At 39.6% G+C, this 138,651-nt stretch overlaps 2 protein-coding genes and 1 long non-coding RNA gene across 4 annotated transcripts; 1 reads left to right on the forward strand and 2 right to left on the reverse strand.

Annotated features, from left to right (window-relative positions):
- Positions 1-6,060: 6,060 nt before the first annotated feature.
- Positions 6,061-104,035, reverse strand: spop (speckle type BTB/POZ protein). Of its 2 annotated transcripts, XM_085454859.1 has the most exons (12): positions 103,970-104,032; positions 90,267-90,350; positions 88,719-88,854; positions 59,723-59,926; positions 56,204-56,325; positions 52,300-52,451; positions 41,998-42,125; positions 22,843-23,020; positions 15,789-15,844; positions 12,684-12,806; positions 10,849-10,991; positions 6,061-8,215 (listed from the first exon to the last, which is right to left on the reverse strand). In XM_085454859.1, exons 4-12 carry the CDS (start codon positions 59,807-59,809, stop codon positions 8,071-8,073), a joined length of 1,134 nt encoding a protein of 377 aa, XP_085310985.1. In that variant the 5' UTR covers positions 59,810-59,926; positions 88,719-88,854; positions 90,267-90,350; positions 103,970-104,032; the 3' UTR covers positions 6,061-8,070. The 2 variants fall into 2 exon arrangements, with proteins under 2 accessions (XP_085310985.1, XP_085310986.1); XM_085454860.1 differs by lacking the exon at positions 90,267-90,350 and having other exon boundaries at positions 103,970-104,035.
- Positions 104,036-107,075: 3,040 nt separating this feature from the next.
- Positions 107,076-109,942, reverse strand: LOC146711833 (uncharacterized). Its single transcript, XR_014920207.1, has 4 exons — positions 109,500-109,942; positions 108,446-108,588; positions 107,580-107,744; positions 107,076-107,502 (listed from the first exon to the last, which is right to left on the reverse strand). It is a non-coding gene; the product is annotated as an uncharacterized LOC146711833 (long non-coding RNA).
- A 2,507-nt stretch (positions 109,943-112,449) lies between these two features.
- On the forward strand, positions 112,450-116,205 carry LOC146711834 (uncharacterized). The gene is made up of 4 exons (XM_085455470.1): positions 112,450-113,204; positions 113,298-113,453; positions 114,787-114,876; positions 115,492-116,205. The coding sequence occupies exons 1-4, from the start codon at positions 112,452-112,454 to the stop codon at positions 115,810-115,812; spliced, it is 1,320 nt and encodes a 439-aa protein (XP_085311596.1). The 5' UTR covers positions 112,450-112,451; the 3' UTR covers positions 115,813-116,205.
- Positions 116,206-138,651: the final 22,446 nt, after the last annotated feature.

Raw genomic sequence — 138,651 nt, forward strand, 5'->3', positions numbered from 1 at the left:
ACTCTTCATCCCTCTGTACATCCATTACCCCTGTCACTTCATCCTTCCATTTCTCTGGCCCAAGGCCTGAGCTTCCCTCGCCTGTCACAGATGATACTATCAGTGTGGATTACTTGGGATATCATGAGGAATATATGGTCAAATATCCCCTTGCAGAGGTCATAATATGTTAAATAATGACATTGCTATTTATAGGTAGTGTTGTTTTGTCTATATTTTATAAAGTGACTTAAAAATTCTGAGTACTGACTTACTATAAAAGAAACAGTGAGTGAGTGAGTGAATGATATTTACACTTTTAATAAGCTATTTATAATACATATTAATTATTACCAAATCATTGAGAGCTGCTCAGATACTCAACAGGTCTTTTTTACAGAAGATAAATAATCATATTTTCCATTATATAAATATTACTCATACTTTAATAGCTGCATATACAACCTGATATTTACAATGCAATAGTACAGCTGTCATTGTTTTTTTAATTTTGTGACTCTGCGCATGTAATCGCAGTAAAATGTGTTTGGGTAATCATGCGCAATCATGCAGTTTTAAGCTCTTGGTGTTTGTGTTTGTGCGTCTGTGTTTGTGGACAGACTTTTTCCAAACACTAGCATCAGGGAAGGATCAGCCTGTTGTGTGTGCTTATGCACCATGCAGCAGCTCAGAGCAGTCAGACTTCCCGCAGTCTCGGGTGGCCTCCTGAAAGGATTCCATCTGGGGCACCAGATTTCAGCTGTAGCGATAGGGCGAAGAGCTTCGACATCCAAAACAAGTAGGCAGTAGAGCTGCTGGTACTTTGAGTCAAACACAGCCAGCTGAGTCAAGCTCAGGTGGTTCGGGAATCTGATTAGGATGCTTCTTGGGTCTTTTCTTTCTAAGGCTTTCCTGGCATGTCCAGCTGGGAGAACACCCCAGGGTACGCTCAGAACTTACTTGAGGGATTGCACTGCTCCTCTGACCCAGGAATGCCTCAGGATCCCCCAGGAGGAACCTGGAAACGTAGCTGTAATACCCTGCTTTGAATTAAGGAAAAGAGATAGATGGATGGATGTGTAGCATAAATTCTTCCCCTAGGGTGAGACTGTCAATGAAGACTTTAAAATTCAGTGCAAATAACCTGAACCATGAAGCGTGCCATAGTGCACAGCACACAGTTAATTGAAAATGCATATATTTAGCTCTAGTCATAGACTTGGTTCTCGGCGACTTTGTCCTCTTCCCCAAAATGAAATTGAAGTTGAATGTGTGTGATTTCAATACAGTGGAGGAAACCTACTGATGCAAGTGAAAGTGGTCATGAGAGAATTTAGGAGCAGTCAAATAAAGGCAACCACACTGGAAACTGTAGCGCTACTCAAGGAGATAATGTAGAAGGAGGAAGACTGACCAAATTTAAATAAGTAAAATAATTGTTTTAATAAAAGTCAGTTGAACATCCTATTTTAAAACTGCTGCCATGTGTGTATAAAGTCAAAGGCACTGATAAACAAATAGCTGAGGTTTGAATTCTAGGCCCTTAAACTGAAAAGCCCGACAAGGTCTGACCCCCTACTCGACACTTTACTTTGCTATCTCCTCACTGCTATCCATCCTCCTTCCCCTCCTTCAGGCCAGTGCAGACCAGCAGGCATCAATCTCAGCCTTGATCTTCCTTCTCTTTATTGATGGTGGGGTGACACAGATGCAGAGCTTGTTACAGGCTTTCACAGCACTGACCTGCCACGCCTTGCTCTCCTTTCTCCTATAAAAGGAGTGAATGATGGGGAAGCGAAGGAAGGGGGGGCGACAGACTTATACAGCATGCATAACAACTGAGTACACCTCTCCACATGCATCATGCCATCCATCGCCCCCTGACTGTCTCATCTGAGGCCAATGGAGGTGCACACACACACAAACACACACACACACACACATTTACAAAGACACCGAAGGTTGGCTGCAAGCTGCTACCCAAGCTGACTATCAAAGCTAAAAAGAAATCACACCCTGGCGCCTCAAACTCCAGCTCACATGAAGAAGGTCACACTGACAGGCTCGACTCCAGTTAACAAAGGCTTTTCCTATCTCAGGGACATTCCCCAAAAAAGCAAAGTGCTGACATGCACGCCCACTCAGTGAGAACCATATGTCTAGAGCTGGGCGATAGAACGATAACGATATGTATCGCGATATAACTTTTACTCGATAGAGAAATTAAGCTATCGCGATAGACTTCGCCGCTCTTGTCCTCTTTAAAAAAAAAAAAAAAAAAAAGGTCAGCCAATCCAAATTAAGTAGCGCAGAGCCGAACCAATCACAGCCGCAGCGTCACGTCGCGTGACTTGTTACGTACAGCACAAGTGCCAAGCCACACGTGTTTGTGTTTGGGAAGCAGCCAGCGGGTAATGGAGCCAGCGCATAATGGAGGAAATGAGTGTGCCGACTAGAAAAATCAACCGAGCGTGACCGAAGAGAAAACAGATGATGGTTCCAATGCCGGAGAGATTGTCGAACGGAAGAGCCATAGAAGTTCCGTAGTGTGAAGGTATTTCGGCTATTTCAAGTCTGACAAAAAACAGAGTAGCGTGCACTGTAAATTGTGCCGAAAGCAAGTCTGGAAATACAATAAACTGGTGCATGCGTCACACTGTGCGCCACGTTATTGTTTCGGTGAAATGAATTTCTACAATACTGTTACTGTTAATTCTACTCTCTGCAGTGTTTAAATGCTTACAAATACACACAGTTACTGTCCCTCCACACATACGACTCGGTTCTGCTTCTATGCCCCAGCTTTGTTTACTTTTTCCCACCGAGGCTTCTAGACTTCTGATTGGCCAACATTTCTGCACGGTTAGGAATCTAGCGCCACCTGCTGCTTTGGCATGTTCATAGCAGCGTTTTCCTTCATTTCTGCCTTTATGTGTGGACGGGATTATTTTTTAAAATGGAAAATCTCAGTTTTCAAAAATACCCGTGTACGTGTGGACGTAGCCTCAGTCTCTGACTGGAAGCGCTAATTCGTCATTCGGCTTTTGTCAGACGAAAGTAACTGTTAAAACTGTTTGAAAAGCTAAGCTATACAACAAGGAGAGATTGAGAATTTCCTTTTAGTTCTCAGTTTATTTGATATTGACAAAAGTTAGTCAGTTTTGTCTGTTCTTCTGTAAAACAAACTAAGATTTATTTTTAGAATTAATATTTTGTTTCTAAGTGGAATTGACAATTTAGTCTGTTTCGTTTGTTCTATTTTGAAACTTAAACGCTTTAGCGGCTGCCTTTTGTGTAGTTTGCAATATTTGCCTTTATCTATCTGAAAAAGTCTCATGTTCCTTAAGTACCCTGTTGAACTTATTATGGGAAATAAATATTTAAATAAAAACAAGCTGCTGATTATTTCACATTTTACTTGTGAGCAACGGCACATTTAAATCTTACAAATATAGTTATTTGGCTTATATAGATATCGTTATGATATTTATAGATATCGTTATGATCGTTATAGATATCGTTATGATAGATATCGTTATCGCCTGAAATGAAAAAAACATATCGTGATATGAAAAAATCTCATATCGCCCAGCTCTACATATGTCTGCGATGTTCGCACACTCTCAGTCCGACACACATGCGCACACACACCGTGACCTTTGCAGCAAAATTCTCAAACTCTGAAATATTGGCTGGACAGCTTATTCTGAGGGTTATCAGGCAATATAAAGTGTAAACCATCAAGTCTTGTTCTCCACTTTTGGCACGCAGTTTAATTCTATAGTGCTATACACATACACTGCACCACAGTGGGATAAACACATACTGCCAGGTCTGAGGTTTAAGGTGGCATTCAAACAAAAGGCATGTTCTCCAAGGAATATAAATTTTATAGGAATATTTATTTTATTTCTCCGACTTCAGAACCTTGAATCTGAGAGTTTTGCAGACTCTTGTTATCAGCATTTCTTTAAAAACAGAAATTTCAGATATTATTCCTGGAATTTGCTGGTGCCATTCATTCAGTTTTTCAGTCTAATTGCCCCCGGGAATACTGGACGTTACCTTACACATCTGTTCGAGCTCTTCGTTCAGCATCTGGTGATTCTTCATCTCCTTCCTTCCTTTTGGATGTTACTATCACCTGGGATTGCCACATCTATCACAACTGCCCTCTTCTGCTCCGAGTTACCACCACTATATCCGGTTGGTTAGCCAGCAGCTGTTTGTCAGTCTGGATGCTGCAGTCCCAGAGGATCTTAGCGCCGTTTCTCTCAGCACCTTTAGGAGGTGTGCCTCATGACGACTTCAGATCCATGGGCAGTACAGATATTTGTGAACACTAGCCAGTTATTTTAGTCCCAAAAATATCTGCATTTGCAAATGTTGTAAATATATTAATATAAAGAACATATCCTTTTTGCCTTAACAAAAACTTGACAGCTTGAGAAATCACACAAAGCACAAAGTGACTGGTTAAATACAATATGCAAATTTAGAAAAAGAAAAAAAAATTGAGTCTTTGTTAACTGAAAAAGGCACCCAAATGACCCAGTTGTATAAATTACTTTCTGGAAGTAGGGCTGTGCGATATGACTAAAATCTCAAATCTCAATATAAGACATTTATCGTCCTGACAACGATATAAATACAAAAATGTAATATTTTCTGTAAATTCTGTGAATCTCGGGCAACTCTGTTTGCATGAAGTTTTTCCAGCTGGGCGTCCTTTACCTGGAATCGAGTGTTTTAACCACCTGACAGCTCTTTTTTGCTTCTCATCCGTAAACTCTCTGCATGCTCTTTCACGTGATTCGGTTTATTTTGAAAAGTCTCAACAGGATCTTGAGCTTTATTGTGAAAGGTTTACGTGAAAAACAAACGAGCGGCAGCGGAGCCATGGTTTTACGTCATTGTTGCTAACGACAACACGTAAAAACAGGCGCTTGTCCGTCTGTAGTGTAGTTATATTAAATATAAGAGAAAGAGAGAACTTTAAGAAATTAATATAGCCACTACAGTCTCCATCAAAACGATGAAAAAAAATATTGCCGTAAACAGTTTATTTTATGACACCACGAAACAAACGATAGCGTAATAGGAAACGATAGATGTTTTTATATCGTCATCGGATATCGTTATATTGAACAGCCCTATGTGGAAGTGCTTTTACACACACAGATGACTTTGTTCACTAGTTAAGATCATAACATTTATGCATGTATTTGTCCAGCTCTTCTTCTCAATGCTGGTTTGTACAGATGATGTGTAATAAAAAGCCTGCTAATATAAAAACTGTCCATTTTGAAATTATTGCTAAATAAATATTTTCTTTAGAGAATGACTCACAACACAATAAGAACCACCGAAGGTTCATGCGTGGATTGTCTCCTTACAACTCTTCTCATTTTTATACTCGCACAAACACTACACTCACATAAAAGGCGTAAAATTTGTTCACCATGACTCATAAAACTGTTACATAAACTTGCATCATAACTTGATATCTGATGTATGTAGTTGAATCAGTTCTACTCCCATGTGCCCAAACATTAAGCCCCTGTATACTGTCTGTATCACAAATAATGGCCATTTGTGTGTTTGATGAGCGCCAGCACAATGCCAGATTATCCCCAAAGACCGGTGGCCACGGCTGACTGTTTGATGAGGAGTGATTTAAAGGGCTCAGGGAAGAGCTTCCCTAAAGCTCAACACAAAGAAATCCCTGTTAAAATACAGTCCGAGACAAAGGTCTGAGTCTCTGAAGTGATTACAATCTATCTGTTCTCTAAGCAAGAGACCCAGTCAAAGAAGCCTGAGAGGTAAGTCTGCATGCTACACAACTTGGTATGAGACCCATGTGATCTGCTAAGGTCGACAACATCTGCACAGGAGATTGAACACTGATCACAGCAGGATTACACTTGAAACTAAAATGTGACACTGAAACACAGTGACCTAGCACCAAGCTGAAAGAAGCTGTGCATTAATTAGCCAGTAACCTGTATATGTGGTCAAACTGCATAATTAGAAAGAAAGAAAATATGAAGTATTAGAAAAAAAGACACCAACATGCTGGGAAAAAATTCAAAAATATATGTATTTTACAGTTTTAAAGGGCAAGACGGTGAACAAGTCAAGGGAACACATTAAGGCATGAGATATACTTGATTTTAATTATACACATGATGGTGAGTGTTTGGAGCTTCAGTTGTGAATGTCATCAAAAAATAAAAATATGTGTTTCAAGAAGATTCAAGAAGCACTCCAACGGTAAGTACCAGAGTCTGTATAGGCATGCTGGCATCTCTATGATGTGCTGTTGCCTCTGCACAGAGACAACTACACTTCATTATCAGTGTCATCTTAGGTATATGTAAATTAGACATAGGAACAAACAACTCTGATCGTTTAGTGGTTTGCTTGCCAAGCAAAAGCTCGCTGGTTCAATTCTAGCCAGAGAGACAAATTCCCATTGTGCATGACGAAAAACATCAAGCACGATCAAACCATCAAAGCCACCCGCTGTGGCGACCCCTGTGACAAGGGAGCAGGGGTAAAACAAAATGAAGACGTTGAGCTTTATCAATTGAAGTCCCACTGAGAATAAATTTCTTAAAAGAAATGGGCTGCCCTGATATTTACTGTTTTAGGTCATGCAAATATGGAAGCCCTCTGGTGGAATCCTCCACTAACACGTGTAGTAGGGAGTCAAGCACATAAAATGTTATATCATCACTGCAAGCGGATGTTTACGTTACTGCATGGTTAAAAAGCAAGTATCTCTTGCCTGAGGTCAACAGGTTAATGTAAAACATGTCATGTTTTGAAACTGGCAGATACCTTCTCTGTTGTGTTAGCTGGCAGCGCTCTCTTTTATTGGCCTTTCCTACATTTCATTTATGCTTATGTATCGTATGGCTCAACTGACCAACAGCAGGAGTGTAACAATAAGCAGCCAATTTTCTCAAGTGACACTTCCAATACAGTCGAAACGAATAAAAAAAATAAAAAAACGAAATAATAGGACTGCAAAACTGTGTTTAAAAAAAAATGACATAAAAGCCTTATTTTGTGCAATTCTACAATGAATGAAAAATAAGAAGACAACATAAAAAGAGCAAATACTCTGTGGCTGTATGGTCTGTCAGCTTTGAAGCACAGTTAATGTCACAAGACAACAAATACTATGCCAATTATATTAAAACACTGCCCACTAGATATTAAAATATTGCCCACTAAAACATGCCCACTATAGATTACAGTGAATACTTTGATCGGACTCTTGTAAAATTACTGTCATGTCCTCAGTCACCCAAGAGCCGTACTGTTATCGATGTTATTATTCAAACAGAGCGACTGCGCCTCGCGCTACTTGCTAAATGACAACAATCTGGCAGAAGTCTGTCACTATTCGGAAAATAGTCAAAATCTGAGCTAAACATCTCGATGTGCCTGCCTGATTTTAATAGTTAAACAGTTTACATTTGTATTCTTTCATGGAAAAAAAATATAAAGACAATTGTTCAAGCCTTAGAAGAACAATAACCTGAACACCATTAAGGTCTCCAATAATGGGAACAACAGTCCTTCACTTTCCTGTTGGTTGATCCTCTTCACTTGTCTCTTCACAAGCACAGTTTGGGTCACAACACTGTAGAGGTCAAGACGTCACAGACAAATATTTTCAGGGACTCAACATTGACTTTTCACTTTCAGACAGGAGATCAGTTCTTTACGTGCCTGACAGGCAGAATAGAGTTGTAGCCTTCCAATATCATTGATGATGGATATGGAATAAGCAAGGCTTTGGGCTTGCAATCCTTAAATATCCAGGTCCAGGTCTTATGGTATTCACTCAGTTCATCTTACAGTGATGTGTAGTACCTCCTCTATAGCATTAGTCCAATAATTCTCTGTGCTGCCCAGCTGTATAGCTGCCCTAGCTATATATGTACCCAAGCCCTAGGCGTCAGTTGTGGGCATCTTGGGATGCTATAGGTACAAAAGTAGGATTGGGAGAGAGGAGCAGTGAGGCTGCTGGTACGGGAGGAAGCAGCAGGGTTAGGTCGGGAGAATCGCTCCCGACCACTAGGACTGTTTCAGCCGTTTTCTTGGGGGACCCAGGAAGGGACACTGGGCCGAGGCCAGAGAATGATAGGCCTCCGCAACCAGGTGTGGGTGAGAGATCACCATGGATTTCCATCCTGATGTCTCCATCACATCAGCAGCGTGACTGAGAGAAAAAAGGGAAATGAAATACAAAGGAAACGGAAAGCAGGAAAAGATGTTAAATTAAGAAACTAAACAGATATCCAAACAAAGTACACAAATTAATCTTTTTTCAGAGAGAAAGAGTTTGGGATTATAAAACTCCATCTGTGTGGAGAGCAGCTTTGAGACATTACAGATTTGTCATACCAGCTGGTGAGGCTGTTATTTATTTTATATTTTTAAATATTTAACCTTTGAGGTCATCTTTGTGATAAATAACATCACACAAATAAAAAGGCATCATTAAAGTTGCACAAATATACAGGCATGCGATAAAAAGGTTAAGTCATAATGTTTTTTATATCATATCATGAAATAATTACTTGATTAATCAGCTAATGAACAGGAAATTATTCAGGAAAGATTATGATCATTTGTTTATTTATGAGAGTCGATTTTTAAACAAAAATGTTAAACATTACCTTTTGTTAAGTTTTAATTGTGAGGATTTGCTGCTTTTCTGGGTCTAATGAACTAAATCTTTTGGTTTTTTGGACTCTTTTATACAATACTATTACACAGTACTCTTAACATGTACTATAATTCATATATTATAGTATATATAGTAAGCAGAACACAATATTAACAGATAGATGGTTCATTTTAGAGACCACATGAAAATCTCACTGTGAAAAGCAAAAAAAGGCACACAAATGATGACTAGTTCCCCATTTTCAAAGCATTCCACGTTTAGGTTTCATTATTCACACCTGGTATTGTAATGAGGAGAAATAAAGATGGCTAGCATGTGCCTATTTCAGCTGAATTAATTCCATTAACTGTTCATTTGTTTGCTCTTGAAAGATCCTCAGACATTTAAACTAAATTGTTTTTCCTTAGTTGGGAAAAGGGAGGAAAAAGTTGGGAAGGTTTTCTAATTAAGTGCTGATCAGTTTACTTGTGGTTGAGCTTACACCAGCAGACCCTGTGGCAGTCTTCAACCTCCTGACACCCTCAGGGTGCTGGGATGCACTATCACGCACACTGCTGTGTGGCCTTTAATGACATTTTTCATGTTTTATTGTGTGTAAATAAACAACCGCATGCGTGTGCGTGTACACGTGTGTTTATGTTTTGGCGCGTCTGCTCCTGGCTGTTTGTGTGTGTGTCTGCGTGAATGTGTGGTCCTATGGTTTCCACACAGCAGCTCCAGACCTCCAGCCAACCTCTGACCCTATTCTCTGTGGAGGAAGTGAAGCCCTGCTCACAGTAATGGCCAGTACGCTCAAGCTGAGGGCAGTGAAAGGGCACAAGGAGAGCAACCACAGCAGGAGAAGGAGGGGAAGGGATGGACCGATGGAGGGGAGAATAAGACGGCAGCAGTGACAAATAAAGAAAAAGGGAGGTGACAAAGAGTAATCAAACGTCACGGAGGGAGGGAGATAGGGAGAGTGACTGGGAGTAGAGCAGTGATGTGAAGGTAAGTCAAACTATAGTCTCCAGTCAGTGGTAATTATAAGTTACCAAAAAAATCTACTAAAAAGGCATTTTGTCTGTGCTTCACATTACTCGTGTTGTGTTTACATGCTGGTCTAAAAAAAAAAACTCTGTAAGCTTTTCTGTAAACAAAGTGGATTAGGAGAGTTTAGGTGCCTTTCCTCTCTGCTGCATCCCTGGTGAAGACGAATAAATGAGACAGAGGAAGGATAAAGAGGACTCTTATTGTCTCAACTACATGACTGTAAACTGCTTGTAAGGACTGGTGTGGAAAGAGGTTAAGGTGCTTCTGGGGGTAGGATTATTGGTTTCTCTGTGTCGTCCGTTTTCGATATTTGTCCTCTAAATTGATTTTTGTTTTGCTGCTCTTGTTGCTGTCGATTGTGTCTGCAGGAGCTGAGTTGATAACGCTTTGCTGGCCAGGAGTCCCCTGTGGCCAATTTTCCCACCACCACAACAACGCTGTCGCAAATTAAACTGTCATAACGCCCATAACCACAATTAATGACTGGGATTAGGGGGAGAAATCTGCATTACTGAACACCTTTAGGCACACATGAGCTCTTAAGCACAAAACAGAGGTGGGAGACGGGGAGAAAAGGGGGGAAAGGAAAGGATAATGGGAGTGAATGGAAAAGGCAGGGAGACGAAGCCCAGGCAGGAACAAGGAAAGGACATGAAGCTGTAAAGAGAGGACAGAGGAATGAACAAAGGGATGGAAAATGTGTCTGGCTCTAAGGCACACAGTTTGAACAAACACGGGTAAGGTGATAGGCAATTCAGGTAGCGACTGAGAGAAAGCCTTTTGTTTCAAGTGGGCATTGAAACACTGGATCAATCACCTGTCGGTGGACATAAATAGTAGTCATTGATGCTAATAGGCCACATCGTACCTAAACAGGCTGCACGCAACACGATTAACACCAGCAGCTGAGGTTTATTGCTAAATGGACCAATATGATACAGCAGCAAAATCATCTGATCTGGAGATTAAATTAAATTTCCTCGGGAGACAAAAATTGCTCCCACTGAAAATTAATGACATCCCCTGACAAAAAGCCGAACGCAGAAGCGTGCGTGTGTCGGTGAAAAAAATATTTGCATTAGTGTGGAGGTAGTTCTCAAGATGGATGATCTCAGCGTGAGCGTGTAACTCACTAGTTGATGAAGTCCACAGCCTGCGTCTTGAGCTGATCTGCACTGTGCAGGTCGGCCAGGATAAGGATCTCTGCGGCATTCTCCACAGACAGATTCGTGCAAAGAGCGTCCTCACACATCACCTTCAACCTCTCCAGAGCATACTACAAATGACAGAGAGGGAGGATAAACAGCAGGTAAACTAAATTACTTAAACAGCGCTGCCACCAACAACTGTAGCAGCGGTGTGTAATGATACGGTAACACAGAATTACTCCACCGCAGTCGCAACAAGCATTAAATTGAATAAGAAAAAAATATGGCAAAGAGAAGGGTAAGTGACAGATATGTATACTGAGTTGGAACTGATGATGGAATAGCATTACACGAGAAGCGAAAAATTATTTCCACTGAGTCTGATTACAAAATTACCAGCTACAATAACCTTCTCTCATATTCACACACACTTCAAGATGACTCGTAGAGGTTTAGCGGGGGACTACAGTTTAATGTCGCAGTACTTCCTTTTAATTTAACAAGTTACATTCCGTCTATCTACATTCAGTGACATAAAGCAGTCGATTTAAATGATTTGTCATTAAATAAGACTTTTTTAAAACGACAAGTAAGCATGTGGAAAGATTTAAATAGGGCTACTGGTTCATGAAAATCCCAAAACTACCAGTTTATATTTATTGTTGAATGCCAAAAAGACAGGAATTATCCGTCTTGCTCCAAAGACACAAGTTAGGAAACTAGTGACGAGTTAACCTCCTAGGACCTGGCGTCCACACATGTGGACATCACATTTTGGGTTATTTTAGACCAAAATACTCAATTTTGCTCTACTGGGGCCTGATATCCACTTACAAGGACATTATACCTCATATGTGGCTCTTATTTTCCTTAGAAACAAAAATCAGGTAAAAAAAAAAAAAATCTGGTAATTCTTTGTTTTTACATTCATCAGGTCCCAATATGCCCAAATTTCAAAGAGAAATTAAAAATGCATGCCGTGGAAGAGTTCAGGTCTTAGGGGGTTAAATGTTTTTTGGTTGCAAGTGTTTTAAACCCTTTGGCAAAATTTCTACAAAGTCTAAGATCGTGGGAGCAGTGAAGCTATGCTGAGTCACATGGTTCTTTGAGCCAAATTTGCACATTAAGCTACGACTATTAGGAATGTTCGTGATTTCATAATCACGTAAAAAGAAAAAAAAATTAGAGCTAGTAACTAATTAGTAATCTAATTAGTCTCTGATAAAATGATACACATTTACCGACCACTATTTAACAAGCACGGAAAAATAATGCATTAGTGATCTGCGATAACCAAGACGAGTAAAACAAGTTCAACCAAGGTGAATATAGATGACTTGGTATAAATACTAAAAACATACAAAGGTAAACACTACTAAAGCCTTTACACTACTTGGAACTCCTCTGTGAATAAATTAGTTCATACAAAAAGAATCAAACAAAAATGGTATCACATGCAAACTATGCCAGCTAAAGCTCATATATCATAAGTTTACCACAAGATCTTTCCGGTACAGAAGACTCACTCAAAATGTGATTTTACAGAAACAGACAGGAAACACTGAATATCCGGCATGAGTACAAGAATAAACAATGAGGAAAACGATTCATTGGAAGTGTGTGCATGTCTTTACCTTGCACAGTTGGGTCGGCTTTATCCTTTGCTATAAAAGTATGTTTGGATGTGTAAGTATGTGTGTTTAGAGGTTGAGGAGCATTTGGTGCTTCCCAGGTGTATTTTTGGGAACATTATCATGCATACCAGCTTGTGTGTAAATGTACATAGTAGCAGGTGCAATGCACACACACACTCTTTGTACCTTGTCAGCTGCAGCCAGCAGGTCATCAGCCATCTTGTCCAGGTTGGGGGCCTTGCCTGTGTAGATGAAGCACATCATCTCTTTGAAGACATCTGGCTCCACGTCATTTATCTCCACACGGTTCTGAACGGGTAGAGAGGACAGGAGAGGAGAATACACGCAGGGTTTAACAGAATAAAAGAAAAGAGAAGAAAAACAAACGCTTTGACAATCCTTCAAAACTATATATGGCAGCAGTGTCTTTTTTATTTCATGTAAATTTCCCAAAACCCACCTGACTTAAACTCTCTCACCTTGTTTAGTACACACACACACACACACACACACACACGCACACACACACACACACACACACAGACACACACACACACACACGCAGTGATACAACAAAACATGTTCCAAAATCACAATAGAGAAAGAAAGAAAAAAAACACCTTGAAGAACCTTCTGAGCAGTCAAAACACGTTTCAGCAAAACTACATTCTAGTAAATTTATTTAACTCTTTTCAGCAGATTCAGGAGAATTAATCCTGAGCATTCATTCCTTGACGGTGCCTGCAGCAATCAAAGTAGGCTTTATCGCTCTATGGCACAGTGACGGTAACCTGAACCTTTCCCCTCCACACTGACAAGAAGAACAAAGCAATAAACCAATTATAACAGTGCTTTATCGTCACCACAGTGACCAGCGGCGTTTTAGCAGGGTCAGACTGGGTGTACCAACAGTTTAGTGCATTTGTGTCAACTCTGACCACTCAACACCAACATAATCATACTGAGAAATAATCGAAGCAGAGTCTAAAAGCTTCTGGTCTGAGCCTGCAGTCTGCCATGGTAGCCTTTTGCAGGAATGCACAAATCACACAAACACATGAAGCCGTGAAAAAATTAGTAATTCTAACAGGCAAAATAACATCAATGTGTATAATATCAAAAACAACACACCTATTGTTTCTAAATTAACCTCAAACTCATCAGAATCGTTATATTTCTAATTCCTTTCTATTTTTTCTACACTTAACCAATTTCATTCTGCTAATTTCTAACGTGTGTTGGAGCGTTAATGAAATAAAAAAGACATACTACCACCAAACTACCTTGGAAATCACATGAGAAAAAAAACATAACAGGACTTTCTCGCGTAATGAGAAGGCAGTGCCCAACCAGGTCTCATAAATAGACAACTCCTGTAGTTACAGTGTCTGAAGCTCCCCTCTATTCACAGAGCAGTCCTCTATCAGAGTGCTTCTTTATGAGCTCATTTGTCTCTTTTCTATAGAGTGCTGCAGAGGAGTGTTAACCCACCTATCTGTTTTCTCTGAGTCGTATGGGGACGTGGCCCACAATCTCTCCCTCTTTCTGATGAAGACGCCTACTTAAACAGCAATTAAGATGCATTTCCTGGCTCTGTGCTTTATAATTTCCCCATTTGAGCTCTGCAGGCATCAATATTCCGCTGACATGACGGCTAAATCACCACAGTTGAATCTCACCACCTCCTATCAGATCAACACAACCAACTGTGGCAGAGAGACTCAGTGCATCACACATGTACAAGCACACACAGACACAAACACTGTTTTGTTTCCATCACGTCAGACCTAAACTTAACCCTATTTACACTAATTTCGTGACCAAGCCTCACTAAACCATGAACTAATTTAATTATTTGTATTATGAGGACTGGAAGGGGAATGGCATCAGAGACATTATATTTATGGGATTTATGGGAGAATTCTGAAATGCTCCCAAAGAGCAAATCAACAACGGAAACAGGAAACAAATGAGCCAATCATGCTGTTACACTGACACACGAGAGGTTCACGACCCTTTTAGTTTTCTGGTGGCAGATGCAACTTTCTGCTCATTATTGTAGCGAGGGAGTAGCTACTTTTTAGCTCCTGTATCCCTAATGTGCATTAGAATGGAAAAAAGCAGAGACACTGATGGTGCCACCACCCTGTTATAAAACTGAGGGGGGGGGGGGGCAAAAACCTTTATAGCTTATTCTGGGACAGGAAATAACTGCAATGATTCATTCCAGGATGGCTGTTGAGTTGCGACACTTGCCTCAAGAGGAACTTGGATTGCATTTACCTAACTTTACATAAATTTGCACATAAATCTTCAACGTTTTTTCCATCTCTTAAAAGTATTATCAAGCTACTCGCATGCAGAACTGTAGCAACAGGAAGCTTGAATCCACACCGTCAACCTGCTAATAACACTAATCAGTCACAATAGCTCTCAGAACTATTCATACCTCCACAGTACTTACACTTTAGTTTTACATAATTAAATAAGAAGTTATAGGAGAGGCAGAAAGTTATCACAACTAGCATCATCTTTCCATCATCTCCACTGTAAATAGGACGACGTCAGACAGGTTATTTAAAATACACCCTTATGACACCGACTCCTGCCTTATAACTGTCTGCAAACCACTTCCCTCTTTGGAGCAGTTAATATTCCCACTAGACTCTCTCTACTTTCCTTTAAAGGTCAGTACTGTCAAGACATTTTGCTACTGATCAATGGCACCTATGCATGTGTTAAAGTTCACTAAAGTCAGAACTTATAAAAAAAAAAAAACAAATTGAGTAGATTTACTGTGCCCATTTCATTAAATTAATGAATTTTGATGTGAGGTATGAACATTTTGAGCAGCAGCAACACCAGGCACAAACTGCAGCACAAAAAAATGGCAAAAAGATATGTATATTAAAAAGATTAAAAAGAGATATCAAAAGGAAAACCAATTCCCTCATGACATTGAGTTCCAGGAACAGAGTGATCATACTGAAAGCAACAGAGACTTCAGTCATTTTGTCTGATACAGTCTTGTTAAGTCTACAAATAACACGCTTTATGCCATCAAAGAAATATCAAAGATTATACAAGTGATAATGATATAATCACTTAAGGATTTTTTCCATATAGTAGCTGTGATGACACCATATAACAGTCAGCAAGACATGAAGGAACATGTGCAGACACACTTGTTTAAAGAGGCAAGTGCTTCCTGATGCAACAGAAGGAAAGATTGAAATTTAAACATTTGACTCACCATGCACTGAGGGAGCAGGAGCGACAGAGTCAACTCACCTTCTTACTCTCTTCCATCTCGTGCTCAAACATGGCACTGAACACCGGCGAGCGAGCTGGGACAGAGAGAAACAAAAGGCCGAGACAGAGAAAAGAGGGTTTGTTATTGAGTGTAATGTTGATACACGGTGAGGTCTCTGATATCCGTTAACAGCTTGGCACAGGGCCGGAGGAGAGCAAGGACATGACTGACAGCAGTGACAGCAGTAGAGGCATCATGTGGAAAAAGTCAGCTCCTTTCTGCTGACAGACTCTTGACAGCCTTTCTCGTTTGTTTAGCCAGTATTCAGCGTTGATGGGCCGACTTGAGTGTTGCTTATCTCATATATTATGCCCTAATAAAGATCTGTTTTCCTCTTTTAGTTGCACTTTCACTTGCTACCACTCAACTGCTATTTCTTTTTTTTTTTTCCTTTCCTAGATATGGTTTTTCACACGGCTTTTGCATCACAGCACAGTCTACAAATCCTCTCAAGGAAAGTTCAGACTATTCTTCCATTTATAGAAAGTGATAAGCCGTGAGAGAGAAACAATGTAAAAGAGCTGCTGGTTATTTGCCAAGTCACAACAAGAAACAAAGAGGGTTTGCAATGAAAAATGTATTCTTATAATCCAAGTTCACACAGATTTCATATTGTATATTTTGCTAAAGACATTTTTGCACATTTTGACAATCTCCAAAATAACAAAGATAAAGTCTAGTAGGAAAAAAAGAAGCAAAAGCAATGACCCAATGGCTATAAAATGGACATATTAATGTATTTAATGTTTTGCGTATTTAGTGAAAGCTTAAGCACAGTGTTTTTCACTGTTGTTATCCCAGACGTGACCCCAGCTGGAGAGGTCATGCTTAATCTCCAGTACAGGCAGAACATGACGGCCCAAACAGAGCTCTTTAAAATTTCAAATTACTGCTGTCTAATAATTCTGCAGGCTTAAAATAATCACCGCATCTTGTCCCTGTAGTTCTGCTTAAGGCAACAACACTGTATTTTCTCTCTTGTCGTCCCAGTGGTGACAGTGGTTAGTTTTGGCACAGAATAAAGCACAGCCTCACAGATGGAGCTTAGCCTGTACTTGATTTCCAGCTACTGTTATTACTAGTAGAGTAAGAATGTGTTCCTACAAAGGTAGACCTTGGCCTTTTACTCAGAGTCGCATATATACTATAGCCACGCTTTTCTGACATGGTTCGCTTAGTTTGATTATGCACTGAAAGGGTAACAGTTCACATTATTATTCAGAAGTGAATGCCTTATTAGCTAGTCATTAAAATCTAACAAATGTTGTAACACATTATTAAGTATGTGTCAAAGTCAGTGATATAATAATTAATTCAGACACTTAATAATGAGTTATTAACGCAAAGCTATCTAACCATTTAATTACTCATTGGGTTACACGGTCTCATCCATTAAAACTGCCAAAGCCACAAATAGCTATAATACTGTATAATGAATAAGCATTAACAATGGACACTGAGGCTATAAGGTCAGAAACTCACTCGCTACAGGAGAATCTCAAATCCACTAAATAAAAATGGCTAACACTAAGTCTCTTAACATTTTCATACATGTTACTTACGACACGTTTAGAGTTTTAGCAAAGGTGGGACATTGGAAATAAATGGTGTTCATTTTAGTTACTTAAGTTGTAACAGTAATTTTACTATAGTAGAGAAGATAATTTGATGAGAAACAGACAAAATCTTAATCTTTGAAGTCCCATTGCCACAGGTTTATAAAAAAAATAATAAAAAAAATCAAGCACCAAGCACTTATTTTGTAAGCGTATGGGGCATTCTTTAATAATAATGCAAGTCAGTTTTCAAATTCAAATTCAAAGCTTCGTTTAACATCAGCACAAAAACTGCAACAGGAGTTTCATGGCATGTGTTTCTGGGGCTGAATGAGTAGGCGGTCCAGAACTTCGTCTGATACAGTGTAAAAGTTTGTTCAATATCAAAGGAATTGCTCGTGTTCTCACACCAGTGAAAATGTTGAAACATTAAATAAATGATGGATAGCATCTTAACTATCAAGCTTGTTTAGTTGATAATGGAAATTCACATAACCTTCAAATATTCCTATTTTCCCGTCTCTTAGGAAGGATACTTCTTTTGTGTATATATGAGGTAAGACAAGCTAGCCACAAAATGTTTTTTGAGAAAATTAAGTTTTAAGAGAGTCTTGCTGTCCACAGGATATTAAGAAGTGCCATGTTAAAGACTTCAGCATACTTTATCCATTATGTATATGGATCCATAACTGAAGACGTAGTACTAATATCAGTACTCTTTTTTTTTTTTCTTTCTAAATGACATCAGAAACAGCAGTATGCGACATTACGTGATGGCAGAGCTTCAGTTCATCCTTTGTCATTTTTTTTTTTTTTTTTTTTTAAATAAATAGGACAGGGGGAATGAATGAGAGAGAGAGGGGGAGAGAAAGAAAGAAAACCAAAGGGGAGAAGAGACGGTGAGAAGGGGGGGGAAGAGAGACAAAAAAAAAAAAAAAAAAAAAAAAACAACTCCTGGGTCACCTGTATGGAGAAAAAAAACAAACAAACAAAAACAAACAGAGGAGACAGCAAACAACAAAGAGCAACATAATAATAGAGAAAACAAAGCACCATCACAATAAACTAGCTAGTCATAGATATCAGTATTTACTAAGTAATAAACGATATTGTGCAGCACGCAAGATAGACAGCGCACAGTGTGCTTTGAGGCAGCAGCCAAGAAAGCTTTAGTCCGCGTCTGTGAATACCCATGTGTGCATACCTGTGTGGATCAGCATGCTTGCATTCCAAAGGTTTCTCCATGTAATGATCTGCTAGGGAGTGTGGGGGGGCCACAGCCCCGTCCTCCAGGGTGTGAAGCGGGTATGGAGGAGATCAAAACTCCAGACATCCAGAGGCCCCCAGAACACAAGAGACCATGGAAGACCAACAGAGGGGCAGCCGCGCCACTGTCCCAGTAAGAGCTGAGGAGAGTCCCAGATGAGGGCTCGCCCAGCAGCCGCGGAGCAGAAGTCAGGGGGAGTTGCAGTGACGCGCCCGTGAGCTCCGCCGGCCCCCAGCTGCGCCTGAGTGACCGAGCCCTAGGCCGAGAGGCCGGGGGCACCCCACCTCCAAAGGGGCCCGAGCGAGCCCCAGGCCCCAGGCCCCGACAAGCGGCCGCCAAGGAGTGAGCCGGTGTGTACCCGGACGCCCACCCCCAGACACAAAGAACCACCAACACACCGACACCTGAGGGAGTCCGCCACCGGCAGGGGAAGTGGTGGTGGGTGGAGATAGGCCTCCAAACCTTGGAGGGCCTGAGGTGTCCCCAGAGAGGTGGTGTCTGATACCCAACCTGACATATAGACACAGACATACAGGCACACACAGACACAAACATCCATTCCCACCCTCATGCTCTCATATGCACTCACTCCACACTCAACCAACGTGGAGACAGACATAAAGAGACGCTGTACACACAATCACAGTCCCCAAGCGTACTCTACAAACCGGGTCTAGGTACCCTTGCCCCTGGAGGGGGGAATTGCACCCAGACCCAGGTGGTGTTACCCCTTTTCCCTGCAGTACTCTTAGATGAAGTTAGAAAGTTTGGTCCTGTTACGCTTCAATGACTTGATCGGGAGTCCGCCTAGCCTAGACATTCTCTCTGTCTTAATGTCTGCATGGAAACTAAGCTTTGCACTGAATGGCCTGGTAGGACTCTGGGAACAAATCTACACCAAGTCTGTCTGGTGCAGCTGGTGAGCTCATACTGCAGTAGCAAATCGAAGGGGTGGGTGAGAGAGAGAAAGAATAAGGAAGAGGTCACAGTAAAGAAAGCATGGAGAGGAGAAAGGAAGGAAGGAAGAAGAGGGATGGACATGGGGAGAAAGCGGAACTGAGCACAATTTAAGAGGAGAGAAAAGCATGAAAACCACTGGGAAGACATTTAACAATCAGAAAGGCGCAGATAAAAGACAGGGAAAAGGAGATAAGAAAAGAATACAGTCAAAGGAAGATAATAAAGAATAAAAAAGGAGCAAAAAATAAAAAGCCTGAGTGAAAGAGAAAGAAGAAAAGTAAGAAATGTAGAAGCGGGTATAAAATTAAGGTAAGCGACGGGAAGAGAGTGAGTTGTACAAAGATCACATGGCCAATGCACAGCCAATTTGAGTTACTCTCCCTACGCCGTTTGATCCCACTCTGTCCGTCTCCACGGCGATTAACGGACAGCAGAGTTGTCACGGGAACAGCCTAGAGGGGGAGTAACGCGGAGGAGGTACGTCATCTGGACTGAGCGGAGAGAGAAAGCACGGTAGCAAGAGAGAAAGGGGAAGACCCCAAACCACAGCAGCACATAATTAAAATGGCTCCTCACACACACATTTCAACAAATCCAATAATGAACAGCCTCCCCTCGTCTCCACAGAGACACACAGTTCACCAGTTTCTTCAAACTTTTCACTAGCTGATGCTGGCTGACATCAAAGTGCCAATATCTGAAACAAGTTTATGCTTGTCTGCATGAGAGTGTGAGAAACTTTATTTTCATCAATATGGATTCCTGAAGGCCAATGAAGACACACAGGTGCTGAAGGTGTCAATAGCGAATACGGATATTCAATGTATTCAAATTTAATCATCCCCGTGGCGAGCAAAATTATTCATCAAAATTAAAAATTTGATGAAGTATTTCCCCCAGAATTTAGTTCTCGTCACAGTGGAAAAGCCTCTGTAACAGCATTCACACCGAAACGAAAACTCTCCAGTGAAGCCTAGAATAATGACAGACTCCTCTATGAATAATAACAAACTCCACCACCCTCATAAAACTTTGAATTCAAAGTATTTTAATATAAACGGTGGATTAGAGTGCAATGTCAATGAACTACTTTTTCATCAAATTTTAATATTTCAATTCAATCTAAATACAGACCAATTTTAACAAAGGCATAAGGTGTTATATTCTTTACCATCAGAGTAAATAAAAGAATAAAAGAAACAAGGTATATATAAAATAAAACAGACCTTACTTAAATGAGGCCCTTTTCCCCATTCGAGGCCACTTCTTTGTGTACAAATGGACCACTTTACATTTGGTTCTGACTATTTGCACTTGTGCATCTGCAATCTCACCACTGAATTCAAACCTGCTTAGACAGCAAACCTGAACTTCTGTGTCAAACTGACCTAGCATATATTGAGGGGCAGCAGTATGGCTTCATGCCGAGAAAGAGCACTACAAGCGCGATGTTTGCTTTGAGAGTGTTGATGAAGAAGTATAGAGAAGGTCAGAAAGAGCTCCACGGGGTCTCTGTAGGCATTGAGGAAGCATATGATAGGGTGCCAAGAGAGGAAAGTCAACAGCAGCAGAGAAGTATGTGAGGGTGGTGCAGGACATGTATGAGTCAAGCAAGCCACTGGTGAGGTGTGCAGTAGAAGTGTTAAATATGGAGCTGCCAGACAGAAGTAAAAGAGGAAGACCACAGAGAGGAATCATGAAGTAGGACATGCGAGGTTGGTAAAACACATATGACATGCTAGGGCCATGGTGAGATGGAGGCAGATGAGCTACTGTGGCTCCAAATAAAGGGAGAAACTAAAGAAACGGAAGCAGCAGCAGACTGGTGATCATGGCAGGTTTGTGGCTGAGACCAAGAGACCAAACAGCAGTAAGTCTGAAGGGAGAACTCAAGTCACAAGTTGACCTGAAACATGGTTCTTGTAGTCCATAATAACCTAAGGCATGGCAAAAATTTACCATAGCGCACCTACACCAGGCTTACCAAAAAGGCTGATTTGTGGGGGGCTACAACAACAACAACAACAACAGGGTATTAGACCCCCATTTATATCAATGCAACTTCATCCTCTTCTCTAAAATTAAATTCAACTCGGGGGTGACCATCTTCATACAAAGAGGAAAAGAAGGCAAGCACCACAAACGTGATAAATGGTCAGAACTTCCAGGAAAGAATTTAAAAGGACACGTTGAAAGTGGTAGAGAGCTGCCCAAGTAAATAATCTTGAAGGAAGCATCATGAATTTAAATCGGATGTGTTTTTTGGACTGCATGTGCGACCATCAAACAAAACAAAAAAAAAAGAGAATCCTAAAATGAATTTAATGCATCAGTGTTTAATGTGAAGTACTGTGCACAAAAACACATTGTCAAAAAGAAAAGACAAGTATACTCCTGGGAACAATCAACCAAATGTTGCCACTAGTCTAACAACACTAGCTGTTAGGATTAAAACAAACATTGCAAAGAAAGTTTGCCCATCGTTTGCCTATGGCATATCACTGTGTACTTTAGACAATGGTGTGATTGTTTTCTCAGCCCCCGCTGATTCCAAAGTCATATTGATGCAAAGTTTGATTAAAACAAGTCACTTGAATGTTCATAAAATGAACATGGCAGCTCCAGGCAACAATCAGTCATGTTTTATCTAACGGAAACCTCAGCGCTGTCAAATGAAGCCAACGTGTTGCAGTTTCTTAAAGGGGCACTTGTGGCTGGTTTAAAAAACAAAAATAAACAGTTTGTAATACAATTATCTGACAGACGATCCAAGATCATTCTTCATGGGTTTCCATCAGGGTTTTTTGCCATTGCTTGGCAACTCAGTTTCAGCAAGTTTCAGCTCTGTCAATTAATTTTCTATAGGACTGAGGTCTGGAGACCGTAATGTGCTTCTTCTTTAGGCTCCACTCTCCCTCTTTTTCAGAATTATTGTCTGACAATCTTAACTGATAATTTGTCTCTCACCAATAAATGAAACTACTATAAAAACTATACACGTGAAATAATTACTTCCCCTAATGTATGTATTATTGCAAAGAAGACATTAAAGTTGGACCACAAAAATTCTAAATGTCTTAATTTATTTATCAATCATAAACTTCATTAAAAGCATTTTATCTTCACAGACAACACAAAGCAGTAAGTGTATTGCTTTAAACAACGTTTCCAGCTGGGTTTTAGCACCTGAAGGCTAAATATAAAGCTGTAGCAATAACCTCTTACACATGTGACAAAGGATATTCTCACCTGCCAATATGGCTTTGTGTGCCTGGAATTTCTGGCCAGCAACACACAGGGAGCAGTCGGTGAATCTGGAGCTTGCCCACAGATCTCCAAGTTCTTCCGCCAGCCTGCAGTCAGGAACCCTCACCATGTTCATGGTGTTCTGGCCTGAGATATTCACAGAGTCTTGCACTACGCTCACCTGAAAAGACACACACACGTTTACAGATTACCCCCCCATGTCGTAAATTTTGTGCCCTTTTTATTGTGTAAATCGGAATAACTTGTTTTAGAGTGAATAGTTCCTTTAGCACACTGACTGGTTCACACAGAGGCAAATAAACAGCATGCAATGTTCATAAAAGGAAAATAAATCGGTAAATCAAACATGCTGTGAATGCTTAATGTGGGTTCACTGTCTCTGTAATCAATACATCAGCCACTCAGTATGGAAGTAATTTGAAGAAAACCTATTGTTCCTTCTTTATCAAATCAGACTGGCTACACTCCCAAACAATCCAAAAAACCCGCATTGAAGTCAAATTGGGAGTGCCAGTATGTGTGTGTGTGCATGAGAGTTGTCTGTATGTCTTCCCTGCTGACTTCACCACCTGTTCCAGACAATGTCAACCAGACTCATTTATCTCTCAACAGGACTCACTGCAAACACACACAAACAAGCAGGCTTATGAGCACAAACACACCCACATATTCACACACACACTAATTACTAAGTAATTTCCAACAGACTGGATTGACTGACTTGCAGTTTTTCACCTGCCTGGAGTGCAATCTAATCAAAGAGAAAAATTAGCTAGCTATAGCCTGGTTTGGAACATTCTGTAGTTAGTTAATTAATTAGTTAGTTGTCTGGCTTTCGATTCATGACAGATTAGTCTAGTAATGACGAAGTCCAGAGTCATTCTAGCTAGCATCCGCGGAGTGAGGGTTAAACGGTGAAGGATTATTAACTGAGTTCCAATAATAAACTAAAACTAATGGTCTAGTTAATTTTGTTGAAATTATTGGAAGATGTCCTATTCTGATTGGATTAATATAATCTTGTAACGATTGAGTTTTTAGTAGAAGACAAAGACTGCATTGACAAAGTTACCAAGGCTACAACTTTGGTGTCAAAGAATTAATTTCAAAGAATAAAGAATATGGCTCATATTACCAATTATGATAAATTGTCAGTGTTCAACAAAGTCTCCTTTAGTTCACAACTTGTAAATTAATGTGTTTTAAATTGTCTAGCCGAGGGCTCAGTAAATTGTCAAATTAAGATTTTGCTAGTTTTCTGTTATTATAAGACATTAAGGCCATACTCCCCAACTGGGTTGCTTTCTTTTTCCTTTAAATTAGGCCTTTTAGGGTCAGGTAAGTTTACGGACACTGTAACGACACTATATTATGATTTTTTGAAAAGAAGTGATCCCACTCGTAGTTTTTTATACTTGTAACCATTTGATTAAAGAAAAGCTGAATCGTATTATTATTACTATTACTGTATTATTTTCTAAAATGGCACAATGGAACAGTGGTTAGCACAGTCACCTCATAGCAAGAAAATCCTGGGTTTGAATCCAGCCTGAGGCCGTTCTCTGCAGAGCCTGCATGGGTTCTCTCCAGTTAATCTGACGTCTTTCCACAGTCCAAAGAATGTATGGGGTTGGGTTAACTGGTCATTCTGAACTGGCTAAAGATGTAAAGTAAGCATAAAAGATTGTCTATGTCTTTGTGTTAGCCCTGTGATAGATTGGTGACCTGTCCAGGGTGTACCATGGACGGGTGCCCTATGACATCTGGCACAGCCAAAACTCTGGATGGATAGATTCTAAACATGATTTCATTAGAATATTATTGATTTTCAGGCTAAGCACTCTTGCATTCAACAAAACACTATTCAAAGACTTCTGACATGTTTTTTCTATCAACTTAAATAAATGTATTTTGTCATAGCTAGCAGTATTGGTGGTGGATGGAAAATGAAATTTGCAGGACTTGGTTTTCAGTTACATTTAACACCACAATTAAGAGCTACAGGGCACCTGACACCTGATAAATCAAAGGACGCTTGTTCTCCTGTTTTTCTCGCTGACACCTTCGAATAGCTTTCAGTAAACTATTGTCAAGAACAAGGCCAAAAATCCCAAAACATCCCACAAAGTGACCTTGCTGTTAAAGCATCAGCAACTGAGGCTGACACCCAAAAATCCATAAAAAAAAAACAAAAAAAAAACAAAAAAACTAAATTACAGCCCGGTTCCCTTCTCATCCATCCCCATTCAACCATCAGCCCACCTATTCGTCCAATGCCACATCCATCCACCTATTCAAAGAACACAAAAAGAGTCCTAGAAAAGGAGGAAAAGTGCATACAATAGAGAAGTACATGGCAAGCAGGAAATTGAATGTCAAGGAGCCTTGTTTGCTCCTGATGGAGGTTTGAGGGTTAGCCTGAAGGGGACAGAAAGACAGACTGATAATAAAACAGAAGAGTAAGAAAAGCAGGAGATTGGGGGGGAGGGGGAGATATGGAGATAATAAAAGTGGAGAGAATACAGATGCAGAGATACCAAAAGACAGACAGACAGAATAGAGAGAAGCCATCACACACAAAAGAGCTAGGAGTGAGTGAGCCATTGGTGGGATCTACAGTTGAAGATGACCTCTCATAGTAGCAGCTCATTCCTGGTACAGAAATGACAGGGACAGTGTGAAGAAAATGTGACTATTCTGAAGAAGGAGAATTCAAAGCATTCCTGTGTGTGAGACAGTCTGGTTTCCACAGCTGGGCCTATTATTCACACTCCTAGGAGATGCAGGTTTGACTGACATATGTACATCTCAACACACTGACAGATGGGAACTAAAAATAAAGCCACATTCACACGAGAAAGAGACATTCCTGTGCACAGACTTTGGCATTCATAAAACACTGATTAGTAATACAGAAGGCCTGGTAGATAGGGATTTGCTGCGTATAAGGGAGGAACAGGAGGAAAAACAGAAGAGAGAGACAGACGCACAGGCAAAGACAAAGAGGGCGGAGGACAGAAGTTCACTGAGCTCAAGCTGGAATGAAAAATGGCTTTAGGAGGAGAAGAGGAGGAGAGAGGGGAGAGTCCAGAGCTGTGTCCTGAGTACCCACTGAATAAAATAAACAAGTGCTGAAAAGCGAATTGGAAGGGAAGCCTGGAAGCTTGGTCCGTGCGTTTCGGTATAAATAGCCCAATTAGTATGGTGGAGCCGTCGTTGGGCTTTTAGATGCAGTGTGGCAGAGCCGGTCTAATTACTGGCTAACTTGACCAATTATTTCACTGTTTAACCAGGCAGAAACTAAATCGCAGCACCTGGTTATTTAGATACACTGGCTGCCCAGACAGTCTTCACACCATTAGCTGTCATCTTCAGTCATTGTCAGCTTCCTCCTGCTTGCATTTTCCCCACTCGAAAACAATTCTCATAGTGATCGAGCAGACAACATTCCTAACCATGTATACACTTGATCTTAATTCAGTCTTACAATAAGTATACTTTGTCATCTTAAGTCTTCACTTATTTTAGTAGAGATGGGTGAATGCTTTGTGATGAGTTATTTGTCACCTGACAACAAAAATGTAAGTCCTCCCAAGAAAAAGGCATTAGTGTTCAACATCTTAATAAATGTCAAAAACGCATATACAGACTGTGTGACTCTTTCGCATCGAGATTTCCTCAGTGAAATTATAAACTCCACTAACAGACGGTATATAAAGATGAACGTAGCCTCCAGGTCTGTGAAGCCAATGCATTAGTGAATTAAATCCTCATCGTTTCCAAGCAGGGGGTGAGTCCCTTTATAGAAGTCTAAGGACACAATCGTGCTGCTTGCGTGATTTATGGGTTTTATTGTTAGTTTCTAGTTTTTTTTCTTAGTACAGCATCACATTAATTGTCTAAGTTGTGCTCCCCACCTAGCAGTTGACAAGTACCAACTGTATGAAAGCTCTCAGTCACATCACATCCGGCTTCAGCAAAGCAAAAGCTCAGGTGCAGGCTTCAAAACAGCTGGATGATGTCACACTAGTTGTTTTATATGTTTTTATATGAAGTCCAACTTATTATAAGAGAGTCACAGTCATGACACCCTCCCATCCTCATATCGTTTTTAATTAATATTAGATTGTTCAGGAAGACGTGTGGAGGCATCCCGGGTAAATGTAGTTTTTTCTTTAAAGATACCTCAGTAATGGAGTGTTAACTGAATGTTGGTCAATATCACAATTTTAATATCGACTTTGATTCTAAACTTTGAGTTTTGGTGTCAACGAGGTCAATAAGAATGATCCCTCAGAGGAAAACTCCATAGTAACTCTGCCAGCAGTGCAATTCAATGCAATGAAAGAACTGAATTAACCAACCAACCAACTAAATGATTGACTGATTTGTATTTATTACCCAGTAGTTATACTGATGATTATCATGATGATGATGACGACAGAAACCACTTATGTATACAACCTTAGGTAAGAAAATAACAGTAATGAAGAATCATTGCAGCTATATCACCACAATCATCATTTGTTTTGGTAATTAAGTTCCAGAGATAAGTACTTACTAAAGCGCTTGCCTCCCAGTTAGTTCCTCAGACATCAAGATGAATCTCATTGTAAACCCTCCAGGCAACGCAGAGTTAATATTGAGTTTCAGCACCCAGATGATTTATTCATAATGCATCAATCTTTTTCTGCCTGTTTATGTGTTTGTTTATGGATTTACAGTGTTTTGCCATGCGTGAAATAGTTCGAAAAAGGAAAAAAAAGAGATTCAAATCAAATGAAATTCATTAAGTTCTGGAACACTTGTTCCTTTACCTGCCAAGACTCATTTTCTCGGTGCAGTCCTTTGCATTCACAAACACGTAAACACGGGCAGAGATGACGGACGAAGCAGACGGACATATGGACAGATGCATGCATACATACACTCACCTCAGCAAACTACACACTTTCTCACACATATGACAGGACACTACTTGCTGCTGATGTATTATTTTTAAAAAAAAAAGTGTAATTTCCTTCTTTCTGTTATTTTTTACCATAGATAATTTGCATAAATATTATTTGACTTTCCACACAACATAGTTTTAATGACCTGCTTTGAGTAAAGGCAAACATCTAACCTAGTCTGGCTTCCGTCCTCTGCATAGCACCGAAACTGCTCTTATAAAAATAACAAACGACCTTCTTATGGCAGCTGATTCTGGTCTCCTCTCCATCCTTATTCTCCTTGATCTGAGTGCAGCGTTTGACACCATCTCTCATCCCACTCTTCTTAGCAGATTAGCTTCTATTGGTCTCTCTCATACTCCATTAGCCTGGTTTAAATCATACCTGTCTGACCGCACTCAGTTCATTCAATTAAAATCCTTCACTTCTCAGCCTTCTCCTCTATCTACTGGGGTGCCCCAGGGATCTGTCCTCGGGCCCCTTCTTTTCATCATTTACCTTCTTCCACTCGGACATATTTTTCGTAAATATAATATTCAGTTCCACTGCTATGCCGATGACACCCAGCTTTACCTCTCTACCAAACCTGATTCTACTCTTCCTCCACCCTCCCTTATCCTCTGCTTAGCTGAACTCAATTCCTGGTTCTCCTCCAACTTTCTTAAACTCAACAGCAATAAATCAGAACTTCTCCTGGTCGGCACTAAACGATTGCTATCCAGAATTAACAATTTCTCTCTTACCATCAATAATTCGCTGGTGCCTATCTCTCCCTTGTCATTCTTGATAGCACATTATCCTTTAATTCACATATCAATAATGTCACACGTGCAGCATATTTCCAACTCCGTAATATCAATCGCCTCCGCCCTTTCCTCACTCCTCATGCCACTGCCATTCTCGTCCATAATCTTGTTATCTCTCGAATTGACTACTGTAACTCACTATTATTTGGCCTCACACAAAAATCTATTAACAAGCTCCAACGTGTCCAGAACTCTGCTGCCCGTATTATTACTAGGACTTCCTCTACCCACCACATCTCCCCAATCCTGAAGCAGCTTCACTGGCTCCCGGTTAAATGTCGCATCCATTTTAAAATAATCCTCTATACATTTAAGGCTACTCATTCTCTCTCTCCACCATACCTCTCCGATTTAGTACAGATGAACTTCCCATCCCGGTGCCTCAGATCTTCATCTTCTCTTTCTCTCTCTGTTCCTTCCGCTCGTCTGATTACAATGGGGGGGCAGGGCTTTTAGTTGCTCTGCCCCTCGACTTTGGAATTCCTTACCCCCTGACCTCAGAAATATTAGTTCATTCCCTCTTTTTAAGTCCACCCTCAAAACTCATCTGTTTAAAATTGCTTATGTTTAAACCTCTGTATGCTCTAACTTTTATCTGTTATTATTATTATTATTGTGTATATTTCCAGTTTCTGTGTTTTTATCTGTTGTAGTGTCCTTTGGTGCTTTGAAAGGCGCTATTTTTAAATAAAATGTATTATTATTATTAACCTGAAAAGGTGCTATCTAGACAGACAGCACTCAGGATGAGAATAAATATCCACTAGTTCTATGCAAAATAGAATTCCTTTATGCTGCTTTCTCCCAGACGTCCTCACCACACATTTTCATGACTGTCCTTCCGATTCTTTCAAACTCTTTACTTCTGAGATCATTAAGGATGTCATTCGATAAACATAACAAGTCTTAAAATTAAGAGTATTTGTTATGTGGTATGTTAAACAATAACCTGTTAAAGGAGGATGTTTTTCACAATTATTCAACAGCTTAAATTTGTTAACTTTTTGGGTCATTCTTCTAAGAAAAAAAACCTAATGAACATAATGGGAAAAACAAATTCTGTCCATCTCTGCAGGCAGAAGCAAAGTCTGACAGTAAATGGTTCAGAAATGGTTGCCAGGTTGGCAACGAGCCGCTGCCAAAATGGTAGCCTTATTTTAATTGTTTGGAATTGGAACAATTATGTCCATATTTCGAAAATAAAACCTGATACCAAGATCGTCTGAAAGCAATTTACATAACACAGATGTTATTTTTTAATCGTCTGTATGTGTGCAACACACACATACAGAGGAAATGTTACCATTGTGCCTTATTAATTATGCAAATTAAAAATATCAGTGTGAGGCTGAATGCATTTGAAATCACACATTTGCAAGTTTTGGGTCATTTGCCGCCACTGAGGGGGAAAAAAGGAAGATAACAGTTCCACATTTGAAAAACTGCATTAAATTAAACCAGAAACTGATTTACTGCATGTTTTCCATCCTTCTCTATTTATTAGATCAGTGTTGCTCCCAATCAGTCTGTCTTTTAGTATCAGTACAGTGATACACTTTATTTTTCTTTAAGTATAAAGTCAGTTCTGTTGAGTGTTATTTATTGTTTTATTCAATCGTTTCACTGTTTTATTGCACACCTCACTTTTGCCTTTAGATGTGACAGTGTGATGTAATGCAGCTCTAGCACACTCATTTGCCTTGACAAAGATTATACACTGAAAGCACTGAATAGACATGAAAAGTGCTTCCTACAGTGGCAACCACACCATACTAAATGGCTGACAGTGATCCAAATGTGGCTGCCTGGGGCCACTAAAAACCTACTATTGATCTCTCTGGAGGTAACTACAGAAGCATTAACAAATTAAATCAGACAAACATCTTTTACAGCATTACCCACATTATATCACTGCTGTGTTTCAAATCAAACACACTGCTAGTCTGAGGATTCACTACTAGTTGTGTTTCTACTGCTTCAGTGGAACAAATGTGTTTAAATAAATCATTACAAATGTATTACGAGTTAGTTCAAGGAAAAGCACAGCCACACTTCAGAATTTCATTTATCTGTTATTTACATTTTTAATGGAAATTTGATTGCAATTGAACCTGAATCAAATGTCAGGGGAAAATATTGCATTTTATAATAGATTTTTAAGACGCAACAACAAGGTGAGTGCATGCTATCTGAGGAATAAATCTAATAACAAAGTGCATGCAATTCCACTATTTTTCGATAAACAACATAAATACACACTCATGATGTACACCTACTCATTTCATCGACAAACTCTCAAAAGATCTGTGATCTTTGAAATTGTCATTTCAACCCTTAAACACAAAAATTCATCACCATCTTTTTATAATGTACAACTTGCTCTCCACTCTCTAGCCAGCTAGAGTAAACAGGCTTGATATCACAGACGCGCTCTGCAGCTCTCTTACTCATTCCCTGCATCTACTTTTAGATTTTATTGCTCACAAAAATCAAAAAAACAAAGCGCAATGACAGGATGTTGGAGTTTGGAGACAGTCTAATACACGGGTCTGAGTTAGTGGCCCTCTGGCAGCTGCAACAGGTGACACAACTGATTAAACCGGAGAATAATAGAGGAATCTGATTTAGTCCTGACACCATTAAACAAACATAGCCCTAAATCCCAGAGCTATTAAACAAAAGTCAGAAATAAACACTGTTCACAGGAAGGCGACAGCTAAAACCGCCACCTTCTTTAATTAAAGGCTATTCACTTCCTCCCAGCTGATCATTGTTTTTTAACCTCCTTATTCCACCCATAAGGATTTAATGGAAGCTCTTATATTTCCAGTGTTTGCTTGGTCTTCCCTTTGGTGAACAAAGAGTAATTAATTTTATTTCTGTTTTGTTTGCAGAAAACTTAGGAAAAAAAAAAAAGAACCAACCACTAAATACTGGATGACTAGTCTGAGCAGCTATAGACACGAGCCCCAATCAGACAAAGAACACTGCTGCATAACAACAAAAACACCACTAAAGCGGTTTTTGATATAGCTTGTGTTTACTCCTACTATGCAAGACCATAGTGCTATAAGATTGTTAGCAGTAGAAACCACACTTTCGTTAAAGGTGACCTATTATGTCATTTATTATTCTTGGAGATACGATACTAGAGCAGCTTTAAACGATTCACAGTTTAAAATATACCTTATCTATTTTATACCAACTCCTGCTGCAGCCAGTCAGTTCATCTTCTGTCTGAAATAGGCCATTTCATTTCCTTCCCCACCCTCCCTTTATGATACCTTTCTTCTGAACCAGCTGCCCCTCACAAACAAAAGATTTCAACAGCGTATGAGTGGGGCTTTGTGCGGAAAAGTCATGTTAGAGATATCTCCTCTCACTGACACTGTACATAGCTAAGAAAAGACAGTCAGACAGTGTTTGGAGCTTTTAGCTAACAGGGATCACATGCACATAAAGTAGATTAAACAAAGATTCAAATATTGAGGTTAATGTGTATGTTAACACGTATATTAATATCTTTAATATTAGTTTACACACTCACCGACCACTTAATTAAATACACCTGTTCAACTGCTAATTAACACAAATATCTAATCAGTCATTCACATTGTAGTAACTCAATGCATTTAAGGCTGCACACCTGGTCAAGACAACAAGCTATAGTTCAAACAAAGCAAAAAAAAAAAAAAAAAAAAAAAAAAAAAAATGGGGAAGAAAGGTGAGCTCAGTGGCTCTGAATGTGGCAAGTTTCTTGGTGCCACACTGGCTAGTCGGAGTTTTTGCTGATCTACTGAGATTTTCTTTCCAACCAGCTCTAGAGTTTACAAAGACTGATCCAAAGAGGTGAAAATACCCAGTTCTCAGGGTGAAAATGCTGGAGTATAGGCAGACTGTTTGGAGCTGAAACGAAGGCAATAGTAACTCAAATACCCACCAAAGCTGAGGATCTCTGAATGCACAACGCGTCAACCCTTAAAGCAGATTGTCTACGGCAGCAGAAGACCTTAGAGCAGACAACTGAGGCTAAAATTGGCACAGGCTCAGCAAAACTGGACAATCAAAGAGAGGAACATTTCTGCTTTTATATGGTTAGAATTTGGCAAAAAAAACCAAAACAAAACATGCAAGCATAAATCCATTCTGCCGTGTATCAATGGTTCATGCTGGGGGTAGTGTTGTATGGGTGTGGGGGATATTTTGTTTGGGCCCTTTAGTGTCAACTGAGGATCATGATAGTGCTGACTATGTGCATCCCCTTTCATTAAAGTGCATGCGTCTTCTGGTGGTTACTTTCAAATTACCTCTATAGTTAATAAATATCAATCTAAGACCACACTTTCAGGATGTGGTAGAACAGCACATTGCATCATGCCATCATGTCAATATGGACCAAACTCTCTGAGAAAGTTTCCAGCAAGTTGTTGTCTCTATGCCAAGAAGAACTAAACCAATTATGATGGCAAAAGAATCCAAACAAGTACAAGCCTAATACAGTGGCTACTGAGGGGGCATAAAAAAATAAATAAATAAAACCCACACACACAGACTACCCAACAGTCCACTGAAAGCTCAGGGCATATTTCCATCAACAACATGATAACAAAATATCAATATATTTGGACATTTCTGAGTTTATTTCTAAATGTTACAAAAATATACTGAACACTCATTATCACATTTACTAAAGGAAATGTGGGAAAATGAGGAAAACTACTTTGCCAGGTGTAGCACGAAATGAGAATGCTGTTGCTAATTGCATAATGGGAAAAGCTGGATTATTGATAGCAGTTTTAATTCAAGGTAAGAATAATTAGTTTTTGGCCAAACACAACAGTAGCTCTTCTTTTCCAATTCCGACCAACAGCACACTACAAAGTTAAGCCAAGAAAGTTAAAGTTTTCACAAAATATTAACTATAGGTATCCATCCTGGTCTTACAGTGGTCACTTCACTGGCTGTGTGCAGGGATCCAGCTGTGTGAATTTCTGAGACTCTGCTCATAGACATACCTACTGCCCTGCCACTGACATGGTGGTATTTTGGTGAATCTACACAGACAGAGGCATATTTCATGCATGGTTTGAAGTCAAGCTGTTGAACGAGTATCATGGCTCAGGTCCTGATTCACAGCCAAGTATGCTGAGCCAAGCCAACTTTGTTCTTACACATACAGGCACACACAGACAGACACACACTCAGACGCAGTTCCTCTACACACATGCACGCACAGACAGACACACACATATAATCAACACACGCTCAGTAACACCACTAGCTGCGAGCATGAGCCTCTGCTTTCAGTCTATGAGAACCAGCCATTTGGGTCTCCTTTTAAGTAGCTTTGTTTTCTCTGCTGGAAGATCACAGACACCAAAGTGATAGCTTTGAGACTCTGATGCCCGATCTAAGAAGCTTGAAGGAAATGTTTGGACAAAGAAAATAAATAAACAGGCAAAAGTTGCCTGTTTGTTCAATTTTCTGCAGTCTTTACTCTGGGAGAAGCAAAGTGCTTTTGATGGGAAATGAAAGAATATTTGTGCTGTTGGTGCGAAAGCACTGCAAAGATAGTATCTATTAAAGGATCCACTGTGGCTCAAGTCACATTGTGAGACAGAGGGGGGTCAAGCTTGCACTCTGTTTGCTTTGTTGTTTCACCTTCAATCAGCAGTTTTACATATCCGTCTTTGATTAAATCCAAATTTACACCATTTAGCTACTACAAAACACAGAACTACACAAATATATTTCACCTCATTTCCCTTTTGCCTAACAAAAACCAAATCTCTCTGTGCATCCTTTCTCCCACGCCCCTTCTTCCTTGTGTCTCCCACCGCTGCCTCTTCCCTGAACCAAGTGCTGCTCATGTGTGTGAGTGTGTGCATGCCCGTCTTGTTCAGTGTGCAGGGAGAGAGCAGCTGGAGCATCTGCAGTCGTCTCCTCTGACAGCAGCACAGCATATGGCAGGGCCCTGTGAAGGATGGGTGCTGTCACCCGGCAAAGTGCTTACCCACCGATGGGAGAGGCGAACCGCGCTAACACCATGAGGAAGAGGAGGAAACAGCTGAACATCAGCACCCCACTCATTTATTCTCCCACCCTAGGAGAGGTGTACTGGAGGAGCCTTGAAGAAAGGGCTTTTACTCTAGCTATGGCCAAAGTCACAAAATATTAATATACTGTAAATCGCATCAAAAATAGTTATTCTGCAGGAGTTAAAGTTTCAAGAGAAAAAAAAGAAAAAGAACAGACAACCAGGTAACACATGCAAGTGCTGAGCTTCATGAACTCATTACAGTTTTATGACTCACACAGAAGTGCATGAAATTTTGTGCAAAGTTGCATGTATAGTTTTGTAAATGATGATAATAATAATTATTATCATTACAATAACAGTATTATTATACTATTATGCTACTACTATTACTACTACTAGACACTTAACCTTTAGATTTTAAAAATTATTTCAGCCTAGGTCTTTCCTGCTTCTAAGCCTCTGCCCTTTTGCTTGAGTATCTTTCCCATTAATGTTGCTTTTGTGGCTTTAAGTCTCAAAAGTTAAAAGTTTGAGCATAAATCTGAAGAAACTTGTTCATTGGACATGTAGTAACAAACTAGATAAAATGGTTCATTTCTGCATGGGAAGAAAATCTTCTTTTCGTAGCTTTTCATGCTAGCACTGGCTATGAGAAATCATACGCAGGTCATTATATTTCTATTTGTAAGTCATTAGTTGCTCTCTGGACTTTTTTCCTTTTCATTTTGGCTTTGTAATAAAATATAAACCTTTTCCATCAGGTTGCACCACAAGGAGAGCTGAGTGCTCAGTCAATCCAGTCAGAACATTTATCAAAGCTGATGATTCATTTTTAGTGTCTCAATCATTCAGGAACACCAAGATTCTCCGATTCTGGCCTCATCGGAGCCCAGTCTGACTGTGACTGCTTTTGTTTTCTTCCTAACGTGGAAATACTGAGCACAGAAACAAGGTTTTGATGATGCTTTGTTTTCTAGGCATTCCTGTTGTTTTTCTGCCTCTGTCGCCATCTTCCAGTTCTCTGGATCCAACAATGTGACCAAGTGTCAAGCTTAATCAAACTTTAATCCTGTTAATGATCCATGAATTTTGTTCTGCCCATTGTATTTAGATAAGTCTCCTCAGCATATAGTAAAGACTGATACACTGACCACAGCAACAGTCAAACTCTAGCATGCAAGTAGACTGCTGTGCGCACACAAACCTGTCATTCCTTGAACCTTCACAATAGAGGTTAAATATACAAAGTCACATGACCACAGTAATTAGAAGTACATGAAGTTGAAATAAACTGAAATTGTCATTTTGAACATGTCTAGTAAACATCTTAGGTGGCCATGAATAAATGTATCCAATTATGGAATGCTCTACCCAACATGCAACACATGAGCCATCTTCACCGCTAGCTTGAAGACCACGGCAGCCAGAACTGTACTATCATATTATGAAGGGTGTTTTGGGTTTTCATTTGGAAAAACTGTTCCAATTTTCAAAAACTGTGGTTATAGCCTGTTTTACTAATTTAATTTTCCTCTTCTGGATCAAACAGTGTGGTTTGGCTATGCTCTTCCTCAACTCCTTTTCACTTCTTATCTCTCTGCAGCTTTCTTCTATGCTATATTTACTAAGCAGTAGTGATGGGTCGTTCGCGAACGAAATGGCTTAGAGCCGACTCTTTGACGTGAACGACGCGAGCCGGCTCCTTATCGCGAGCCATCACGTGGGGTTTTTTTTTTTTTTTTCCCCCCTTTCTCTCAGCCTCTCTCTCGCACTTTTTTTCCGCTTCCCTCTGCACGCGAGCCTTGTGCTTTACGCTGGGCAGAGGGGGGAGGGGCGGTAGTTACACTCAGTAGCACAGGAACAGAGAGAGAGAAAGAGAGGCAGGGACAACAACATTAGAAAGGTATAGTAATCATCCACAACTATTTTCGGTTGCAGATGATAAAGGATTGAGAAAGTTTATTCATGCAGGTCCATATGACAGAATATGCATGTTCTTTTAGTTTTCATATTATAATTTATATTTAATTGTGTTGTGGTTTGCAGTGTTTTGTGTTCTTTTCACTTTAAATTTGTGAAAGGAAAAAGCTGAAAATTTAAATAGTTAAAACTTGAAATGTGAATAGTTGATTTTTGTATTATATGATTTATTTATTACATTTTATGTGGAGTGAATAAATAAAAGTATATTTACGGTGGCCCCTAGAGACAAAGCACATACAAACTTCAAATCACGTACGAACTCTGAAGCATGTACAAACTCCAAAACACGTAAAAACACGTACAAACTCCAAAACACGTAAAAACACGTACAAACTCCGAAGCACGTAAAAACTCAGAAGCACATAAAAACTCAAAACACGTACAAAAGACAACAGAAGTGCTCCAGGATGCTGGGCGCAGTGTTGAGCCTTTGTTATCTTGTGGCTACACAAGCCAGCAAGTACCAACGACCGGATTTGGTGTGTGGTAATAACAGGTAAATGAATGCTTTCAATTGTGTAATTTAAGTGATCTAGTAGCTCTGCTTTGGAAGTTCAGTTCATGCTAGAAATGTGTTTTGGAGTTTGTACGTGTTTTGTCTCTAGGGGCCACCGCATATATTTATATATAAACATATATAAATAAAACCACTTGTTTTTACGTTAGTAATTCCTTTTGTGCATAATTTTATATTATTGTTAATAATAAATTAATTAAAGCAACAAAACAACCTGAAGAGCCGGTTCGGAGCCGAAAGAGCCGGCTCTTTTTAGTGAGCCGAACCGAAAGAGCCGGATCTCTAAAAAGAGCCGGAAATCCCATCACTACTAAGCAGCCCACATTTATGATTTAGAATCTTCTTATAATTAAAACCACCTCCATACATATTCTGTTTCAGTTTGAACTACATCACTCCACTGCTGATAAAGAAGCTCTAACTTATTAAACAAACCTTGCTTTTTCTCTTTTCTCTGTGGCACTTTCCAGTGATGTTTACAGAACCTGAAAAAATGTCCCCATCTGAAAACTTCATCTCCAGCTTAGCGGTTAATTTCTGTCTAAATCAGACAGCCGCCAAATATGAAGTAGTTCTCAAGTTTACGAGTGTTTGGTGCTTGAATGGGAAGTAAAATCAATGCCAATCCAGGTTTTATCAACAGTCATTTTCCCTCTGCATACTCCCCAGTGAATTGAAGTGATTGTTGCAGGGGCAAAATACAAACCCTGATTGTGGATGGGGAAAAAAAGGAATCAACAGGTTCCAGTTTGGTTCTCACACCTGAATCCTGTTTTTCACACGTTTTCCTTTCTAAAATTATATTTGTCTTTTTAAGATTTGACATTTTGACCACAATGTTAGCAATAAAGAAATTTGTGTGTGTACAACAAAAAAAGGCCAAAAATATTACATACTGGCATCTCTATCCAAGGTTAAGACCGAGAAAATGTAGTTTCTGCATGGTGGAAACAGATGCTGTTGTGGTTCATCCTGGCACCATTTCAGGAAGCTGGTATAAGCTAACAAATCTGAATTTGTTAATCTTGACACGACAAAACTCCACTTTTCTGCTTCAGAAAGAGTTAACCTAAATTCTGAGCTGGTTACTGAGTTAACAGACTCTGAACTTAACCTGCTTGCTGGCAGGTTTTCTACAACAAACTGAGTTTGACTACTCTCCTCCTGCGGTACCTGAACCAACTGATTGTGGTTTCGATTCCTCATTCATAAAGTCGCTGTCAAAGCTCGATGCAGAGCAAATCAACTGCAGAAGTTTTTATTTTCACAAACTTGAAAATCCCAGTACTTAACATAAGTGCTAATCAGTAAGATGCTAATTTAAGGATGAAGTCAACTATTACGTCAGATTTTACATTTTAACACTTATTGAAACCTATTAAACATTTACTTAATATTTAAAAAATGTTATTTATATAATTTTATAACTGCCTGAGGTTGGATGCACCCCAGAGTTTATTTCTATCTGGATAACTAATGTCACGGGTCAATTAGTAAACTGTCTTATCTGTTTCTCTGTCATTTTTTTCCACTTGCATTTTGTCCCCGGCAGGTTGAAATTTGAAACAGGGATTCCAGCTTCTATTGAAAATTCAAGTTGTGACCAGTATTAAAAGAATTATTGTTATTGTATCAAACTTTTATTGTCTATGTTTATGGTAGAGCTATACAAGCTAAGTCTCATGCACACTCTTTTGGTCCGATGGATTAAAATGGAGGTCAGATGATGGCTTTCTTTCTCTGCTTAACTCAGGAAAAAAAATACTCAGAGCTGTCGAAACTTACTCTGACCCACCATACTGGAGCAGGACACTCAGAGTTGCTGAACTTTGAGTTTAAAAATAAACTCAGAGTTTGTTGAATACACTTCCTGGAATAAGGCCCTGAAGCCACAGCACACAGGACAGGAGGAGAAATAAACCATATCTGTGCAGCAACGTTAGTTCTGTGACTCTAGTTCTTATGGAGTAAAAGGGGACCACTGTGCCTCTGCTTTTCAGTGGCCAATTTACAATGACTGACAGGTACGTTTCACTACAAACTTTCCAAAACAACCTCTTCTTTCCCCTTTAGTCAATCAAAACAGACTTTCTGATTAACTCTTACATTGTCAGTCAACACGACTCTTCCAGCAGGCAAATAACGGCAGCCCAAAGTTGTTGGGTTTCTTTTTTTGAGGAGCCACTGGTCCTCCCGAGTGAGTCTGGCATTACTCTAAAATTTCTCTTAAGCATCTGCATTACCTGTAGCATGAACAATAGGATAAGCAGTGGTTTGACCTTAGAGCTAGAGGTTACCTGTGTTGCTGACAGGGGAGGAGAAGGTCAGTTACAGAGAGAGAGGGTTTAACCTCCCTTACCTCAGCATCGCATTAAAGGAGGAGGAAGCAAAATGAAGGTAAAAAAAACAAAAAAAAACAACTCCAAATCCAATCTTGGCCTTTTGTTTTTGTCCTTTATCGTCTTTATTTTTCCATCTTCATCTGTTCTTTACCCCTGCGGCTTGATGCCACCCATTGTGCCCACATTCGCAAGAAGGCTTTTCCTTCAGTCTCTTCTCTCTGTGCCTTCTTCCCCTCCTTTTTATGTCCCCCTGTCCCTCATGCTCTCTTTTGACAGCCAACGCAGCACCTTTAATGGGAGCCATCTCCTCATTAAATACCTGCAAGGTGTCTGCAGTGGTTTGGCAGGGATAGAAAGACAAAAAGAGATGGAGACAAAGGAAGAGACAGAGAGAAAACACATCAGCTATTGTTTAGGCACTTTCTGACATGACACATAGACAGACATAGACAGATTTCACTGTGTTAAATTTGAATTACTAATGTCTCTGGAGGCAACTGAACCGAACAGAAAGACCAGGGGGTCAGGAGGAGCGGCTGAGTCAGTTCCCCCCCTCCAACCTTAATCTGGCTTCTTTTCATAGCCTTTTTTCCTCTGACACTCTACTAGAAATACTAAAAGAGGAAGAATTAAGGGAGGGAAAAGAGGAAGGAAGTAAAAGTAGAGAAGCTCAGCAGACGGGTGAGGCAAGGGATACGAAGCAGAGGTGAAGGTAGAATGAGGAGAAAAAAGTAAGAAACTGTGATGCTCCAAGTGGGAGGCAGCAAGACATGAAAGGAAAAGGAGGAGGAGGAGATTGGGTCTGAATGAGAGATAAGATGGAGGGGAAAAAGAGGAAGGAGAAGAGATGAGAGAAGAGAGAAGAGGGAGCGGGCTGGGCTCTGGGGCGATGGGGCTCTCTCAGATGCAGGATGGGACCATCTGGACAAAAGTGGAGCCAGGTCTCTGACAGTAAACACTGGGCATCACTTTCACATGGAAAAAGACCAGGAAAAGAGATTCAAACACCCGTCCACACTTTCTTACCACCATCAACCCACTATGCTCCACCCAGTAGCTAACTCTGCCAACCATTCTTCACACATGTTGGTGAAAAATACTGCCACTCCCCTCAATATTGGCAATTTCATTACTACCACACAAAACAACCCACTTCCAGACTGCCTTTTTTCTCGAATAACACTCCTTTGCAGTATTTTTTTCTTTCAGAATTGATTCTAAAAAACACTGCTGCCTGTCTATATATCACATCTGACTTTCTCTGAGAAAATAAACTCTGTGTGCCCCTCAGGTCACTTAAGGCCATTCCTCCAAATGTTTCTAGAGTTTAAAAAAATGGTTGCTGTTATGCTGATGAAAACTTCCAATGTCTCCATCTTCCATTTATCTAATTTTCATATATAGCACTTTTTCTCTCTAAAATGTGCTATATAAATTTCCGCCGTCCTGCTTGTTCATCAGCGGAGCTGGCTAATTACAGCAGCAACAGATATTTACAGGGGAGGAAGTGGCCACTGAGGACTTGAACCAGCAACCCCATCTCTTTCCTTTCAGGAGAGTGGATGAAACCACACACACACACACACACACACACACACTATGTATACGATATCACGCACACACACTCAATTCTACCCCCTCCCTCATGGCTCTGGAGAAGCACAACTGCCCCTCCTACCCCTCTGTCGGTAAGCCCGGTTTGGAAACACTTTAAACAGACTTGCACGCTGCACCGCTACAAAAAGGGAAAACTTCAAGACATGCTCCCCTCCATACCCGCAGGGTTAATTAGAATTGTTTTAAACAGCCACTGCCATGCTTTTTAAACATTTATGGGGTGCATGCATTACAAGTAAGGCATTAACATATCCGGAAAGTTTAACCTCTTCTCTGCTCCCTGGCTCCATTACGAGTAGCAGAGGGGAACGAGAGAGAGGACAGTTGACCTCTGCTGCCCCCTGTGTTACAGCTGAAAAACAACAAGGGAATTTTCAATGAGGAGCAGCAGCCAGATTTGGATCAGAGGAATCGGAGCCAAGCCACCATGCAGGATGAATGACAATCAGCTTGTATGTTAGTGATGAAAGAGAGAAACCCAGAGAGTATGTAGTACCAATAAAAACATACATTATTAACTAAGAGGGACATAGAATAAGTAGTAGTGACAAAAAAACAACTCAGTGAAATAGGAGTTGTGATCACTTGTGGGCAAAACCACCAAAACACAGGAAATGTAGGTATTTCAGCAAAATTGAATAATTATAGGTTGGACTTAATAAAAATGATATATTCTGGGTTAATCCAAATAGCTCAACTAATAGAAACACAGCTCAGAATATGATGTCAATGTTGAAATATCCCATTTCATGAACAATCATTTTGATAAGGATTTTCATTTTTGGAGGTGCAGCCTGTACTGTGAATGCTTAAAAATGAAGACACAGTGAAATTAGTTCAACAAACAACATGAGTTTTAACGAACAGTTCCACCTCTTACCTCACAGAAAAGAGTTAGTTTGTCATCAGGCAGCAGACCGTTGGCCTCATCCAACAGGAAGTCCCTCCTTATGAACTTCTTGAAACCCCAGTCCTTCCCCTGGACAAAGCGATACGCCCTCTGGCTCTCTGGAAAAGAAGACACACGGACAAACAAGGAGAAACAAGATTACTTGAAGACTTTCACAACGTGATTAAGCTCTGCGTGTGTGAATGTGTGTGCGAAAGAGAAAGTTTGTTATGAGTCATGGCCATAAGCAGCGGAGAAACAATGGCAAAAGAGGCTGGATGCATGAAGTAATGCCTGCAGGGAGCTTTTAACACTTCAGAAGAAAACAGAATCTCTCTCTCTCCCCCGTTTCACTCTCTCTATCCTCTCGCTGCCACATAAAGACTAGTGGTAAACATGAGAAAGAACTGCTGTGCCTCTTTGGCCAAGAAGTGAGAAATTGCAGGGATCAAAGCAGTCCAATTATCATGTGTTTATGGAGTGCCAATTATCTCTAACAGTGGCAGGAAGGATTCTGTAACACTCAGTTGCACTACAAAGACACAGGAAAGGTGGTGGAGTTCTTGTGTGTACAACAGGCACACTGTGGAGGCGGTCACAGTCACCTAACAGTCACAAATACTCACATACAAGGTCAAAACATTAATGGCTTTGAACTGCGGCAGCTACAGAGATCACAGCAAATTAAAGCTAATTGCAGATAGAATAAGGCCAGCCGCTAACACATAAATTTTGCAAGTAACTGAAGCTCTGTTGGAAGAATAAGACACCATTCTTTGGAGAAATTACATCATTCACCATTTTGCTAATGAGAAGAAAATGCTTCCTTGAGCACTGTTCTGGGATTACTGAGCTTAAGCGACAGACCCTTTTTGTGCATGGCGCCATCACTGTCCATTCCTGTAAGCGCAGACATAACTATATGACATGATACGGTACGGTAATAAGTTTTATAGCTGTTTTTTTGCGCGCCTGTAAAGGATTAGATGACGCTACAGGAAAAAGCTCCACAAGCTACAATGAGAGTTAATAGAAATCAGTTTATTTGCCAAGTCCTTGTCATTTCTTCCCCATTAAGATCTTTCCAAGGATGCTCTGTAAGACACAATAAAAATGTAATCATCCATGCTTGAATTGTGCTGGCACTAAGCAGAAACAAGAAGAAAATTTAGTAAGGACACACGGATAAACAAATTGGCAAATTACCAGATGAAATTGTGCAATGCTTGGTCATACTGACAAGAGTATAAAAGCAACGTGTCCCCAGTCTCATTATAGTATATTAGAGCCACGCAGTTTTTGGGCAGTAGCAGTGAGAATTATTTCTTTTAATAAATCATAAACTTTTTTTACGTCTTCTATTAATATTGTTATGACAACCCATTTTGCCTTCAAATTGTCAGCAATTCTCCTGGGTACACTTGTGCATAATTTTTCAAGATAATTGGCATATAGTTTGTTCAAAGTATCTTCTGTGCATTCAGATTGTTTCAGTGACTTCTTCCTCTTCATGTAACCCAGACTCACTCCACAATACTGAGATGAAGGCTTGGTGGAGTCTCTGTGGAGACTATTACAGGAATCCTTTTCTTTTTTCGTGTCACTGAAGATAGTTCTTTATGACTCTGGCTACGGAGATGTACTTGTTATCATGCAACAGAACGAACACAGGACAGCCAGAACGCTCCCTGATGGTATTGGATGAAATACCACCAGGTATTGCAAAGTGCAAGAGTGTTTTACATGAACCTAAATAGACACATAGATTGTATAATCCCCCAAATTGCTTTGATAGATGTTAGTTTTGCACCGTTTTCCAAACACAGTCAGAGTATGTTCAGTTCATTATGACCCAATCTGCCAAGAGCTGTGCATTGTCACAAACTAACAAGATATTTAGCTGGGGGTAGTTTCTAACAGGACAGGTGCAGCTTGTTAATTGTAAAACGCATAGAAATGTAGGTCATACACATCTATGTTAATTGTAGGCCTACAGTTGCAGTCTGGTAGAGAGTTGTTATAATGCACACAGGATTCAGGAACTGACAGGCAGGACTGTAAACCAGCCGACAATAGTTCAACATTGAATTCTTTCGCATTCTTCTAAAAAAATAAATTACATCACTTTAAACTGGAAATGCCTGACTGACAAACATTTATTTCTATACAGGTGTAAAAAAAATTTCCACTGGATTTGTTTAGTATGGTCGACCACTCAAACAGCCATGTGCTAGAGCACAGCTTATGGGAACATGGTGAAAAATGTATGCACTGTCCATGATCCTGAAATTGGTTCATTTAATACAGTGGTCCCTCGCTATAACGCGGTTCACCTTTTGAGGTCTCGAGAATTTCTTTTTTTTTTTTTGTGCAATTTTGCGTTGTGTTCTGCCTCCTGATTGGCTGTAGACCATCGTCACTCGATCTCCTCCGTGCCGTGTCTCCTGTACAGTACAGAATGCGTTCAGCTTGTCAAATTTACATAAATCCTTGATCGCTAGCAGTGTGACTCTGAAAAGTGTTGCACTGTATGTTGGTAAGTTTTCTCCCCAACAAACACAACAATGCCGATGAAACATTTTGCAACGTCAAAGGCACCTGTGGTAGCATCTAAAAGGCAGAGGAAGATGCTAACCATCGCACAAAAAGTTGGACTTTACCTTATTTTTCAGACCATAAGGCACATTGCATTATAAGGCGCATTAAGCAAAACAAAACAGTCAGATAAATTTTTCTCAACTCATTCCTCATCGATGTTGGATTCTCTCGCAGCTGCTCAATTTCCCCATGTTCTGGACCTGAAAACAGGGTTCGATCTTTGGTTTCATTCTATAATACTGGACTTTCTGCAACGGTTTGAACTTTGAGAGTGTTTAAACAGGAGAGAAAGTGTGAAAAGGTTCATGCCTGTCTGAGAAAAGTGTATAAAGTGTGTTGTGATGAGTTTTACAGCCTTAAAATATCTATAATAATTGTAAAAGAAATAACGCTGGCTACTTCGCAGATTTCACCGGTCACGGGTTATTTTTAGAACTCCCGCACTAAATGAGGGACCGCTGTATTTTGCTCCAAACTTTCGGACCAGTTCAAAACATCAATATGAAACATGGGTCACTATAAAAACTTCCCATGCTTGACATCCATCCAAGGCCTTATTATTTTCAGGATCGGGTCCAAAGTTAACATTGTCATCCCTCTGTTCTCCTCATTCTTCAGCCACTTTGAACCCCACAGCACAGCCTGTGGAATTCTTGCCACAGAAGCCCCAGCATGTTTAAAAGAACCAGACATAAAATCTGGCCCAGTGTTGGCAAACCTAACAAATAACTTTAAGTTGTATGAGTTGAGAGGTGGACCTGTGGCACTTCCAACACCTCTTTATCAGACTCTGTTGGTAGGAAACCACCACTACTAACCAGGATCTACCCTCAAGCTTTTGCTCTTTCAGGCATGCTCTGACACAGCTGGTAGACAATAAAAACCTGACCCTAGCGAAAGTCGTAAAGCTTTTTATACCAACAATGAGAACCATCAGCATCTATTGTCCAGACCTGGCCATGCATTTTCATTAACTTATCTGCGAACAGGTCACAGGGGCAGCAGATTAAGCAAGAACGCCCAGACCATCCACCTCCTCCAGCTTATCTGAGGGGACACTGAGGTGTACCCAGGCAAGCCAAGAGACACAATCTCTCCAGTGTGCCGTGGGTCTGCCCCGGGGCCTCCTTCCAGTGACCTGGACATATTGCATACAATGTTGATTTTTAAGAAAAACAGAGTCAGAAAATAGTGAACAGAATCCACCTATGCTTGAGTTCTTACAAAACAACTTCACAAATGTTTTTAATCTCAATCCAACTAATTTATTCAGTACTTTAAAAGGGTTCAGGTCATCACTGACATTTCAGACTTCTGTTGAACTTCCAGGCATATTACATCCACTTAAAGTCAACATTAAATTTAACTTTTAATGCAGATGACGAAATGTGCTAAAAATAACCACTGTGTCACTGAGACCTGGTAAAACAGCACAGTGAAAGTCTCGTGTTGATTCCAGCTGACTATAAGATACACAATTGGTTTTTTAGGCGTGGGTTGCAGCCCTAAACAATTCCAAATATTAGTCGAGCTGCATGTAAAATCAAATGTTCAAATCTGTCTTTTCCCTCACAACTGCCCACTGCAAAGTATGTTTGATGTCCGGTCGAGCCATGAGTAGGTATCATCATCCTGTATTCTGCATCCACAGTCAGAATCTCTTTTGCTGCTGTTAAAAAGCCTAATTCCAGCTTCATGTCCAGCCAGACTCTCCCAACAATGTCCAGAGGTAAATGTGAAAAAGGCTACAGCCACCCCATAAAAGATCATGTCTAAGGCTCATACATCTGCAGGGTGTGTAAACTTAATGTGTATACACTTGCCACTTCAAACAGACTCCTCTCTAGCCTACTCTTGCATAGAAACCCCAATAGGAGATCTGCTGACAGTTCACAGTAGGAAGCACTAGGATGAAGTGTCAATGCTACTGTAAGATCCTGTGTCTAATCCCCTGTTTGGATCTGAGAGAGCAGGCAGCCAAAGAGGGGATTGGCGGGGGAGTGCAGTGCATATGCAGTTATTCCCACCACTGCTCATGCAGGGGGTCCTTCACTGTAATCCTCTGCCTCTGGAGGCTGTGTACGCAAAAGAAACTGACAGGAATCAACATGCAAACCGATACACAAATAAGCTTGACTGAAAGTCAATTCACAAAATGTATTTATGCACTTTACAAAGCTACTTTATTCATTGTTCTCCCAGCTGAACAGTTACTCTAAAATCGACTGAGGTTTTTTTTTTTAAGCCAACGGTATCTCCAGCAAAGTCTAGCAGGTTTGAAAACTGTGTCAAACTTTTGCTACACTGTACCTTTTGTGGCTGGGCTGAGACAAAGAATTAAACTTAATGCAGGTATCTTTCACAGGCTCTCAGTAAAATCTTCTTTCTTTAGTGACTTTCACCCACTCTTATGTCCTTTAAACATGTCTGATGGCTCTAGCATGTGTGACCCAGATGAAGCCCCAAAGCACAGAAGATACTTGTGAAGTTGTGTTATTTGGGTAAGTAACAAGACCAGTGACGAGTGAATAGTTCCCCAGTGGCAGTATCTAAAGCTAATCTAGGGGGTGAGGAGAAAGGCTGGCAGCAGGAAGAGATGGGGGGGGGGGGGGGGGGGGGGGGGGGGGGGGTGAAGAGAGGTGAGAGGGAATGCTGGAAAGAAGCCCCAGCAGACTCAGTGAAAAGAGAAAGAGAAGTGTGATTTCTTCAGTGTTCAGCTGTGACAGTGAGATGACTGTGGGTGCATGTGTGGATGTGTGCATGCATACAGGCACCAATGATGACGGCTTTGTGTGTGCTGAGCTCAGCTAATGCCATGCTATCATCTCCACTGGGGCATCAGAACACTGCACTGGCAGAGAATCAACTGCAGGTCAGATCGCTGGCGCTCACTCTTTCAGTGAGCTGGCCAAGGTGGTGGGAGTGCAGCCACTCTGCCAGAATACCAAAAAGAGCAGGGCAGCGGTGGAGGGAGGGGGGTAGGTAAGCTCAGCTGAGAGATCCGTACACATTTAGTGGAGCTACACATACCTCTTAATGTTCGGGGAAATTATAATTCAATTCCACACAAGTTTGCTTTTCCTCCCCATAACATAACCTAATTAAAAATTTAAAAAAAGGAATTGGAGGTGCATTCACTTCCAATTTATCAACAGGGAGTGAGGCTGTCGAAGACTTCTAAAAAGGTTGGGCCTTTTTTTAATTAAAATCAAAATTTCCCCACGCTACTTTGAATTATATATTTACCAGAAATGAATCCAACCGGCAGTGATTACACAAGCCCATATGGCTATCAATACCTTACGTTATTAGACACACTTGGGGTATTAGACATACTCTCCACCTTCTACATTACAAATTTCAGTGCCCCAAAGACACAGGTGTGACAAGAGTTTTTCATTTTGAAACTCTTAAACTTTGAGATATCCCTGGCTTTGTGCTGAATATAAAGTCTATGTGGACAGCTTAGGTTTCAGTAACATACCTCTTAATGTTCGGGGAAATTATAATGAACTTGTACTTGTATGAAAAAACAAAAAAACAAAAACACACTTTTAACAAGTATGAATCAGCAACAAGTGGAGATAATTGTCAAGTTTTTAACAACGCCGCAGTTGCACTTCGATATTTCACTACCACTGAAATTTCTCACCCTGCCAAAAGAGAATCTAAGGTGATGCTGAAGGTGAGAAAAATGATGTCTAAACTGGCGACAGCGAGAGAAAGACTAAAGGGGAAGCCAAGCCAGAGTATTTAGGTGTGCAGGACATCCATATTCAGGCAGAAAACTCAAGGGTACGATTGGCACACAGAAAGAGAAGGTCGCCAGAAGACAAGCTGGCATGTAGAAAAATAGCAGCTGACAGAGCAGCCAGAGTCAACATCTCTCTTGGTGTCTGTCACTTTTCTGGACTTACTTTTTACCACTCAATTTTAGCAAAATCCCACTAACCACAACTTATAATTAACAACAGACTATACTGATCCATTGTTCATGCATTGACTGTTCAAGGACAATTAGTCTAGTCTTCAGTTAGCAGTAATGGGCATTCTACTAGCTTTTATAAAAAGCTGAAAAATCGAATGTAAAACGTTGCTCCCATTTACACACTGATTCAAACTGGCTGGCATAAAGAGATATAAACGTGACAGCTGTTCACACAAGAAAATCTAACCTCTACTAAAGATCGAGCTCTATAAGCTAATGTCAGCACAAACTTGTCTATTGACATTCTTGCTAGCAATGTCAATACAACCTGATTATATAAAGACTGACCAATAACTTCTACTCTATTACACGGTGCTCCACTCCCCCCACACAGAATGCCTGATCGCCTCTATCAGTCACTGAGGGCAACAGACTCTGACAAGTTCACATCCACAGCTTCAGTTAAATGAAACCAACATTTCTCATTCTTAAATTACAATATAAAGCAGACCACAGCCAACACACATGAGCTCACTTAGCCTTTGGCTACAACACAACAAAACCATTGTCTGTAGGGGAGATTTAACATGGAGACCATTTGAATACAAAACAGCTTGCGGCAATGGTTGAGAACTTTCCATCTCTCCTCTCTGAGCTGTCAGAACAGGAGTCTGCAGGGGGGCAGCTGTTTTCTCTGGCAAAAGGAGGAGGGGGGAGGACGGAGTGTGTGTGTGTGTGTGTTGGGGAGAGGGGGGAGTGGGGTCAAAAGACAACTTACAATCCACCCAGTAGCCTCAGAGGGGAGAACCAGCACATTAAGCAAGAGAGAGAAATGATGTGGCCAAGTCTGGTGTAGGAAAGGGGGGGGGGGGGTCTGCAGCTGATGTTTGAATCCATCTCCATTATTAAGTACAGACCATCAGAGGATCCACAGACAAACACCCTCTCTAGTGAGAAGCTCAAGGGCTGACTGATGCAGATCGGGTGTTTCATTAGATAATGTCAAGCAAATCCGTCATAGTATATCCTACACCCTCCTGTTATGTACTGCAGGAATATTCATATTTTCCATATAAACAAACCCAAAACATGGGAATGAATACATCTGTAAAAATGGAAAATATAAATATGTCTTTACTTCTCCAGTAAGCTAAAAAATATATATATAAATGGAAGCAAAGTTAAGATACTGGACTTACTCTACTTTAAGTTCTCACTAGTTTTTCTAACCATTTCTTCCTTCTATTCAACTATCCACATTAAAAGAAATATAACCCAATAACTATTATATTAAATATGGTCCCTACAGGAACACAGTATAGAGGCAGACAAATCACTGTCCTGCCACAAACAGTCCACAGCCGCTCAGCTTTCTTAATTAAGCCAATTTGTTTTTATTTGACTTTTTTTTTCCTAGAGGCCTGGATTTAATTGGATTCTAAATGATCCAGAACCAATAGAGCAATCTTTACTACCATATTCTTAGACACAGTGCTTGCTAAAGTGTCACAAATATGCTGGCAGTTGGGTAATTTTCTCCATTGACAATGCAAGTGCAGTGGAGAGCCTAGGTTTCCCCAGGGGGAATGTGGGAAGATTGTAGGAGGGCATATGGCAAGAATGGGATGGGGTGTGCACCATGGAGCATACCATTTATTACAGAAAGCCCCTTGAGACAAAAAGAGAGCAAGAGAGTCAGAAAAAGAAGATTCTTTTTTACTTCACTTGGCATTCCCAAAATTCAGGTTTTCTCTGGCGATTTAAGGGAGCAATATTACCAAAATTGTAAGGCCTTGAAATTATACATCTCCACAGTCTAATTATTACTTCTACCAAAGAAAAATCCTCCATGCAAAACTAAACTATAGATCACAAAATACCTAATATCCAGTATAAGCACTACAAGAGAAACTCTTCTTCAGTCGGCCACTCAGAATTAAGATTTAGTTTTCAAATAGTGATGGAATTAAAAAGGATAAAAGAGAAAGAAAACGAATTTGTGAGTGAGAAAAATGGCAAAGGTCTAAGTGAGCAAATGAGGTACCTAAGTTCACATGGGGGAATGTTTCTCAGCAGGAAAAATGATTTCCCTTTCTACACAACCTGCACCGCAGGGTGTTGTACACAACTTCACTGCATATGCCTCTCATTCAAACACATTTCCGCCTCCCACCTCTTCTCGTCTCTCTACCTCCCTACCCACCCGCCCCGTCTTCCCTCCTCCATGCTTCCTGTACAGTGAGCTGCAGGGTACTGGGAGAGAGGGAGGCAGCCAAAAAGCCTGATAACCAGGAAGCGGTCACATCTGGCCCTCACTAATTCAATTCCACACAAGTTTGCTTTTCCTCCCCATAACATAACCTAATTAAAAATAAAAAAAAAGGAATTGGAGGTGCATTCACTTCCAATTTATCAACAGGGAGTGAGGCTGTCGAAGACTTCTAAAAAGGTTGGGTCTTTTTTAATTAAAATCAAAATTGCCCCACGCTACTTTGAATTATATATTTACCAGAAATGAATCCAACCGGCAGTGATTACACAAGCCCATATGGCTATCAATACCTTACATTATTAGACACACTTGGGGTATTAGACACACTCTCCACCTTCTACATTACAAATTTCAGTGCCCCAAAGACACAGGTGTGACAAGAGTTTTTCATTTTGAAACTCTTAAACTTTGAGATATCCCTGGCTTTGTGCTGAATATAAAGTCTATGTGGACAGCTTAGGTTTCAGTAATGAATTTGAATATATTTTTCAGTGTCAATTAGAACAAGTTAGGATTTCAGAAAATAAAACTGGACTCCCATGTATTTTTAAATGCTTGTTAGTCTTAACTTCTTGTGCCGGTGAGGGAGGGGTCATGTGTTTATTATCATGTCAAAGCTCCTCATATAAAACATAATGTTACCATCTTGATCACCTGTATTATAAATATGTTTTCTTTCATCAGTGTGTGCAATGAACTTGCAATCTTGTTGCTTTTCAAATAGTTGCTTCGAGGACAGGGTCTACGATTCACATGCAGACAGTTGGTGTCTTTAAAATAATTTGACTGTGTCAGCTATTAGTCTCAGTTTGCGATTGAATGGGGTCAAGCATCAATGGCATTTAATGGTGAGCAATTAGATCAGTGAAAATTGCAAATATGTTGCCATCTACATACACAGAAATTCACACTAACAACTTAAATTGAGAGTATAGCCAGAACCTCATTCAGAAATCCCTCCACAAATACTGACATAGTTGCTAGAGATTGGCCATTTAACTGCAGACTATGCTTTTATAGGAATATAACCAAAATGCAACCAGTTGGCAAAACTGGTGTCTTATTGCAAAGAGATGCATCGCAGATGAGTTGTGCCCAGGTAGACTAGCTCAGATTGATTGCAATGTGTTGCAATCTGTCTGTGTTTATGAATTAAAAAGGAATTCCATGCTCTTCGTAAATCTGTCTGAATGTGGCTGCAGTCAGTCTGAGTCAGACTGTGACTGTTTGGAGACAGGTTTTCTTCTACAAAGTGATCTGTGCAATCACCTTGTGACCAAAAGGAGTCACCTAAAACTTGAGGATGTTGCACACTCAATCTCTGGTAAGCCAACAGGTCGTCACGCCTACTTGAAATCAGTCACCAAATTTGAAAACATTCACAAATCAACGATTTTTTTTCCAGTCCAAGGAGGTTTTCCTATTTTGACTGAGCCATAAGGCTATATAAATAAAACTGACTGCCATTGTTTAGGGCCTGGTGATTCTGACTTACCCATGGCTTTGGTCTCCTCTCCCTTGGCATTGAGGATAGAAAACTTAAACTTGGCACGCACTTCACTTTTTGGGCAGCTAACCAAGAGGAGGTAAAGTGATAAATAGTCTTTGCTCTCCTCATCCAGACCTTTAGGATTCACACGCAAACACCTAGGGGAAAGAAAGGGAAGAAACACACTAGTGAGACCAAAAAAAGAAGAAGAGAAAAAAAAAGGACAAGGGGGAGTATCAGTTCCTGGAAGTATCTGTAATATTTGTAAGTGACAATCTGATTATTCTTAGATGAAAAGTATTGGAAATTATTGACAATGATTTTTACTTTTCATCTGATATGTACTTTAAACGGTCGCTTCTATGCTCCACTTCAGCTTTTAAATGTGTTTTATAATGGCACAAAAACGTCTTCCTCATCAAACACAATCAATTACTTAATCGATTTATGTTTTAGCCAGTATGAAGCAATTTCTCTTGATTTCACAAATTCTCAAACAAGTTGTTAAAAATCGAATAATGTCCTTATTCACAAAGCAACATTTAATTGAAGCTTTAGACTACATCAAAGCACAGAAACCACAGCAGTTAAGGCTACTAAAGATCTGCTTAGCAGCAGTCTCAGACTACTCTTCATGTCCAAAGCTATTGTCACCAAAACCCTCCAGTAATCAAAGGAAATGATGCTCAAAAGTAAACCTATAATCTGTCTGGTGCACTATTATGTTACTCTGACAATAAGCCAGACAGACTCACACTTGTAACATGGTTTCAGGGACAGTGAGACAATACCACTGTGAGGTAACCCACTGCTGTGCCATGGTTGGTTAATGATCCCATACACTTAAACAAAGCCACAACAGCAATAACGCAGTATTATAACTCATAAGGATCAGGATCCGTCACAATTTGCAGGTTATTGCAGGTAAAATGCCAAGCACATTTTGGATGAAGACCTGTTAGGTGATCACCGTGTCTATGTTTGATTCGATTCTGACCAGGAGGAGTAGCGATTCTTGTGACATGTGGCTGTATGGGAAGACTGACAAATCTCCAGAGGCGCTGTCACGGCATAAATTCATCAGATAAGCTAAAAACATATTTTGACATTATGAAACTTGTGAATAAATAAAATACATAGGATTTAATATATTTCCTAGTCACTAATTAACCACGGTATGCATTAAAGTGGAAGATATAGCCATTAAAAGGGTATTTTTTTTAACAAAGTAGGAAGCAAAACCAATATAAAGTTTCACTGTACTCACAAAAACCCAATAAACAACACCTGATTCTAATACTCCCAATCTCCCCTCAAAGTCTTCTTCTTTGCTTCCAGCGAAGCTACTTTTATTACAATGCACCTGAAAAGTCATGTTCCAACACCTCACACGTGTGCATCAGGAGTTCCACCTTTGATCTCAAACTTGTGCAGACTTCTGTGTCAAGCTGACCCAACCTTTATGTCAAGGATTGTCACTACTAATATGAGCCATTTTCAGTAGAAGTACACAGTGTCCATGGTGAGATCCGTGATCAGCAGTAAGCTCTTTGGGGTATTTTCGTTTTTTGTTAGTTTTTTTTGTTTGTTTTGGGGGGTTTCCCTTCCCCCTGTGCTTTTGGGTGGTTTGGGGTTTTTGTTTTTTGGGGGGTTTTTTTAGGGGGACATTTAACCCAAGATCAGACCGACTGTTGAGGGCTTCAGCAGTAATTGAATAAGGAGCCTGAGGGAGAGCATTCAGTGCAAAGTCATGACCTGTGGTGCGTGTCAATTGTACACCAATGCACACAAACTGAACTTTGGCCACAAGCACAGTCATCACTCATCACCCGCCATACTTGTCAGATCTAGATCCTTTCGATTCTCCTCTTCCACAAAAACAAATGCAAGTTGAAGCTCTAGAATCCTTCACAGACGTGAAATTGGTCTGAACAGCAAGAGCATCCTCGAAAAAGTAGTGTTATAGGCGCTGCCGAATTTCACAAGCAGACTGGAATCGGCCAAATTGAAATGAGGGTAAATCCAGCAGAGTTTTATAGTCAGTAGTGGTACAACGTAGTTGAGCAAAGAGTCTGAGCTTTCCTAATATTTCAATATGAAACCGCAATAATTATAAATAAACATCAGAAATCTAAAATAAATCACAGGAAAAAAGGGTCCTCAGCAATGCAACAGAAACCAGTTTCACAAAAGAATCATAGCTTTGTGTTTGCAACATATGGATTGTTTGTTGCACAGCCTGTTACAGTTTAAGTAGCATCAAACACTTTACCATGGCCATATGGACTGTTAAGCATCTGGAAACTAATTCTGGAAATTATTTAATAATATTTTACGACATTATATGAATTACTGTAATAATCCTGGCATCACGTCATAGTCAGCTGCCAAGTAAGTCTTACATTTTTCAAATTAAATAACCTCTACTTAAAAAGTATTATAAGGTAAAAGAAAATGAAAAGAAAAGCGAACCTGGCCTGAATTCTTAACAAGTTCTTATTAATTCATTTATGTTTGTCTCTAGTTTTTATTGTACAACTTGGGGGGCTGATCTGCAGTGCAGTGCACTGGAAAAAGATGCAACTGAAAAAGAGTTATGCTACAGATGGTTAAAATAAAAATAAATAAATAACAGAATCGTTCACCCGGAAACAAAAGACTAATTAAGTCATCATTCTTTAACATGACACAGTTTGCATCCAATTTAAACAAGCAACTTACATAACCCAATGTGACTACTGCATTGTTTTATCCCAGGACATAATCATTGCCTTCATCCCCCTAAAATATCTTTGGCCACTACATAAATGCATGAGATTTTAAATGAGTGACCCTGACTTATGTGGAAATGAAATCACTGGCATGTCATACTTAACACAAATCTTTGATGATGTGGATCCAAAAAGTACTCATCAGTTCAGCCATCTACGGAAGTCAAAGCATGACAGCCCAGTAGCTGTTCACTTAGCCAGTTTGTACAGCTGCACTCTCGGCAATTAGGTACATTTCCAACACCGGATGGAATAAGTCTGTCAAGTCATTTCAGGGCAAACTAGTACAAAATCAAATCATATTACTGCCTTCAAAAATTTAGCTTTGACAAGGATGGATAAGCACTGTAGCACCTTAAACATAACAGTTTTTTCTTTGAACATTTTTTGCCACACTTTGCAGGAATCAAACAAAGTCCAAAGCTACGATCTGGAAAATTCAGCATACATTTATCCATTTTCCCCTGGTCAGACTGTGAATATTAGCGGACGAAGAATTATAGAGCAATTTTCTGTGTACCTAGCCACATCCTCCACATCCCTCAGTTCTTCCTGGGGAGTTGCCAAGATGTTTCAAGGAAAGATGGGAGGTGTGAACTGCTCAAACTCAACCTATAATTTTAAACATGACAAGCAGGAGGGTGCTCATCTCAGAGCAAAATCCCCTCATCTCAGAGTAAAGTAATCCAATTTAAATGTGGGTTTAACCTCAGATCAATTCATGCATACTAACGTGTCATGCAAGAAGGTTAATTTTAATTTCAAAACATATGCTAATAAACACTGCAAACACAGACACGTTAAAAGGCACAGAGTAATGATTGATACTCCACGTGTAGAAGCACGTAGATCACGTAAATGGTAAATGGTAAATGGCCTGCATTTGTATAGCGCTTTTCTAGTCCATAGGACCCCAAAGCGCTTTACACTACATTCAGTCATTCACCCATTCACACACACATTCACACACTGGCGATAGCAAGCTACATTGTAGCCACAGCTGCCCTGGGGCGCACTGACAGAGATCTAAGTTGAAAATCCTTAAGATGACTTCTTGAAAGGACATTCTCCAAAAGCACTCTTAGAGCAGGAATGCTGTACTTTATATGTGTTAGCTAGAATGATGAGACTTTACTAACCATTTGAGTTTGTCATTGGCTCCTGAGGAAAAAGTGGAGCTTTTGATGACCTCTCCCATCTCCTCACGACAGAAGCTGAAGTTGTTGATGGTCCACATGTAGGAGAACTTCACCACTTTGATCTGCATAGAAAAAGCACAGGATCGGCTGAAACCAGATCTCCTTTTTTATATATTTATCTATTCTATATGGGTAAGTGGTCTTTGGTCAGCCAGGACTTCAAAACCGCACATCAAAACTGCCTTTCATCTTAATAAACACTGACAACAAACGAAGGGAAAGAAGAAAGGATAATGGAAAAGTAGCCACGGAAAAAAAAAACAAAAAAACAATTTTTCAAGGACGTAGCAGAGATGAAAAAACAGACATCATCAATGACATACTTTATCTAGCTTTGCTCTTATCAGGAAAGTGTTATCTGAGCTAGTAAAGCCTACACTGCAATAACTATAACAAATACAATTTCATAGAACAGATAACCATTAAACAAAGAAAACATGTAAAATGACATCAATTTTTATTTAAAAAAATAAAAAAATAAAAAAAATAAAAAAATTGGCTGGTAATGTAGAAGCCATCAGGGAAAAAGCATATCAGCAAGCTAGATTTAATATTGCACAAATACCAAAAAAGTTAAAAAAAAAAAAAAAAAAAAAGATTCACCATTAAAGATTAGCAAAAGCTGCACCAGGCTGATTAAAGCAAAAGATACATATTGTGTAACACTGTTCAAGAACACCTTTATGGCTGAATTACTCCTCCAATTTAACACTGCACCTTGTAAGTTTAGAGAACTTTTTTTAACATTCAAAATTGATGCAGCAGAAACAGCGATATCGCCACCTTGTTAAAACACAGAACCTAGTTCACCCGCAATATAGCTCAACGTCTGACAGTTTATCTAGTAATCTGGGTGTAAATTATAGTAGTAACTGCTAATATAGCCTTGAGCCTCTAGCCTCAAGCAGAAATAAGAAGCAGGCAACAAAAATCTCTTACCAACAAACCAACAATGTTTGAAGAAGCTTGAAGCAATTTGTCAGACTGTGCATAGCCAATTCTAAATCAAAGATTGTACTTTATAAATGATGAAGATAATTTTGCTTGCATGAATCAAACTGACATTTGATAATCTACGGGCAGAAAACAACAAAAGGAGGAACCGAAAAAAAGAGTATCTCAACCTCCTGACTGCATGAAAGCATCCAACAAAAGGGACCGATTACCAAGTAATTACCAAATTACTAAATTCAGAGTTCTTCTGGGGTAGAATTAGATTGTTTTGCTAAATCCAGCCAGGTAGTGCATATGGTACTGTGCAAAAGTCTTGAGTCAGGCCTCATTTTGTTATATTTTGCCTCCAAGGAACCAAACGTTCTTCTAATTTTTAACGTGGTCTTGAGCAGTAGTTCTCCTGGCTAGTTAATCATAGTTTCATTTAAAAATTAGCTGCTTTTTAACTTATTTTCAGACCAGAAAATATGAACATTTTCACCTGCATTTTTTTTTTTGGTTTGTTTGTTTAGTAAGTCACTTAATTTGACTCATTCAAGCATAAAAAAGGAACTTAACAAAAGTGATAAAGCAGTGTTGTATCTACACATAACAGGAAAAAATGGCAAAGGGTTTTTAAAGGTGCTATGTAGCAAACGGTCAGGAAAGTTGAACCTGTAAAAAATGCAGCAAAAAACAAACAAACATTGTTTTATAATGTTTTTGCAACACCAAGTTGATTCCCAAAGAGCTATTGGCCATAAAAGTGGCCAGTCTAAAAACCACTTGCAGCCACCACTGCTAACCCTCAGCCTCCTAGTGGAAACACCTATGGTATCAATTTCAAAAGTGACTGCATTCAGAATTTGCCCTGTGACCTTAAGATAAAGGTCACCGGGATTCAAACCTGTCTGAGAATTTTAGCAGCTACACCTATTGGTACCAAAACTCCTACGCTACCTCGTTATGTAATCACATTTTAAAAAAAGCTGCTTGTCCACGTTGCCTGCCCGTCTAGTGGGGATATAATAACAATAACTAAAAGTCGTGTTATTCAGCAAACACCAGACACAGGACCTGAGAAATGTATTTGGTCCATCAGTTGATTGATCTACTGTTTGCTGAACCCTTATCAGAAACAGTCTCAGTGCAAATGTGGCTGTCAGAAAGCAATTTTTAAGGAAGCGAAATGAGAAGAAAAAGCTGAGGTTTGCCAAATTACACAAGAACTGGGCTGAAAATCAGTAGCAAAAAGGTCTTAATGAGTGCTAAATCCAAATTTCTAATTTTTATATCAAATCATTTTCAAAATGTATTAAAGAAGTCAGAGGAGAGGTACAACACAACACAGAGGTTCTGTCATCCTTTGGTGCTGCATTTCAGCCAGTGATCTCGTCAGAAACGATGGAATAATGAAAAAAGAAAATATTGTCAGATTTTGATTCATCATGCAATACCCTCTGGAAACTGTCTGATTGGCAACAGCTTCATTTTTCAGCATAACAATGATTCCAAAAACACTGCCAATGCAGTGTTCTTCCTGGATGGAAGAACACACAATGGAACACACAACTATCAGGCATGGATTCACATCCCCAGAGACTGGACTTCAAAATTATCTAAACAGTTTGGGATCATCTGGAAAGTGAACAAAAGGCAGATGACATCCAAAGAAGATGTCTGGAATTTCCTGAAGAACTATTCCTTATAACTACTTAAAGACATTACGAGGAAGCTTGCCGAAGTGAGTTCGGGCTGGTTAAAGACAAAATCTTATAAATCCTCTAACATCTTTAAAGACCACAAATTAAATAACCTCAGCATTTACAAGGGGTGAAATTAAAATTATGGTTACAAAAGCAGTCCAGTAAAATATACCCCATTTCTTATTTCTCAGTTTGTACATCTTCATTTCCTTTTTTCGCAGAGTATCAAATGAAGGAGGTGATAAAGAGATATGAGGAGAGAAGAGCTGAGGCAACAGGCGTTGAACAAAATTAAAAATCACTGCTTCAGAGCCTCATTTAAAATGTATTTCTAGCGAAAACAACTATTGCCACAGGTGTGTCATAAATTGCTTCGTTATATCCCAACTACAGCTGTATTTGTTTCATCTCAGATGGTCAACGGTTTTGCAAATCAGCAAAATATTATCTATTAAGTCTACTTTTTAATTAAATTAAAAACGTGGTGCAATGTGATCAGATATACTTCTTTTGTTAAATCACACACACACACACACACACACACACACACACACACACACACACCATTTTTACTTCAGATGCATTTTAGGAATTGAGACATCCTTCAGCATTGTGTGCTGAGATTAATTTCCAGGCAAAAGGACAGGAGACACAGGAGACTGGTTAATGGCACTGGTTAGTGGTTACCATCTTAAGTAATGCCTGACAATCTAACTATAATATTTCAAGATGCATTCTGGCCTGATTACGGTTCAGTTTAGTAAAACACAAGGAAGTGAAAAAGTGAAACACAAAATATAAAAAGTCATGCATTACTCACCTGAGTATAACACCAGCTCTCAGCCACAGGACTGCTGGACATTTCTGCCGGTGGTGGGGGACTTGGTACTCTGGACATTGCCAGCATTGATGCTGAGAGCACAGAGTTGGGCAGTGGCAGCAGCCAGATGTGGGATGAGGTGGTATGAGGTGTATGAGGTAGGAAAGGTCCAATAATCAGTCAAGCTGGCTGCCTCTTAAACCCCTGCCATACAGAGAACAGCAGAAAGTTGAATTCAGTACAACAGACTCTAAAATAGCTACAGGCTCCCTGTAGTGTCACAGAAATACAGCCATTAAAACAGTTTGACTTTTAAAGCAACAAAACCGATAACTAAGAAATCTGCGACCTTGTGCATCCCATGTGTGTATGTGCCTCTCTTTGTACATGTCATGGCAATTCTTAATTAAATGTTTGGAATAATTGAGTGGTATTTCCCAGTAAGTAGGAAGCAAGGGCTCTGGATTTATTTGTTTTGGGGCAGGGATAGCTCAGTAGGTAAAGTGGTCACCCCATGATCGGAAGGTCGGGGGTTCGAATCCACTTAACGGCTACCCTGAGGTACCCCTGAGCAAGGTACCGTCCCAACACACTGCTCCCCGGGCGCCTGCTTAGTGGCTGCCCACTGCTTCACTGAGTGAATGGGTCAAATGCAGAGAAAAACAAGTAATTTCCCCATGGGGATCAATAAAGTATCCATTATTATTATTATTATTATTATTATTATTATTATTATTATTATTATTATTATTATTATTATCATTATCATTATCATTATCATCATCATCATTATTATTTAAAAGAGTCTTTGGCAGTCAAAGCACAGCAGCAGCGTGCACTCGGCTTCACTAAGGGAACCCTTCCTTTATCTGCGCGTGGTTTCGTCTTTGTTTTGCTTTGAGATGAACAGAGTGCTGTGCCAGCCACGTGATTCCAGCCAGGCTGCATCCCATCCGCTGTGGCTGTAAGTGAAGGGCAGGACTTAAGACTTTCATCTCAAGCAGCCAGTCTGTACTCACAACACACACAAGGTCACACTTTACTTTCAAACGACTAAGAAAGGCCAAAGTTTTGTTTGATAAGCACCTGTTCCAAGGCTGTTTTTATTCCAGAATACTGCGGTACAGATTTAGACTGTAACGGCTACATCACCTCTCCGCTTCCATTTGAAGCAAAGCGGAGTTTCCTCATTATTTTCCTATTCTAATTTTTGGTCCGTTCTATACTAGCAGTCTCAAATGCCTGAACATCTTACTGAAAAATAAAAAGGAATATGCACGGTTTGGTTTCAAAGTGTAATTTCTCTGCTGTCTAAATCTCTCATTTCCTCTCGTCTCATTCCCTTACGCTCCTTTCAAGTTCCTCTCCACAAATTTCATACCTAAGTCATCAAGGTCTCAAGATCTGGCTTTTCTCACTCAACCTGCAAGTCCCCCTGATCTCCTGCCAGAGAAACCTTTCCACTCCATTGCTTAATTAGTGTCTGATTGAAAGACAAGTTTAGGACCTAAGAAAACTTGGCAGAAACAGTACTGGACCAAGAATCCAGAGAGACAAAAAAAGGGAAGGAAAGGGGTAAAAAGGTAAGAGGAACCTCTGTCTCTTGGTAAGTGGATTGGAGACAGAAGAGGCGACACGCGGACCTCACCGGCTCTGGAACCAGACAACTTAATTAATGTTTAGAGCTAACGCCTGAATCTGATCATCTCAATTCAGTGCCCCCTTTTCTTCTTTTGTGCCACTTGTATCTGATGAAAACACTGGTGGCATTTTCGCTCAGTAAAACAATAAAATATTAATCAAAAAAAAAGTCGGGAGAAAAAAAAGCTGTACTCATTTGCAATTTAAATTACCTGAGACTTCCTGGCAATTAATTACAGTCTATACGAGTGAGCGAGGGTGATTTTTTACATGCATGTGCTTCCTCGTGTCATCATTCTGGTATTGTATCACAGTGTATTCAAGGCACAATTTACCAAGTGGCTTTCTTGTATCGTGTCCCTTAAAGAACACAATGAATGCCTAGTAATCACAGGAAATCAATTTAAGAAAACATGACAACACTGGCAGCATTGCTAACAGCCTCACAGCTTTCTAAATACACCCAGATGACACTTAACCAGAAAAAAGCTTGGGATGTTTTTTTTCCTTGTTTTTCATGACAAACATCAAGAGCAAAGCAGTAGGAGAAAAGCAACAATAACAACTGAGAGACAGAGGAGATGCGTGCTAATCATAGGACTCCCTCAGGAGAAATGTCTTCAGACAGTTCATTTGTCACAGGAATCTGAAGATGACGGTGTGAACGAAAGGAATGGCTAATAGGTGATAATGCATATGATGTAGGGAAAATAAATATTGTCACATTACAGTGTATGGCAGGCACAAAGACTGTGCTCTCCCAAAGGCAATTAAAAGACAAAGGAAAGAGGTAATCGAGGTGCTGTGGTTCAGATAAGGACTGAAGAATTTTTTGCAGCTACTTGGTAGCCATCAGCACTTCTAAGGTTGGATAAAAAGCAGTGAAAATTAGGATGAGGATAAGAAGTGCTTAGAAAGAGAGAGAGCAATGCAGAAGAACAGCAAACAAGTTCAGATTCTGCAGAGTATACATCAAAATTTCTCTGCCTGCAAATACAGCAAACTAAAGAACTAGACAACAGTTTACTCTTCTGTAACAAAAGCATACAAACGCTGTGCTAGGGATGCTGCATTGTGAAGACTAAATGACCTGTCCTTCTTTACCACTACAATTTTTGAGGGCTATTGTTGTATTGAACACCACTAAAGTAAGAGGTTCTATTTTTGAATCTGAAAAACTAATGTCACAAGCTCAAAGTATTTTCTGCATGGTTTTCACATGCAATTTACAGGCCATATAAAAATGAATTGAGTCACAAAGATGTCACCATCTGGTTTGTAAACTGCCATTTCGAAGACTCGGTTTTAGCATTGTGGCATTGGCTCTCCTTTTTTGTTTGTTTGGGGGTTTTTTGTAACTGTTAAGTTACAAGATAAAACTACAGAGCCTGGTTAACAGTGCTGCGATGGACTGATGGACAACATCACACAGTCACAGAAACCTGCTAACGCTAGGCGACTGTTAGTCATGACAAAATAATGCTAAAAGGTTAAATGTTCACAAAAATGTGTACAGGGGAGTTATTTAAAAGTTTGCCCCCAAACAGCTGTTGCAAAAAATTTTCATTTCTGCTGGGCATTTTAGCACAGAAGTCCATGGGGACTCATCTTCAGAGCAATTTGTCATCATTTGAGTAACTGGAAATGAAGAACCGTTTCTGGCACTTCTGCATGAGCCTTATTATAGTCTTGGATGTTGCCACTCTGGTTTTAACCCATTCTGCACTTACAATAATTACAGTTTAATCAAAAACAGAAAGTGCACGGTAGAAAAGAGAAAATGTTCTGCACTCCTGTCCTTCAACATCGGTTTTTGCACATCTTTATTGAAAATGTCATTATCACAAAATCTTGACTGACAAGACACATCATTCCTGATTTTCTGCACAACAACCTCAGCACTAAAACCTCTTGCAACCATTCATTTTTTAACCTATGGTTCATTTCAAGAAGTCATGTTTTAACAAATGTTCTTACTTTACATTCACATAAGTGTCAAAATGGTTTATGTCTCTCCACACACTTACACTTAGTGTCTCTCAACACACACTTAATCTTAAATGATATACAACAATTTATCAGCTCTTTGACATTAGAATTTCCTCAGTTTTTTACATTTCAGGACTACAGACAGTGAATAATTAGAAAAAGAAATAGTTTACAAACTACATAAGCAGAATAAATGTACCCTACAGATCAGAATTCAGTGCTATGTTGAGTTATAAGTGTAACTTGTGGGCTTCCTTAGGGCACGTCGTCATTTTTTACCTTTTACCTTGCAGAAGATTATGTTCAAGATGCCCCTTTCAAATGACACCTTAAAACCAAAATGCAGCCGGCAAAAAAAAAAGCATGGCACAAAACAAGTTTGATCTTCTGTTTTCTGTATGTATAATGCAGAAGGTGTGACTGTGTAGCAAAAGGAGTATAGGAGGATGGGCCAACTTCAATCCACATTCTCATCCCATGTCTGCTTTCAGAAAGGTAGGCCAGATGAGGAGAGTGAGACCTGGAGCCCATTTATATTCATTACAGAAAGACAGTCTGCTCTCACTCTACCAGTCCAGTCACCATCTCTCTCCATCTCTCTGTCACATACTTCAACACGCCAGGGAAGAGACTCTGACAAACCAAAAGACAGATAGATTCAACTTCTTCTGCATAAACAAGAGGTAAGCGAGGTGATGCTGCGTCTGCCTCTGCCATCAGGATGAGAGCTAGAGGCCACCAGCTGTCCAGACTGTTACAGCCCCACGGTATACCGGTACCACATCACTAACATGTTACACACTAAGTGAATACATGACACTCGGCTCATGGTGTAATAATTCCTGTGCTGCGATATTCACTCCATCTGTAAATTTTACGTGGTGATAGCATATTCTGTGCATATGTTACCTCCATCTGCAAATCTGATATTGTGAAGAGCTTACAATGCATATTTACACTCGAGGACACATTTCTGTTCATTTGTTTTTCCATCTGTGCTTGTGACAATCTGAATAGCTGGTGATGCACATCGCTTGCACAGCCTTCCCAACCTCAGTGTCAGTGAGAACAATGCATATTTAGCTTGTTTACTTTCAATATGTCTAGCTGTTGGAGTATTATCTTTACTTCATTGCAGGATAAAAGTATTTATTGGCCCTTCTAAAAAAAAATAATAATAATCTTAACAGGATCAAAGAAATGCCAAGTTTGCCAGACATTTGATATTTAAAACATTTCCAATCATTTAACTAGACTTGCTTGGGTTTGCCAGATAAAACGTGTAGATCACCAATAAGATTTCCATGCAGGATCCGTTGGTGCACAGGTTAACAACCATGGTGTAGATAGGAAGAGAAATGGAGAAAGGATCATGTGAACAATGTTGTAGAGGTGAGGAGAATATCAGCCAGGATCATGAGTTTGAAGGTAGAAACTGAAGCGTTGATGCTGAATGTTCTTCGATGAAGAAATGCAAGTAAAAAGGAACAGGTGTGATGAGGTGGTGTTAGAGAGATATAGTGTTAAAAAGAGAAAAGCACAGATGGCAGAGAAAAGGATGGATGAGGTGAACATGCATTTCAGGAAGAGGCAGGAACATAGGGTGACAAAAGGTGGGGAGGACTGGGAAAGTACAGCTGAAGTGGTAATTTGCTAAGAAGGTGTACCCTGTGGACAGAGAAAAGGAGACTTGGCTTTGAATGAGGAGGTACAGGAAAGCATTCAAAAGGGTTAGCAAAGAAACAAGAGGGATAGTCAGGAGGACGAGTAAAGTAGACAGAGCATTGGGAGGCTAGGTGGCAAAGAGAAAGGAAAAGGTGTGTAGTGATTTCTATGTGAGGCTGGAAAGGAGCTGAAAGATGTTGAATATGGAGCTGCCAAGTAGGAGGAAAAGAGGAAGACGACAGAGAAGATTCATGGATGTGGTCAAGGAGGATATTCAGAAGGTTGATGTGACAGAGGAGGATGCTCGGGATAGGGTGAGATGGAGGCAGATGAACCACCGCAGTGACCCCTAAAGGGAGCAGCCGAAAGCAGAAGCTCATGCATAGAAATGCTGGAGAGTGCACATTGTTAAGCTGCTGGGCTGACAGAGCATACATCAGTTGTAATTTTCTCTGAATTGTTAGCCTGACTTCTCCCAGATTGTGTTCTTTTAGACCAACTAAAATTCAAACAAAAAACATCTTTGACAAAGAACATTTGCTCATATTGTTTCCTCAATTAGACTGAACAGCCATAATGCTAAAACCACTGAAAGTGTAATTTTCTGGGAATCTTCAGATCCTGATATTTACTTGGATGTTATTTGACATGAGGCACCCCCTAAACATCCTTGCAAATGATCACATTCCCATAGCAATGTCACTGGCAACGGCCTGCAGTACAATGCACCGTACCACACTGGACGGGGGAGAAAAAAAAAAAAAGAAAGAAAGAAAGAGAGAAAGAAACAGAAGAAAATGAGTCAACAAACATGACACAGTGTTGACTTGGTCTCCAAATTCCTGAGATTCTAATCCGATCTAGTACCTGCAGGCTTTGTCAAAACAAAACCGGTCAATGCCTTATAACCCACAAGACCCAAAAATCTGATTCTAACATCCTGGTTGCAAATACCACATGGCACCTAAGAGGTAACATATTCATACCATGGTGGGAGCTGCAGGAGGTGAACCTGTATAATATTCAGCAGGTTGGATCATCAGCCTATAATATCTTCACAGATCAATAATTTGCAATTATGCCAGTGACTGTGGCTACAGAGCCAGTCGTCCTAACATAACATTCTTGGCAGTCCATTAGGGTACCTGTTTCAGTGTAATACTTCACCTAATTAACTGATAGTTACAGCCAGGGACCACTGCTGCATTGCACATTTTCTCTTTATGCTGCTTCTGCTGTCATGGCTAAATAGTAGCAAAAACACATGCAGAAAAAATATTTAGCTTTACTATCCCTACATATAAAATGTCGCTGTTGAAAAATTACAATCTACATTTACCATCACCACGAGTTTTTGGATTATGAACACAAGTGTAGGTGGTGTTCATATTCTAAAATTAATACTTGTTCCAACATAATCTAATGTCACCTACTCTAACTTTACAATAAATTGCCATTCTAAAGACAAACGGATCCTATTGTGGTTACATAAGTTATGTAGAGTTATAGCAATGTTTTTGTATGAAAAGGTTAAGTTTATCCAATAAATCCTTCAGTATGACCATATGGCAGGGACTTCAAGCAACCTGGTCTACTGTGAAATAGGAGTGACAGAACAAAACAACAAAAAGCCTTCTGGAATTCATTACAGCTATCGCAGAGTCTCAAAAACAGAAAATATATTCATTATACAAAAGACAAGGAAAAACACATTCTACATGCAAGCACACAAACACACATCAATACACAATTAGCCTGTCACTATCTTAATTCCCTTTACACGGAAAATAAAATGGAAATGTTAAAAATATTAAGTTACCTACTATCCTCTCCCTCAGAGAAACAGGTGGGAAGGTGCTGAGACATCGCCACCAGGTGGACAGGGGGTGGAGGTGCGTAATTTGGCCGCTACAAAGAAAAGCCAGAATCACAGCAGGGATCCTGGAGTGTTTAGAGGGTCACCTTGTGCAACAACAGGCACAGAGCAAACCTGTGAGGTACACAGGCGGGCTGCAGAGTTGAGAGGGACAGACTACAAACACTGAAAACCTGCCAGAAAACTGAGGTTAAGTGACAAAGTGCTGCAGACTTCAACGTATGTGTGACGCATTTCTGAACGTAAATCAAATGCCCACATGCTAGCTCATCTTTTCACAGCCTAGAGCCAGGCCATGTTCTTCTATCACCACCACCACAATTCTCTTTCCTCCAGCTCTGGTGAGCAGTCTGACAGAGGGTTAATCAAGCCTGTTCATTATAACGTCAGATTTCATAAAAAGCTTAGGCAGTATGTGCAGATCCATCTGGGGGGTTAGCAAGATTGAGCAAGTAAAGTAGCCGACCCTCATTTCTAAAACTCACAGATGGCTGGAGGTGCACATCCTGTCAAATAAGTACATGCACATGGATCATAAAAAAGGAAGATATCCCAAATATTCGTTATGAGAGATTCTGGATTTGTAGCAGAAATTAAGGGCAAGAACACTGAAAATATTTGAGCTTGCTGCAGGAGACACTGGCAGGCAAAACATGAAAAGGGAAGGAGAAAAGCCTCTCAGTGTTGAGAGAAAGAACAAGTCTAGATGTGGAGCATGTATAAAAACACTGTAAAACAGTGTCTGTCCATCTTGCCCGAGGCAGTGCTGATAGCCCTGACATTCACTCAGAGAAAGAAAAAGAGTGAAAACAGGGATAAGAGAAGGCCAGGAACAGTGGGCACACATGCATGACAGAGCTGAGCATAAATTCGTCAGCGGGTTGGGAAGACGCTGTAGTGTGTCGGATCCAGGACCGCAGGAGGTGTGATGGATTAAGAGGCACTGGCAGAGACAGAGGTCCTCCCTGAACCGTGGAGCAAACTCCAGCGAAACACCATCACTATCCCTCTCCGTATCACCAGTCATCTTCTCTCACTCTCCATTTCTCACAGCTTCCTTCTCTCTCCCCTTTTTAAATCACCTAAACTCTCCGTTTTCACTTCTCTTAATCCTTCTCAAGACTGCTATAAAACTGAGCAACCATGCCTTACTACATACCTTGCTTTAGATCTACTAATTCACGTGGCATTTTCTACTTTAGATGATTTCAAACGAGAAAGGTATTACTTGCAGCTAAGATAACAAAACTACTATAATGCTAGCAAATAAAACAAGACAGCTTAGCTCAAAATATATCCCCAGCTGTACTGCAACACATAACATACCGATGCATGTACTGTATGTACTGCATGTACTGTAAGTACGTCACAGTGTTTGCTATAGTCATACCAAGAAATAATTACATTTTCAATACAGTAAGTGAAGTCAAATCTTCCAAACTGGAGGAGTTCCAAACCTCCTCTGGCATCAACATCAGCACAAAAAACATTTGCTTGGAGCTTCATGTCATGGGTTTCCATGGCTGAGCAGCTCCTGTCGGTGTAATATACAAGTAGCCCAGTACGTCTGTGCATCTAATGTAATAGTAAGGCTGAAAAGACAAGAAAAGAATATTTTGGCAGCATTTGCCCTTTTCCATCATCCTCTCTTAAATCCTCCCACTTCTCCGTCATATTCTGATCTTTACCAAATCTCTCCATTGCTCTTCTGTTGCAGAGCAGACCAGCTGCTACATGACTCAAGTGCACATAAAGGTTATATAAAGAGCAGCTTGTACACAATTTAAACTACAGTTAAAACGACTTGAGAAGTTTTAACACAATGCAATGCAGTCCAGAATTTACACATGAATTACAGGTCGGGCAAACCTGTAGGTGAGAATGTAAACATCTGATTCAGTTGGAAAAGTTATTAGATGGTTTTTACCCTCTCAGCTCCCTAGTATAAAGTGTACATTGTGTTTCCTGCATCCTATATACTCTAGAAAAGTAGCAAACCTTGTCTAAATCAAACAGAGTAGTTCAAATCTATAGCCAACTATCTCATGCTATACAGTGTAGCGCAAACATGTTAAACCACTCGTCTTTTGTTTATTTTTTGTAGGAAATTTTGAAAAATGTGCAGTCAATGATTGAAACACATCCAAACATACATAGAAATATATTCTATAAGGGAAAAACAGACTGGTATGTCCACCTTTGTTTTTCAGCACAGCCTGATCTCTCTTAGCCAAGCTTTCTTCTAATTTCTTTAAGTGGTCTTCAGGAATAGTTCTCCAGACTTCTTGGAGGACATTGCAAAAGTGCTTCTTTGCATACCAACTGCCTTTTGTTCCATTCTCTGTCAAGATGATCCCACGCCGCTTCAATGTTGAGTGCTCATGTCCAGGCTCTGAGGAGGCAAAACCATGACTGATTGAAACATGTCACTTCATAAGACCAGTTGCCACCAATTTTCAAATAAATTCTTGTGTAATTTGGCATACCTCAGTTTTCTACCCATTTCCCACCTTTAAAAATGAAAGAAAAACTGGAGAACACAAGACTACTTTACGAGTGGTGGCTCAAGATTTTTTGCACAGTACTATATGTGAGAATGGGAAACCTCTTGATTTTCCCCAACACTATTCAAATTGTGTGTGTCAAAACACCTGCAGTCTGTTCAAAGTTTTTTCCCCACACAAAGATGCAACGTGTGAATAAATATATGAAAGTGAATGGCTTGGTATACTTCCTTACACATGCCAACTGCTTTTCTGCCTTTTAGGATTAGAAAAATGCAAATTAATCTGTTTGCATACTGGCAATATTCTTTTCCCATATTTTGCAAACTCCGATAGAAACCATTCCAATGTAACATTTTTATCAGTCAAATCTGCAGGAAAGATAAAGGACTTCTCTCACATATGGGGTACCTTTTGCAAGTGGTACGGAAATACAACCCCTGTAAATAATGTGCCATGCTATGCTGGATTTTTATGGGCCACATCTCAAGCCTCTCAGTCTGCATTCACACAGTTTGTCCTTGTACACTTCTCCAGTGTGATCAATTAGCTCTATATAATTACTGACAAAAGTGACAAACTAATACTCCTAAGCGTAGACACACACAAACAAACACACACAAAGACACACAGCAGAAACAGTCAAACCTGCTGAGAAAATTTGCAGCCCTGAAAAAATAAAAATTATTATATACTCTGAGACAGACATCAAATCATAGTGGGCCCATGTTGCCAAGATAACAGAGAAAAGCTTTTTAAATGACAAAATGATATTGGCTGCAGCAAGTCCAGAGGTTTTTCACTGTCTTCTTTTCCAGTGCCCAAAGCAAAGTCTGTCTTACTATCGAAACAAAAATCTTCTTTTAGCAATGTATTTCTTCTAAACTAAACTGATACAAACATCATTTGTATAACGTTTTCATACACTCACTGAGGCAAGGCTTCATTCAGCTTCACCAACTGTTCTCTTACATATAACTCTCCCTCTTTAATTTCTGCCCAGCAGAGGCTCTCCGCACGAAGGTTCAGTCTCGTGAAGTGAGCTGAGCTTGAAGCAAATGGGAGGAGTGAATGGAGAGAGGCAATGATGCAATTTATAATTAAAATGCAAATGGAACGACAGGGAGTCTCTCTTCACCTTGTTTTCACTTTACTCCAACATTCTCAGGGGAGGCTGATCTCTGCCCGGGATCTATGTATCCAAGTCAGTAAATCAATTTTATATGAAGCACCGAAATCAATTTGAGACTTAGGCTATACAAAAACTCAAGTACAAGACACTGTTTAGCTGAGAAAAAAAACTTGAGATGCATAGATGGACACATCCAGCCTGTGGCTATAAAAACAGTCTTTTGCTTTGCTATGATGATGTGAGGGATTTTAAAAAGCTCAAATCCCTAAATTGAAAACTAAAAGCAATTATTCAGCAACAAGAAAACACAGACCTGTCTGACACGTCCACCACTGACCTGTCTCTGTTTTGACTATAGCTTATCACAAAAGGTGGTTCAAGCATCCCCTAAGCTTTAATCTCAACAAACAACAAAGATAAACACTGTGGAATGAATCATTTGAGAAAGTTTTATATCAAAAGTGTGCCTGACAGAGAAAACGATGGAGAGGAGGCCTTTTTTAGTGGTTGTCCTTCAGCATGACTTTGTCATGTAACACATTTCCAGCTCAATTATCTGCATCCAGTGGATTTCAAACACATTTAGCAAGGACCAGAGAGCTTGGTAATTAGCAGGATCCCTGGCTCATAAGGGGACCAAAAACAAAGCCTGTCTTTAGCTCTATCTTTATCCCCTTCGTTTGTCTAATCTCTTCTTATCCTTCTCTTGTCACAAAGGGTGTTGGACATCATGTATGCACTCTGTCAGTTTCTTTGTATGCCAACAGGTTTCAGCTTTTCTGGACCAAAGCATTATGCAAAATGAGAAACTTGGAGTAGGCCTGAAAATTAGTAAACGGGGACTATTAAATTGTATCCCACATAAAACAAATTCAATTTAAAAAAAAAAAAAAAAAAAAAACCTATATATTGAATTACTCTCCACTTCGTTGTTAGGTACACTTTACAAATACTGGACCCCTTTTGCCTTAACAGGTTCCCTAATTATTTATGGCACAGATTCAACAAGATGCTAGAAGCATTCCTCAGAGATTTTGGTACATATTAACACAATAGCTTATAAAGATTTGTCAGCTACACATCCATGATCCAAATCTCCAATTACCAGTACGATCTATGGACTGTGGAGGCCATCACGGTCATATTCAAGAAACCAGTTTGAGCCATTTGCACCCATCAGAAGATGGTTACACTCGGGTCATAAAGGGATGGAGATGGTCAGCAACAATACTCAAGACAGACTGTAGCATTTAAACGATGCTCAATTGGTACTAACAGCCCCAAAGCCTGTCATCAAAAATATCCCACTGAACCACTGATGGAAGGCAGGATTGATCCATGATGATGTTTACAGCATTTTCTGACCCTACCACCAAAAATCTGAGACCTTTGCATTCTTCTATTGTCCAATTTTGGCGAGTCTATGCAAATTTAGCCTGTTTTCCTGTTGTTAGCTGGCAGGAATGGCACCCAGTGTGGTCTCCTGGTGCTGTAGTCCATGTGTTTCAAGGATTGATATCTTGTGCATTCAGACACACTCTTCTGCATACCTTGGGGGTGATGAGTGAGTTTGTGAGTGACAGAGTCTGTCTCAAGTTCAGAGGAGAGTGGCCAAACTACCTTTCTCCTGTGAACTCTGATGTCAAACAGGCATTTTGATCCAGAGAACTATTGCCCACAGTATATTTTCTCAATTTCATACCCTTCTCTGTAAACCGTAGAGAATGTTGTGTGGAAACTTCCCAGGAGATCAGCATTTTCTGCTGGTATTAAAGTTAAGACCATAGCACACCCACTTTCCATTTTTTGTTTCCCTTTTAATTATGGCTTGAAATCCAAGCAACTTTGTGCATCTCCAAACATTCATAAGATTTAAGTCTGCCACCAATAACCATGACACATTCAAAGTCACTTAAATCACTTTGTCCTCCATTCTGATGCTCGGTTTAGACTTCCCTAGGTTGTCTGAATCATGTCTACACGCTGTTGGTGACTGGTCGATCAGTTATTTAAGTAAAAGAGCAATTTAAAAAGGTGCAACTAATAAAGTGGCAGGTGACTATATACTCACGGGACCCTGTAGCATAGCACAGAATGTCATGTACAATGAAACAAAACTTAACAGACCTCCAAATGCAGCATTGTGTAAACTACAAGGAGTATTGAATATCTGATAAAATATACAGCCTGAACTATTCCTACAAACTTGATAAAGTACCAATTACTACTGTGCAATTCTGATTTACAGATTTCATGACATTGTTAAAACTCAAGGTATTAAAGTTAAGACCATAGCACACCCACTTTCCATTTTTTGTTTCCCTTTTAATTATGGCTTGAAATCCAAGCAACTTTGTGCATCTCCAAACATTCATAAGATTTAATTTCAGCAAGGAATAATTTCATTATCCTTAACAATGTTCACTATGGTGCTCTGTCTAGAATGGCTGCCTATGCTTGCATTTAGTAGCTTTGAGTTTGAATTCAGTGACAATTATACTTTTAAGTACCATAAAGCTACAAATAATCCTCTTTCAGGGGAAGGGGGAAAAAAAAAAAAAAAAAAAAAAAAAAAAAAGCAGATTCAGGGTTTTGCTAGCGATTTTAAGATAACAGTGGTGGGCTACATATACAGTAATGATTCCAAAATCTCACAGTAAACTACCGAGAGCTTAAAATATTTACTATGTAGAAACAGTGGTGTAGGAAGGAAGCAATTTCAGGCACAATGAGATTTTCTGCCATTTTTTCCATTTATTTCCTCCTTACCATTCCCTCCTTACTCTCCAACAATTATAATGACGAACTGTGCCGGCAGCAGTACAAGTTACTGAATTTGTGGGATGTCATCCTCAACAGAGCCGTGTGTCTGCAGAGTAAAAGAACAATGACAACACATGTGAATCCACTGATATTGGATTGGGGGGGGGAAAAAGAAAATATTGTAGAATTTTGAAAGCATGTCTTCAAATACCAAGTGCCATTGACCATTCACCAATTTATCTTTTCTTCTTGTATTGCTCTCACACGGGAAAAAAAAAAAAAAAAAAAAATCTGTGAAAACCCATCAATGAACCAAATATTAATGTAAAGTATGAACGTCTTTTTGTAAAGTACATCGATCCCTACTGCTGTCTTTCCATTAGCATTACAAAGGACATAAATCCCAGTTGGATACACACCCACACACAAGGAGCCAATTAGGTTCAACTGTTCGCTTAATGTGTCATACTGTCACATCACTGTGCAGCAATATTGGGATCAAGGGTGCTCTAATGTCATCGATGGTCAACGCTGGGATTCTCTCACACTACCACTCGTCTTTACCTTGGGGAACAATATTCCTGCTTCTTACCAGATGTCAACAAGAACAATTATCAAGAATAATTCAACAAATGTTAACAAGAACTGTCCAAGACTGTGTAGCTCAACCAAGGCTAAAAACTACTGCCAAACCATGAATGATTTGAGTCCCGGAAAGATATCTGGATGACTTGTTTTTTGTTGTTTTAAAGAAAATTGAAACACAACACGCGTCTTCTAATCTTTCCTGTATCAATTTGATGTGATCCAATATGACTAATTTTATCTCATCCCTAAAGATTTCTTCCCAAAAATTCCTAGATTCAAATCCAAATATGGATCAACTCCAAAAGTAGATCAATACATGAAACTAATAACAAAACCTGGAAAATGAAATGGGGGAATTAAAACAAACAGAACAGCATTTCTCTCGATTTCTCCAACTGTATTTCTAGTTACTTACTAGTAACTAGTAATACTTTCTCTTGTGACTCTTAATCACAGTAGTATAACATCACAAAACATATTTTTTCTCCAATAGTGACTTTTTTGGATCGTCAGTGATACAATTCCCTGCTGATTGGGCATCTCAGAAGTATCATTTTACATTGTCTAAAGGGAGCAAAATGACTCAGACAAGTAAGAAATACCACACAGAGACTCAAGTCACTTGCAGCTTAGGTTATATTTTGAATTTGCCCAAGTCTGTATTAGTGAGCTTGACCAAATAAACTGGCTTCCTGAATCCAAAAAAAAAAAAAAAAACTAACATCAACAAGAAGAGTTAATTCTTAAGAAATAGCCGAAGCAAGTCGTGAGGCTGTATTTTAAAGTACCTACAGATGAGAACAAAGAAATAGACTTAGTACTAATGTACTTCCTAAATTTATACAATCACAGGTACTTTATATCCAATAAGAGAATACATCTGAATGCATGATTTAATATAAACTGTCAACAAAGTAATTCTAGGAGATGAATGAACCATTTAAGAAAGTTCATTCCTCTCTTTATTTAATAGAGCTACAGAATTCACAAAAACATACTGAAACCAGGCAGTCTCACAGACCATTGATGAGATTTGGAGACAGATGCAGTGCTCTCTGTCTTATTGCTTTGCTGTTGCTCTTTTCAGTAAAAGAAAGGAAAAGGTAGTTGTGCTAATAAGTTCAGTTCCATCCATCGGTTACACATGGTACGACAAGGGTTGCTCCTTTGTGTGCCCCAACGTCACTCTGCTTCCCAATTACGACGCTTACACACATACCCACACCGACACCCACACATGCATACACTCATTTATATTCAGGAAGAATTTTAAATGCTCTTCATTAAATTACTAAAAGATGGACCAACTCTTAAATCCAAAAGTGATCTTCTCACCTTTTACACATTGTTATCTATACATTAAAGAGCACAGATATTATACAGCGAGGGCTGAAAATTACCCATCTCACTCGGTAAAGTGCCAAACCGCAGCCCTGATAATAAGAATGGAAATGCAGGTAGCACTAACAGATAAAAACACTGTTGGTCAGACTAAGCATTAACAGCAAGGATACATAAACCTTTAAAAGAGAAATGTCAGAGAAATAAAGGACAGGTAAACAAGCATCGGTCTATTCTTTCAAACTATATTCGCTCTCATTTTTAGATCATTTGCATAAAAGTTGAATGTTTCATTTGTAACAAGTATGGTTTGTTAATGTAGCTTCAATAAATTTTATGGCGTTTTCTCTTTCAAAAAAAAGATATGACATTCAAAATGCTAAAATTTCAAAAGTTTCAACTTAAATGTAATTTTGAGCTGACATTTTCAGTATTTACTTGGAGGAACTCCAGTCGAGATAGTGGTGGGCGCTGGGTGCCTGCAGACGAACATCTCTGTTTGTCTCCTGACACCTAAATGCCAACCTCTATCCTTGCACCACTGAAGTGGAAGAGACTGCAAAGTTGCAGCCAAAAGCTGATACCACCCAGCTGGAAATGTGTCATATCATCTATATTAATCAGCCAGCATCCTGATTTGAGATCAGTTCATTACCTGCACAAGGGAGCTCACGGAAAGTTGGCACTGGCAGAATCAAATCCAAATTCCCATGAAACTATTAAGATAACAGCTGCAAAATAACTGCTGGTGTTAGTAAAGGTGACAAAACCTTGTGAGTCACCCTCCAAATCTAAGCCTTTCTAATTTGTGTTAAGGTTACAAGTGTTCCCCTTAGTATTCTCTGCAGCACTGAGCCTTTTGGAGGGTCATCAGATGTTGCTTGGTACCACAGTCAGTTCTGAAAACAGGAAATGCCAGGCAGATAAAGCTGCTAGACTACCACAAACACACATTCACATACAAACACACTCTCTCACACACAGACACACACACACACACACAGTGACATTTCAGATCTTCACAGTAAATCTGGGACCGTAACCAACAGTTATGCTCTGAATTGAAGCTTCCCTAATTCATCTCCTTCTCTTTCACTATCTCTGAGAACACTCCTGCCACTATCAAACTTTTAGCACTAAAACTCAGCTTCCTCGCCTGTTCTGCCATTTGAAATTACTCACGTTAACCATTTCAAATGTTTTGTCTTTTGTCTAAATGGCCTTTGTTGAAGAATGCCTTTGGTGAAGACCCCCTCTGAGATTATCACTCTCTCTAATGAAGTCATTTGTGTCAGGCAGGCACATTCCAATCTCTAAACAGCCAATCAAAAGCACCAGAGAGACTTTCTCTGCTCTGGCAGATGCCAGGATGGTGGCAACAGTAGACAGCGATGGACTTAGAGATGGAGGCAGATAAAAAAAGAAAAAAGAAAAAAAAGAATGACAAGCCTAAAAAACAACATAAGACAGCACCCATTAAAGAAAGAAAGAAAGAAAAACGTTAAATATATAAACATAATAAATATGTAAAAAGTTATTTAAGATGGTAATGAATGGGGAAAGAGATGGATATAAATGGAAGCATACATGCAGACACAAAATGAGTAAGGGAGAAAGAAAGCAAGGAATGTCTTTAAAGACAAAAACTAACACAAACACAAAATCCAGATGTCAAAACAAATTAGATTTCAGTCTCTGTAACTTTGGATAAGCAGGCTGGACATGTCTGGATGAGCCATTTTCTTCATATTTGCAAAAAGAATTTTCAAACACAAATATTTCATTGCAGTTTTCACAGTGAGATCTCATTAACTACATAACTAGAGCCATGATGATTCCCACAAGAGTTGCTACCAAAGTAAAATAAAAATTAAAAAGTACTCTGGTTTCTAGTCCGGTCACTTTTTGTCGATAAAATATCTCGAACAACTTTTGTGCCCTTACCCAGAGATATCTGTGAAAGGAACAAAATCAGACACAGTGAAGAATGAAAGATGTAACAATAGAAGAAAAACGAAAGTGGTGCTGGACAATAAACAAGCATGAACCTGTCCAGTCATACAGTATGTGAACAGTATTGTACTGGTTGGTATTAAAGTGAACTGGGCTATCTGTTGGTATGCAGTCAGTCAGATCATTGGCATCTTACCATTTGCCAGTCAGTACACTAATTAGATAGGCTGAAGTTTTTTTCGTAGTTATATTCAAGTACATTTTGCTGATTGTTAACTTTAACAAGTAGTAAGATTTAGCTGAGATCAAAAAAAGAACACACTAGGACAATTTAATCTTCTATATTTGAGTTGAAGTAATGTGTAATCATCTCCAAGCAAGCAGAAAACAGGACTTCAGTGGGTATACAAATATATATCAAGCATTAAAGATATATCAGTGAAGTACACTGGTAAACTGCAAAAAGCATATTTGAAGAAAAAAAAAAAAAAATACTGGAGACCACCAATGCTACGCTTCAGCCTCCAATCAGGCAGACCTATTGATTTCATCAATCTTAAGCTCCTACATCTCTTTGTTCTCACATTCAAACTTAATTGTCCATGGCACCCACCCAGCATGGTGACGACAATACCCCATTGGCCTTGGTTTTGACCATTTTCAAGTCAATGACTGTAAGTCCCATTCCAATCAAGTGCACATGCTCAGAGAGTACACGTCACGTTCTGTATCATACAGACCAAAATTTATGTCAAGGATCATCACTGGTGATAAGAGCTAGGTCTTCAGGGATGACTCAGAAATCAAACACCAGTAGTTTAGTAAAACAGACCACATCACCCAAGCCTGAAGGATGCACATCAGCTCAAGCAGTGCAGCAAGGAGCATGCTGTGCTACAGTTAGACTGTCAATGGGGAGTTCTACTTTAAACATCCTGAGGTGTGTGAGTGAGGACATTTGGTGAAAACAACCTGAACTGCTTGGCTTGATACTGTGCCATCATAACATTGTGAAAGTTTTCTAGCCACCCTAGCACAACAGCTGCTCACCACCTCCCCTACTCAGCATATCTTGCTGCCTTTCCATTCTTTCCCTAGTCTATAAAGAAACTCAAATGAAGAGGTCAGTATTTCAACATAGCAGAAAAAACTCCATATGCTCAGCAAATGCCAACATGCATAAGTGTATCAAAAAAAGTAAATGAAAAATACAGTAGTGGCTCAAATGCGCAAGAAAAATACAGCTATTACTGGATATCTTAAAAAAATAAAAAAAATATGGAGTGAATATCATGCACCCATACCAGTTACAGGTATTAGTTCTCATCTGTTTCGGGAGGTTTCTTTGAACTCCAATCATGAACTGAGAGTTCAACGAAACTCTGTTTGCATTTATGTAGATCAAGTTTAAACAATCATACAAGGCACACTGAGCAAATTAGTTTGCATCAGAGTACAGCACTGCATTAGCAGTGAGAGTCCACCTCGTGTCTCTGAGAGATGGTTTTCTTGCACGACTGACAGCTAACTGTTATGAGAAAAACAAGAAAACACAAGACAGCCAGCTACAAATCAAAAAAGGAAGGAAAATAAAGGGCAAGAAAGAAAGCAAACGAGTAAGCGAGAAAGAAATAAAATGAAGATACAGGACATACTATAAAGCCAGGCTTATTCAAGAGTCAAGGCATGCGTGCCCTATCAAAAGGAACCCTACCGGAGAAAAAATATAAATAAAACACAATCATTAACCAGCTCTGCCACACTTAACAAGGAGCTCAGAGAGATGAGGGAGGAGGCATAAGTGTAGGGAGCCGCAGGGTTACCGCAGCAACTGAAATTAGAACCTAGGATAACAAGAGAAATGAGAATGTGTGGGATGACCCAGGTGAGGCAGACCAAGAGGGGGAACAGACAGAAGATGAGAGGCAAAGAAAGAAAAAGATTTAGAGACAGAATAACAGATCCACCTTCATTTTGTTGAGCAACCCTTACATAACAATATAATAAATTAAATGCTGGTAGGTGTTGTCATTTGAAATCTTAAAGCGATGTCAGCACCTTATTCCTCTGATGCATCAGACAACGATAAATATGCTCTCCTGTAGTGTGACGTTATCATCATTTTTTTTATAATTGTACATGTTTACATATAGCTGAAGAGTTATATAACTGTGTGGAAACTGATGCTATAAATAGCGTATGATAAATTATTATAACTTTGACTTCCAGTTATTAATTAAGTCAGTTTTATTTGTATGGCCCATAGTCACAATGATTCTCAAAGGATTTCTCAATACCCACACTATAAAAATACATTAAAAAAATGCCTTAAAAACTCAGGCCCTCATTGGAAATGAGGCAAATCTCCAACCAACACGAGAAAACTGGCAGCAAAAGGTGACACTAAGAGGATCACAAGTGGCCACAGCCACCAGTTTCTCACTGGCTGTGCTCACGGCTAATGTGAAACTGATGCAGGCTGGTGACATTCATTCACTAAAATCTCAAACTTGACAGTCCAAGTGCTAGACGCTCAGCCCCAGAAACAGCATCACCAGCCCATTCCTAGACCAAAAAAAAAAAATTAATTTGTGACAGTGTATACCAGATAATCAAGTAAATGGTTACAGAGTAATGTTATCTGGGTAAACAGTAACGTACAATCTTGACACATTATGGCAGTTATCACAATATGTACAGTAAGTTTAAACCAAGTTAGGAGAAACATCAATACGAAATAACGCTCTCCTATTACAGTTCACTGGGAGCACTGGGAGAAAGAAGCACTCCGATCTTCCTCTTCATTTGACAACAGCAACAATGCCATTTTAAATATGTATACGATAAAACACACACACACACACACACACACACACACACACTTTATATCTATCTACCTACAAAAACAATGACTGTGATAAATGTACATAAAAGAATCAAAGGCAGTGAATTGTAAAATCACTTTGTTTTGTTTTTTTCAAAAGCACGTATGCTCATTTGAAATTTGATACCAGCAATGTGATGCAAAAAAGTTGGTACAGAAGCATGTTTGCCACTATGTTGCATCATCTTTCCTTTTACCGAGACTGTTAGACTGTTGGGAAGTGAGGAGACCACTTGGGAAAGCAAGATGTTTTCCCATTGTTGTTTGAGTCAGAATTCAGCTGCTCACCAGTCTGGCGCCTTCTTTGTTGTAGTTTCCATTTCATAATGAGCTAAAATGTATTCGATGAGTAACAAGTCTGGACTGCAGGGATGGCTGCAACGTGGCTGAGCAGCAACTACAGGGCATTAATGCAGAATATCGTTTGGCCTTGTCATGCTAAAAAAGCTAATTATTTTGATGTGGAAGCTGGATCACAGCATGTGCTGCTGTAGAACCTGCATAATATTTATATTATATATACACTCAGCATTAATGGTGCCTTCACAAATGTGAAAGTTATAAGCATATATTTTTTCCATTTTTTTTTTTTTACCTGTGATTTGTTCTTTTCACAATAGTTTTACTTTGCCTGTAGAGGCAACAATGTGTTCCCAAACATATTGTTTTTAACATTCCTGTCTTGCCCATGCACAGATTTTCACAACAGAACAGAGTCAGATTTTAATGCAGCATTGTCTGGGGGCCCAAGAAACATGCTTATTCAGCATTGGCTTTCATCCTTGTCCTATAGCATACAGAGATTTCTCTTGCTCTTCTGGATCTTTTAAATTTCAATTCTAATTTCATTTACCTAGCACCAACTCAAAACAACAGCTACTCCAAGGTGCTTTAAATTGCAAGACTCTACAATATTAGAAAGCAAACCCCTCAACAATCACACAACCCAATTGCTACACACTTAGCAACAGTGGGAAGGACGAACTCCCCAAGAGGAAAAAGCAAGTTCGGGGAGGAGTCTTAATCTTTCAAAACTGATGGGGGTGAGGGGAAAGATTAAAGAAGAAGAGGAAGGAGGAAAAAAAAAAAAAAAAAAAAAAAAAAAAAAAAAAAAAAAAAAAAAAAAAGGTAGAGAAAATTTGATGGCATTCAATAAATGAAATGTCATGCAGTAGAATAATAAAGAAATGCTCAGTGCATCAATCATTTAATTATATTACATGCAGCAGATGAACTAACCTCCATTTTTAGTAACTTTACAGAGTGTATAAATGAAAAGGGTACATCGGTATACAATTCCAGTATTGATGTAGTTTTCAGCAAAGCTATATACATAATCAAGGCATAACAGAATTACTTTAATTCAGTGATAGATTTGGATTTCAGTGTGCCACCATGAGATTTTTAGAGCCCCCTTGTGAAGCATTAAAACATTTCTAGAGTCAACACTGCTTACAGGAGATACTTGCCTCTAAACAAATATGCAACATAATGATCTGTATAATACTGATAGAATTTAAGGAAATCATCTAAGCACAACTGACAGTTATGAATTTAGCTGTGAGCCTTTATCTAGCACCTTTGTTAGTCTGCTTGGAAGTTGCCAAGAGACTGATAATGCCAACTGGAGGCTGGCAGTTTATAAGGTCTGAGTGTTAAGACCTTAAATGCCAATATTTGTCCCAAGGGACGGAATAATTAAGGCGTAAAGATTTAAAAGGCTTGTCACATATGGCTGGCCAGCTGTCACATCTGTCTATTCATATTCATACCGGTAACAACTGGGCCTATACTAAAGCAGCAACAGAGGATGTAATGGCTGAGCATTAAATGTCAGCAGACTGAGCTACAGTATAACTAAAGACTTCCACAAGAAAGCACCCTGAATGAGTAGAAGCCTGGCATTTAAAACAATTCACAAGCCCCACTTCTCATTTTAGACATTCACTCCCAAGTGGAGTGTTTCAAAAAGATCTATTCCCTATGGCTATACTGCACACATTCCCAGTTTTCAGTGTTACGGGAAGCAGCACTTCAGAACCAGCAGAGGGGGCACATTATTGCAGCCTCAAGTAACTCAGTAGCAAGATGTAAGAGATTGGCAAGTTTCACTTTTTACAGCATCAGCCAGACAATCTCTCAACTGAGTGATTTCTAGGTGCAAATACCTGAAAAATATCTGCAACGCCATAAACCACTGAGCTTGCTTGTCCCAGCAGCACACTTTCAGCTATTAAATTAAACCATGTAAATGCACCCTTTTTTTGCATGCAACCTCTTGCTTCGACTTCCTACCTTCATCATGGTTTCTTCCAAAGATAACCATAAACTTAAAAAAGTAATCTTACTTGAATTGTATAAACTATCATAGTCTTTCATTTATCGTTACCGTGCAGGACGAATCTGAAACCTTCTTTGCCGTTTAGGTATGATTTCTTGCTAGTCAGACATCAAACTGCATGCTGAGGCAAGAGAAAAAGAGAATTTCTATGTCTGGATGATGAAGGCGTGACTTTATGGCCTTTATGAACTTCAGACAGCTTGTTTTGGTCCAAATCATAGAACAAGTTGTTTCTTTGTTGCATTTATAGAATGGTTACTTTATGATAACCATAGATAATTTTCAATTCAGCCATAATTTATCAACAAAAGCCATGTGGGAGGCAAATTATTCAAAACAAATCCAATTCTAGTCCATGTCACTTTAGCTGAGCTTTGTGGGCTTGAAGTCTTGGATCTCTGTTTATACTGAGTTTTAACACTTTTCTTGTGCTCTTTCAGAGTTTAGAAATACCCATGAATTGGAAAAGGCCTTTTATTGCATCTCCAGTCCACATTTGCCCTTTTTTCATTTTGTTATGCTTGGCTTTTCAAGCATGAGTAAGTACAGGCTATCAGATGGCAACATTCTCCTTATAGCTATAAAACTGCAGTTCAGGGTCACGTCTTGTAAATGAAGGTCCAACTCTTGAAAATCTGTGTTTCTGCTCACTTGAAGTCTATTTTCAGGCCTCTTGGTATGTTTGTAACGCTTTCACTTGACTTTAAAATATTTTGAAAAATGAACAAAAGAAGTTTGCAATAAGTTGCATAAATGGTGCAATCATAAAATTCTGAGACTCCATCATACCAGAATAAAATCTTTCCACTCTCCCCTTCAAGATTAAGATCTTCTAGTCTGAATCCAGCTCCATTGCTAATTTTAGATTCCTATGTTGCAGTTCCCTTGTACATCTCCGATTTCAATTTGGACCCAAATAAGCCCAAATTTGACTGAGGATCATCAATGCTGATAAGAGAGGAATTTTACATTGGGTTTGGAAGCTGTACACCTCAACGGTGGAACTTCCAGTCAGAAGCATAACCAGGACCACTTCACTAAGTTTTTGAACCACGAACTTTTCTCACTTTGCCTTTACATTATTATCTACATATAATTTCAGTCAGTCTGCAGCTATGAGTGCAACTCGTCTGCTCATCGAAAAGTAACAAACACACAAACCTGAGTTACTAATGTTTGTAGCAGACAGTTTACTCTAAAATGTGCTAAATTTAACACCAAAACCCATATCTTACATAACTTGCTGAAAAACCTAGAGTGATGTGTGGTTTAACGGACATGGCACACTAATAGTATCTTCACAAAGACATGGATGGCTCGGGATCTCACATGAATAATGTTTTGTGTTCCTTTGTACATTTCAGCTATTTCAGCAATAATTACAATATTATATGTAATAAAAACACACTCTGGATAAATCATGCACTCTACCCGAGTCCCACACCACAGGACTGCATACAGTGCTCAGCAATTTCTAGCAGAAGAGTTCACCCTTGTGTCATAAACGTATTGATTCTTATGCAGTTTCTTTTAATTTATCTGAACAGTTTTCAGATAAAAGCAATGTCTAGAACCTGTAGTACTTTTAGTACGTTATTCACAATCTCAGTTTTGAGCAATAAATTTGCACTGCTCTTGGTCATTAATGGAATTAACTAGCTCTGTTTGTTTATAAATGTCTAGATTGTAAACTTATACATTTATTTCGTATTTTGAGATTCTGCATGGCTCCTATACAGCACTACAGGTCTGTAGTAGATAGATTTGCAACAGATATCACATTTATCACAGCTAGTCTCTATATCAAGCCTGTTCAAATGGCGGCCCAGAAGCAACCTGAGAGTGGCCCTGCCTGTGGTCCTGGCAGAAACAGAGAAAACGCAAAAAATTAATCAATTAATTTTAAAAAATTAAAAATTCCTACAGCGTAGTGTAGACTGAATGCTGCTAGTAGCCTAGCAATATTTAACCCACAATGCACCGTAATGTAAATATATTCAACTATCATTGTAATGCATGATGCGACAACAGCATGTCTTTCTCAGTCCAAAAGCGTAAATTGACAATGAAAACCGTCGGTTTAACCCTGGCTGGACTGACAAATCCAAATGCCAAACCAATGTGTTTAGTTTGGAGTGAGTGTGTTGCAGTACTTACGAAGGCACCACAATGACAAACACCAGACTTTCTACACAAACTTTCCAGAGCGATCTCAGGAGAAGGCGGCAAAAGTACAGTTTAATAATCTTACAACCGGAGTTGTACTACCATGGTGAGGGTCCTGTACAGCCCAAGAGAGAGCTGCAGCAGCTTCCCTTCGTGTTTGCTTCTTGGCAAAGAAGAACAGCCTTTCACAGATTCTGAAACAGTGAAATACTGCATGCTGGCCGTGGTGGATGCGGTGATAAGTGACAAAAAAATTAAAGTAAGTGTGACATCTGCTATTAAAAACGTACACCTGTCAGACAGTTCAAATATTCGTCGAGTTGAAGTTCTGTGAAGTTCTGGCGTCAGACGAGTTTGAAATGCTGTTAGATGACCTGAAGAAAACTGATTTAATGTCTATAGCAGGAGATGGGTTCACAGACAGAACTGATAATGCACAGTTGTGCCTATATGTCCGTTTTTTGGATGGAAAATTGCTCTGCTTACTACTGTTAGAGGGACACACAGCTGGCGAAATAATGTTTGAGAAGATTTCAGCTCTTTTTGAGGAAAATGGTCTGGATATGAAGCGTGTCTGTATACTTGTGACAGATGGGGCTCCATTCATGGCAGGAAAAGTGAGTGGTCAGCAAAAGATTTATTTTAATTTGAAAGGGAAATATCAAAATGTTTTAGTATTATCATTATTAATATTATTATTATTTCAAATGTGCAAAAAAATAGTTTATAGCTCCCTTTTTTTAAATAAATGGACCTTTCGGTGTGCATTCTTGAGAGGTCACCACATTTACAGGGGGAAAAGGAATAAAAAAATTACTTGTTTTTCAATACAGTTGTGTGGGTTTGAAATTGATCATGATCTGCTGCTTACTGGCTGCAAAAAAATCTGGCCCAACTAACTTCTTAGTTGAATAGCCATGCTCTATATTATTGTAAATAGACTGAAGGAATCAAAAACAGATGCAACTGAAAATCAATAGCAGATTAAACTGATGAAACAGCAATGAGACAGTCAAAGAAGGCAACTGACTATAAGTGGATCCAGAACTGCTCCCTGCCTTTGAAGCGACCATTTAAAGACAAGGACATGACAAGGTGCTTGCACATGGTCAAAAAAAAAAAGCTTTGGTCGCACCATGGTCAGCTACTGCAGCCCAATAGAGCCATTTAGTGTAATTAATTCAAACGATGGCACATGATAGCATTTTCACATGCTAGTATGTCATCATACTAGCTCACCATTGTATATAGACAGAGAAATAGAAAACACAGGAGCCTTTTGGCTAGACTAACATTTCTTTAACCCAACTCACCACATAAGCCTTCGTTTTAATCCTCTTCACTTGAATAACATTAAAATGTTGTGTGCATCACAGAAACACAAGTAGTGGCCATAAAGAGACTACCAGAAGGAACCTTAAAATAACAAAAATAAAAAGCAGCAATGCTGAAGGTATGAAACACATGAGTAGATGAACTCTAAGGGGAGATCAGCTAAATTTAACTTTAGAAAGGTGTTTTATACTCATGGGCAAAGTCCCAGACCTTTATGATGGCACCTGATACAATACAACAGACCTCAGCTGTTTTCACACATAAACTCAAATGCTGGGAGAATTGGTTCATGGCTTTGTTTAAATTTGCCTTTTCCAATATGTACTAGACAACATGTTATGTGCCACATATTGTAGTACATTCTCACTACATTTGCTCTAGCCAGAATGCTTCTGATGCATTCTCACTACAGGAAATACTCAAATTTGTGTGACAGAGATGCCACGATATAAATCACTTGATGTAAATTTGAGACAATTATGTGGTTTTTCTAACAAGATCCATCAAACAGACATTGTACTAAGGAGCTGGCAAGTTAAAAGTCTGTTTACTCCAAGATCCCAATATGTTGGACATTTGCACCTGTCAATTTCCAGTGAAGTGGGGTTTTTTGTTTTGTTTTTTTAAGGTAACTGTGTACTAAGTATATTCCCGGGATCTTTGTTATATCCTGGGTTTGTAGACGATCATGTAACTGTAACTTCGGTCTTCAGTCGTTGCTGTGCTTTTTGGAAGTCGAATTTCCCAGAGGAACCCACCCGAGGGATTAATAAAGTTCTATCTTATCTTATCTTATGTGTTGGAAAAAGCTTGTGGGTGGCAGGAAGCTGCTGACAGAAGTGAGTGACAGGTCAGGTGAGTGCTGTGGTCTGTTCAGGCATGCAGATCCAGCTCCTCTGAGTGATCTGAAGTGGCTTCAATTAACTGAAGCAGCCAAGTGTAAGGAAGGGGACTGGGGAGCATGGGCCCCAGACAAGCCTCCTGACAGATTTGGGAGGGGGGGGTGGGGATAAGATGAGTGGAGGCTTCTGACAGGTCCTCTAATACCCCACGAATTCCAACCTTTCTCCATCTCCTCTTAGCTAATTACTAAGTATCCATATGGAGACACGTGTCACTGTGATCACAGCAAATTGGCTGTAACTACAGGGTCAGCAAAGACCGTTATTCACTTATATATATATAAACACAAGAATACACACAGAATCCAACCATCTAATTTTGCAATAAAACCGAACACACACAATACTTTTCTTCATCTCCAATACTAAAACTATTTTTAGTTTCATGGGAGAACTGAAGTTACCACCGAGAAATCTAATATCATGAAAAACCACATTCATGTTGATTTTTCATGATGCTCTTTCTATGTGATAATACAGAAAGGAGGTGATTAAAATATCCCAGCATTTCTCAACAAATCCTACACAGAGATTTAATTTTCATGGGTATACACAGCAACACTGATGTCAAGAGACACTGCCAAATGAAATGTTAAATAAAAAAAAAATACTCTGAAATTCACTTCTGAATGTATGAAAGTAAACCACACACCAAACATGTGGGAAGAAAGAGAAAAGGTTTGAACCGTATCTTGGAATTTCTTTTGTATTAATGTCAACACCAACCTTTGCTTTGAGTTTAAACCCAAAGTAAAAAAATAAATAAACGTCTTATCTTATATGTGATGAAGGAGTGGAGAAGCAGACTGATCTGTACGCTAGTAGGGCAAATTAATGTATTTATCATTTACCATTTCGTCATCTCAGCAAATACAAAACAAGTATCTCATAGCCTCTAAATGGAAAGAGACTGCTACTTTACACTATTTTCACCAAGCTTTTCCCCCCCCTTCCTTTCTTCCCGTCTTGCTGTTCTTGCTAGTTTTACACTACCTAATTAAGAAGTTTGGTGGGGGAAGCATGAAACACACAGGACCACATACTTTACCCTCAAGGATTTATTTTATTGTTCCTCTGTTTTTTTTGGTCTCCAATGTTGGCACATCCTCTATACCTCCACCCTTATTTTCCCTTCTAAAAACCCAAGCTTTTCCTTTTTTTCACCTTTTCGGTCTTTTATTAGAACTGGGTCCAAATTCTGCTTCTAAATGACAGATGAATACTACCTGAAATGTCTTATCGAGCTGCCATTTATATGATCAAGTGTCTGCTGCTGTCTCTATTCTCTTGCTATTTGGTATTCCTTCACTGGCAGCCTTTAGATCTTCTTTCACCTTCATGCTTTTTGAAGGTTTGTGTTTTCTATCCAAACCAAGCTTATTTCTTATGCTGGACCATCCACTTCCTCTTACCCATAATTTGATTCAAAGTTAGCCTTATGATAATACTGTAGGTGTTGGTTTCTTAAACAGCTAAACAAATGTAGCTTACTTTAGAAGAAATGACTAATTTTTTTCAAGCTAAAACCTGTTTGGAGGGAAAAAATAAAAAATAAAAACACGCTTGAAGACAACTGAAGTTGTTCAGAAGTCAAAAAGGCAGCATTTCAAACTTAAATGAATGTGAAATTGTCTGCTTTGAAAAAATGAGTACAGAACACATGAACACAAAGACTCCAATACTTAAACAGTTGTTAAAAGTTAGCTAAAAACACTTGGTTTAATAGTGCTGTCATCAGCTTGAGATCAAAAGTGGTCATTTTAATGTTTTATCGTCATAGACTAAAATTGCCTCTAACAATCGCTCTTCTCCACTTCTCCTCTCCCCACCCACGGCAGATTTGCAATTTCCCAATATTGGTACAGACCGATGCCCCCCCTTCCCTCCCCCAGATCCACACCTCATTTGGTACTCACCTAGATCAAAGTACCTCGCACATCTGTTCCGCTTGCAACTGCCATAACTAGCCAGCTGGACTCTCTCCGTCAGGTCTTGCTGTCTGTAGGTGTGTCAGTACTGCTCGTCTGTCCAAAGCCAGAGCTTCTTGGCAAGCTGCAAACACAAACAGCGAAAAGAATCAACAAGACTGTAGTTGTGAGAGTGAGCGTGGGTGTGAGCCAGTGCCTTATCATAGTCTTGCAAGAGACTCCTTGTCAAGTTGACTGTTTGTGTGTGCATCTGTTATGTAGGAGACTTGAATGCAGAGTATTCCTGAGATAGAGCGAGTGTGTGTGTGTGTGTGTGTGTGTGTGTGTGTGTGTGTGTGTGTGACAAGATATTACAAAAACACATGTTTTACAGAGACTGTAGTAAGGTTTACACAGCGAGGCGGAACAAAGCGGGACAGGGGCCCACCTTCCACAATTACACGCAGCTTTAAAATACTAATCCAAGCACAAACTGTATCTGGACTGTATCCAAACAGCAAACCAAAAAGCCACAGGTGTAAACAGAGCAATAAAGCAATGCAATCTCAATCCCACAAATGAAATAGTGCTGCTTATAGCAATAGCATTCAAAGCAGGATCACAGCAAAGCAGGCTTAATGCTTCCCTGATACTTTTTATGCTATATTTACAGTGGCCCATAAAAGTGGATAAAAATCTTTGTAGATAAAATTCACCACGTTAATGTGATGCATAAAGGGCCCACACAGAGCCCGATAGCAAAACAATCATCTGACAGAACAGACCCACGGTGGCTTCAACTCTGCAGTGTCATTAAAATCCTCCAAGTCTAATTCTCTTTCAAATACCACCTCTACCTAAATAAACATGACCAAGGACGCTTACTCATACTTCACATGCCTGCCAACCACAGATGAACAGGATTTCACAGAGCAGACTGGGTGTGTTTTGCCAATCATTACTGCAGAAAGGTCTGCAGATTGTGACAAAATGTCTCAAGCTAAACAGCCACAGTGATGCACTTTGTTCTCATAATAAAGCCAATCCATAAAGATGTCTGACATTTAACATGCAACTAGAGAAAGCTGTGTGATTTAAGTCAATTTACTTTGACACTTGGATCATAAAGAATAAAACAGGATTTTAAAACAGGCGTTGAATGACTTCAAACTACGGCAATCCAGGGAGTGACAAGTTGCCTCAGAGGTGTAATAAACTGCAACTCTAAGGCTAAACACTGACTTATATTTGGCTCAGAAATACTGCACCGAGAGTGTTACTTTTTATATTTTGGTGCTTTGTATTCACGACCGGTATTCAAACTGCCTGTGGGCTTTTACCTCAGAGAGAGAAAAGATGATCTGCATGAATGAATGAAATATCTTAAGATCCCTGTGTTTACACATATATACCAAGGAAATGTCAATCAGATGCAAAATACAAAGGTTGAGCCCTGAAAGAAATGTCAAAAAGGTAGACTGGCTCTGTGATGTGTGAATGGGACCAGCACCATTTGATCAATAGCTCACCTGAAATGAATACAAGATTCGTTCTTACCGACTCAAAACAGCAGATGTGGACTCCAACTCCATTTGTCACAAACTTGGATGAAACCGTTTCAGCTGATGAAGTGGAGATTGCCTAAGATAACACATTTTTAAATATTTGTTATTGGTTGCTTTCCATTTGTGATGTTTATTTGAGGCTCTTCAGAAGTGTTATGCTGAGTTGTTACCACAGGAAATTACATGAAGTATAACCTGAAACAACCCTGTCAGGAGTATGAACAAACATAACGTTATGTGCCCTTCATGTTCTTCCTGGTTTTTTTGGTCTTGTATCATTTACCCTGCTCAAGTCAAGTGGTCAGCTCAAACAGGAAGCGATAACAATAGGCAATACAACCAGCCATGCCACCAAGACATGTCAAGCTGACCCCAGCAATGCTGGGACGCCATGAGACAGCAAGGGCTGTCTCAAAAAAAGAAAAAGAAAAGACTGAGGAGGGAGCTGACAGATGAGGAGGTGGAAAACAAAAAATACAAGACGGGAGAATAGAAAGCAAAAAAAAAAAAAAAAAAAAAAAAAGTCGTCGACAAGACAGAAGAGGGAGAGGCAGGATGAAAGATAGGTCGATGTACCACAGGCTGATGAAATAGAGCGAGAAAGGCAAAGAGAGAAAGAAGCGGAACAGCAAGTCAGACAATAGTCAAACAGAGGAACAAAAAAAAAAGACACTAAAGGAATAGGAGACAAATTAAGGAGAGGGCATGGGGGGGGATGGGCAGAGACAGGGGGAGCCCAAATATAAAGACAATGTCAGATTCAATACTTCTCTTAAACGAGAGAAGAATTAAGGAGGAAGGAGAAAGAGTGGCTGTTCTATATCTCGCTGCTCCTGAAACCTGAAAAGACCAATACGTAGAAAGGAACAAAACACCGGGGGGGGGGGGGGGGGGGTTAGATCAAGCGCTTGACTGCATTCAAAAGAGCCACAGAGGGAGTATAAGTGACACAATTAAGAGCATAACTGTCATTACAGCCAATCAACCCAGTGCCACCCACATGGCCACTGAGCAACAGAACCATCATGAAGAGGGATGAAGGACTGCTTATTCCCCTTAGCAATGCAGCAACGACTGTTAATACTGACTAGCACACATACCTAAAAGCCCTAAAGGCCATTGCATCGTAATGCAACAGCAACACAAGACACGTGTACAAAATCGTTCCATCAAAACATGTTCTTGTCTCATTTGCATCTTGAGAGAAGAGCTGACATTTAAATATAATCCTAAGTGCAGCCAATTCCATAGCCCGCGTGTGCATTAGAAAAGGAAAAAAGAAACGACGTGTGAATCTGAAACCAATCACAGTTTGATGTATACTCTCACTCAATAAAATAAAAACCAAATTTAATGAGCTTTCAAGCTCCTCCACAGTGACATTTCCTCTCCCAATTCTCCATCTTTTACAACCATCATTCACCTTACCTCCATTTCTCTTTATCCCTGCTACCGCTTGCCTTTCCTCAACCCTCCCTCACTTAGTTTTTCATTTTAAACCCACTACTTTGCCTCCATCTTCTTCTCTCTCCATCCAAAACAACGGCCATTCCAGAAAGAGGGCCATCAATCTTCTTCAATGAGACCAGAGTGCGAGAGAGTGCCAAGGCTACAGCAGATTACTATCTCTGCTTACCTCCGCTCAACACTGGATAACATATAGAAGGAGAGAAAGGGCAAATGGAGAGTCAGGGAGGGTCGAGAGTGAGTCAAAGAAACCATGTTAGATAGAAGATGGACATTAGATCTTAAAAGCCTCAAAAAGATTTAAAATAATAATAAAAACCAACTTCCACTCCTGTCACCAGCAGAGGCTTGTCAAGAAAAGACACCCAGCAGCTGAAATTAAAACCTCTAATCCTAAGTGGCAACTCCAAACCTGATCCTTGATTTACTTCCACAGAGAGCTCTGCTTATGGAGAGACATGAGATACAGGTCTTCTGTTAGACTGAACATGAATCATACTCTGCATCCAAAACAGGGTTACAAATTTAGAATCAAAATATGTACTGTTACTGTAACTAATTTAGTTGTTAACTACGGTACCAACAGGTCATTACAGTTCAGTTTGAACGGGGAAGAAAAAGTGACGGTGCATGTATAGAAAGGAGGTGGGGGAACATGATGGAGCAAGCGCTGCTTAATTACTTAAACACTACACAGAAATTGTTGTTAGTGCATATGCGAATATTTCTGTGTGTTTCACAAAGTCCTGTAAGCCAATTATCCCGCCTGATGAGAATTCTGAAAGCAATGTGCGAATGTTTGTTTGACAAAGAACTGACACAATGGTGGAAAAGCCAGAGCTGTGACCTTGCAGCAGAGAGGGGTTTTTAACAAGCTGCCTCACTGCCCTGTGTGGTGCAGTGGCAATAATCTGCACACACACTGTGCATCACAGGTAAATCCAAGGCTGAGGACGTCCTTCTGAGGAAACCTTATGTGAGAAAAAGATTGGTTACATGGCAAAGTAGAGTTGTTGCATAGAAAATTCTGGGTATTTTTGTTGTTTTTTGTAATGCAGTGCAGCAAACGCTCAGTGAACTCTTATATTTATAAAACATGGCCTTCTCAAGCAGTCTGCAACCAAGGACGCAAGACCACCAGGCCAGCTCTGACAGCTACATCCACAATTGAGCATGATAGGGCTAATCGCTATGCAGCTTTCTCACTGAGGAAAAACCTACGTGGGGGGAGTTTTGTCAGGCATAATAAACTCTCCCTGCATTGTCACACCACTGTTGAGGAGGAAGGTTAAACTTAGAGCTGTCTGTAAAGCTGTCCCTCTGCAGCAGCAGTGCTCTGACTGGGGATCAGCATAGTGTGGCTTCTGTGGGCCACACACCAATGAGTGGGAGGAGGCAGCAATGGGGCTCAGCCAGGCGCTAAAGACTTTGACACTAACATAATCACTGATAATTGATTCTGCTGGTGAGGAAGGTTTAACATTAAAGGATAAAAAACAGCAACGGCGGTGGCAGCACGGCGCTCTGGCTTAATATGAGCTGATGGGACTGACGCCACCTGTCACACACCATCTAATCACACGAAGACAAGATTCTCTAGACGAACACATATCATCAAATCACTACCGGCCTTGGACACGCTCAGCACCCTCAAAGCAGCTTTGATCAGCAGTGGGTCGAGAAAATCGAGGGGGCACAGAGGCTAAGGGCGGCGGAGGAAGAGGAGGAGGATGAGGACAGACAGACAAATAAGACAAACGTCCTTCACTATTGCAGGACAACAGCCCTGAGATATCACATGACACGACAGAATAAAAGCACAGTGTTTCAAAGAGATATATAGAAGAAAAAAAAAAAAAAACTGCGCACTAAACCGAATGCAGTTATTACAAGCAGTGTGAAACATTTGTTCCATACTCGCGGTAATGGCAATTGAGCTGCAGTCAGCTGACATTGCAGTTATAATTCGGCTAATGTTATTCTCATTAGCTTATAATAAAGTGACTACTATTATACTATAATAATCTTCCAACTGCCTTTTATTGTAAACTGCCAGCCTGTGGGAAACACTAATAAATCTGAGGCAATAAACCCATTTTAACCCGTTTCACCTGTGATCTGAGCAGACTGTTTTTTAAGATGGCTAACCACAGAACACTATTTCTAGTCAGCCTCACAGATTTGTTGTTAAAGTATAATGGAGACACATGAGCTAAGTCTAGTAGCAGTGACTGGGGTGTGCCTATTTGCTGAGTGAACTGATGAAGACGGAGGGCTCCCTGTAGCCTTACAGTCAGAACACTGATAAATTGGCCAGCATCCACCCTTTCCCCAACTGCAAGAAGGATATGTGTGCATGAGAATAAGTATGAACACCTGCTAGACTGGAACTGACAACATAAAGTGGCAATGCAACTGATTTCATGAACAACACAGGAGCACAAAGGAAAAGGAAGACCTCCATTATGTCACTAGCAGACGTGTCACCACGAAGGAGACAGTCGGACTATCGGTCCTCCAACCTAGCAATGGCAGACTCACCTTCTTAAATTAAAGGGTGCTTAATACAAAGCATGTCCCAGACAGACAAACACAAATTTCCACCTTGGGCTGCAGACATAAACACACATCACTTCATGTCGAAAATGACTGTTTGGAGATCAAAGGTTTAAAATATGCGAGGGTCAGATATCTTGCAGGGAAATAAAGGAGGAAAGATTGAGGCTGAGAGGGGAAAAGGTAGCATCGGCAAATAAGAGATGGAAAGGGGACCAGAGAAAGCCCCAGGCTGATGGCAGCGGGGAGAGAAGAGGCAGACTGGATGATGAGCTAGTGAGAAAATGTAAATGAGAATCTGTCATGCAAAAAAAGGAAAAGAGGGGAGAAAACGTGAGAGATTACTATAGGAACTGTTCGAGGAGAAACTGAAGAGCAGAACAAAGCTCAAAAGAGGAAAAAAGGGGGTGGGCAGTGCACAGGAGGAAACAGCAATCCAAGAGACATGACAAGCATGCACTACACAGCCTTTTGCTGTTAAAATGGGCCACATAGTTTCTAATATGTCCTTCAACATGTGGTGAAATCAGTTTTAGTCACCACAGAAAGAAAATGCAAAAAACACAAAAGATAAGAAAGGTAGCAACAAATAGTGAGAGGTAAAATAAGAAGACAGAGATGGTCCCTGAAGATGTGACTCATGGCATCCCTTTGTCACAAGTCAAGACCACAGGGAGGAAGAGTAGGAGGAGTGTAGGCAGTAAAAAGGCAGCTCTTTTTCTCAGTCTTTCACTCCCTGGCTATCCTCCACCAGCAGCTGGAGGCTAAACTTAAGCTCCAGCAGCCACGAGGGAGAGAGGAACGGCCTTGGGAATAGGTCATCCACAACCACAGACCAAAACAAAACTCAAGCATCTGCATCATTAGCAAAGGAGCCCAGAGTCCCCTGATGTCTACCCACTGCACAACAGATCCCTCAGAAATGTGGCCACAACAATCCCCATGCACACAATCATCCGCTGCACAATCGCCATACAGCGATGTCAGCCTCCTCTTCATGAATATTCATCTGCCTCATTAACACTCAAGTGGGGAAACACAGCATATTGCAAGAGACTCCCGTTACTTGGAGAGAATGAAAGTTAAAGACGGAGAGGAAAGGGGAAGAAGAGATGGGACACATGGTGACTGCAAAGGAAGGAAAGGGGAAGAAAAAGAGTAAGAGGCAAAGGCTTTGTTTCTTTGCCTTCAAACTTTTTTGAATCTCAGGAGAAGAGGGGAGGAAAAATGTCCTATATTGTTCCGGGAGCTGATACCCTCCAGTCGCTTTTCCTTATGAAGCCAGATAGGGAAGTATGAAAGCAGCGTCAGCAGCAGGGACATCGCAGCGGGAGCACAGGCTAAGAATTACAGACCATTTTACCCTGTAAATCCTACTGCAATAAAGGCTTTAAAACAGCTGCAATTTCACCACTAATGTCTGGCTGCTCGCAGTAACTGCTAAACTGTGGGGGATATGTGTGAATACACCTCAACGCAAGCTGCAGCTGAGCAGACACTCATGTGACTCCCCCTCCCTCTGTTCAGTAACAAAACACACTTACAGACGTAAGAAGCCAGTCTATATCGTACACAAAGTCTGTCAGTCCACTCGGCCACACGCTTTCTCTCAGAGCCACTTGCCAATAGAAAGACACACAAGCGCGCACGCACACACGCGTGCACAGACACACGAAGAGAAAGGATTATTTTCTCTTCATGTTGTAATGCTAGTGAATCTCTTAACAGGAACTGCCAACAGGGGAAATCTTCCATCCTGCAGCTGTGTCCTCAGAGAGACTCTGGAAACTGTAGAAATTTCCTTGACTCTTTTCTCGTCGTGGCTTTGGTTGCAAAAACAGCTTGGCCATTCGGGTATGAGGAGATGAGGCAGAGTCAGGTGCTTTTCTATAACGTTGCCCCACCAGAGTCGCTCTAGTCCTTTAAAAAGGGCAGCGGGAGAAAAAAAAAAAAAACTTGTGGTACCAAAATTGGACCAGGTCTGTGGAAATCAATACTGCTGCTTACATGAGGGGCCTCCACTAAGGCTATTTCATATTTCACCATATATACACAGTTTCTGAGGAGAAAGAAAAAAAAAAAAAAAAAAAAAAAAACACAACCCCTCAATTTCAGAACAGTATGAACTATCGATTTCACAGTCACGATTCTTACTCTTTCTCTGCCCATTTCTGTCCTCTCTCTTTTCCATTCCCCACCTTTGATGTGGAACTCCTTCCCCCCACCCCCCAAACTTCTGTTAAATGAAAACTGTTTATTATTAGGCTTCTCGCGACGGAGAGGTCGTTACCGTCACATTTTTACATCTTTCACATTTCTCCTAAAAGAAATGTTTTTTCCATTGACATCACGAATCGATCGATCTGTAAGGTGAAACAGAAAAGCTATTTCTTGACAAAAGTGAATACCACTGCCCTTACCTTGTACACTTTTGAGATATTAAAAGGTGGGCCTCACAGAGTAACTTCCAATGGCACACCGTAACAATGCACTGCCTATTATAATGACTATATCGTGACTTGAGATGCATCACGACATCTATTTATTCACTGCTGAGGCCTGTACTGTGTACTATGGGCTTAGTGAGGTAACTTGAGATTTAACCCTGGGTTTATTTAGTGCTACAGAGGTGGTTCACTCTTATCCTGGAACACCAACATGATAACTGTTTTATTTGAACCAGTCTTCTCTTAATTTCTTTTAACATTTCACCTACAAGTGATATGAATTTTAAATGCCAAACACTGTTGGAGCTTTAAAAAAGTTGGATCTGATGTTCAGAGTATTTGGATGGGTCGCTGTTTTCCCACAATCTAATGCCAGTGTATCAGCAAAACTGAATCTGACTTTTGGGCAATGGCGCTTTTAACCAACTGTGTTGTCATTCATTTATATTCATACAGCTTTCCTGGGTCATGTGTTTTGCTGAGCAGTCTGGCAGAGACCGGGGACCTGGCCAGTTCAAATCACAGGTCCAAAGTCAGCATGCATGCATGATTTAAATACATCTATATGGCAGATGGTGAGAGACCTGGCTGGGATCTGGCTTCAAGACAGAAGCAGTAATGCAGGAGAAGCAAAGGGATTAGAGTGAGGAATGACTTGGCTTGTCTTTAAGATTACTTTTCCTCTTAAAACATTCACTTCATCTGTGTCACTTCTGCTCTCTACTTGTTATTGGAAAATAGCTTCATGCAAGAGAGGTGGAAAACCATTCGATGCCGGCTCTGTCTGCATCAGTCACACACTGACACGCACATACACAAAGAAATACATTTCATCCTCCATATCCGAAACAGCCAAAGCACTGGCAGGCATTTGCGACCCCAATCCATATTTCAATTTCCCTCCTCTCATGCAAACTAATTCAATACTTGTTGCCTTCCCTCACAAGCGATCAGCAATATGAGAAATGAGCTTCTTCGCATGTTGCATCTAAAAAAGGTCCAATCTGAGACATTTTTGAATGCCTATATCAATTATGTCTTAGTAGTGCCGTGCATATGCAAATTGTCCTTAGGAGTAGCATTGCAGGATAGAAAATCTAAACTACAACCAAAAGGAAATTTTTTTTAATCAAATGGCGTGCCATTTGAAACTCGTACATTACACCACTGCCTGTGTTTATATCAACAACTTCATGTTTTCAAAACATTTAAATAAACATTAAGCTAACAGCATCGAATGAGTCAACCGAATGAGTAATTTGAATATGATGTTCATATATGGATTTCATTACCTTAGTTTTTCCTTTAAAAGAAATCACTTCAGCTTTTCACGAAGCCAGAACAAGAAGTATCAAAGCTGTATGCTGTGATGTGATTAGCCAATACTTTTTGAAATCGATCCAGCGACACAGCTCAGAAGACTGGACAGTATGGGCCTGGTTTTAGAGGAATTTGTGAATGTTCTTTTAATCAGGCTCATTAGTGGGATAAAATCTTCAATTCTGACATATTAAAGATTTTCAGTAACACCCAATTTCCTTACCGACTAGTATTGATGTACTGACCGGTGTAGCATTTTACACTGTTACACTCCAAACAAATTCACACATCTTGACATCTCCCACTGCTGCACACACCAAGAAAGGAATTCTCAGAAGAGCAAATAAAAATACAAATCTGAAAACATAGGATACAGTCTGAGCCTGATGGAGAAATGGTGCAGTGCTGAAACATGTGTTTGTTAAGGTCCACCACATTCTGCAGTAATTCACTTTTTACTTGACATTATATAGTGGATAGTATATCATTGATCCATTTTTCAATGCGCTCTGCATTTGACCCTGAAAATACACAAGCATGTGCGCACACACCGACGTACTCATTTGGCGTTGAAATGAGCAAAGATGAGTAACAACATCGTCTCAAACTCAGGAACACGGGTGCACTCTTTGCCCATGTAAAGAGAGAGGCAAGCAGGTAATAGCGACAAATTTAGGGGCTTAAACAGCGACAGCTTTACGATGCCTGAGCGGCCTCTATGACTCCATTCCTGTCAGATTCTATTAGCCTGGCCTCCACCGTGTGCTTCGATTGGCTCTTGGCCTATTCCCAGCAGTTACAGAAGCACCACCCGTAAATAAACCAAATGGCTGCATCTTGTAGTATATGAAGGGGCGGGGGGCTCTTTGCAGCTGGGCGCTTGTGTGTAAAGAACATCTAACAGAGTGGTTGAATAGTTTAATATACAGCAGCGAGCTGAATGGACACAGTCAACTAGAGGGAGAGCGCGACACATCACTGTAAGAGTTTAAATTTGAGGAATACGAGAAGCCAGAAAGGCACTTTTAAATCAAGACAAGTGGTCTCAGTCCACACACACACACAGCTAGATACAAAAGGAAAAAGTGTGCCTATCTGCCAGCTGCCAGGTGGAAGTCTATGGAAAGGCCACCTGTCTAATAACCACTTTTGATGCATACAGCTCAGCAATATGAAACACAGCATCTGGCCTGTCCCCTCCAAACTGATCTTGTTAACAGCCTGATCCGTGTTCCTCTTACATAGAATTTATTTGGGCAGTTCACTCAGATTTAAAAAAAAAAAAACAAAAAAAAAAAAAAACCCACACACACACACAAACAAGAAACACAAAAACATAAGTTTGTGTTTATAAATTCAACCACTGCAGGTTTTAGGTTTTTTTGTTTGTTTTTTTAAATGGCTTTTGAAGAACTGTGGAAAAATAATAAATTTCCTAGTACAGATTTAAAAAATAAATAAATAAATAAAAAATAAAAACAACTGCTGGCCTAAAAGTGAAGAAAGACTGACGCTGGCACAACAAAGTCACAATTACCTATATGTTTAAATTAACAGTCATTATATCCTATTATATCATGCATACTAGTGGAAAAAATATAAAAAGAACATTTACAATAGTAATAACATAATGATCTCAACCAAATGCTAGCTTCATTGCATGCATATATTCACTGAGCATTCACAGCTAACTATAAGAAAAGGTATAATTAAAACAATTTTTATAACCCAAAACCATGTGACTAAGGAACCTATTTGGTTTTCTTTTGTTGTTTTGGGGGGTTTTTTTTGTTTAGACTCAAAAACATTACTAATTATTTGTAATTAAAATAAAAGTATATTTATGCTACCGATTCATACAGTAAAGCTCTAGCATCACATTTGAGTGAACTGTATGATTACTGTAATAAAGTGCTTTAATCAGTCAATGTAACTGGAAAACAGAGTGCTTGTCTTCAAAGAAATAAATCATAGGATTATTGTGTTTATTGCAACTTGGGAAATATCTGTTATACCTTCAAAACTCTGAAAAGCTGCTCCTCTGTGCCTGTCTGTGGCAAAGTGGCCTTCAGCATTAACAGGCTATTACTTGTGAAATGTAACCAATCAAATTGGAAAGGACATTGCTCAAGACCACAGAGTGGTGGCTAAAGACAGACTGAGGCCGCTGCACCACAGTGAAAGCAAAACTTTTTTTGTTTGGTTTTTTTTGTTTTTGTTTGGTTTGTTTTTTTTTTTAATGGGACACATGAAATAAAAAAAATGTTTTACTTTATTTATTTTAATCAAAATGGTTTTATTTTAATTGAAATTGGTTTAAAAAGTTACAACAAAAAAATATTTATGACTAAAGGGCCATTAAACTAGCAAAGAAATTGGACTGGACACCTGGTTGATTTCATTTATACATCTACTGCTTTCCTTATATGTCATATTGAAATATCTACCAAAACTACACTGTTAGTTTCATTAGTCCTGTTCTTAAACAGTAGATTAGTTCACCTGCATTCAGAATATGAACCGAAAGTTTACCAGTTTGTATCCACTTCCTTTTCTGACAGACACAACAATGTCCGGAGAGTGAACAAAACACTTCCATACCAACACAATAAAAACAATGATGTGACATCACATCTTTTACAGTCACAGCTAGACAACTGTGACTTAAGTGCCAACAGCTGTTACACAAAACTGACTGGATGTTGAAATTCAGATCCTGAATCTGCATAGTTCGACCGTATTGTAAGCTTGAGGAATGAAGTCAGTATTTTATTTTGTGCAATGAGCTGCAGTTTAATAAAAAATTCAATTTCCCTGCACACCAAAACAAGTCACGAACTTGTACATCAAGAATCTGTCTTTACCAACAGATATGTGAAGAATGTGTGGATGTGTCACGGTTTAAGAAGATAAAATGAGAAAAATGCTAAGCCAGTCAAAGAGTTATCTTTTGGGATTCAAATTTGTTCACCATGGAATCTTCTGAATCAATCCAAACTCCCATTCAGAGCATTTCTGAACTCCCACATGCCCTTTGCTCATGCATACAATCGCAGCACAGCTGAGCAGAAAACTCTGTGGGACAAACCAGCTGAATTTTTAGCAAGCACTTAGCAGATCTTTTACTAGGAAATTCAGCTTTGCAAAAAAGTGTTCCACCAACTTTTGTCACATCACTAATAGAAAATACGAAATGAGACATGTTTACCTGCCCTTTCAGATGGCCACCTAATTATTTTAAGGATGCACTGTTAGATCTGGTCATTTATTCCAGCATGATGTGTAAAAAGCAGCTTTTGGTGTCCTTATAGCCACAATAGTGAGTTTTGGGTTTTAAAACATGAATCCAGCAAGAAGAAGGGCCTTTACAAGGCAACAGGATGAGAAACCCTTAAGCCTCTTAATAGAAACAAATGATCAGGGTCCACAACCACACATTTTGGTCTAGATCTCAAAGGTGAATTGACATTTAGCACCAATTTAAGTCCAGTGTCACTTAGCACAGTAACTGTCTTGTTTTGTTCCATTGGGAACATGGTGCAACAAGAATTTTACTTCTTCTTTTGGCTGCTCCCTTTATGAGTTGTCATAGTAGATCATCTGCATCCATCTCACCCAATCCCTAGTATTCTACTCTGTCACCAACCCTCTGCATGTCCTCCTTCACTTCATCCATAAATGATCTCTGTGGTCTTCCTGGCAACTCCATCTTGAACATCCTTTTTCAAATACATCCCCGATCTCTCTTCTGCACATGTTCAAACCATCTTAGCATTGCCTCTCTGACTTTGTCTCCAAAGAGCTCAACCTGAGCTGTCCCTCTGAAGTAATTATTTCGAGTCCTGTCCATCCTGGGTACTCCCAGTGAAAATCTGAGTTTCATCAACTCTGCCACCCTTTCTTTCACTTTTGCTGACATCCTTCTGTCACAAATCACCTCAGGCACCCATTTAAACTCTTCCACCTTCACCGATATACCTGTGTCCTTCTCATTCATACACATTCTGTCGTGCTTCTACTGACTTTCATTCCTCTTCTCTTCAGTGCATACCTCCACCTCGCCAGGTTCGCTACCACATGCACACTACTCTCACAACAGACTTCTTACTCCCAGATTCTACAGGAGAATCTTAATATAAAACATACATAAATATAATACACCATAATGCACTACACCCACATTATCAGAGCCCAAGGAGCTAAACTTGGCACACTAGTAAATCTTGAGCTCTGTCCACACTGGAAGCAATTTGCATCACTTTGAAGCCGACTGCTCGTCCCTGACAGACATTCCAGGCTCTAGTTGCCTAGGTAACCCACTAATGTATTTACCACCAGGTCATATGCCAGTCAAAGGTATCCTCTGCTCTTTTTGATAATGCTGTCTGTCGCTCGCCTAGAACTCCAGAAAAGTTGAAACCAGGTTATTTTGCCTGTAGTCACTAAAGTTGCAAAATTTCCTTCCCTTTCTATGGTCTCTAGTCATCACAACGCTTCCAGTATGGACACAGCTTTGGACCCCTGAAGGCTCTTACCTTTATCAGATATCACAAGGTTGCCTAGCAACCACCAAGCAACGGACTTAAATGTCCTGTTTTTAGCAGGTATGCACCTATGAAACGCTATGAAAGCATTTGATCATGTTTATTTCACAGCGATAATATCTATTAACTCATATTTCAATTATGTACGAGATATTATGATGCCAAACACTGAGCAATGGGCTAAAATTACCTGTTTCTTGCCTTTCTGCAGCCCAAACAATACCGTAGCACTGGCATGTACTAGCGTCAGCACAAATCCATCTGGTAGTTCCTATTAGTACTTGGTTTCAATGGAGCTGCACAAGTTAATAATTATGAAAGAAGCAGGCTACTAAATTAAATAACAAAATTCACAAAAAAAGAAAAGAATCCCCGCCTTCCTCCAATGGCAATGGACTTGGCCAATTAGCAGTAGATATTTGTTCAGTCATCCAACTCTAATGACTGCAACAGTTATTGCTATTACTGATTAATCTGATCATTATTTTTTAATTAAACTTGGTCTATATGTATCAGCTAAACTAAAAAAAAAAAAAAAACATTAAATTGAACAAAGCAAAAGATAAAGTCTTCTCTCATTTTAATAAAAGCCAAATCCCCCCCTAGGGGTTTCTATAAGGTCTACTGAAATCTTAAAGACGTTTTCTGATTTTTTTTATTTATTTTTTCATAAACCAACAAACTACTAGTTTTTGTAGCTCCAGTACCAAATGTTTGCCATTCCATATTTCATTTAAATAGTTGTGGGTTAGATCCTTGAATTTGGATATCACAAAAAAAGTTATTCATAGAACTTTGAGTTCATTACTTTATCTAAAAGTCACCAGTTTTTTCCCCAGCCACCGTGCAGAGGTACTACAGCCTGCATTGCAGTAGCCTTTCTGCTTGACTCTCTCTTTTCAGATGCTTTCTGGCAGACTGAAACCTGCAGCTGTCCTGCACTGCGCATTGGGAAGCAACAGAGGGGAGAAGCCGTGGTCACTATTTGGCAGGATACTGAGGCATGATGAAGCATAACATGTTTTTTTTTCCTAACATGGGTCTCATTATTTTGCATATCCATGTGGAAACGTTCAGACTGATAACTCTTGCCGTGACAACCCAGACGTGACAGTCATGGCATAAAATTGCACAAAACAATCCGCGGAAAAGTGAATCAGAAACGGAAACAGTATAAATAAGTCCCGAGCCGCTACCTACCTGCTAACAATAGCCAGCTAGCGGCTAATATTGAAGCTCTGTAAAAGTGCTTCCAGCGTTAAATTACGGCCAAACTTTAAACGCACTTTACCATAAAGGAATCAATAAAATTCGTAAATAACAGGCATATGAAGAGCTCATTTTACATCTTTAAAACTCACCTTTGTTTCGCACTTGAACGAAAGAGATGAAGGATTTTTGACAAGAGCTGTCACTGCACTTCCGGGTTAGACTGTGACGTGTCCGAACGCCCAATAAGCGACTGGCCATGCTGGGATTGTTTTGGTTTTGACTCTGGGTGTTACGGGAATATACAAATTTCCTATTTAATTACGAGCAGCTGTCTGTCATCAAAATCAGTAGACTAGCACATTTACTATCACTCGTAGACAAACTACATTTTCTTTATTTTGTTTGGTTTAGCTGTAGGAATTTCTTTTCGTTTTTTAAGATAAGAATTAAAAGAAAGCAAAGGGCACATAATAAGAATAAGCCTCAGATAAGAAATTCACTGAGTTATGGTAAAAGGTTTGTAGTCTGAGTTGCTCTAAATTCAAAGTATTTCAAACAAGGAGCTTTTCCCTTGACCTCAAAATAATTTAGTGGCCCTTAATTATAACCAGAATAAGAAAAGAAGAGATGATATTTTAAAATAATTGTTAATTGAGAAACCAGAGATTGCTGAATCAAACCATCAAGGATTGTAATCCTTTATCTCCAGATTATTATTAAACCATCAGGCAGAAACCATGAGTGCATTTTGAGACAACAAGCTCTTTTGTCCTCACACGTTATATCATTGCTATAGCTAATATTTTCTGTGTAGTATATATAAATACTTATAGTCACATTAGATTAAGTTTCTATGGATGTCATATATTTTATATGCACTGATGTGTGAGATTCATTATATTATTAGTTGTAAAATCAAAAAATAATAAAAAAAAAATGTAAAAGATTTGTGATATTATGTGTGAAATTCCAAAAACTTAACACAATATGACAAAACCCTTTAAGTATTTCAGAAGTCACCATCTGTACAACAAATATACATAACGATATGTTTTTTATATATATATATATATATATATATATATATATATATATATATATATAACATATCTTCAGCTACTGCAACCCTTCAGCTTATTATCCACAATACATTTTGATCATCATACAATTATATATAATTGATGCTACATCTTTCTGTCTTTGCACCTTTTGCTAATTTTATAAAAAGCTAAACACTATCAGACATGCCGCCTTCACTTACCCAGAGCTTAAAATGAAAGGCAGCTACCATACAGTAAACAGCACCAAGTATCATCTCAGACTTCTTATTGCATTGTCTGGATGGGTATACAGGCTGTTATTATGAAGGAAGTTTATTTTTAACAGGCCTCCAGTCTGTCCTGCTTTAGCAGCTCTAAAACATATTCTCAATTACCATATGCTGTAAATAAAAAATGGTCATAGCTTCCAGATATAAAAGGAGAAGAAAAAACAAGAGTGTCTAATAGCTGTCTAATAGCATCAGGTGGCGTCTCCTCTGGTTGCAAAAAGACATTTGGCTATAGAAACTGGTACTTGGCTCCCACGATTCATGACCTCAGCAACACTTTCCTGAGGAGTCATCCTCAGTAAAACACAACATTCATTTTATAAATGATAGTCCGATTAAAGTAAAAGAGCAGGATAATTTGGTATGCTTTACTGTATGACTGACAACTTGATACAGTCTGAGTATGCAGCATCCCTTTGTTTCTCTGTCCGATCCACCCCTTACATATCACAATGTGTTCAAAACATTTGAACAGCAAAAACACTCTGCTTCAGTGCCATTCTGTAAGGACAAGCAAGGCAAGCAGTGCTTCTTTGTCTACCTTTAACAATGACTTGAGGTGAGCAAGCTAAGAGGCCAGTAGCCGTTTTCTGGTTTAGGAAAAAAGGCTGATCTTTCATTGTAAACTGATGGGAGACCAGCGTGCGAGGCAAGCTGCCGCTGGCTCCACTTTCACTGCTCTGAGACTAATTACAATCTGCACTTTGTGTGGAAACCCAGCTAGCATTAGCAAAGTTGTTAATAACTCATTTAATACACTAGTGAGGAAAGCAGATGATGATGGAGAGGGGACAGCAGCTCTAACTATGTCTGGCCTAATAGAACAGGGAAGCTGAGCAGGTGCAAGTTCAGTAGCACTTTCAGATTAGCATCTATGAGAATGTCTGATTGTAGTACGTTTAACCAGCTGCTTTGCCAACACTTCATTTTCCATTCATATTTTAATAGCCCCTGTAGATATTTACAGTTAACTGTGTGACAGACTGCTCAGGCCTTTTAGTTCAGCTGATTTATTTTCATTTTTGTTGTTTTTACTATACTATTTTAATATACTTTTTAAAAATAAATATATAGGCATGTGTTTTGGAGCTCATGAAAACCTTTTTTCTTACAAAATATGTGGTCCTCATCGGACAGGACAGCCAGTAGAAACAAAAGATTTCAAGATTATGCTTTGCATTAAACCAGGGGTGTCCAACTCCAGGCCTCAAGGGCCAGTGTCCTGCAGGTTTCAGATGTGTCCTTGATCCAACACATCCGATTTAAATGTTACCTCTTCAACATGTCTTGAAGTGCTCCAGAGGTCTGGTAATGAAATAATCATTTGATTCAGGTGTCCTGACCCACACTCAGAAAAATAAAGGTGCCAACTGGAACCAAAAGTGGTTCTTTAGACTGATGCCATAGAAGAACCTTTTTTGGTGCCACAAAGAACCTTTCAAACAATGGTTCTTTGAAGAACCATTTCTTTCAGTGGTTCATTGAAGAACCTTTAAAGGTGCCCCAAAGAACCATCAAGAAATGGTTCTTTGGGGCACCTTTAATGGTTTTTCAAAGAACCTTTTTAAAAATGGTTCTTTAAAGAACCATTTTTAAAAAGGTCCTTCAAATGGTTCTTTAAAAGAACCATTTTAAAGAACCTTTTTTGAGTGGTTCTTTAAAAAAACCATTTTAAATCTTTCAAAATAAAATGCATCATAAATTGAATTTGAGTAGGGCAAAATAAATACTAGCACAGCATAGACATATTAATGGTTTATTGTCATTTTGTAGTTACCAAAAGACAAAAAGGCATTTTAACCCTCAGCACAACATCACTACTAATACATGTCACATATTAGTGTTTTAAACAGTAATAATTAAATATATTTGCTATACTATAAATAAATATATATAAATACTATAGCTACAGATAACACAACAAATAATACATGTATTGTTTAATTAATAAAACATCAGAAAGTGATAAAACACATTAGAAATAGCAATAGCTTCATAACAGACCAATAAATCAACACATTTTCATCAGCAGATGTTTGCATGTTCAGTAAAAATATTTCAACAAGTTTATGATTAAAATGATCAATGAACTTCAGCCTTACGCTATGTAATGTACGTTTCATGTTGTACTCATGGTCCTTTGTTAGTTCAGTTTAGGATAATGTCTCTGACATATGTATCATATCAAATATATGTCATATCAAAACAAGCCCACACCTGCAGTTGTTTCAGTTTTTCACTGGTGTTTCCTGTCAGCTGGTCAACCTCACTCAGGCAGACATCCATATCAGCCAACCAAACGACAAGTTCCTCCCTTTGTGCTTCAAACCCCTCCCACTCTGAGACAAGGAGCTGAAAGAGAGAGAAAAGAGTCAATTATAAAGAAGAGAGAGAAGTGAAACCCTCCTCAGAAGGTCTGACTCGCATACCTGCAGTTGACCTGTGATGGACTCCTGTTTGGCGTTCACGTCATCCCTCGTTGTTGCCAACAGCCGAGTCTGCAGGGTGCCCTGGAAGAGCTGAGTTAATGTTCGACTCGTCCTGGTCAGGCTCTCCAGCTGGATGAGCCGAGGTCTCCCCTCTCACCGCTGCCTCTGAACACAGAAACACAAATTTCATCTGAAGCAGGAGGTGCAGATTTTTTGTGCTATTCTTTTCTAAATCCAGGCTAGATCACGTGGAGGTATTTGGAAAACTTATTTGGCCAGTGGACGACTGTTGTCTTGCAGAAAGTCAAATCAAACATATGCGATACACAATTAATTCACAAGAACACATTATAAAAAATAAGTCCAGTTCTTGCCTGATTTCAAGTGAAATCTGCATCAAAACAGGGTGACAGAAGTAAAACGAGTGCACAAAGCCTCACTTTGTAAAAGCCTGCTATTACAGTTCTCCTCTATGCAGACGACTTTCCTGTTTTCAAGGCACAACTTGGATCTGCTGTACGAATCTTATGAATACACACTAAATGAAACAATAGTGTGCATGACTCCAGATTCTGATCCCTCATCCTAATATGGTCCCAACATAGCAACAGCAATAAAGCAAATGTTGAGGCTTCAAAATACAAAGTCCATAAACCAATGGCTGACGTGGGTTTTATCATAAGGGTGATAAATATACAGATTTCAGTCTGTCTTAGAGATTTGATGTTCATTTACCTGCAGATGCACTATACATACCTGCTCCATGGTTTTTCACAACATTTTGCACATCACTATTTAATACAGGAAGTAGGTGAACTAAAACAAGTCATCTTTCTTTGTGAGAGGACCATATTAAAGAAACAAACCTCATCATAGGGAGCCCTAAAGATGCTCCTGCTGCTTCTCTTCCTCCTCATCCTAAGCTTCCTTCTCCTTGTCCTCGCCTTCCATCCAATTGTAATTCAACCTAATTGTGTTTCTCCCCCTCCTCTTCCTCATTTTGTTGGAGCTGTGAACACAATTAATGTGAATCTGGATTAATTTGTGCAAACAAGAAAAATCTACAGCTTTTTGGTCAGAGGTGCTCTTGTGATTTAAGCCGGGTAGAATAGATTTATCCGTTGATGCTACCTGCTTCAGCTCTGGCTGCTGAGTGATATTTACACCCTGGCTGGATTACAAACTTTAACCATGTGCTGAACTTTGGCCCAGCGTTGATACCTCTTGTTAGTATAACGACCTCTTCTTAGCTTGTATGTATGATGGTGGATAAATGAAATATAAAAACAAATTAACTATATTACAAAAGAACATCTATCTTGGAAACATCAAATGACCGGAGCATAACTTGTCAACTAGTCCGAAACTAAGTTATGCAGGAACAGTCAAAGACACCTTCTCATGTCACATTTCTATTCATTTCTATATAATTTGATTAGACAATAAAGAGTTATCTAATCGAATTATTCATTCAAAACTCTTATGCATAGCTGCATTTTATACAGCTCATACAGAATTCAAAGTACAGGTTCATGTGAGTATTTAATGTACGGCTCAGATCTACAGAATTTCAGAGTTTTTAGAGCAGACACAGAGCTCACGCCACAACAGGCTTCAGGCGCCATTTTAGTGACTTTAACAACATATTAATTTTAATTTCGGTCTAGCTGACATTAGGTTATGTACGCAGCACGCAATTGAACCACATATTTTAGAAGCCAAAGGTTCAAATTAGCTGGGAGCAGCTTCACTTAATTATAACAGTGGTTTTGTTAGGAAAACAGTTGGATACTAAATTGCGCTGACATCAACGGCTAACGTATCTAGCTAATCGCTACTGTTAGCACAACATTAACAGCAAGCTACAATGACGAGTAACAAAAACAAAACAGTAATAAGGTTTTAATGAAAATGTTTTACCTTTTCCAACAGTCCCAGAATCCACAGCTTCAAAGTCCAGCAGGTACTGAAGACTGTTATCCGTTTCGCTGTCACCGTCCGTGACGTTTTTTTTCCCGAAAGGTCAAGGCCCGCCGCTCGCACACTCTGTCTGCGCATGCGCATCCCAACGACGGACCCCTCCGTCCGCTCCCGGGAGGTTATAGTATGACGTGTTCTGACGTCACTCTCTCTCTCCCTGTCATTTATTTGGCTCGAAACACATATTAACAAATTGCTCAGTGATGAACAACTACTCAGATCATTTACCTAAGCAGTGTGCTTTGTCAAAACGAAGTGTGTGTTCATTACACTGACATTCTGTTCTGCAATTGTTATTTACTTGTATTTTATAATTTGACTTTACATACTGCTGGGTGGTTTGTAAAGTTTACAATAACTAGTATTATCATTATGCTATATTTTCAAAAATATATAATAATCTCAAAAGCAATGCCTTGGAGTAGAAAATAGTAATGCTTTATTAAAATTTAAAACTAAAGTACAGTATTTGAATGTGTGTATTGTGTCTACTGCTTGCAAATATTTCTAACTTTTATTTGAATATTCAGCTTCCTACCATCTTCTCTTAAAGGGTAATTGCCAGGTATCCCGCCCTCCCCCTTCGCACACACATGCACACAAAGAAAACACACAGTATAATTCACAGCCTCATTATAGTGAATAAATATTTATGCCATTTACACCATCAAACTTAGATTGCTAAGGATGAAGAACCTTTTGTTCTTTAAAGAACCATTTGTAATAGCTGAAGAACCATCCACAAAATAAAAAGGTTCTTTGACGCATGATGGTTCTTTAAAGAACCATGAAGACATCTGAAGAACCATTTAAGAACCATAATTTTTCTGAGTGCAGGGTGATATCTAAAACCTGCAGGACACCTGCCCTTGAGGCCTGGAGTTGGACATCCCCGCATTAAACAGAATATAAAGTATTTAAAATGAGCTCAACCTTAAATATATACAGCAGTAATATTAATATGTTTAGCACAAATTCTTTCCTTAAAAACAACAGAATCAGTGACAAAGCAATCCAACTCCCACAGGAAATAAGTCTGACTTACTGCTGGCAAACCCAAGCTTTTGCATCAGTTGTACAGGGACCACATGGCCCGTAGAAATGGACCAGGCAGCCCATACTGAAGGGTGGCTGGCCTCTCTGTTAGAGATAGGGTGAGGAGTTCAGTCATTTGAGAGTCATGTCAGAGTAGAGGCGCTAATCCTTCACGTTGAAAGGAGCCAGTTCAGGTGGTTCAAGCATCTGATCAGAATGCCCCCTGGCCGCCTCCTGGCTAAGGTGTTCCAGGCATGTCTCCCTTTCTCTCCCTCTGTGAAAAGCTTGGGTGTCATTCTCGATAGCACATTATCCTTTAACTCACATATCAATAATATTACACGTGCAGCATATTTCCAACTCCGTAACATTAATCGCCTCCGCCCCTTCCTCACACCTCACGCCACTGCCATTCTCATCCATAATCTTGTTATCTCTAGAATTGACTACTGCAACTCATTATTATTTGGCCTTACACAAAAATCTATCAACAAGCTCCAACGTGTCCAGAACTCTGCTGCCCGTATTATTACTAGGACTTCCTCTACCCACCACATCTCCCCAATCCTGAAGCAACTTCACTGGCTCCCGGTCAAATTTCGCATCCATTTTAAAATAATTCTGTATACATTCAAGGCTATTCATTCTCTCTCTCCACCGTACCTCTCTGACTTATTACAGATGAAGCTCCCATCCCGCTGCCTCAGATCTTCATCTTCTCTTTCTCTCTCTGTTCCCTCTGCTCGTCTGATCACAATGGGAGGGAGGGCCTTTAGCTGCTCTGCCCCTCGACTTTGGAATTCCCTACCCCCGGACCTCAGAAATATTAGTTCATTCTCTCTTTTTAAGTCCACCCTCAAAACTCATCTGTTTAAAATTGCCTATTCTTAAATTTCTGTATGTTTTAACTTTTATCTTCTATTTTTATCATTGTGTATATTTCCAGTTTTTATCTGTTGTACAGTGTCCTTGGGTGCTTTGAAAGGCGCTATTTAAATAAAATGTATTATTATTATTATTATTATTATGTCCCATTGGAAGGAAGCTCCAGGCCAGACCCAGGACGTATTCGAGAGATCATGTCTCTCAGCTGGCCTGGGATTGCCTCAGTGTTCCCCCAATAAGCTGTAGGAGGTGGCTGGGGAAAGGGGAGCTCTGGGCCTCTCTGCTTAGACTGCCTCTACGACCTATTCCCAGATAAGCAGAAGAAAATGCATAGATGGTTGGATGGATGAACTTTGGGTGCACAATTTTCCAATATAGCTTTAATTGTACTGTTTTGGTTTGAAAAAGTCTTCAAAATTGTTTTTTTTCTTTTGGGGGGGGGGGGGGGTAATATAATAGATCTGCGGGACATTGGGGACCTGTCCAGGGTGTGCCCAACTGGGATAGTCTCCAGCCCACCCGTGACCTTGTCAAGGATAAGCGGAAGAGAATGGACGGATGGATACAGTACATATTTATTTAACTATAGAAGTGTTATGATCCAATGTTGTCAGTGTTTGTTTTATGTGTGACTCCTCCCACCAGAGGATGGCTGTGGGTTTTTTCCCCTTTCTCTCTTAGGAGGTGGACACCCAGGCGTGCCTGCTGAGTAGCTGGATGGAGTCTCTTCCTGTCCTGGGATTGGATAATTGGTTGATCACCTCCAGTACTTAACTACCGGATGACAGCCCTCTCTCTACTAGCCTCCACCATCCAACAAAGAGCATGTGTTTTTGAGTCGTTGTTTCATAGAGTGTCTTTGCCCATTGATTTGCAAGTATAACCGTGTGTGTGACTTGTGTTAGTATCTTAGTTTTGTAAATAGCTGTAAATAGATTTGTAAAGTATACTTTACAAATCACTACTGTGGACATGTCAGAAGTCGAATCTCCAGTTCCACTATCTACAGAAGCAAGCTCCTCCTCATCTGTATGCGACACAATCCTGTTGTCCTCCCCAGATGAGAGTGGACCATCCTACAGGTCTAAGCCATGGCCATTTAAGTTTGAAATACCAGACTTCTCTTATGATATAGACCTTGCACTGGAAGCAGGAAAGCAAGCTTATGAAAATGATGGCACACTTTTGAACAACCCAAGCGTAACTAGTAGCATTCTTGAGAAGCTTGCAGAGACTATATTTGGCTTCACAGCATATCCAACTGGTGTCCAGATTTTAGCTGTTGCTGAAGCCTTGGTAGCAAAATACCCATGCCTCAAAGAGCCAGGTTCTTTTAATGGCCTATATGGTTGGCAACAGAGGATAAAGTATAAAATGGGCAACTACAGGGCAAAGTTAAGAGGTCGCCAATTAGCCATTCCAGAGCTCGAGGTGAACACACTGAAGAGACGATGCTCCAGTGAAGAGGGTTCACTTAAAGGCTTTAAAAGGGCCAAAAAAGCTGAAGTCAACTATCTGCCACCACTGCCATTCGGTGAGACTGAGGAAACCTTAGAGATGGATAGACTAGATTTGCTGAAGGAAATGAAGAAGAAGAACAATGAGAGGGCAATTAATGAGAAAATGGAGAAGTCTTTCGCTATGAGAAGAAAAGAGGTTGTCAAGGATTGCCCCGCAATCCAAGACCTCTTAGAGAGGTGGCCTTCTCTGTTCTGTGAAAATCAGGTAAATCCAGTTCTTGTTCATGCAGCAACCAAGTGTATGTGAGATCTCATGAGTCATCTTTGACATGATTTTGTGTTTTATCTCTCATTTCAGATCAAAGAGGAGTTTAAGCGAATAACCACAATTCATCTGGAGCGAACGTTTTTGTCCAGATTGGACAGGTACACCACCAAACTCCTGGAGATATTTCGAAGGAAGGGCGGGACTGCAGGGACCAAAATAAAACCAATGTTGGACTCACTCAATAAGGTAAAATTTTAAATTATTTTAATTACATAATCTAATGGAAAAGATGAGGTCATACACACTGAGAATGTATCACTCTTATTTAAAGGACAAGTTGACAAGTTTGTTATTTTAAACTTAAAGCTTTGTTTTCAGATTGTTTATGATGAAATCGAACGATTTTGATTGAAATTTGGACACATGCTGCTGGCCGGAGCTTTTTTGGTTTCTGTGGTAGCACACCCCCACCTCCACAATGGCTTCATACAAAGACGTGAAACTCACCGAGTGGTCAGGGGTGTTCACTGATATGTTCACACACAAATCGTTGCAAAAATGCTTTCCAACAGGTGTTTTACCATTTGTTGTAAAACTGGACCTATTTTTTCAAACGCCTTACACCTGTACATTCTTCCGCCGAGAGCTTGAATAATAGAATGGAATAGCGGCGGACTAATACCGTACATCACAGCACATCTAATACAAGTCAATGGAGTTGGACAAAAACTACAATAAAAACCAGTTGGAAAGTATCTTTTGCAGCGATTTTTGTGTGAACATATCAGTGAACACTCCTGACCACTCGGTGAGTTTCACGTCTTTGTAAACGACAGTTTTATGCATTTTAGGAAGGATTGTTCCAGTGCACCTATGAAGCCATTGTGGAGGTGGGGATGTGCTACCACAGAAACCAAAAAAGCTCGGGCCAGCAGCATGTGTCCAAATTTCAATCAAAATCGTTCGATTTCATCATAAACTGAAAACAGGGCTTTAAGTGTAAAATACTGAACTTGTCCTTTATTCTGATCAGTGTCTGTGTTGGCTGAAACTGTTCTCCTGATCCTGACACTGTGGCCACAATTAACAATTTATGCACATGATTGTCTCTACAAGTGTATACAAACCTGTCATCTCTCCCTTAATATGCGCTCAAAAGCAGAGAAATTTACAGAATTTTCAAAGTGACCCTCTGAGTGCAGCGAGATCCCTTCCTGCTGCCCATAGACTCCAATACAATTATTTCCCAAAATATTACTCTTGTGTGTGGGAATTCCTGTCCTTGACTGGTTAATATTGTGATAGGAGGTACTGATATGTTGCAAAAAATTCATTTGCATGTCCAGTGATGAGGCAGAAAACTTTCCTCACTGGGCAGAGACAGTTTCTGGACCCACAGATTATGACATGCACTGGACTCTTGTCTTAACACACATCGTTGAGAAATTCATGTTAAGCTGCAGGCTTACATTCTCCATGGGTAACTTTCTGTTTACATCTGTATGTGCTGTTATGTATGTATGTTACATATGTTATGTTGTGTATTTTCTGCAATAAATTTTCTTTTTGGGTTTAATAGCATCATGTCGATGGCAGAAGGGACATTATCATTCGTTGCTTAGTTGAGTATCTTGGAGAGAGTGGAGAGGAGCTGATCAAAGACCATCAGGTATCTGATGATCATAATGACTGTATTAAAATTGTCTAACCTTATAATCTGGTCTTCACTTGTGATGATATATTGAAGGTCAAAGATTCTCTACACTCGTGATGTTTTTTAAAAAAGACTCAAGATTAATATTTTCAATCAGGCTTTTAACTAATTTCTTAAATCTTTATGCTCTTACCCTTTATTTTTTAAATCATATTTAATCTTTATCTTATCTGCCTTAAACTTTAACTTGCCTTTTGTCTGTTTTTTTTCTGACTATTTAACGATCACTTATTAACTTTATTTTATGAGCAAAAGAGTATTTAATTTGATTATACCTTTATAACCTATTTTAATGATTTAATGGTTCTGGTCTACCAACACGCGTGCCGTCCCATGGACAGCTCCAGGCTGGATGGCCCCCAAAAGTGATTTTCTTTGTCTCAGGGTCAGCCTCTGTGAAGCACGTTCTGTAACTTTACGTATGAAAAGTGCCATATGAATATTGTTTGATTTGAGTATACTAAATTGAGTATACCTCTTTTTTATTTTTACATTTTTTTTCTCTTAACCTTTTCTTTTACTTGGAATCTATTCTAGTTATTTCTAATTGTGGTTTGTTTGTTTTCACAGGAGGACGTCAGCCAAGAAGCATTGAAAGAGGACTGCAGTAATCACATGATGAAGATCATCGTAATCCATCCCAATGTGGCACAGGAAAACCAAGATCCTGTGAACGTGTCGGTCATCATTGAGGGGACAGAAATTCTGGAGGACTGCGGAAGTGTGACAAACGCTTGCCTCCTGCTCATGGGTGTCATCTATGCTGTCAACTTAAGTTACCCACTGAAACTGAAATATACGTTTGAGGTATTTCAGAAGCTGTTTCTTGAGCTTGACATCCTTAAAATGTCACCAAAGGTCCAGTCTCTCCACAAGAAACTTTTAGTGTGAGTGTTCCAGTGTTATTTGTGCTTTTGTCCAGCACAATTAATTTGTTTGCATTTTGTCTGTTTTCTGACAGTAATTTCAAATGTTGCTCAGTTTTATACAAGTTCTTTCTGTCCTGAACGTTCTGAGAATGTCTGCAAAGGTAGTGATTGCAACTGTTAATGGACAGAGTTGATGTATGTGTTCTGAAAGTTGATTAGAAGAAAGGGGACAGTGCACACTGAGTTTTTGAATAGCATGTTGTTGTTTTTTTGTATATGTGTATATGCTCTGTTTTGAAATTTGCGATCAAGAAGTTCTATGGCCATGTTTTTTGTGGTTATAATGTTATGTAGATATTTTAAATATATCTATGCCATTTCAACTGTGAAATAAAAGTGTCTCTTAAGCTGCAAATATTTGTTTTAGAAAATATTGATTTATTATTTAATAGAATAATAAGAATATTTATTCAATTCGATTAATATTAACTAGTACATTCATAATAAATATTACTTAATAATTACATAGAATATAACAAAGAAAAGATGAGTAAGAAACACAAAGAAATATCAGCAATGTTCACTTGGGTTTTGTAATTGGATGCAATGGTATTCTGAGTAAAAGTTACAACCTGTAGATGAGTATTGCCAGTGCAATTTACTTGTGTATTTCACATAAAAAATAGATGGTTCTAGTAAGTAAATATTACTTAGAAATAGCCCGAGTAAAGATTACAAGCACTTTCTGTGTGGAAAAAGTTGCCTAGCTTTTTTTAAGTAAATGTCACTCCAATTTTTTTTCAGTGTAGCAATTGTGTATTTTGTTCACCTTGTATATATTCTTCACTGCAGCAGCCTAGTAGGTGTGAGAAGCTATTTTTGTTTAGGTTTTCTCCTGTTTTTCATTCAGGAAGTTGGGTAAGTGAATTGTCTTTTGGTTGGTTTTTCATTTGTGTAGGAAAGCACAGGGACCGTTATTTTTTGGCACTGCTCACTGCTGAAGAAAATAAATGGCTGCTTAGCACTTGATATTGTGCTGTTTGGTATTGCTGTTTGTGTTCTTGCTTGGGTGGTGTGTGAGTGGGCCAATTTCTTGTTGCGTTCAATACTCGCCTAGACTAAGAACGTAACATTTTACAATTCTTCAACCACGAAGGACTGCAGAAAGACATCCATGTACGGTGCAGACAGGCAGGACAAATAGTACGTTTAATCTGATCCAGTTAATCTTGTGAAATAGGTAAATAGTGGTGGATGTTTTTGTTGGTGTGTATACGGGTGGGGGATCGTCTCTGCTTGCCTTTCTGTAAAAGTCACCACACTCCACTGCTCAACTTGGCTTGAGGCTTCACATGGGTGGCTGTGTTGATCTCTTATACACAAACTCTGTGAATAATACTGTATGTACAGTAATAATACTGCAATACGACTATTTATTTTTGGGGATATAGTTATATTGTTTGAGTTATTTGATATTATATTTGCACTATCCTACTGTATATTACTGTATACTAGTATTCTTATTGTATAGCGTATTCCTCTGTCTCTCTTGCTGCATTGAGCATGTGTATGACAGAAGAATTTCCCTTGGGATAAATAAAGTTAAAGTTAAAGTTATCATATGCGTTTATATGTGACGTTGTATGTTGTCTGTGTGTGTCTGTTTATGAAGTTTACTTATGAGGATTAAGACTCATGAAACTTGGCAGATCCTGCGGTTGAAATTAGTTGTAAACCATATATAAAATGCTATATTTATAACTGAAGGGTTGTGCATCAATGCTGTACCCATACATGGAATAAAAATCCTTTTTTTTTATTGCAACATGCTGTATCCTTTTTACCTTTGAGACTAGGTGCTCAGTGACACGTCAAGCACACACACAGATGTACTTTAGTTTGTCGGCAGTGATTGCCTTACTCTCATCCCTGAAGTTCAGTCAATGTAAGCACAATATTGTTGTGCCTACATTGACTGAATTGGGGATTTGCTGTTTGTTTTTTGTTTTGTTTTTTTTATTTCTGTATGTGTGTGTTTGTTTTCAGGGAAAATAGTGTTAAATGCAATGTATCTGGTATTAGGGAATTTTTGGCCCCAGGAAAGTGGGTCATCACAGCAGGAAATAAATGCAAGTCAAGAAAGAATTTAAGAGATAATGTAATAAGCAATTAAAAATCTGTGCAGAATAATACAAGCTATAACTTACAGTGCACTGTCTTCATAAAATGTGAGCTTTACTAGTTTGATCACATTGTGAAAAGATGTGCTATAATGAGATTATGATCTTGATGCCAACATTTAAAGTGACTTTGAAAAAAAAGGTGCTTGTTTATGCTGCAGATGTGAGTAGGCAGTGTTGCAGATACTAAGTCATCACTCGTGGGTAGCTGCCCATGTAGGGTATCTTGGCAATTTCACTGTGTTATAAGAATATTGTAATGTGATTTTTCTCTGTTGAATTCAAATCACATTCATCAAACTTTAACAAAGGCGCTTGGGATGTACTATGAATTTGCTGTGAAGCTCATCCAAAAGGTTGTCTGACGGGATATTTAAATTAAGGCAAAGCAATTTGAAAAAATAAACAACAAAACAACTGAAGACAATTGGCAATTGAATAAAGGAGAAAAGAGACAAGTTTTTATGATACGTGGATGTTTTCTTCCTGGGAATGTTTGATCTGAGAAACACAACGCTATGGGGATGCTATCATAAGATCTTCTCACAACAGGAGTTTGCTTTTGTTTCCACAGTTTTTAATATGGACATTGATAAAGACTTTAATATTAGAGTTTGAATTATATGTGGGGGGTTTTATATATAGATTTTAAAATAAAATAAAAACCATCCAAGGCAGTCTATTTAAAACTGCATTTATTCTCAACGTTTGTTCTTGTGAAAAACAGGTTTCAGCACCTGGGGTGTTAAATAGATTTCATGGAAGTAACCTCTCTTTTTACCAGTAGGAATGCTCCACCTGTGGCGTTTTACCAAGAAGAATCTTCTAGGAACTTCAACAAGGACAAAGTTTCATCCATTCTCTTCCGCTTATCCTTGCATAAGCTGAAATATCACTAGCTGAAAAAATATGAATGTATTTCCGCTGAAGAAAAAAGTCTGCGTTCACATTTTATACTTGTTCTCCAGTGAATTAAAGTCGAGACTCATTTTTCAGCTGCTCCTTGTTTAATGTACAGTGCATTCTTATGTGATATGTTGAATTTTCCTAGTCAGTGGGACGTTGCAATACACGAAATTGTATTACTGCGTGACAATCCCAGCTTACTCCACAGGTCTGGCACCATGTTCAGCCGTGGCTCAGCTCTGGAGTTTAATGCAATTATAAATAAATAAGCATGTGGTCGGGAAGAAGACAGGGCCCTATGGGGACAAGCTGAGAGAAAATAGAGGAAGTTTAATTAAAGCTGCACACTGCACTCCTACACAAACACACACCGATACACACAGTAATATGTGCAAAATCCATATACTTATATGTGTTTGCATGTGCACTTCACTTGCCATTATCCAGCTTTACATGCTCAAGTGTGTCTACAGCTACAGCTACACAAAAGAGGAAGTTGTCCACACGCTCACTGATGTGTCTGCCACAATGTGTGCACATATCTCCAGGTAAACCAAGACACAGGGAGGAAATTTTCAGCACAGAGAAATCCCATGTGGTATTCAGATAAGATTCTCTAAATTCCTTCATCACACTGAGGATTGGTGTGTAACCTTTCTGACAACAGACAGGGAGGCCTTTTTGTCTTGCTCAGTATTTCACCCCCAGTAACCCAGCTATCACACTCCACACATCCACTGTAAAATTATGTGGTGTGCGCCGCTACATTTTTGTAACATTATTTCCTGCAAAATGATTGAACTGCCAGTCTCCTTGTAATTACCTAAGGGGTGCAGGCAATGGCACAGCCAGTAAAAGGCTGATGAGGGAGTATTGAATTTGCACTTCAATTAGAGTGCTTATAAAGTGTGGATTACACAAGGACTCCAGGGCCAGAGCTTTCACTCAATTACCACAGTGCACTATGGGAGGAGGGACAGCAGGCAGGAGGGGTGGACAGCAAAGACATGGGGGTGAAGGAGCAAGGTGGTGGAAGAAGACCTGAGCCAATACTTTAATCAGGATAGATTCATGCAAAGGCAAGTCCAGAGAAAAGGATTAAATGTGGAGAAACAGTTGGAGGGAGGTCCATTCATGTGTAACTCAGGTCTCCGTCCCTATGCTCTAACCTTGGGTTGAACAAGGATTTCTGAAAGCACAAAGCCATCTGAGTTATTAAACTTCCCAGCACCATGCTGATTTGAAATGCCTGTGAATGTGCATTCATTTCCATTTTCCATTTTTTCTGTTGTTTAAACAAGTCTCCTTCAAGTTGAAGGGGGTATACAGAGAGATCTGTTCAAAAGGAGCAATAAAAAAAAAACGGAACAATGTGTCTGAGTCCCTGAGTAAATTCTCAAATGGATTATTGAGCCAACGAGTGAAAATCACCGGCCATTTAGAGTGGATTTGTCTGCAAGGCAGCGATAAACGGCAGCTCGCCTTGCTACGGCTTAGCCTCTCGATTCTGGGAAGGAGATGCTTGAAGGACACGCTTTTGGAGTAAACAGGGCAAGGGAAAATAATTTTAAAAAAAAATTCAATTTGATTGCTTGGCTGAACTTATAAAGACAATGTCAGATGATGTGACTGTGAATGATTAATTGTTTTAGATTCTTAAGAGGAGCTACTGGTTCTCAATTATTTGTTGTGATTTACAAAAGAAGAATGAAGAGAGCAGGGTAGAAACACAGAAACAAAGAGGGGCTGAAGAAATCCCTTTTAGGGTAAAATAAGTTAAGTGGGCGAAAAAACACATTATGAAATATCTCGGCTAAGTATAGGTAGGTTACCTGAATATAATTTGACAGCCTTATAAGATGTAACTGGCAGTTACTGGAACACAAACCTCATGCTAATTGGATATGTGAACGAACAAATAAAGGGAAACCTAACAGCTAACTGCAGAAAAGGATTTTATATCTGCACGTACCTTTAATCTCCCAGACTCCATCCCTTTTTCTGTCTGTTTAGATCATCTCCTTCCCCTCTACCTTTCTCTCCCTCTCTCTCACTCTCTCATTTCTACTGTCAACAAAGAATGTGCAGGCTTCCCACAGGCCCTAAAGGAATCTCTCACACTGCACTCACATAATCACTTCAGACCCGGCTGTTTAGGCCGACATCTCCACTGGGACTTACCAGCCGCACACTGCAGGCCAAATCAGACCGCTGAGTTTTAAAAAAAAAAAAAAGCACACAAAAAAAACCAACTGCAACACTGAAACAAAGAAGTGCAAGTCAGACAGAAGAGCGCGACCAGTCTGAGAACATCAAGGACTGGTCTTTTGGTGGCTGAGTGTCATACTCTCTTCCTTCAGTAATGGGATGATTTGGTGCCCTCCTGTATGGATAGAGCAGACTTTAAGAAGCTTTCTTTGAGGACACAATAAACACCCACGCATGTGTATGAACAGAGAATGCATGCATTCATGAGACTGTTTGTGTTTGTGCAGCAGGGCAAGCACCATCCTTTGGCTGTCATCAGCCCAGTTCAGAATCCACCATGCTTTCCAAAGACTAAATGTGATCTAGCGCTTCCTCTACTTATATCAAAGAAGCTGCATTTAATGACATGTGTAATGACTCCTTCCATTGGCAAATGGGCTTTATTTGAAACCTCCAGAGCCGTCAGAAAGAAGAATTCTCTCCTCCAATTAGAGGCATTCTTTGGAAGACAGATTTGCTGTTCTTGGCGAGGATCATTTTTTCAAAGATAGAGAAAGAGGAGCAGTTGATGCTTTGTCCCCGGCTAATGACAGGCTCAAGCAGGCTGGAAATGCATTAAACTATCAAGGTGGGAAAATATTTTTTAACAAAGGTAGGCAACTGCGAAAGCCTTATGGGAGCTGACAGCTTATGAAAACGAGTTAAATGCATATTGTGATTGGTCTCAAGCTCTCGCTACTGTGTTTAATGGTTGGTATCGTCATATGGTATTACCATAACTTTTCCCCCCCACTTTTTCTGTTTGTCTCAGGTCGTTTTCAAATTTTTTCAGGATCCACACTTGCTGCAGTAAAGCTTAAAAGTTAACAAAATAATTGTAAGTAGATAAATTGTTAAAAGTAGCAGGTTTTTGCTACAAGCATAGATTGACTGAGTCGACTAAATTATCCATCCACCCACTTTATTCCACTTATCCAGCTCAGGGTCACTGAGCAACTTTGCTGTGACGGTGAGAGGTATGGTACACAGGTTGCCAGTCTGTCACAGGCCCAACAGAGAGACAACAACCATTCACTCTTATTTTCACATCTACAGCCAATTTGGAAACACCAGTTAGGCCAACCCATCATGTTTCTGAACTGTAGGAGGAACCTGGAAAGGTACAAAGAAGGTGATGCAAACTCCACATAGAAAAGATCCAGCTTGGATTTAAACCAAGGCAGCAGTCCTAACCATCACACCATCGTGCCACCTCGACCAAGTTATTAATATCTTAATTAACAAATACAATACAAAAGTGTGAGACATAAGGCTCATAATGCTTGTTCTCATAACAAAGGCTGTGCTCGAAGCTCTCAAAAAGCGCATTTTGCTTCAGTTTTGTCTTGTATACGAATATTTGTGTAATAAAGTCACGTTTAGAAACTGAAAGGTTTTCAGAGGAAAATGTCTGTCATAATAAATGAGTGAGTTCAAATAGTTTAACAACCTGGCTCAAAAGCAGTAATATAATGTGGAAACTAAAACCAGTTTTAAGAAATGTGGCTTTCATTTTAAATTGCTTAATACACTCAGCTAAAGCGGTTGCAAGCCAGAGTTTAAAGGCAAGAAGTGCCATCTCCCCAAAGACAACCTCAGGCATGCCTTTGTGCACACATCATCAGTTGTAGTCAATCAGCAATTAAACCCAGGCAACACCTGAAGACTCTTACACTGCCACTGCAAGGCAGGGGTTGCAAAGGAGTGTAATAATACACATTTATTTTTAATAAGAACTATTTAAATCTAAGCAAATGCATTTCTTTGCTATGGTTTCGAAACTGTCTTTGAAGCATTATCTCAGCAATTTGATAATGTTCTTGTTTAATGCTGGGGAACTCTGAAAGGCAGATTAAAGAAGACAAATGAAAGCAGCAAGTGTGACGTTGTTAGTTCTTAGTCTCACAAGAATGAGCATAACCATGCACCAATCCAAAATATTTTGATTCCCAGCTGTTCATAACTGCTGTTCGTTTCAACAAAACTATCGTTAGTAGAAAGTAGGGTACTAATGACTGCAGCGCATCTTACTGAGATGTGAACACAGTGCACGGAAATACATCTGTGGAGCAATGAACTACTTTTTTGCAGACTATAGTGGTTTTCTTCTTCTTTTGACTGCTCCCTCTAAGAGTTAGTGGATCTTCTGCCTCCATCTCAATGTATCCACAGCATCCTCCTCTGTCACATCAAGCCTCTGCATGTCCTCCATCACTACACCCACAAAATCTCTCTGTGGTCTTCCTCTTTTCCTCCTCCTGGCAGCTCCATCTTGAGCATCATTTGCCCAGTATATCCACTATCCCTCATTTGTACATGTCCAAACCATCTCAGTGTCTCCAAACCGCAACCTCGAGTTGTCCCTCTGATGTACTCATTTCTAATCCTGTCCATCCTGCAAAAAACCAACTCCTCAAACCAGGTAACTTGAAAGAAAGAGAAATTAATTAATATAACAGAATACGTTTTAAAAATGTACTTAATGCACATTTAACTGCAAAACGAAACTAATGATGTGAGGACATATTTTACCAGTGTGTGGCTGAGGTCGTCACACCCAGGCTATAAAAACGTTTCCCACTGGATTCAGTAAAAGCACTTTGCCTATATTTTATATTTTGTTTATTAATGATATATGATATAATTAATTATTAATTTATTTATATTTATATAGAGATGTGGGGTGGGGTTGCAGCAAGGGACCATTACAAATTCCACATTTGTGTACAAACTTGCAATAAAACTGATTCTGATTTTGATTTGATTCACCCTTCTACTTGCCTCCTTCTTATTCACATACATCAGAATCAGAATCAGAAAGGGTTTTTATTGCCAAATATTGAGCAGGTTTACAACATTAGGAAATTGCTGCGGTACTTAGTGCAAACATACTGTCATATAACGCTTAAATAGACATAAAAATAAGAATTAAAAGTGCTAAGTAGATAGTTATATACATGAGTGCAGGTGGTGATCAGTGCCAAACATGGAATGATGCAGTGAACACAGCGTAGGGTCATGTGTTAGTGGTGGGAACAGTCATATGGTTATTGTTCATGAGTCCAACAGCAGAGGGGAAGAAACTGTTCTTATGGCGAGAAGTCCTGTTGCGAATGGACCGGAGCCTTCTGCCTGAGGGGAGCAGGTCAAACAGACTGTGTCCAGGGTGAGAAGGGTCAGCTGAGATCCGAGCTGCACGCCGCAGTGTCCTGGAGGTGTACAGGTCCTGCAGAGATGGGAGTCTGCAGCCAATCACCTTCTCAGCAGAGCGCACAACACACTGCAGTCTCTGTTTGTCCCTGATAGTGGCTCCAGCGTACCACACGGTGATGGAGGAGGTGAGGATGGACTCGATGATTGCAGTGTAGAATTGCATCATCGTCCGTGTTGGCAGGTGGAATTTCTTCAGCTGCCTCAGGGAGTACATCCTCTGCTGGGCTTTCTTAATGACGGAGGTGATGGTGGGCTCCCACTTCAGGTCCTGGGTGATGGTGGTACCCAGGAAGCGGAATGAGTCCACAGAGGTGATGAGGGTGTCGGTCAGGATGATGGGGGGGAGTGGGGCTGTGTGCTTCCTGAAGTCCACAATAATCTCCACTGTCTTCTGGGCATTCAGCACCAGGTTGTTGTGGCTGCACCAGGACACCAGACGTTCAACCTCCCTCCTGTAGGCAGACTCATCCCCGTCCAAGATGAGTCCAATAACGGTGGTGTCATCTGCAAACTTGATTAGCTTGACAGACTGGTGGGTGGAGGTGCAGCAGTTGGTGTACAGGGAGAAGAGCAGAGGAGAAAGAACACAGCCCTGAGGGGAGCCGGTGCTGATGGTCCGGGAGTCCGAGACATTCTTTCCCAGCCTCACATGCTGCTTCCTGTCCGTCAGGAAGTCAGCGATCCACCGGCAGATGGGATCAGGCACATTCATCTGGAAAAGCTTGCCTCGGAGATGGTCTGGAAGGATGGTGTTGAAGGCAGAGCTGAAGTCCACAAACAGGATCCTGGCGTAGGTTCCTGGGGAGTCCAGGTACATGTATTCTGTCTTGCTTGTACTGACACTGGGGACTGTGATGGTAACAGGAGAAAATTCCCATTTGATCAGAGAAGGGTATTCTCACTCCTAAATATGGCTGATGATGCCAGCTCAGAAAGACACACCAGTCACAGCGATAGTGAGAGAGGTCTCCCTCATATTTGGTCTCATCTCATATGAATCAAGACCATATTTTGCTACATTTTAACAAACTGGGTACTTAGCAATGTTTAGCATGCAGGATTAATGCAATGTAAATAAACATAAAAATATTACTGGTGCTTATTTTAACAATCAGAAAAAACAAATAATAAAGGAGAAGTGCAAACACAAAGCTTTCAAGCAGGACACAAACTACAGTCCTCTCACTAATAATCTTGTGACTGAAGCCTCTTCAAATTCACCGCCACCTTATACAGACTTTTTCAGACTGTTTGCTCTCAGAGTCGAGTACTGCCATGACCAGAGTGGCACTAACAACAAAGAACATCTTGCATGTAGCTTTGTAATGAAAGCTCCTGATAAAATGATGTATTTTGACACCTCAGGAGAAGAACAGGATGGTCAGAGCTCGCAACAAACTGTGTGTATCTTTGAGGTAATTTGTTTGAACAGCCCCATTAGTCCCTGGTGAGCCCAATTCCCCAAATCCCATAATCCAGCATTCCTATAATTTAACCTCATAGCATCTTTTATAAGATCTTCACTTTGTCCACACCTTGAAACTCCACAACCCCACAGGGTAAAACTACTTTTCTCTTTTCATTTTAAATTCTCAAGCCCAAGCTGAGAAATGTCGAAGGCATCATTAGAGGTTTTTAAAAATTGAACACTCCCTCCTGAGCCAAGGAAGACATGAAACAAGTTTTTTCACTGCCGGCATAGCAGCCAATAATTAACCTCAAATTTGTTTGTAAAATAGTTTGAATGACCCTTTTAAATAATGCTCATTTAACAATAGCCAGATGCAACAGCAAACATTTATTTCTACTAACAGAAAAAGGAAAGAAACAGTCATATAAGTTCAACATTTTTTAGCCAAAAACCCATAGTGCAAAGACACATCCTTGAAATCAGTATTAAAAATTGATTCTCCTACAATTACTCCAAAGAGGCCCTCTCTGTGTCTTTCAAACTGCATTCATTAGTTTCAACTAAAGTAGTTTCTGAGACAGAGAGGACACTGGGTGTCTTTCAAGGCTTTGGCACACTTGGCTTCATCTCAAACAAGCTTCACTATTACTCTGCATCTCATTCAGTAGATAAACAAGGACATGAGACAAACTGTCAAAAAGTCATGGTATGAAGAACAAACCAATCAGAAAGCTGTCAACAGCCTTTTGATTTGTCATTTAAATTAACCCCTTCATCTTCATGTTGGTGGGGTTTCTCTAAAAAGACTTCAACTGATTATTCAGCAGCTATTTTCTGCTCACTGACCAGCAGCCAATGCACACTGGAAAAGTACAAACTGGCTTATCTGTTTTCCTGACGCAGCCGGGGCATAATGACCTCATGCTACAGGTCAAAACATTTTTCTGTCCGCCATCCCCCAAATGAGGCTGCCTCTGGTCATTAGGGAGCAAGAGTTTTAAAAACACAGAAAAACAACCAGTGCTGTGGCCATTAAAGATGCCATCGACTTTTTAATTAAGTCTTATAAAGGGTCTATCAGTGCGAGGGGGATAATGAACGACGGCATAAAGCCAATCCCATCCCATTTCTATGCTTTTTGAGGCTTTAACAGATCTGTTCTCATTTCACGCTATTAGAGGAGGTCTGGGACCGTAACACTTAACAACTCAGCAGTCTCGGGTCTAATTTCTCATCATGTGCTATAATCCAATTCTGCGATTTCATGCAGCCGTTTTTGGGGGGGGGTTTTCATCTGAAGCTCAACAATCAAAGCAAAGAAAGTTTATCTAAATAGCCCTCTTTTAAAGATACCAGCAAAATACATTAAGATGTGTGTAGGACATAAAAAAGCTTTAAAGCAGCTATAATTGAAACATATGACTACAAACTGTATTTTCCATTACCTTTGAATCATGTTTCTGTGTTGTTTTTCAATTTCCTGCCAGCAATTATACAGTTTTGCAGAAAATAGTAATAGTATAAGGAAAAATAAAAGACACCACACAGTTAAATACTTAGAAGCTCAAGAGACCACATTTTTCAGGAGTTGGGGCGGTGAAATTAAGCTCAAATTGTTCATATGCCTCAGTGTCAGAGTTCTTTAACTAGCTTTGTTAACAGATGCCCAAATTAACTTATGGTCAAGGTATTAAAAAGGCTTAAAAGTAGCATTCAAAATACAGAGAGAAGTAAGATTTTTACAAAGTAAAAGCTTTCAAATTCAAATTCAAATTTTATTTGTCACACACACAACCATACACAGTGTGACATGAGGTGAAATGCCTGTAGCTGTGCAATGCAATGCCCGACCATTAAATGACAGTGGTTTTACAGTATTTACTATTTACAGGTTATACAAAATTTACAGATTTAACTTAGAAATTTACAGTAAAAAAATGTGCAAATAGCAGAAAGAGATTATAAATTATAGGAAGTGTGCATGAAGAAAAACCAGAATGCGTGTGGTGATGTGATGTGTGTGAGAGTCCAGTCTTATAGTGATGTGATGTGTGTGGGAGAGTCTAGTCCTACACCTGGTTCAGGGCCCGAGTAGCCTGGGGGAAGAAGCTCCTCCTCATTCTCTCTGTTTTGGCCTTAAGGGAGCGGAAGCGCTTCCCAGACCTCAACAGTGAGAAGATTCCATTGTTGTCCATTCTTTCAAGTGCTAGATGAAATATATTACTCTTGCCGACGTCAACAGGTCTTCTATCAGTGAACAGAGTGCTGTTCAGTGGGCTTCTTAGACTTTTCTGCATAAAAATGACCTACATCAGATTTTCAATCAAGTCTTAAAAGCATAAAAAAAACAATTTAAAAAAATCAGATAAAAAAAACATGTGCAGCTATCTGCCACTTCATTAGTTACACCGGCTAGTAGCAGGTTTTTGCTCTTAGAACTGCCTTTATTTTTCATGGTATAGATTCAACAAGATGCTGGAAAAAAATCTTTAGAGATCTTGTTCCACTTTGACATGAAAATTTGTCATCTCCACATCCATGATAAGAATCTGCTGTTCCACCCATATCCCAATGGTGCTCTATTGAATCAAGATTGGGTGACCGTGGAGGTTATTTGAGTACAAAAACTCAAGGTCATGTTCTAGAAACCAGTAAGAGATATTTAAATTTTGTTACATGGCACGTTATCCTGCTAGTAGAAGCCGTTAGAACTTGAGTACACTCTGATATTTTGTCTTTTTCTAATCATTTTCTGTAAAAACTAGAGATGGTTAGATGGGATGATCCTAGCAGATCAGCAAATACTCAGGCCACTCCTTTTGGCTCCAACAACCATGTCACATTTAAAATAACCTAAATAACCGATTTTCCCCAATCTGATGCTCACTTTCAGTGGGTCAACTCGATCTTGTCTACATGTCTAAATGCATTGAGTTGCTGCAATGTGATTGGCCAGTAAGATATTTGTAGTAGCAAGCGTGATTAAGTAATTTATTTATTGAGGGACATTATTCAACATAAAAATAAATTGAGTGTGGCTATACATACATTCATCTTTTATGATTTTCTTCTGTCATTATTAAAATGTGTTTAAAACTGAATCAGGCCACACAGCTTCAAAGTCTGCTACAGATATGCGATGTATAAAACAGTAAACACAAAACAGTAAACAACCCAGTCCCAGACAGCCTGACATGGCTAGAAGCCGGCTGCAGGTCATGAATGTACATTTTGTCTCTAAAGCTTTTAGCATTCTGTAAACAAGTATTTTAAAATCAGTCCACTGGCATGGAGTTAGTCACTGCTGTGATCTAACTCCATGCTTTGCTTTCTTAGCCTGATAAAGTGTTCCAGCGCTAGCGGTCTGGCTGCTTTGGAGAAATCTGTAAAGACACTATTATACTCGTCACAGATAAACTTTTCTTAGTCGTCCATCCTTCCTTATTTCATGTTTTTCTCTTCTTTTTTTATTGCATTTTACCAAAGGATAAGTTATTCAAAAACTGCCTACAGTATTTTTTATATGTTTGTTTCACTGGGTTACAATTAAGATCATGACAAAAATGTATGACCTGAATTAACAACTTCATTTTCCCAGAACACCACACAGACTTTGAAAGACTTTATTTCTTTGATTCCTTCTGTAAAGGACTCATCCAGAGGGAAGGTGGCATTGGAGAATGTTCACTCACCCTTACTGAGGGCACAGTGACCTCAAATCTCCACAGAAAGTTCTGAAGAGCACTCGGGCTACCAGTGCGCAATGACAGAACCGACCTCCTTATCTCCAGTTGGCAAAAGATATTCGATCTGTTACCCAGAAGATGTTAGAAAGTCTGAAACTGGGTTGGATTTTGTTGTGAAAGTTCAAAATTATTATTATTATCAGTAGTTGTAGTAGTAGTATCAAAAAAAAGGTTTTAAACTCTTTTGTTAAAAATGTTTTTAAAAAATTACATTAACTGTTCAGGTATAATCGCCATTTTTACACATAGTCCCCTCAGACAAATATAAGGATTTATCTCAATATTTGGATGAAAATCTGCCTGAAATCTACAACCCATAAATACAGTATTTCATCTCTTGAGATGCTCTGCTAGACCTCTACTCTATTAAATAACTGAAAAGCATGCTCTGTTGGATTGAGATCAGGTGACTGATTTGGCCATTGAAGAATGTCCCATTTCTTTGCTTTGAGAAACTCTTGGATTGCTTTTGCAGTACGCGTTTGGTCAATATCCATTTGCACTGCGAAATGCCATCAGATCAGTTTTACAGCATTTGGCTGAATGTAAGCAGAGAGCATAGCCCTGTAACACTTCAGAATTAATCCTGCTGCTTCTATCGCAATCATCAATAAACACTAGTGACCCAGTTCCACTAGCACCCATACTGTACATGTCCACGCTATAATACTGCATATCCGTGTTCGACAGATAACGGGATCTGCATCAGATTGTTCTCTTCCCATCATTCTGGTACGAGTTCACCTCGGTTTCATTTTTCTAAAGTCGTTCGTCCAGAACTTTGCAGACTCTTTCAGATGTTTTTTGGAAAAGTCTAATCTGGCATTCTTGTTCTTGAGTGTAACCAGTGGTTTGCATGTTGTTATAAACCCACTGCATATTCATTCATTCATTCATTCAAGTATGTCTTGATTATAGGCTTTGATAATGATGCACCTCAATAGTGTTCTTGGTTAGATGTTGTGAAGTTGTCTTAAACATCAAAATAATTCTGTTATCATCCACTTTCATTGTCTTGTGTAGTTTTTTTAGACTTTTTGGTGTTGCTGAGCTTGCCAGTGCATTTCTTCCTTTTAAGAATGTGCAGGATTGCTGAGTTAGCCATTCCTGATGTTTTTGCTATGTCTCTAAAAGATTTATGTTTGTTTTCTCAGCCTAATGATGATGCATCAGCATTTCTTTGGGCCTCATACTGAGAGCGCCACTGAACAGATACCAAATCCAAGTTAACCTCATCTGGCCATAGATTTGTCTGTGAGTCTAGTTAATTTTGAGCCTTTAAAAATAGGGAACTATGTACAAACACAATTCCAAAGAATTTTGATTGCTGTGGCAAAAGTAACTAAAAACAGAACAATAACAAATTTATGAGATGTATTTGCAAATCTCATAAACTATATTTTACTCACAATAAAACACAAACAACATACCCAATGTTTAAATGTTTGAATGAAAAACATGGGCTCATTTTGAATTTAATGGCAGCAATACATCTCAAAAAAATTGGAATGGGGGCAACAACAGGCTGGAAAAGTAAGTGTTACTAAAAAGAAACAGCTGGACAAACAGGTTAAAGCTCTAGCGTCCAAAAAAAAAAGAAGCTATTTGTGGACGTGATTCAGAAACCCTGCTGCCGGGCCAAAGCTTGGACTGAGTCAAAGAGGAAAACTGTTCTGTGGTCAGACAAATTGAAATTTGGAAAACATGGACACTGCGCTCTCCAGAGAAGGACTGTGCAGTTTCTTATCAGCGCACAGTTCAAACTCTGCATCTCTGATGGCTTGGAGGCGTATGAATGCCTATGGAACCTTTTACCAAACGAAAACATTTGATGCATTTTGGAATAAAAAGAAGAAGAAGAAGAAAGAAGACTCAGGACTGTTGTGCAGTTACAATCTTATTTCAGACAATAGTGGGACAACATTTCTCTCCTAAAAGTCCAAAAATTGATTTCAGTTCCCAGACCTTTTTTTTTTTTAAAGACTTTAAAGACTGCTGACTACTGTAAACATGGAACCTTTTACCAGCTTTTTTTGAGATGTGTTGCTGCCCTCAATTTCAAAATGAGTTAAATAAAAGAGCAAAATATATTTCCAGAGTTCTATTGCGAATAAAACATGGTTATATGAGATTTACAAATCATTGCATCCTGCATTTATTTTAATTGATTTTTTTCAGCTGGTGTTTTATAAAAATGGCTGTTAAAAAAAACAACAGCAGTTGATGCAATACTAAAACCCTTAAATTAAAGCTGAAAGTCTGAACTTGAACTGTATATTTATTGTTTAAGTTAAAATCCACACTGGCAAAGAGTCAAAAATGATGTCATTGTCTAAACACTTCTGGATTTGATGCAGTTAGATCAGAAAAAAACTCCCACACTCAGACCTTGTATGGTAACACTGCTAAGGTAACAAAAACAAAAAAACTCTTAAGCCACTTTGCTGCACGTCATTTTGATTTCACACACATCACACAAGCAGCAGTAGAGGACATTTAGAAACAGCCACCTTATCGCAGTTGCCTTTCAGTCACAACCAGCTGCTTCTTATAAATACAAATAAGCTTTCGCATTGATTTTACCGTGTCTTTTTGAGTTGTCTTTTTGAATCATTAAGGAAGGATGCCCTGTTGCAGTCACTCTTAATGCCTTAAGCAGTCAATCAGCAAACATTTAGCTGAATGGTTGCAGTTTATGGACAAACTTGACTTGCATATGAGAAAAACAAAGAGGTTATGTGAGTGGCTGTGGTGATTTTTACAGAATGGCAAGCAGAGACAATGACAAGTTAAGCCAGATTCCAGCCATAGCCAACTTTGGCCAAAAGATGGCAGCAATTTAGAGGTTGGGGATTCTTTAATTAATGTATATTTTTAGATTTTGCTGGACAAGCACGGCCAGCTTTGCATGCCCTCGTGGAAAACCACATATATATCCTCAGTATATCCTCAGTAAACTAAATCTCAGATTTTATCCTGGTGGGAGCAGACAAACCAGGATTCAAATCCTAATCCTGAATGTTGGAGTAAAACCTGACAAAAAAAAAAAAGGAACACGCCCACAGGTTGCACATGTGGTCCTGTGTCTGCTGGATATATTAGCGTTAGCAGAGTTTGGTCACATTTTAGCGGTAAGCTACCTAACTGTAAGTATTATGCAATTATTATGTCAGACGAGTCAGGACGTTTTAAGAGGCCATCTCCAACATGCAAAATAATGCCAACACCAATCTGGGCTGCATAATGTTAACTGGGGTTGAGGATATAATGTGTGATAAGTGTGAAATCTTGGTCATGACTTTTGACTTCTGCAACTTATTAGAAGTGGTGTTTTCTTTGTAGAACACAGTATGTAAATAGATTTACAGTGCTTTGATGAACACAAGCCGATAAGCTCTTTTAACTTTAAAGCATAAAAAGTAAGCCAAGCTTGTGTTTTACAAAGAAAATGGGTAGCTTCTTTCCTTCCTTAGCACATTGTGCGGCTTCACTAATCAAAGACCTTGAGTCAAGTCCAGCACATTATCTTCAACCAATTGCATAAAGGAAGGAGAAAGAAGGTAATGGGGTTAGCAATATAAATCAGTGCACAAGAAACTCTATTATTGGTAAAGTAATGGGGACCGACATTGTTTGTAAGCTTCAGCTGTTTGCCTAATTGCAGATCTACGGGCAACACTGGCTCTCATTTACATATGTAAATTCTAAGCAGGCCAACAGAGCTGTTCTTGGCAATGTTTCCTCTTGCCTGCAGGAGGATTTTTTTCTATGTGGTTTCAGAAAGAAAAAGAGATAAACAAACACAAGGAAGCTAAAATAGAAAAAGAAGATGGAAGGGACCAATTAAGAAGTGATGGGCAGATACCAAATCAGAACTCTAGGGTGAAGTGACAGCCTAGCGAGGATGGTGTTTGGTAGTGAAAGGGGGGCTTTGGCACGCTAGAAGCTCAAGACTTTACTTGAGTACACAGAAACTGCAGCAGTCAGATGGGTAAATAAAAGAACGTGTGGCTCTTTGCTTTAGGTTAAACCTGGGAGCACCCCTACAGATTGTCTGACAGTTGCAAGTGTCCTTAGGGCAACTTCCCTGCTAAGTTCAAGGACTCAGACTCACACTGATGTGCTCAGATGTGCACAGATGTTGCCGTGCCTCAGACTGTGATCTGCGAGCATTAGTGGCACTCTGTGTTACTAATTTATATAGACAGCTGGGGACAGTAGGAGCAGGTCCCCAGTGCTTTAACGGCTTCCAGACAGCATGCCGTCAGCTAATATAACCAGAGCAAGTGTGTATTTGTGTGCACGGAGGAGAAAGCAGCGACAGGTAATAGTACAACTGAGGAGTACAGCCTATAAATGAGAGCGCAGAGATTTTTTTACAGCCAGACACACTTTGATCCTTATTGTTCCAGTGAGATGTCAGTAAACAGTAAGAGCGAGCCAACATGGGAACATGTTCTAAGTTCAAATTCACCCATCGGACAGAAAGAAAAACAAGCTTAGTTTAAAGGAGTATTTGGCAACTTTGTCTCTGAAAAGAAATACTCATATATCTAGTCCATCTATTCCTGAACATGAACCTTCTTGCCTGACTACATCAATCGGTAACAGAGATTAGATCACATAAAAGCAATACAACCTATTCCCAGCTCATGAATATACATTAGCTTTTCCAGTCATCTGAAGCCAGGGTGGGGGAAAACGTGTGTGTAGGAATTTATGGGATTTACACCCACTGTACAGCATGACATATACTACGAAGTATACCCTTAGGAGTGACCACCTACGGTATGTAAAGCATCTAATGAGGGAGCTTAAAACTAGATAAAATAACATGTTCTTGGATGTTTACACTTTAATTACAAGCGTGAGTATTTAAATAAACCGGGTTAAAGCTACTCCGACACCAAAATAAAATCACTAGATTTCTCTCTCACTGTGGTTTGTGAAATAATCATGGTATCACTTGAAGCAGCATCCAAATATGCTGCAGTTCGGAGGCATGAAAGGCAGCCGCTGATATACAATTAATGTGACTTGGCAGCAGAGTGGGCTGGTGTCTATGGTCAATGTCTCAGACACTCACTTTTTGCCTCATACACACACACACACACACACACACACTCATGTGCAAAGACACAGGCTCAGTAAGGAAAATATCAATAAAATTCATTGCCACGTCGCCACATATTCCCTCCTGCTTGCCTCCTGTTGACAGACTCCTCCTATCTTCTGCTGCTGATCGTCAGGCTGTCCTAATTCATAGATCCTCCTGAGGAACCATCAAAGTGGTATCTACTGTATTACACAACTTTCTGTTGCTTCGCTCGTTCATTATACCCTTTGTTGCACACCCGGACTTTCACACGTTAAGGGAAAGGAATGCCTATAATAGCGGAGGTTGAGTAACAGTCCAGAAATCAGATTTGTTCCCAGATGGCAACGCTTAAAGTGGGTGTTTTAAGATGTGTCTGTGTGTTTTCATAATCTTTAATGTTCTTTTATATTACATCTCTTCAATTTGTCTAAAGCATTTCTGTTTGAACCTCTGCATGGAGAAAGATATTTACGAGCCGGCAACAGAGCGCGACATGTTTAAAGCTGGAAGGGCGTTTGTGCATGCGTGCTAAAAGAAATCACCTTGAGTTTTACACATTAAATGCTGCTAATGGGACTTGTACATGTTTCTATGTATGAGGAGACTGTATAAATTATTTTGTGGTTCTAGAGGGAGCTCTAGAAAATCTCACCCTAATGTTATCTGAGGCAACATCTAGTGGTGCTGAAGACTAGTTGCCTTTTTCCAACTACAATAGTGTTTTCACCACAGAAAGCACTCAAGTTTGATTTACATAGGGAAGGGTGTTGCTTGATTAGAGCGCACAGGAGGCAGCACACTGGACAATCACTGGCTGTCTGTGAATCCAGCAGATAATTACCTGCACTGTTCTCACAAAGGACCAATTTGACATCGCACAGACTTTGTACAAGGGAACTGGCAGATTAAAGAGCGCTTAATGACTGATCTGACTGCAGACATTTACATTCTCACTTGTACCGCTGTTGTGTAATGTCTACAAAAGTTAAGTGCTACAGTGCATGTGTGAAAACAGTTTAAAACACTTAAAAAATAAACAGGTGTGGAGGTAACTTCAGATCTTCAGAGCCACCTACTCACACCTGCTTGAAGCTAATGGTTTAAGAGTGTATTAGCCCACAGACACTATTAAAGGTGGATCTGGGTCTGAAAAGTGAGGCCAGCACGCAGGCGTCTTAAACCTGCATTCTGTGTAATAGCACGGCGCAGCCATTCTGTTTGGTTGTATTGAAAGAATATGCTTCCTATGTAATCAGTCGATTACTTTATGGGCTCAGTCTTTAGTTTCACGTCACGCTAGATGAAACTTGAAGTTCAATGACATAGAGTCATTAAGGAGGCTTATATAGGATCGTTTCATTAAAATGACTCTTGATTGACAATTTCAGTTTCAAAACACCAAGAGAGCAAAAAGAGGCTCAACTTGAGTCATCATAGCAGGACTTGACTAATCAGTAAGTGACGTCACAACGGCTACATATATTGTTTACGCTTTATTAGCCGCTTTACTAGCATTACATCATTGGCAAAGGTCACGTTCCATTGTGGATAATGTTTTGAATGCTGATATTTTATGATGCTGGCACACTCTTTCAAAAGTTAAACTAAGGTACAGTTTCTTCTTGCAGTTTCAGTCTCCAATGGAAGAATATGTAAAACAGCACCACGGACAGCTCCACTCTGGAATTTGTCAAATGACTGAATCCAAACAGAATTAAAATTCTGTTCAACTGTGCATTTTATTGGGTCAAAGCGGGGCTACAATGAGCATGTTAAGCTTCTACAGACAAGCGTGAATCTTGGATTCCCTGCAAAAACACATTCCCTCTCCGAATCAATAATCCAATATGTTCAGTCAGAGATAACAGATGATCAGAAGATAGGTACCACACAGTGCCAAGAGGCGCCTCCATCACGCCTGGCTCACACATTTCAAGCAAAGAGGGGGCTCGCCAAAAAGGATCTCGAGGGACTGCCAATCTCCTCCAGTAATGATAATACCGGAGACAAATGAAGGCAATAACTAGCAATGGGATTAGACCTCTTATAAAAGTGTGAAAGGGGGAGATTTGGGACATCTGTCTCCTCCACTACGGTGCAAATATGGCAGCGCCGAGCAGTGCAGTGACAGCAAGTGTGAGACTGTTTTTAATGGGTGAGATTTTGCTGATGTTATCATTTCATATTTTTAGTGTATGCCTATTAATGTCTATTTAGAAAAACCTAAACTAGACTAAGAACTGGATTTTCTGTCAGCTTTGCAACAGAGATAAGGACAGTATTTTGTACATCTTTCTAAATAGAGACAACACTCTAATATTTAAACAGTGTAATTATTTTCTCTCAAGGTCTGTGCTGTAGTCAGTCCAGTTATTGCATTTCCATTTACATGCACAATGTTTTGTGGCTTCCAATTTGGTGTTTCATATATTAACCAAAGTCTTTTCACTTTATGCCAGAAGAAACTAATGTCCATGTTGGAAACATGTGCACTCTGTCTCCAAGAAGAACCTAGTACACGTCTGTCATTTCTAAAACTCTTTCCTCTCTAATATTCAGCCTATTGTCACTTCATTTGTAACTTTCCCTTCGTACTTTTACCTGCAGGAGAAATAGGATTCTCCAAAGCATTTATAATAGCACCATGTGCTCACAGAGGCGTGTTATCACACCTTGAAATACATATTTCCACCTCATTTAACTTCCACTGACTTCAGAATGTGCGAGCTGGTCACATATCATTTATTACTGCAGTGAGCATTATCCAAGTTTTTTAAAACCAGAAATCTGACGTTTCTGAGTCGTTAATTTTCATCCAGTGCAGTCTTGTGCATTGTGTTACCCATCTCACATGCTGCTGTGCATATTTTCTTTCTTTTCTATAAAATATTAATTTTAATTCTCTAGCTAAAAAATTGGTTTATAAAGTCTTATTGCCTGAACTTGCAATTGCAAGCTTTTTTTTTACAAGCATTGACAAATCCAAATATAGATCCTTAATACAAGAGCTGCGTATTAACACACACTGTCTGTCTGTGTTCTGTGGGCGCTTTTAGTCATCATAGAAGGAAACCTTCCTGACTGTAGCTTAACGCATTTCATGAATGGTTTAGTCAACAAACAACTTGTGTCATCAAACAGAGCCCAACTGCACATCTGTTAAAGCTAATCATTGTGATCAGATGGACATTGGAGTCCACAGAGAGCTGAGATTAAACGCAGCAGGCAGCAGACACAAACAGTACATGGCACTGGAGCAACTACATATAAAAATACAACAACAACGGAAAAAAAATCACAAGGAATATTATTTTGTGCCGAACATTCATTCATCATTTTTGCGTGACTGTTCATGTTTTTTGGATGATTAATTTACATTTGCTCAGACAAGCTGTTAATAAAAGTAGCACAAGTGATAAACTGCAGTATGTCCTGACTTCAGATAAAAAACTTAAGCTTGTTCTGTCAATTAGTTTTTAATTTCCTCTTGTGATGTAAAGGCAAGTTTGGATTTCACATGATGACATGAAAGCAATATATAGGATCTCATTTGCATGGGGTTTTTTTTTGGGGGGGGGGGGGGGGGGGAGTTACCAGCTTATGCTGCTCCCTCTAAAACTTATTAAAAGCTTACAGGAAATACGGAGCATGCTATTAAATTGGCTGCTTCTCTTTTTTTCCAAGGGAATAAAACTCAAGGGATGTTATTTACAGTGAACACGGTATTAAAAGGCTATAAACAAAAGAAACATTTGTAATATATACCGAGCAATTTATTTTCAATGGATTAAAATGTCTCTGACCACAGAATCGGTTCAGCAATAATGAGCAACATTCCAGTCAAAGTGATCAGACGGCACACTGGACGTTAGCACTGAATCAGTTAATCCTCTGCTTCTCTTTGAACCTTTAAACCTCATGGACATTGTTACCATTTTCTATTTATGGCAGAGAGCTAAAAGTTCAGTGTGCCTAGAATATGTATCTCCTCTGCAACCAAACTAGTTTCATATTAGCAAATCAGCTCATAAACCAGTGGCTACATCAAGATTACATTTAA

Source organism: Copadichromis virginalis, linkage group LG4, assembly GCF_057382275.1.
Source record: "Copadichromis virginalis isolate Kocher_CV1m ecotype Utaka linkage group LG4, C_Virginalis_male_GT1.1, whole genome shotgun sequence".
NCBI classification, from domain to species: domain Eukaryota; kingdom Metazoa; phylum Chordata; class Actinopteri; order Cichliformes; family Cichlidae; genus Copadichromis; species Copadichromis virginalis.

Coding starts and splice junctions, on each gene's coding strand:
- spop (XM_085454860.1), bottom strand. CDS start 59,809: ATGCTGGCAATGTCCAGAGTACCAAGTCCCCCACCACCGGCAGAAATG. Junction 10,992..12,683: donor TGCTGGCTGCAGCTGACAAG/GTACAAAGAGTG, acceptor TGTCATTTGTAG/TATGCTCTGGAGAGGTTGAA. Junction 8,216..10,848: donor GCTGTGGACTTCATCAACTA/GTGAGTTACACG, acceptor TTTTTCTCTCAG/TCACGCTGCTGATGTGATGG.
- LOC146711834 (XM_085455470.1), top strand. CDS start 112,452: ATGTCAGAAGTCGAATCTCCAGTTCCACTATCTACAGAAGCAAGCTCC. Junction 113,205..113,297: donor CTCTGTTCTGTGAAAATCAG/GTAAATCCAGTT, acceptor CTCTCATTTCAG/ATCAAAGAGGAGTTTAAGCG. Junction 114,877..115,491: donor AGCTGATCAAAGACCATCAG/GTATCTGATGAT, acceptor TTGTTTTCACAG/GAGGACGTCAGCCAAGAAGC.